The 121,896-nt window shown below is 43.4% G+C and overlaps 8 protein-coding genes across 17 annotated transcripts in view; 6 read left to right on the top strand and 2 right to left on the bottom strand.

Annotated features, from left to right (window-relative positions):
• Nucleotides 1–231: 231 nt before the first annotated feature.
• Nucleotides 232–10,928, top strand: cyp11c1 (cytochrome P450, family 11, subfamily C, polypeptide 1; the record flags this gene model as incomplete). The annotated part of the gene is given in 14 exon segments (XM_079276164.1): nt 232–674; nt 1,160–1,247; nt 2,028–2,239; nt 3,959–4,198; nt 4,317–4,472; nt 5,823–6,037; nt 7,170–7,373; nt 7,489–7,667; nt 7,761–7,927; nt 9,003–9,081; nt 9,187–9,396; nt 10,322–10,420; nt 10,423–10,438; nt 10,897–10,928. Coding segments are annotated over 14 exon segments (2,133 nt in total). The 5' UTR covers nt 232–438.
• Nucleotides 10,929–15,621: 4,693 nt separating this feature from the next.
• On the top strand, nt 15,622–26,107 carry pklr (pyruvate kinase L/R; the record flags this gene model as incomplete). The annotated part of the gene is made up of 11 exons (XM_079275797.1): nt 15,622–15,760; nt 16,238–16,329; nt 16,418–16,549; nt 17,665–17,851; nt 18,707–18,980; nt 19,626–19,776; nt 20,850–21,002; nt 21,109–21,275; nt 25,165–25,231; nt 25,783–25,897; nt 26,001–26,107. 11 exons carry the CDS (start codon nt 15,622–15,624, stop codon nt 26,105–26,107), a joined length of 1,584 nt encoding a protein of 527 aa, XP_079131923.1.
• A 2,720-nt stretch (nt 26,108–28,827) lies between these two features.
• On the top strand, nt 28,828–40,437 carry LOC306782718 (uncharacterized protein; the record flags this gene model as incomplete). The annotated part of the gene is made up of 9 exons (XM_079276163.1): nt 28,828–29,522; nt 33,853–34,059; nt 34,359–34,572; nt 34,842–35,003; nt 35,997–36,215; nt 36,830–36,976; nt 37,090–37,330; nt 37,451–37,615; nt 37,991–40,437. 9 exons carry the CDS (start codon nt 28,828–28,830, stop codon nt 40,435–40,437), a joined length of 4,497 nt encoding a protein of 1,498 aa, XP_079132289.1.
• Nucleotides 40,438–45,912: 5,475 nt separating this feature from the next.
• On the top strand, nt 45,913–70,568 carry zbtb7b (zinc finger and BTB domain containing 7B; the record flags this gene model as incomplete). Of its 6 annotated transcripts, XM_079275871.1 has the most annotated exons (11): nt 47,572–47,670; nt 48,020–48,125; nt 68,089–68,171; nt 68,270–68,440; nt 68,544–68,727; nt 68,810–68,999; nt 69,122–69,334; nt 69,434–69,600; nt 69,700–69,781; nt 70,198–70,343; nt 70,473–70,568. In XM_079275871.1, the coding sequence occupies 11 exons, from the start codon at nt 47,633–47,635 to the stop codon at nt 70,566–70,568; spliced, it is 1,476 nt and encodes a 491-aa protein (XP_079131997.1). The 6 variants fall into 6 exon arrangements, with proteins under 6 accessions (XP_079131995.1, XP_079131994.1, XP_079131997.1 ...); XM_079275872.1 differs by lacking the exons at nt 47,572–47,670; nt 48,020–48,125 and adding an exon at nt 66,889–66,972; XM_079275869.1 differs by lacking the exons at nt 47,572–47,670; nt 68,089–68,171; nt 68,270–68,440; ... (5 more) ...; nt 70,198–70,343; nt 70,473–70,568 and adding exons at nt 45,913–46,216; nt 61,363–62,432; nt 62,551–65,797.
• Nucleotides 70,569–70,924: 356 nt separating this feature from the next.
• Nucleotides 70,925–77,084, bottom strand: khdc4 (KH domain containing 4, pre-mRNA splicing factor). Of its 2 annotated transcripts, none has more exons than XM_079275874.1 (14): nt 76,940–77,084; nt 76,360–76,537; nt 76,027–76,155; nt 75,845–75,924; nt 75,702–75,754; nt 75,412–75,602; nt 75,052–75,263; nt 74,844–74,904; nt 74,010–74,070; nt 73,627–73,883; nt 73,424–73,546; nt 72,781–72,890; nt 72,601–72,686; nt 70,925–71,665 (listed from the first exon to the last, which is right to left on the bottom strand). In XM_079275874.1, the coding sequence occupies exons 1-14, from the start codon at nt 76,966–76,968 to the stop codon at nt 71,436–71,438; spliced, it is 1,800 nt and encodes a 599-aa protein (XP_079132000.1). In that variant the 5' UTR covers nt 76,969–77,084; the 3' UTR covers nt 70,925–71,435. The 2 variants fall into 2 exon arrangements, with proteins under 2 accessions (XP_079132000.1, XP_079132001.1); XM_079275875.1 differs by having other exon boundaries at nt 75,427–75,602.
• A 6,367-nt stretch (nt 77,085–83,451) lies between these two features.
• On the bottom strand, nt 83,452–87,094 carry uts2r3 (urotensin-2 receptor 3). The gene is made up of 2 exons (XM_079275880.1): nt 86,959–87,094; nt 83,452–85,553 (listed from the first exon to the last, which is right to left on the bottom strand). Exon 2 carries the CDS (start codon nt 85,430–85,432, stop codon nt 84,290–84,292), a length of 1,143 nt encoding a protein of 380 aa, XP_079132006.1. The 5' UTR covers nt 85,433–85,553; nt 86,959–87,094; the 3' UTR covers nt 83,452–84,289.
• A 15,030-nt stretch (nt 87,095–102,124) lies between these two features.
• kcnj14 (potassium inwardly rectifying channel subfamily J member 14) lies at nt 102,125–107,725 on the top strand (the record flags this gene model as incomplete). The annotated part of the gene is made up of 3 exons (XM_079275877.1): nt 102,125–103,177; nt 104,141–104,458; nt 104,982–107,725. The coding sequence occupies 3 exons, from the start codon at nt 102,125–102,127 to the stop codon at nt 105,210–105,212; spliced, it is 1,602 nt and encodes a 533-aa protein (XP_079132003.1). The 3' UTR covers nt 105,213–107,725.
• Nucleotides 107,726–114,053: 6,328 nt separating this feature from the next.
• The window catches only part of myh14 (myosin, heavy chain 14, non-muscle), a 24,434-nt gene continuing 16,591 nt past the window's right edge, over nt 114,054–121,896 (top strand). For 2 of the 4 annotated variants that reach the window (XM_079275857.1, XM_079275858.1), the window contains exons 1-5: nt 120,255–120,434; nt 120,529–120,681; nt 120,993–121,166; nt 121,487–121,660; nt 121,751–121,865. In XM_079275857.1, coding sequence (XP_079131983.1) covers nt 120,270–120,434; nt 120,529–120,681; nt 120,993–121,166; nt 121,487–121,660; nt 121,751–121,865 — 781 coding nt within the window. In that variant the 5' untranslated portion in view covers nt 120,255–120,269. Of the gene's footprint in view, nt 114,195–115,350; nt 115,508–116,229; nt 116,258–117,184; nt 117,300–117,552; nt 117,601–119,223; nt 119,317–119,440; nt 119,505–119,739; nt 119,839–119,985; nt 120,130–120,219; nt 120,435–120,528; nt 120,682–120,992; nt 121,167–121,486; nt 121,661–121,750; nt 121,866–121,896 lie in introns of those variants that run through there. The other 2 variants (XM_079275859.1, XM_079275856.1) reach the window with 2 other exon arrangements.

The following is a 121,896-nucleotide window of genomic DNA, read 5'->3' as shown; positions in this document are numbered from 1 at the left end:
GGGGGATTGTCCGCTGGCGGTGGAGGCCATCTGGCTGGAGCTTTATCAGGATTGTATGCTGTGAGCCTTTGGCCTTCTGTGACCACCTGCATGGGCAAGTAAACTGTGGACTGGACAAACATGATGAATGTTAATGTTGTGTGTAGATTAATAGTGATAAGTGGCCCGAATAAGACTTTTTGTGGTTTCCATCTTTCTCTTGTATATTCCCTTTTCCTCTAGATGACAAACACTTCATCTGTGAAAGAGTGAACTAAGTCTGTGTGTGTGAGCCTTGTCTGACTGACGTCCTTGTCCTTGGCAGGTCTCAATCTGAGGTTTAGCCGTCAGAGCGGCGCAACATGAGCGAAGGAGAAAACCTTTATATGTTCTCCCAACAATCTGGTTGAGAAGTAGGGCTGTGGTCATTCCCTCCCGTTCTGAGAGTCCCGGTGCATCATGGAGTCTGTGGTGAGAGTGAAAACGTTGCTGAAGACACCCATCAGGAAGCTGACAAGCTGGGTGTCACGGGTGAAGGAGAGGAAGTTGTGTGCCAAACACAGGAACAACAGGGCCGGAGGTCGGAGAGGAAGAGGACGATGCAACCGGTCGGGGAGAACACCTCCTCTCCGAACATCGCACCCCAAAGACCCGTCAATCGTCTGCTCGTTCCAGGCGGACCTGGAGAAGGAGAGGCAAGTGGACAACTTTAGAAACACATCATGCCTTTACTCAAGTAAAAGTGACAATACCACGCTGTAAAAACACTTTATAACAAGTAAAAGTCCTTCATTGAAAATGGTATTGAAGTAAAAGTATTCCTTGAAAAATGTTGTACAAATTCGTATTATAGTGTAGTATTTTGTTCTGAAATATAGTGGAGTGAGTGGCATGAAATGGAAATAGAGTACTTGAGAAAATGTACTTACTGTAGATACTGAAAACACACCTGTAAATTGAAGAACTTCACAGCAAATAAACCAACACATGCTTTATCTTCACATTGTTTTTAAATATGGCATTTTCATAACGGTACCGTCTGCAGCTGCTTGTATTTGCTTTCATCGAGTTAATTCTGAGTCACAAACCTGAGTCACTGCTGTGGCAGAGATGTTGCTTTCATTGGATTTTGTCTGCAAGATGTCAGGTGTATTTCTGTTTTTGTCTGCTGTGTTTACAGAAAGCTGCGGGAAGCAACGAACGCTCTGAAGAATGCAGAGAGAGCAGCTTTGAGAGATCACGTCAGGAGAAAATATCAGCTGTCTGAGGTCGGTGCTAATGTTTCGAATAGAATGAGAGAAAACATGAATAATTGATGTTTTTATTCGAGTTTGTTTCGTCAGCGGGACGGCTCATTAAGCGATGCATGGTCATTTGAGCATATGGCACAAGGAAGGAGTCTTTGGCTGAGAAATAAATTGCCGTGTGATGTTACATTTACAAAGCACTTATACTTGGTCCAACATGTACTGCATATATTAATATACCCATGTTCATTTCCCCACACACTGATTTTACTCTATTTTCATTTTTTAAGCTTGAAGAGACGGGCGCTAAAACAGAGTATATTGTGAAATATTGTGTGTTTTAAACATTAAAGTGTGTAAACATGTTGTAGTAGAAACCAAAATACAAGTATGAAACTGAAAATGAGCCTGATATGATATGCCTGAGCGGGAGAGACTGTCAGACCTTGCTGCAGTAACATAAGAACCTTGGCAAAGGGACTCTGGTACTCGGAAACATTACCACTTTTGTTCACAAGGACCGCCAAACAACACAATTTAAGCTCCTCGTTGAAGCTTCAACAAAACCAAGTCAGACGAGTCTTTGTGGAGGGATGTGTTTTTTGTGTTTTTTGTGTTTTTTGTGTTGAAGCTCACATACGTCAAACCTTCATAAACAAATAGGCCTGCTCTTAACCGGTGCTTTTCTGTTTGCTATCAATGCTGCCTGTTAATGTAGCATGGGCACCAGCAATGTAGACAAATACAGAGATAATTCAGGACATTAAGTTATTTTCTTCTTGTTTTTTGATTCATGATTAGAGCCCGAAGGACACGAACCACCTGAAATCTGTTGGCGGAAAAGTGTCGCTCCCCCACAAGCTGTCGAAGATGATTCATCCTAAAACCAAAACTAAGGACGACAGCTTTAACATGCTGAGCGCCTTTCAAGGCCTCAGCGTTGGCACAGTGGAGCTCAAAGGAAGGAAACACAGCAAGACGTCCGCTCCTGCACCAGCAACTTGTAAAGTCATGTGATCAACATGTGATCAAAGGGGTGATCGGTACACCACCTTCTCAATGTGTTGGTTTAGTGCATGGGAACAACAGGAGACCCTCATACATGATTACTGCTCACACGCAAACTGCTTCAACATCTGATACAAACTCCTGTTCCACAAACATGTCATTCAGACGCTCCTTTTGTCCTTCATGGAGCAATAACACCAATATGCCAGATTGTTTTATAATCTGAGATGAGATGAGCTAAATATCAATTTGAGTGATCGAACCTGCAAAGATAATAAATTCCCTGATACTAATCTAATGAACACATCTGTCAGGGAAAGTTCATTCACAAGTAGTGTTACGTTTAAAGTTATGATTTAAAAATGTTATTAACGAATAGAATGACTCTTAATGAGGTGTTATATTAGGGGGTCGATACGTTCATTTTCTGTAAAAGGGTTGATCACAATTTCACCCCATTGAGAGCCGAATGTTGTAATTATAATACTTTGTTCATAACATTATGTATTATGCAATCTAGAAGCCACTGTAGCTAGTTTCTTTGTCACTTTTCTCTAAATGACATAGATCCAAGTGATCTATTCACAAGTAAGGAACCTCAGGGAAACACGTTCACATTTCACCACACTGTCACACAAGTAATGATGTTTAATGTGCTCATTTTTTATGATCAACTGAAAATTGTTTTATTGTCTCTTTGTAAATATAGTCTCTGATCTATATCACATGTATATAAATTGTATCTCAGTATATGAGCAAGGTTTTAAAGATGCTCAATTTGAAATTCAGAGCTTATCTATTGTCTCCACGCAGCTCTCATGGCGACAGCCGAGCCGGCGGCTCGCAGCTAACAGCGCTAACAGCGCTAACAGCGCTAACAGCGGAAACAGTGCTGACCGTGTTTCCCTGAACCGTGTCAGCCATCGGTTGGGGCGCCGTAATCAGCTGTAACCGGCGTATGAGGGTAGTGCAGAGGGACAGAGGAAGAGCTCTCTGCTCAGGTAGACAGTACTTCACTATATCTACACAGCAAATAGTTGTTTGATGCTATATTAATGCTCTGAATATTGTTGAGGGAACTTTTAAACAATTCGTTTTTTGATTAGTTTATCCGCTGCCTCATCAAAGATTTTTAGACAACAGGAAGTAGAAACAAAGAACTCACCACAAAACCGTGAAGAGTTTTCCTACAAACTGATAGGCAGCCGTCGTCCTTTTATTTTTACTTTACGAGCTTTGACAAAAAATTTGTAATAAAGACATCATTGACCAGCTGGACTCTCTCTTTTTATGGCCTTTATGTGGTGTGTGTGTGTGTGTGTGTGTGTGTGTGTGTGTGTGTGTGTGTGTGTGTGTGTGTGTGTGTGTGTGTGTGTGTGTGTGTGTGTGTGTGTGTGTGTGTGTGTGTGTGTGTGTGTGTTCTGGATCAGCCTGACGTTTTGGCTCTGTTGTGATTCTCTTGAACTCTGATCTTCACATCTGTAAATCATCGTCCACTATCAGTTCATCAGAGCGATGGAGCAGATTCAAGGATGTGAGGTTGAGGATGAAGGAGGGAAATAATCGGTCATGCAGACACGAGCGGTGTCACAACTCTGGAAGCGGCCGACAGGACACATCTCGTTTTAGACCATGAGGAGCTTGTACATCCGAGCGACTGCGTGTGTCAGAACACAGGGAACCTGCGGGTCCAGAAATCGGTTCTGTGGTGTCGCACCACAAAGAGCTTTTTGTATGACAGCAGCGGGGACGGTGGCACATGGCAAGTTGGAGGGGAGAAAAGGAGCTGAGAGTACAGCAGTTCGAAAGAGAGGTGTGGATGGTCGGGTGCGAAGCTTTGAGGAGATCCCTCACACAGGGAGGAGCGGCTGGATCAACTTGGTGAAGTTCTGGAGAGAAGATCGTTTCCGGCAGCTCCACAAGCACATGGAGAGGACCTTCAACACCCTCGGCCCCATCTACAGGTAGTAGGAAGATAGAGGGATGGTGTCATTGCTTTACGTGGGGCATTGCCGCTTGAATGAGGAGAGAAAGATTCGATCATCAATGTTTTTGCCTTTCTGTGTGTATTTGTGTGTGCAGGGAGCACGTGGGCACCCACAGCAGTGTGAACATCATGTTGCCGCTGGACATAGCTGAGCTGTTTCGCGCAGAGGGCCTGCACCCCCGACGAATGACCCTGCAGCCCTGGGCAACACACCGAGAGACACGGCAGCACAGCAAGGGAGTCTTCCTCAAGTCGGTACCACTCCGGTGTGCATGTGTTGTGTATGTGTGTGTTACTCATTTTGTGGTGGTATAATAGAAATAACTCTATTTATGTAGCACCTTTAAAAACAGAGTTTACAAAGTGCTTTGACAGACAAAGCAAAGCAAAAGCAACATCATATGAAAGCAATTGTTTTTTAAGAAGTGATTCCTGATTCCCCGAGCCTCATCTCCTCTGGCAGGTCGTTCCAACGCCGAGGGGTCCTTTTGGCAAAAGCACCGTCACCTTTAGTTTTGAGCCCCAACTTTAGAGCCAGAAGGGCCCCACCCGAGGATGTAAGGCTGCAAGCTGCCTCATACAGGCGCAACACTTCGGGATCAAACCCTGATGTGTTTTAAAAGTGATCATTAAACTCTTAAAATCAATGCTGAAATCAACATGGAGAGAAGCCAGGATTCGAGTGAGATGATGTCTGTTAAAACCAGTGAGAATAGAATGTAAAACTGTTCAGCCGTCACACTGTGGGGACTCGTAAATTGTAGGTTCGTTAACATTATGGTTGGGTATATGGTCAGGGTCGGGAATGATCATGATCAAGGATAGGACAAGTCTCAAGGGAATGTTTTTTATGAATATAAGTCAATGTAATGTCCCCTGAAATGAGAGAGAGACAGAGAGAGTGTGTGTGTGTGTGTGTGTGTGTGTGTGTGTGTGTGTGTGTGTGTGTGTGTGTGTGTGTGTGTGTGTGTGTGTGTGTGTGTGTGTGTGTGTGTGTGTGTGTGTGTGTGTGTGTGTGTGTGTGTGTGTGTGTGTGTGTGTGTGTGTGTGTATGCAAGTGCATGTAATCACTTGTGTCATCATAATCCGGCTCATTTGTTTGGGTCATCCAATCAGTTGTGGAAAGTATTCAGCTATTCTCTTGTCAGTGTAGCTTTTTAAAGCTCTTAGAATATGAATGTGATTGCAGCATCAGTCAAATGACTCTGATGGTGTGAGTTTGTGTTTGTAGAAAAAATCTGACAATTTCTGTGAAGGAATGAGACCACGAAGAGACACAGAAGGAGCAACCACAGAAAGATGCAAAACAACTGCAGAATGACCATAAAGAGACACAAACACAAACTGATAATGAAACAGACTTTGACAAATCACCTCTACTTTACACTACATATATATTTTTGAGATATATATATATATATATATATATATATATATATATATATATATATATACTGTATAGATATTCAAGTGACAGAACGGCACATCTGCCTGGGAAAGTATTATAAATGTCTTTTCAACCCAGTTCCTTTGCTTCACAGTGGCTGAGCAGAAGTGAAGCGGGTCACTTCAATGCCTCGCTCCACGTCTTGTCTCCACAGGAACGGTGAGGAGTGGCGAGCTGACCGTCTGCTGCTCAACAAGGAGGTGATGATGAGTGCGGCCGTGAAGCGGTTTCTCCCCCTGCTTGATGAGGTTGCGATGGATTTCTGCCGAATGCTGCGGGCGAAGGTCGAGAAGGAGGGGAGAGGCGAGGAGGGGAAGCACAGTCTGACCATGGATCCCAGCCCTGACCTCTTCCGCTTCGCTCTAGAAGGTCAGAGGTCATCATCCCCACTGATTTGTAACTGTGGCTCTTGTTTTTGTCTCGGAAAAGTGAGTTCATTGTCGAGCGGTGTAGAAGGATGAGGGTCTCAACCGTTTCATGGTGATATCTATTACGATTTTACCCGATTCACCCATGGGTTCGCCTCTTGTCTTTGCAACTTTCATTCACCGTAACTATCAGCTCTTTGAGTTGAGTCACAAATGCTGACGTAGGCCGTGAAAGCATCTCACGTCAGAGGAATTACACAATCTGCACGAACAAAATCTTTCCCTCTCGCTCGCTGCTTCTGCTCTATCTGTTGTTAATTCAAAACAATTCTCACCTCTCATGAGAGCCACACCTCATTTAACCTGAGGCATATCTGTCATTAACATATTATAGCCGTAGGTCAAGGAGAACATACACCTGTAAAAAATAGAAACACCAACAAACACGATCAAAGCTCCAGCATTCTTTCACCAGGTCTGCTCCTTTCATCAGCCTAAATCTCAAACGTGCCAAACATCACACGTGTGAATGCTCGTGTGACTCAGTGTGCCGTACACTTGTATGCATCTGTGTGTGTGTGTGAGAGAGAGAGAGAGTGAAAAAGGGAGAGTTGATGACTTTGAGGCATGCTAGCCTGCTCCTAATGGACCACAGCACACGAAGCCAGGTGCTAAGCCGGGATAGGAATAGACCTGCAAGCAACTCTATTCCAGTCAGTGATGTGAGGTTGATATAATACTCGCGTTTCTGACAGGTGATGGATGTCTGGTGGAGGAGAGGCAGTCCTCTGCGGCAACGTATGCACTCAGAAAACAAAAAGGTTATCTGTGCGGAGTTGCATTTGAAGAACATAGAATATTTCCTTGGCGTTCCAGACTCTGGCTTTTTTTTGGCCTTCATTTTAGAATATCCTCAACCCGGGCCATGCAATCCTTCAAAGCCTAAATTTGAACATGGAAATATGAGCCAGGCGGTTTTATAATCCACTTAAATAAACTGTCAACCTGAAGCGAATTTATTCATTGCAGCCTTGGTAAGTTTAAAACAGTGTGTCCAGTCTGTGTTTCAGATTGTTTGCTCACCTTGAAACACATCAGCTGTCTCTCACCCCCCCCCCCCCCCCCCCCCATAGCTAGTTGCCATGTGATCTACGGGGAGCGTATTGGCCTCTTCTCCTCATCTCCCTCCATGGAGTCCCAGAAGTTCATCTGGGCCGTGGAGCGAATGCTGGCAACGACCCCTCCTCTCCTCTACCTGCCCCCTCGCCTGATGCTCCTCCTCGGCGCTCCCCTGTGGACGCAGCACGCCAGCGCATGGGACCACATCTTCAGCCACGGTAGGCAGCCTTCGTTGGCCACCTTGGGCAACTCTCATCAGTCTCTTTCACTATCCCGCTTCACTATTCCCATCTCACCTGACTCTGCTGTCACCCTGTCCTGATCGTCTTCCAGCGGAGGCGAGGATCCAGAAGGGGTACCAGCGCATGTCTTCCTCGCAGGCTCGGGGGTCTGAGGCTGCAGCTGGGGGCCAGTACACCGGGGTTCTGGGCCAACTCATGGAGAAAGGGCAGCTGTCTTTAGACCTCATCAAAGCCAACGTCACTGAGCTGATGGCTGGAGGGGTCGACACGGTGTGTGTTTGTGTGTGTTTCTTCCATGCCGTGTTTTTGTATACCTCAGCGATAACTGATTCCATGTCACCTCTCGTCCCATCCTCTCTGCAGACTGCGGTGCCCCTGCAGTTTGCTCTGTTTGAGTTGGGCCGCAACCCGGAGGTGCAGGAGCGGGTGAGGCAGCAGGTGAGGACGTCATGGGCACAAGCTGGTGGCGATCCTCAGAGAGCCCTGCAGGGGGCGCCACTGCTAAAAGGCACAATCAAGGAGATTCTCAGGTACTTAATACTCAAGACACAGCCATCTGCTCTTGGCCTGATTAACTTATTAGTGGGCCCTTTTTTTAAATCTGTCGACCACATGCACACACTTTGCTCCATCTCTGCAAGTACTCTGTTGCCTCCCAGTTCCTATCAAGTACATGGGGCCAGCACGCTCCGCCTTCATCATACAGTATATGTCCAGAAACCCAACCAGTTATCACATACTGCAATAGTGTGACTTTCCCCCCCAGTAGCGCGTTTAGGACGCTCTCATCTGTATTCGCTTGAATGTAAAGGATGAAATTTCATTCTTGACTTTGGAAATAGTAGTTTGACAAAACATTTCCAACTCAAGGTCCACTTACACGCTTTTCTAGGGCTTTCAATCATATCATTTGGTCTTCATCAGTGGATGGAGTGTGCTCATTTGTCCTAAATATGGATCTGCTGGCTGACATGTAAGCTCAGTTGCTGTCTCTCGTCCCGACAAGAAGTTTTAAAAGTGCTATGAGCTCCCATCTTAACTGATGAGACTCCATCAGCTGATGAAGACTGTGTGAGGCGGTCAGAATCCTTAGAAAATGGGTGTAACTGGAACTTGAGTCAGGAATGTTTTGTCAAACTATATGACCAAGGTTGAGAGTGAACTTTCATACCATAAAGGATAGAGCCAAAAGATAACAAACACTATCATGCGTGAGTCAGCTGAAATTGTGCTTCAATGGCGCACATTCCCAAACAAATATGTAATTAATCAGATAACTAACAACCAGCTGACACAAGCTACACTTCATGAAACATCCCTAAAGAGGAGAAAAAACCTCCTTTCTCCTTCAGATCAATAGAATATCATGAAGGAAAAATAATGCTCTGAGCTGAGGAACAGATGTCTGGAATTCTGTTTTCGTCACAAGTGTTTTCATCAACAATGAGAATTGATTACCAGTGATCCTGTAGTGTTGGGAATGAGTCATAATTCAAAGATAGCATCTCGAAAACAGGACTCTGTGTGTGTGTGTGTGTGTGTGTGTGTGTGTGTGTGTGTGTGTGTGTGTGTGTGTGTGTGTGTGTGTGTTTTGGGTGTTCTCAGGTTATATCCGGTGGGAACCACAGTGCAGCGGTATCCGGTCAAAGATATTGTTCTTCAGAACTACCGCGTTCCTGCTGGGGTGAGTGATCAGATTGTCACACATACTCGTACAAACACATTCAGGTATACATTGACTGCTACGGCTGACTTCAGTTTGTTTGACGCTCATCAACTCTCCCCTCAGACGATGGTCCAGGCCTGTCTGTACCCCCTGGGAAGGAGTGCAGAGGTCTTTAATGATCCACTGCGCTTTGAGCCCGGCCGGTGGGGCAGAGAGGACGGCCAAAGAGGAGAGGGGGCGGGGGGGTTTCGCTCCCTGGCGTTTGGCTTCGGGGCGAGGCAGTGTGTCGGGAGGAGGATCGCTGAGAACGAGATGCAGCTCGTGCTCATGCATGTGAGTGAAGGAGGATGGAGTCAGGGAGAAAGGATGCAATGCAAGAGGAAAGAAAAGAGGTGGAAAGGCAGATGTTTAAGGAAGGAAGGACAGACAGACGGATGATTCGACGAGCTTAATCTGTGTTTGCTGGGCAGGAAGAAGTACTCAGATCATTTACTTCAGTAAAAGGACCAGTACAATGCTAAAATACTCTGTTACAAGGAAAAGTAAGTATTGATACTGATGCCTCAATGCGCACTTCTCTGTTTTACCAAGTGAAGTGGAGTATGTTAGCTACTTTACATACAATTAGCTAATTTAATTCAGTGGTTTCAAACTTAGCGGTCGAGCCCCTTCAAAGAGTCACAAGATGCATCTGGAGGGTCGTGAGAGGATGAATGGGAGAGGACAGAGAGTTCTGCTGCACATATTTGAATTATTTTCTTTCAGACATTTCTTTAATATACTGGACAATTTTACCTCTTTGTGCCTCAAACAGTTATTTAAATGAAACCCTTCGAGAAGTTTAGAGAAATTGTGTCTTTTTGGTGGATCTACTACAACTGCTTCACTGTACGGGGTTACAGGCCAAAAAGGTTCAGCATCCCTGGTTTAACATTTGACATTGGGTTTAATTTATAGGCTTATGGATTTTTTATCTGTAACTAAAGCTGTGAAATATCTGGAGTGGAGTAAAGTACTGTTGAGTCGATACTTACACCACTGCTGCTGCTGAATATAGCATTAATGTGATCCTTCTTAACATCTGCTCTTCTCCTTCCCTTCCACTCTGCCTTCACACCTCCATCACCTCCTCCCTTTCTGCTTCCCTTTATCCTCCCTTCCTCTCTCCTCTCTCTCTCTCTCTCTCTCTCTCTCTCTCTCTCTCTCTCTCTCTCTCTCTCTCTCTCTCCTCTCTCTCCCTCTCTCTCTCTCTCTCTAGATCCTGCTGAGCTTCCATCTCAGCGTGTCGTCCTCAGAGGACCTCGAAACCACATGCACCCTCATCCTCCAGCCCGAGACTCCGCCAAGGATCACTTTCAGAAAACTCTGACACACACACACACACACACACACACACACACACACACACACACACACACACACACACACACACACACACACACACACACACACACACACACACAGAAGATTGTATTGTTGTTGTTTAATCAATACAATACAATAGAATATAATACAATGTAGCCTGTTTTAATAATCCTAATTTAACAACCATGTTCTGATGATACTCACTCAAGCTGATGAATAAACTTATCACGTCCTCCTGTTGTCGTCATTGTGGCAAAGCTTCAATAAAAATCCACATGAGCACTACTGTCCACCAGATGGCGCTAACTCTCACACTGACCCATTCATGCACATTTGATGAGCTTGGTCCTTTCCACCACTCTAGTCTTGACCCGCATCGTGCATCAAACAGGTTGGTCGTTCCTTTTCTCCGGATCTAAACGGTACAACTTGACTTCATGCTGTGTCTGTGTCTGCTCCTGTTCGCAGACTGTATGCAGTGCGGCAACACTTCTTTCTGAACGCTGCTGTTTGTGTAACATGCTTTTTCTGTTCGATCATTTAGTTTTCAGCAGAAAATCTCTCCTGCTGTTTATTACTGTCGCTCCGCCAAATATTGATTGTTCACTTTACTTTTCCCCCTTTTGTCAATTGTTTGCCGACGAACGACTTAAAAAGACAAAATTTTCTCCCAAAACAGCAACTTCATCCTTACCTGTAAGTGACAGATGGAGATGAAGTGCTTGATGTTGGTGAACACTTTAATACTTGTGCTTCCTCTCCCTGTACTTTTTCATTTTATTGTTGTAAGCATGGAAATGAAAGTTGCTTGTCATATTATTGCACTTCTGTCTCTATGCGTAAAACCGACCTTTACTGCAGCTAATTATGCTCAGAGCTATTATATCATAGTTGTGTGCCACATGCAAAGGGCTGCCGGGTTTCTGCAGTCAACTCGGGAACAAAGGTCTGTTTGCCCTTTGGCTAACGATTTACACCTTCTGTCATTCTGGGTTCATGCATGACTGCAGAGATACAACTCTACAGCGTAACCTCATAGAAACTCTGAATAAACTGTTTCACAGAGTGGAAGACACGTCACCTCTTCTGCCAAAGTCTAATACTCGTATAACATCAGCTCTTATCAGTCTATAGTTCAATAAGACAGCTTTGCTTTCCAAGAAAACAGCAACATGCTGCAGTGGGTGAATGCAAATTAGCATACAGACTATTTCAAAGGTTCAAAATCCTCTGAGATCAACAACCTCAAACTAAATCTGCAACAAACTTGCAATGATCCTATAACCATAAATGCACCACTTTAGTTAGTCACCTATTAAAAAGGGGTCATAGGCTAGTTCATCATGGCTTTTAGTTAATGATTAATAAATACTGTACCAATACTTTATAGAGCAGTTATAATTCATTAATGAAAACTTCTTTTGGGTTGCCAGGTTGTAGTTCAATATGTGAATTCCTCCACGGTTTGACCTCGGCTGCAGGCCATCAAGGCCAAAGTTAATTTGTGACTGATTTATTGACATTAATAAGTATAGATTATTTGTGTCACGTGTCGAAGTGTCCCTGAGCAAGGCACTGAACCCCCGGCTCCCCGGGCGCCTGTCATTGGCAGCCCACTGCTCCCTATATACAGGGATGGGTCAAATGCAGAGACTAATTTCCCCTTCCGGGATCAATATAGTATAATAAATTAAATACATATTTTTTTAATTAAATTAAAATATTTACTTACTTTTGGCCTATTAGAAAGTAAGAAACTCTTTTTTCATGATTGATGAATCAGTTAGATTTTTTAAAATTGACATTTAACTGATAGACACGCATCAATTTAGTGCACCCTGATAGTTTAGTGCCATCACATAAAGGTTTTGTTTCTATTTTTAGCATCATCTCTAGGCCCAGTCAGGCTACTCATTCATCTAAAATCATCCGTCCGCTGCAAGCGGTGGCCCCACTCCAAAAGGTATGGGTGGGAGGAGAGATGAGGGGGCAGCAAAAGAGTGTGAAAATGAAGGAAAGAGACTGGACCAGACTCGTTCAGGTGTCACAAGACTAAGTGAATGATAAGGGCACTGACGAGCATCAAGACAGAGGAGGAAACATAGAAAAATGACAGAACAAAAAAACTAAAATAAACCAATAGAGGAGGAGGAACTGATTTGGATGCTTTGTGTTGCGGGTGCAGAGATATAACAAGGTTTGTACATTATCATACAACTTCAGCATGATTAGAAATCCAAAATGACCTTTTAGGGAGGGATTGATCTTCCTGGATTAACTGTTAAAGTGAACTGCAAGGACAAAGGGGCGTTGTCCTTGCTTTTGAACTTTCGAGCAGAGTCCTACGTCTGCCCTCTCAGCTTGATTTCACCGATCGATATCACACTGACCTGCTGCAAACAGGCCACGCCCATCACCTGGATCACCTCTCTCATCCGCCATAAAAGCTGTGCCTTGACCGATATTTTGCATCTGCCGTTGACCTGGTTTATTTATAGTCAGCCTTCCAGTAACAGGTGCCTGCATTTGGGTATGTGTGTGTGTTCCCATGTTCTGGGAGGTGTCAGAGGAGGATTTCTCAGTGGGATACGTAATGATGTGTGCAGCGGTGCGGCAGAACTGGGTCACAGGGAGGTGGAGAGAGCGAAAAAGACACGAAGAGAAAGAGACAGAAAACACTGACAGCTACCGAATCCACGGGATGGAGGAGCTGTGCAGGTTCACATTATCCTGCAAAAGTCCCCATTTTCATCAGGGAGTTTCCTCTGCAGACGTCCTTCTGTGTTTCTGCATGTCCGTTCTCAATAGAAATCTTCCTGGTCAGATTGATCCTCACCCTCCAGTCTCTGCTCTCTCCTCACGTCTTTGCTCCCGTTGTGCTAGTAGCAGCGACCTTGTCGGACTCGGGCTCTCCTCTTCTCGTCCTCGTCCTCCTGGCTGCATGGTCTCTCCTCTCTCCTCCCCTGTGGTGGCAGAAATTGCAGGCTTGACTGATTGTGACATCCTTTAAAATGGATGCCATTGGACTGGCTCAAAGCCCTCAACCAGGTCCCACAATGCTTTGCATGAAAGACACAGGCTCCATTGACTGGTTTGTGCTCTCAGGGTTTATGCAGCAGCAGTGACAGGTTGTGTCCCTGGGTGTTGAAAGGCTTTAAGAGTATTAAGTCCAAGATTTTAAGAGGGGAAAGCTCATAAAATAAATTAAAAAAAATATATATATTTTGAGCTTAAATTAGCTTATTTGTAGAGAATTGTGAGAAATTCTTGTTTTGTGAATGTAGATGACTTACGAGTTCTGATGGACCGCAGCCTCCTGCCAGATGGAAGGGGCACAAACAGATCATGTCCAGGGTGAGAGGGGTCATGATCTGTTTGTGCCCCTTCCATCTGGCAGGAGGCTGCGGTCCATCAGAACCAAGACCTCACGCCACACAGACTAAGACCTCATTAACAGAGCCCGGGTCCCCCACTGACTCTGGCATCCCCAGGACATTTCCTTCTGGTCTCTTCCCTTCTGGTCTCGCCCCCGCACATCCCTGTCTCTCGACTTAAACACACTCGTCACTTTTAACATTTCATACACTTCACTTGGTTTACAGTGCTGTTATCTGTTTTTGTGTGCTATATCCTATATTCCATATCTTATTGTCCATTTTAAATATGTTTCTATTTCCTGCACTGTGCTGATTGTTGTTGATTGTTGTCATGTTGTTGTTTATTGTTGAATGTTATGCACCTTCCGACACGACAAATTCCTTGCAGGTGACAACTTGCTTGGCAATAAACGGTTCTGATTCTGATTCTGAGTTGACAAAACAACTACACTATCAGACACCTGAACATTTTTATTTTAAAGCTGCTCTCATCAATATTTTCTCATCAAATGACTCTGTAATGTGAAAGGGGTCGCTCGTTGTGATGAAGCCACAGATAATTATCACCTGCAGCTCTTCACAGCTTTTATAGCATGTTTCAGCTCGTTGTTTTGGTTTTAAAGCCGGAAACTTTATTGTTTTGTTTCACTCAAATTGGAGCATTTAGCAGCTCAAGAGTCATATTTCCAACTTGTTGAGCTGGAAACAAATTAGTTCAGGATTAACTTACACAAAACTTGGTATCGTACAAGATAATTATTTTATTTTTCATACTCTCATTTAGTAATTTGTCATTTCCTCATGGAGAATGCTTCAGCACTGTGGTTTGGAGAAGAACATAGATCGCACACTGGCACTGGACAACAACAAAAATGCAGCCAAATTAGCCTCCTTTCAGTTTGAAAAGCAAGACATGTCAGTTTGTCTTCATTCCTTCTCTCTGTCCTTCTTCAGACACATATTTAATCCCACGGCCCCCTTCATTGCCATTTTCCATCCATCCACTAGATGCCCTCTGACTGTCTCTGCGTTCCCCACCACCTCGCCAATCTGAACACCTGTTCCCACTTTCCTCATCAGCCCTTTTCCTCTCACTCTCTGGCAGTTTGTTAGAAGTGTTGGTTTGCTTTCTTGCCTTGTGTTGTTGCTTTCAAGCTTCTCTTACTGGCTGTAGACTTCTGATTCTAACCCTTTTTGGATTTGATGCCTGCTCAGACTGCATTGTTTTGACCTTTGCCGGCTCATGATTCTGAAAGCTCTTATACCTTTATTTGATCAACAAAGCCCTGAAATGAATCGGTAGTCTGCATTTGGGTTCATTCCCTGGTACCCTGCTCGTTCCAGCAGTGACATCTCCAGTGGAGGGGGAGGTAATCGCTTTTCTGTATTTTTCATGTATGTCAACCCACAGCCCGTTTAGTTCCTCTATATGGCATTAATATCACCCTTCCTTTGTTTTGCTTGTCAAAGAACTGCAGTGTTTTGTTTTCACTCAACCTGAGAGCTGAATGTCCGCATGTAAATCTTGATGACCTTCCTGCGCTGTAACTGACGTCTCTGTGGTGTGTTTTAGTGCACACAGGCTTTCCTCTGCTGTGACTATACATTCAGAATCTGTAGATATAAGCTGCCATTTTCATGCTGTTAAGTGTTGTTCTTCCTCATCGCTCACACAGAAATATACACTTTACTCAGTTTGAGGTGTTTAGTTCGTGTGTATTTGTTGGAGTTGGCAGTAGAGTTTTCATGACTGACTTCACCCTGCTGTCAACATTTCTCTGTTGCTACAGCTCGCATCAGGCGCTACTCCGAGGCGATGACACTGCCCGACTCTTTCATCCAACGCCAGCAGCTGGATGCCAGCATGGCTGACACTTTCCTGGAGCATCTCTGTCTGCTGAACATTGACCAAGAGCCAATCACAGCACGCAACACCAGCATAATCTGCACCATCGGTGAGTGTGACAACCGGTTGCAGACAGTGAGTCTCAGTTTCAAGTTGGGTTTTCTGGCAACTGTTCTATGTCATCGCTGGCAGCTCCTGGGTGGCCTTCTGTTGGCGGGGTTTGAATCTTGGCTGTGGACCATGATCTGCTTTTCTTCTGCCCAGAAACATGGAGAAAATAACTAGAATGAAAGACAGTGTGCCAATTGCTCTTAATTTCTTGCAGAGCTCTGATTCCAGATATTGCCAGTGATGTTTTCAATGTATCCAATTATTTTCTCGGACTATAAAATAAAGGCCCATCAGAATATTCCTCAACACATTTTGACACATTCAGTAGCTTATTTTGTCTTATCAACAGTCCAGAACCACCAAAAGGTATTGAGTTCGGTGAAAACAAAACTATGAGAAAATTGTCACATTTGAGAAGCTAGAATCAGGCATTTTAATGTTTTAATGTAAAATGTCTTTTTTTTCTTTCGTTCAGGTCCTGCATCCCGATCAATCCCCAAACTCCACGAGATGATCAAGGCAGGAATGAATATTGCTCGTCTGAATTTTTCTCATGGCTCACATGAGGTATGAACAGAATGCAATTATACTTAAACACACATGTTTTGGTCTTTCCTTCAGCCATGTATTGATCTCCCTCCGTGTTTTCTGTCAGTACCACGGTGAAACCATCAAAAACATCCGAGAGGCCGTGGAGACAATAACCTCCGACCCCTTGTATTATCGGCCGGTGGCCATCGCCTTGGATACGAAGGGTCCTGAGATCCGCACCGGATTAGTGAAAGGGGTAAACATGCTTCAGCGATCAAACTGTTTGACTCAACCAGTCACGTTCAGTCAGCTGTAAGAGGGGCTGAAAATATCTTTATCATTTCTTACAGGTTGTTACAGCTGGTTGTGTGTCCTCATTTGCTTTTTCATCATCTTGTTTTGTTGATCTTTGTGCTGTTGTTTCCTGCCGTCTGCTTTATTGAACAAATAACTTGAAACTCTTGGAAATCTCTTCATGTCTTGATTAGCTTACAAAATGCTCTGCATGATGCTGATTCTTGCTTGTGTCTCTTCAGTAGTTTAATAGGAAGATAAAATAGAAATGTTGTCGATTGGTACAGGAAGGATGACGCATACTTTAAACTGAAATCATAAAAATGTTTTTAACCCAAAAGCAAGACGAAAATAGCTGTCAACAATTGATTGGTAGGAAGCACTTAATATATTTGTGCGACTATTCTAACCCTGTACAGTTCTGGAGGTCTGTCAAGGTATCATCGTCATTGGCAGAATCTCATCAGAACCTCTGATGTGAATTACCAGAACTCCTCAGCCGTCATAAAACACACGGGCTTGTTGAAGCTCGGCGTGCCATTAAATCACACGGCCATGTGTCTGCACAGTGTGTGACGATGGATGAAGCGGGTTTCAGCCCGGCTCGGGTTCAGATTGTTGTTTTGCAACGTCAAACGAGAGGAAAATTCTCTGGATTCTCAGGATGAGAGAGCCACATATTTGATCTTTGTTATTTTTCTTCTTTTGTGTGAGCACCGATAGTTCGAGGTACATGAATGTACTATTTAGATGACAGCATCAGAACTTAGGAGGTTGCCGTGCTGTAATTCATTAAAAGACACATTCTTTTTAGAATGATGTGTCTTGAGTTTGTTGGTTCTTGTGTTCATGGTAAACAACAACAGCTTGTAAGACTGTTTGTGTGTAGACACGTTCCTGCAAACACAGAAGCTTAAAATAACGCTTTGTTGCAAACACACGACGCCTTCTATGCATTTGTGAAGAGGTGTGTTGACACAAAAATAACATTTAGTCAGTAGTTTCCTTTAAAATTTGTTGATAATGGAGATGACAATGGTGTTTATTTAAAGGCGGTGTATGTGTGTCTTTGTTTAGAAAGTGGAGGAGGAAGTGCAGCTGGTAAAGGGCAGCCATGTCCGTGTGGTGACAGCAGAGAAGGACAAAGACGGGACAGACGGGAAGATGATCTGGGTGGACTACCCCAGTCTGCCCAAAGTCCTGAAGAAGGGAGGCAAGATCTACATTGATGACGGCCTCATTGGACTCAAAGTACTAACAACTGGTAATGCACATTAGATGGACTTACACAAACCTCCATACAAGCTTTTTATTTTCTTGTTTTTATATATATATATTTTGCAGTATAAATGCATACAGAAGATCTCTAAGGAAATCAAAGAGAAAAATTTGATATGAAAAAATACGAAGACAAACAATCCATATTATATATTCATACGAATTACTTATTTTGTGCTTTGCTCTATTTTGTTAATTAGATTGATGTATAATAGACTACTTCTTTTGGTCACATAATGATCGTCCTTGTCTGTCATTCTGAATGAGATTTTGTCGAACAAGGCAACTTTTTTGGTAAATGGACTGTACTTGAACAGCGCTTTTCTGGTCTTTCAGACCACTCAAAGCGCTTTCATACTAGTCATCATTCATACACTGATGACGGGGGCTACCGTGCCACCTGCCCATCAGGATCTGCCTGACATTCACGCACCGTAGGCACAGCGTCTTGCCCAAGGACACGTCAACATGCAACTAGCGGAGCCGATCCTCTGATTGAAGGACGACCCTCCACTGAGCCACAGCTGCCCGTTCATGAAAAGATGGTTCCTCTGGAGTCTTTCAGCCCCTTAACAATAATCTGCTTGTCGGGATCCTATCTGAGGTTCTGCAGTCTGCTATAATTAGTGGGTCACCTAGTAGGCCTATATACAGGCATAACTTGAGAAATCCCAAATAAATTATATTTAAGGATCTTCCTCCAGTAAGTCTGAACTAAATGACATGCTCAAATCTGCATTATCTCCTGCAAGATTATTCAAATTGAATAAATGTTTTCATCTGATCTCACTTCAGGGTTTTCACAACTCTGAGGATAATTCATTGACCACCTCTTCTTCAGGTCCTGACTGGGTGGATACGGAAGTGGAGTCGGGCGGGATGCTGTGCAGTCGTAAAGGCGTGAACCTCCCCGGCTGCGACCTTATCGACATGCAGGCGGTCAGCCAGCGAGACGAGGCCGACCTGAGGTTTGGGGTGGCCCAGGGCGTAGACATCGTGTTCGCCAGCTTCATCCGCTCTGCTCAGGATGTCAAAGATGTGCGGCGAAGTCTCGGGGCACACGGACAAGACATCAAAGTGATCAGCAAGGTGGAGAGCCGGCAAGGGGTTCAGAAGTGAGTCCAGCAAAACCTTTATGAATTATAACTACAAAGACACAGTTGGGTTGAATAGCTGGAGGGAGTGAGCATTTCATAATGAGGCCGTGACAGGACTTCATCCACCGTCTTGTGAGCGGGCAGCGATTGATGGACACGTTGGCTCTGGATGTTACACTGTGATATGATTTCTGTGTGGCTGTCTGTGTGAGTTATGGCTGCCACTTAATATATCTGATACAATTCATGTCACAGCTCTCATCTCCATTACTCATCTCTGGCTTCCTCTCGCTGGATGCTGACAGTGTTTAACTATGGCTCTAATTTGAACAGGATGTCTTTTAAGATCGGATCATAAAGATTATTGTTGCACGATTATGATGCGATGTATTGACGTGTAAAGTCTCCTTCCTTTCTTGTTTGCATTGCTCACACATGAATTTGGTTTTCGTCCAGATAGGATGTAGATCACAATGCAACAATATCCTCTGTTTTCAAGATCCAAAGGCTGTGAGCAAAATCCTGTTTTTGCAGATCAATGCACAGAAACAACCAGTATTGTCATCGTTTTCCTGCCTCTTCATCCCTGCTCGCTCCTTCTTTTGTGCTCTTTTCTAACTCTCAATCCTGTGCTTCCTCATCCTCCCCTAATCCGTCTGTCAGCTTTGAGGAGATCCTGGCTGAAAGCGACGGCGTGATGGTGGCCAGGGGCGACCTGGGGATCGAGATCCCAGCGGAGAAAGTCTTCATCGCCCAGAAGATGATGATTGGACGCTGCAACTCTACCGGCAAGCCGGTCATCTGTGCCACACAGGTCAGGGAGGAGCACATACACGAACGCATGCAGAAATTGGAAAATATGCAGATTTAGACTTTTCACTACAGTGTTGTCCAATCAAATGTCAAAGTAAACTAAGATTAAAAACTAACAGGCACACATTAACCTTGCACTCTTACATAATGGACTCGCACAAACACACACTCACTTGTCGAATGAATTCATCCTCAAAGATGTTTCCTCCCATTCACACCCCTCTCATGTTACACACACACCTGCAGCCATGTTGAGTCACAGTGCTTTATCTTGCTTATGCTACAGCTTCTGACTCGGAGTGACGGCATTATATATATGAATGAATGAATGAATGCAATTTATTTATAGAGCGCTTTTCACAGACATAACATCACAAAGTGCTTAACAGAGCAGAAAGTTAAAAGCATAAAAAACACAATGTGACCCTATAGGGTCAATGAATTACATACACAGAGAAAAATAATAAAAAATAAAATGAATATTTAAAACATATTTTAAGAGCAGGTCTAGGACATGGGTTTTTACTCAAAGGCCAGCCTAAACAGGTGGGTTTTGAGCTGGCTTTTAAAAGTATTTACAGTATCTGCGAGGCGCAGAGTTGCAGGCAGAGCATTCCAGAGCCTCGGGGGCCACTGCCTCAAATGCTCGGTCACCACGGGCCTTTATTGTGGCCACCATATGACACATGAGCCCACAAACCACCCTCGTATAAGCTTATCAGCTGCAGCTTCTTAACTACTACAAAAAATGCAGTCTCTCACGCAACGCTGCATCTCATTTTCCAACTGTCTGCCTTGCTTATTGACTTATAATACCCGAGTCTCCGGCACGTCAATAATGATCTTGCAAAGTCCTACTCGCCTGCCTCAGTCCAAGTGATCTCTCATTTCTCCTCCACTGCTGTCCAACCATCCACAAAGCCATTACTCTCTCCATTCTCTGCCTGACATTACCTTCCTATCTTGGACATACAAGTGGCTTGTTTTAATGGAGTAATTGATCGAATCCACTTTAAAGAGCCTCGTGGAGACATTGTGGTTGCTGCAAGAAGACTAATGTGTTTGTGTTCGTAGATGCTTGAGAGCATGGTGGCCCGCCCACGGCCAAGCAGAGCGGAGGGCAGTGACGTCGCCAACGCAGTGCTGGATGGAGCAGACTGTGTCATGTTATCTGGGGAGACCGCTAAGGGACTGTTTCCTGTGGAGGCAGTCGCAATGATGCACTCGGTGTGTGTGTGTGTGTGTGTGTGTGTGTGCATGATGTCCATTATGTTACATCTGACTGATAGTTTCCCGTCTGATAACGCTCTTCCACTCTGTCGCTATCGCTCAGATCTGCAGGGAGGCAGAGGCGGCCATTTACCACCGGCAGTTGTTTGAGGAGTTGCGTCGCCTCACCCCTCTCTCCTCTGACCCCACAGAGGTCACAGCCATCGGAGCTGTTGAGTCTTCCTTCAAATGCTGTGCTGGGGCCATCATAGTCCTCACCAACAGCGGCAGGTGTGTATTTGACGTCTGCCGACACCACACAAAAATCAAAGTGTAAAATTGACCTTTGGACAGAAGGTTTCCAGACTTTGTGCCAAGCTCAGTTAACCGGCTGCAGCTTTATATTCATCGCACGTCATGTAAATCTTCTTACCTAATGCTCTGCAAATAAGGCAAGGCAAGTTTATTTGTATAGCACATTTCAACAACAAGGTAATTCAAAGTGCTTCACATAAAACCATTAAAAGCATCAAAACATAAGGCAAAAGAAAAGGAGATCATTCTCTGAAGGTAAGGGACAGATTGTGATTATTGTTCATAAAAAGGTGAATGTGAATTGGAGGACTGCAACAGGACACAAACTCCAGTGTCCTGCATGGAGGTCGGGGTGCTCTACCCGACCTCCACAGTACTCCCTGCGTTACCACTGAATGGTGGCATTGGACACAAAGCTGGAAGGGCTGAGTCATCCAATGTGAATTTAGAACTTTGCTAACATTCATATTCTATGTGCTCAAAAGCATGCACATGCTGTAGACTTTTAAACTCATTCGTGAAAGAGTTAAACCTGAGTAAACATCTCTGGTCCTCCCCTCAGCCTTTAAAGGGACATTCAGGCCCTTCAAAGGCTGGAGCAACACATGTTTTTGTTTTTTTCATCAGAGAGCAAAGCTACAGACTGAATATTGCAGTACTGTTTCCTGCTTTAGCATCCTCAGGGTGGAGTTTTATGTTTGCTGAAATGTTTAATGTTCCCCTTATGTTTGTGTGTTCTGACTACTTGCTGTTTAAACCAACTCCCCTAACTGCAAAATACAGATTTCTCTATTGCGCACAGATAGATATACTGCATTGAGTCATTTACCCATATGTACACAGGCAACACATACAGAAGGTGACGAATGAAAGGAAAACGCAACTAATACAGGTTGTTCCACACAAGCGCACTGCATGATGTTTCGTCTTCTCGTGCTCTGTGACGTGCATAGACTCAAGATTACAATATAACGTCTAAGAGTCTACAGCGACGCCATCGGCTCTGTGAGGCTGTATTTGAGCTGAATACTAATGTAGACATGCAAAGACAATGACAAAGATAACATGCTGATGTGTAACTGGTATGAAGTGTGTTGGCGTGCTCACATTTGCTAATTAGATGCATTACAGGTGTTTGGTCATTAACCAAATAAAAAGGCAGAATTCAAATTTTGACCTGATTGTGTAAGATAAAAACGGACGTTGTTGGGATCTAAAGGAGCGTGTTTGGGTTATCAGCATTTAAGAAACTGAATTCTTGACATCAATAGAATTATTGATATATGTAACAATTATTAATGATTATTAATAAAAACGGGGCACCACCCTGCGAACAGGGACCAATAACCAAACGATAAAACTAAGTCTCATAATTAGTAGTCACTCATAATGTCAATAGTCTGCGTATGACTATACATTCAGTGACAGTGAAGGTTTTTAAGTTCGAGCACAGGCTACTACATACAGTCTTATCAAATACATATACACAAGTAATCACAGACGACTGCTCCTGAAAGTATAACAGAGTTTATTGAATCAAAATAATAAATGATCAAATCAATTAATATTGCAACCAACAAACGTTATCATACAATTTTATATGCCTAAACTAAAGAATGAATAAAATGGATGAGGGTGTATGTCTGTGTGTGTATGTGTGTGTGTGGGTGAACAGGAAGGAGAGTCTTACAGCTATCGCTAAAAACTACAAAGATGGCGGCGTCGAGTGACGCGGGCCAAAAGGGGAGGGGCCTTAAGAACTACAGCTAGAAACTACAAAGATGGCGGAGTCGAGTGACCCGGACAAAATGGCAGAATGGGGCTGCTGTACGTAATTCACGTGTGCCTGGGCAGCACGTGAGGTGAGGCGATCGTTTCAACGGGGTTTCTCAGGTGTAGAGCTAGGAGCTGTGTGTGTTACGTGAGAGGAGGAAAGAGAAAAAAGGAGCGAGAACTCGAAGTGAATCACGCTTCGGCGTGCGATGTGGTAGGGAGCCTGCTTGCTGGTTCTATCATGCATAAATATACCGCTGTCGTCTTTGAACTGCCGGTAACTTATGCCGTGATAAACCACGCACCTCAGCTCACTCACCGAGTCGAGTTAATGAAAAGAGAACTTCCACACGGAGTGGAAGACAATGAATGAAAATAATCCCAAAGAAACAGTCATAGCTGATACACACATATAGCGGAACTTCTCTGTTCCGTAATGATTGCGCAATATCTCGATATCACGCAACAGTAATTTAAACACGCAAAAACACGGGAATATCAACATATAAATGAATGGCCTGAATTAAACTTACGTTAATTTAAGCTAAGCTATGCCCAAATGCCAAGAACCTTACTTGTCGATGCTTCGTTGCAACGTTGAAGTGTTCGTGAGCAAAGTGGTCCGTCTTCCTCGTCGGGAAGGGGGACAGGGGGGAGCTGCTTGCAGCGCGGCTTTGCAGCGGGCGCTGTGTGTCGCACGGCGTTTGCTGGTGCGGCTTCGGTCCGTCGTGGCTCTGGAGCAAACGCAGGTCCGATCTGTACTCGCTGCAGGGAGGACAGTTTAACTTCGGCTGAGACGACGTGGTCCGTAGGTCTCCCGGTAATCATCGGTCAGGAGAGGAGCGAGGCTTCGTCGGGCTCCTCTGTGCCGGTTTGTGCACAAAATAAAAAGAAAAGCGGAGAACGGATCGCTGATGCGGGTTCGTCTCGCGGGCTGGTGGAGCCGTACTCAAAGTGGAACACTGTCGTTTCGTCCAGCAAAACGGCTCGTGACCTGACAGGGTTTGAGGGTTTGAGGGCCGTTGTTTCCTCGTGGCCAGCGTTGCGCTGGCGGGGAAAGTTGGTTCTTCTGTGGCCTGGACGGGGGGTGTCCGAGCGAAGAGAGCGTTTGCGTGCTCCCTAACTCAACCGAGGTCGAAGGGAAAAAGCTTTGAGTTGGGGGAAGCAGATAGTTTTATAGAACAGGGGTCGAACCACAGGGGTCCTGGGGTCTCTTGGCCTTCGGCCAATGAGATTGCCGCGGTTACCATGGTTATTTGGGGGGGGGGGAATTCACACCTGAGTGTGAAATTCCTCCCAGAGGAGGCTTGCTCTCATCAAACTACAAGTCAGGATGAGACCTTTGCTTGAAAAAGTGAAGGCCTGATTCCCTTTGTCCACAGCACATGTTTAAGCGATATGGTCAGAGCCCAACAACATCAACGTCCCGGTCTGAGAAGTAAAGCCAATGCATAAATTCCTTAAACCTGCATTCTTTCTAATAGCCATCAGGGGGCGACTCCTCTGGTTGCAACAAGATGTCGGATGGTATATAAAGTCGATGATAAAACGACCGTACATCTCACTTCTTTTACGACCTCAGTAAACATTAAGGGTTTACATGTTTAAGTATTCTTCATTGGTCGCCTAAAAATGTTTTGTTCAGTTGTACTTAGCTCCACCCTCTTGTATTACTTCTGGTTGCAAAAAACATGGCGAAAGTCAAAAACCAAGATGGCGACGGCTAAAATGCCAAAATTGAGTCTTCAAAACAGTAGTCCACAAACCAATGGGTGATGTCGCGGTGACTATGCCCTATTCTTATATACAGTCTATGGATTAAAAAAACTGCTCAACTGACTAGTGTCTTACTAGATCTAGTGTCTAAATTAACATCTGCATTTAGATGTCTGGGAAAGAGGACATGTAGGACTCCACCACCACATCCATCGTTCAGCCCTTCAGCAGAGTTCAGAGACTCGACAGATCTATGCCAAGGAGCATTCTGGCAGCATGGAACGAAGACACTTGATCTTTAATTTTCCTTTAATTGTTCACATGGAAGTGCTTTGCATACATTGACAACATCCTTATTTTCTCCTCGTCTCTCCAGGGCGGCACATCTCCTGTCCAGGTATCGGCCTCGCTGTCCTATTATTTCCGTCACCAGAAACCCTCAGGTACAGTCTGCCACTAGGAAGCAGCAGTGCATTTGTCTTTCATGACTTTACTGTTGATGACTCACTCCTGTCAAAACTGAAGAGTGTGATACAGTCAATATTTACTCTCACTGTCTACTGCTGTCACTATTTACAATGTGTGATATTTTACTGGACTGTGTTTCCGTTCAAATGGTTTTAAAACCAAATGTGTCCCAAACTGTGGGTGAGGACTCCTGAGAGAGGTCACAAGAAAACCTTTCAAAACCAAATGCATTTGTTAAACAAAAAATATTCATATTTTTGCTTTCTTCCCCATTTTTGCTGTTTAAAAAAATATACTGGATACTAGCACATCTTTATGTCTCTAAAAGCCCGTCAAATGAAACGATCTGAAAAGGAAAATGCCTCTTTGGTTGAACTAATCATAACTCATGTCCACACAACCTGTGATTAGGCCCAACCGCAAGCAGTTTGAAAAATATACCAATTTATTAACACCAAACATTTTGTAGTTATTTGACAGACAATTGTTCAATGTAACAAAACCTTGACTTTGTCCTCTCCCTCAGGTGGCCCGTCAGGCTCAGCTGTTAAGAGGAGTGTTTCCTGTCCTCTTCCACCCTCTGTCTGCTCCCGTCTGGGCCGACGATGTTGACAACAGGGTCAATTTTGGCATGGACATTGGTCAGTGTGTGTGTGTGCGCGTGAGCTGTTTGTATGATTGTATTACTCTGAGTCTGCTCATTTATATGACACACCCTCTGTTTCTTTCATTCTGCCTCCTCAGGGAAAGCAAGAGGATTCTTCAAGTCGGGCGACATGGTGATTGTGGTGACAGGCTGGATCCCAGGGTCCGGTCACACTAACATTATGAGGGCAGTCAGTGCCCCATAACAACCTGACCTTACTTGACTCTCAATCTGACTGACACGCTGATGTTTAAATGTGATCAAAACCTGAGAACCAACGCTTTAAAGTTAAATAATAACTTCACTTGTAGATTAACAAAAGCATTTTGGCAGCATCGTCATTGTTATTTAAATTCAGATTGTGGTTGGAAAACACTCATGGATATTGCATTTGTGTTTAAACATGTCTTGAAAGCGATGACTCCCTCCAAATAAAACTTGAACTACAAAGTTTAACACACTGTTCTTTTATTTGATGTAGAGGCTTTAGCTTTACTAATTGATCTGTCTTTTTTTCATCTTATTTGTGGGAGAGATATTGAATTGAAAATGAATATAGTCTCTTTGCATGGGACCATTGTTAAAGCATATCATTATTGGCCATTGAAGATAAGGCTTTTATTCCTGACCGTATATCGTCCTCAGCTTATCTCTGTGACGGCACAATTCTTTTGGCTATTATGAGTGGTGCCGGGAGATGCAGCAATGACGGGGATTGAACTACTTCCTTTTGTCCACTGAGATGACCCAGATGCCAACATCTGCCTACTTTTCTCTCTTAAACTATATCTCTTCCTGCATGGGGCTTTCTCATGTCCGATCCTTTATGTAACATCTTTGCCTTTCTTCTGCAGGCTTCCTCCTCCTTTATGTTCCAGCTTTATTGTGCTTTTTATCCTCTTGATTCCCTTTCCGTCTAACTTTAATTTGTATAATGAGCAAATGTCTGGGGGGGGGGGGGTGGTATGATTAATTGTTTGATGAAAATGCATCATATTTTAACCTGTTAAATATTAGTTTGCAAAGTAACAAGTTAATACATCTCTCAAATATGTGACGTAATGGGTACAATATTTCTCTCTGAAGATAAATTATACTGAGGTAGTATTACCTTTTAGCTATACTTTCCATGACTGGATTTTGAAGTCTGCAGCTTCCTCTGTCATTTACTCCACAGGTGACACATTGGAGACCTAATTATGTATTTGGTAATCATTTCTAGTCCATTTAATTGAACTGCTATCAGCTCTGATGGGAAGGAAGATAATTGATTACATCAGAAGTAGCCTTTAAAAGCGTTAGTTTGAACTGCAGTTTTTCAATCACTGATCATATTGTATTGTATTCTTCGCACGTGTCTTTCCATTCATTCATTTTCCTGTAATTTGTCACAGTTGTAAAAAAAAAACCTTGTTCTTTTTCCGAGGTATAAATAAAGTTTCATCATTATACTCTCCATCACGCGCTCGCCGTATTGGTGAGAGAGGGAGAGGATGACGCGCGTCCTGTACCTGCGAGGGATGCGTGAGTCTTGCGCCGGCGGGGCATGCGGCCTTGGGGGACGGATGATGCGGATGCGGATGCCATGGCAACAGACCGATTAGATCCAGACCTTTATATGCACATTTATTTATTTAATATGTCATTTGCATGCGATGCGCGCCTCTGTGGACGTGCCAGCTCGACCTCTTGAGCTGAGTCAGAGAGTGAGAAGTGAATTGCAGCTTTAAAAGTCCATCGACTCTCATCAGTCTGCGAAGGAGCAGCCACCTCAAATCAACAAGTTTAATTTTTTTATAATTCAACTGAGCGCATCGTTTTTCCTCGGAGCAGCAGACTATTGAAATATTGTATCTGTCCTCGGTGTCATACGGCGGAAAGGGCAGCGCCGTGTCCCTGGGCACAATGTCATTGAAAGTCGGCAGAAGTGGGAATAGATGGCATCGGCTGACAGAATAGAAGACTGCGAACACCTGATCAGGTTCATTCTGTCATCACTTTTACAAAATAGCGCTGTTGTAGAGCCCGGCTGTCTCTCCGGCTGTCTGAGCGCTTCTGTCACAGGCAGCATTTCGGCGCGCCTTCCATCACGAGGAGTGTTTTTCCGCTCGGATACTGAAAATGAAAACGTGCCGCGGATTCAGTGAGATCATGGGTTCGATTTGGGGTCATTTGACTTATTTCCGCGGTCTTGTCTGTCGGTCTGTTCTTCTTTGTGCGTGTCAGAATGAATCGGTGCGTCTTGGAGCACGAGCGCCTATGCCTGTAATGTGCGTCCCTTATGTCCATTAACAATCCATCCCTCCTGACAGAGGATCAAGTGTCCTTATCATTCATCCGTGGATGAATGTTCCCCACTCTTCCACCTTACCGCTCATCTCTTACATAATGGTAGAAAATTGGCTGAGCAGCCTGGGCATATAGGCTATACGGACCGGGCACCGACGGCCAATGAGCGGCAAGCTCCGTTAACTACAAAAGACCGGGAATCCGGTGCCAAAATGACCGGCGTCGGAGCGTTGAGGGCGGCTGTGGAGAGGAGAGGGAGGGCCTCGGGGGGAGGGAAACGTTTCAAGGACGAGGAAGGAGGAAAGATACAGAAACATCTGTAAGGACAAAGGAGGCACTTTAAGAAAATAGGAGAAAGTGAAGCTACTGCCATCACTCTGACAGGGTGAAGGATTGAATGTCTGGATGGGGCTTCTTCCAAGGAGTTCAGCATGGCCACATCAGCGGAGTGAGGGCGGAGGTGTGAGCTGCCGGCTCCAGGATAATGACTGGAGATACGAGACCACTTTTCTTTAGCTTCTTCAATTTAATTTATTCAGATTGACATTGACATTTTATAGCCTAATCTACGTAGGTCGACTACACACATCAGTAGTCTACTGAGGGTCACGAGTTCACCCTCTTCCCTGACTTGCGATGGATGGGGTGGCGGGAGGTGTGGGTACCCCCAGTGGCACCGGGGGATCTGGGTGTGACAGCCTCCCCAGACGTAATGGAGGGGACTCAAAGCGGCGCAGTAAGAGCAGCCTGCCTTCTCCGGGTTACAGGCTTTCCCAGGCCTCGCTGGAAGGGGAGAGGGGCTCCTTCGGGGCGGACAGCACCTCCTTAGGTGGACACGGCCGCCGCCCTTCCATCATGAGCTCCACCAGGGATGGCCTTCCCTTCCGAACAGCGGGCACCCCAACCACCCCGGTGGCCCTGCCACCGCCGCCGCCCTCCTCCTCTGCCACAGCCCATCCTCCCCCACGCTCAGTGGGCTTTGCCAGGACCCGCGCCACCCTGACCTCCACCTCCTCCACCGGGACCGGAGTGATGGTGGTGGCCACCGGCCCAGAGACCACCACCACCACTACATGTAACACCACTGCTGCAGGGTCCCCTGAGTTAATGGGTCAGTGTGGACTGGGTGGTTTTGGCATGGGGCTGGACGGAGAGGACTACAGCAACTCCAACCAGAGCACCTTCATCCAGAGACAGTTTGGAGCCATGCTTCAGCCGGGGGTCAACAAGTTCAGCCTGCGCATGTTTGGATCCCACAAAGCCGTGGCACTGGAGCAGCAAAGACAGAAATCAGCAGGGACGTGGATCATACATCCATACAGTGACTTCAGGTATGAACACACTCACACACACACACACACACACGCACACACACACACACACACTCACACAAACCCTCCACAGCGAGCTGCAGTTGGTTTGTAAAATAAATGCACATGAAAGACACCTAAAGTTATTTTGGTTGAATTATGGATCAAAGCAAGTTGAAGTCATTCACACTTTATGGAGCACACTTGAAACATAATGACAGACACTTGGAAGGAAGAAAAAAAGAGAAAGATATACATTTAGCACCCTCCTCAGTTAAGTGGGGGAAATGGGGATACATCTGGGAGGAGAGACACACTTGCAGGAGGCTATAGGGTGAGGTAGGAGAAGCAAAAGCTGCAATGGGAGACTCACTGAAGGGTGGTATCGAGGCAAAGCCTGTATGACAGGTTAAAATGGAGAATGAAAAGAGGGGAGTGTATTTAAAGTCCTTTGGGGAATGATTAAGGCAGGGAGAGGTGTTTAGGGAAAGGGTAGTGACAAGGCCTCCAGCGTGGACACCATGCAGCTATGGCAGGTCTCTAGTCGACTAGGAGAATAGATAGAGACTGATTGTTTCCAGAAAAATAGTTTCGTTAGTTTCATTTAAACAGTGGATGAACCCAGCACAGCACCCCCTGCTGGTGGCTCCGTGCAGGAACAATTAGCACGAGAATGAGATGAAAATGACAATTGTTCATTTTTGGTTTTCTTGAGTGAAACTCTCCTAATGAAGATACAGACCTGGTGGTTAATTGCTGTAGTGAATGTTTCTCTGGACTTTTTTTAATGGTTATAAGTATGGGAGGAAGATTTTTTGAATGTCTGCCAGCCTTGAACACACAAGGCCAAATTGCTTTCACCCTCACATACTTTTACAATGTCATACTATTTACTGACTGACATGCTAAAACCCATTGACATGCGGGTCCTTGGCTGTTTGAGACTTTTGCATTAATGCAAAATGTGCAGGTGGAGCGCAGAGGGAGAGACGGCATTCATAATCTCCAGACAGGCAGCAGCAACAATGGATGACTTGATCCCCAAGGCTCCTGGCCCACTTTTGTCTCATCAACCACACGCACACACACACACACACACAAAGAATGAGTCGCTTTATATTGTCTGTCAATTTAATGATCACTCACTAGTTCTGCCTATGAGTCTGTTCACAGGAGATACGATGAATGAGGTCAGTGAGGAACAGAGAAAAGGATGAATGGATGGATGGATGAAGGGCTGTGGATATTGATATTCATGCAAGATATCAAAAAATGTTGATAGTCCTAATTAACCTGTCGGGCACTCACAATTGAATTTAGATGAATTATGTATGACTTCCTAAATTATGCAAGTTGAGTATATGCATTATGCATAATTCAGTCATCTAACTTTTCAGTTAAGTAGTCTGAAGAGACGTCTGAATAGGAACTTTGTGTGGCCGGAGCATGCGAGAGGGAAAGACGGATTACTGCTAAAGCCCCTTTATTGTGTTTCTGTCCCTGTATTGACCTTCACCACAAGAGGCTGTGCAGTAATGTGTGTGTCTGTGTGTGTGTGTGTGTGTGTGTGTGGTCTGTCACTATCGAGTCTGCTGATAAGCTCTCACCTCATTAAGAAAATATGTATTTCTGCTGCACCTATGAAAATACAAAATGAGAGTCAGACGAAGACGATTCATACACTGGAACAGCAAGAGAGGTGAAAACAGAAAGACGGTTTGTCTGTCACCACAGTCGTGTCGTGTTGAGACAGGGTTGGTGGCATTACAAGGAACAGGGATCTATTACGTAATAGCCGGTTGCTGGTGTGCTTGTTTGTCTGTACGTCTGGCAGGACGATGGGTGGGAACTTGTTCAGAACTGACATCTGGCCAACCGCGAGCACAGGGAACCAATCAGAGGTCGCTCATGGGACACTTGGCGTCAATTACAGTAGAATTAGTGTTTCGTTTGACAACAGCTGAGCAGGTAGACGCAGGTCAGTTCTCCTCTAGCACCTGTTCATGTTCAAGATGGAATACTGATGAGGCAGTGGAGAGCCTTTAATTGCATTTGTAATTCCTATCTGTGTGTTCACGAGTACACACAAGTGCACGTACCACCACACACAATGCCTGAGCCGGTGTTGCATCAGTCCTCTGTCTTGTCAGGTATTTAGGCAGCATGACAAACCTTCACATCCTTCTCAGTTTGGATCTGACATCTTCTCCTGTCTGTTTGGTTGTTCTCATTTGTTTGGTCTCACATCTCAATGACAACAGCGAAATCACACAGGCTGATTAATGTGCAGTCACATGTACAATGTAATGTAACCCATTGAGGATAGATCAAAGGAGCAAAACAACGATTTAAAAACAGAGTGGATTAATGTCTGAGCAGAGAATGATGTCGCTCTCCCTCTGCATGTGTGGTTATCCAAACATCTATCAGTGTAAGTGACAAAGTCAGGCAGAAGTAGCCGAGTGATGACTCATGCTGAATCTTCATCAGTCTAGCGGCAGCGTCACACCACATGAGGTAGTGTTACTAAATTAGAGCTCAATAGCAATCGACCACAGAGCTTGAGTGTATTCGCTCACAGGAGGAGAGCGAGTGAGCAAGTCATTGATGGGTTAAGGTGATGGATGAAGGGATCAGGAGGAAAAAGACAGAAAGATGACAGGCATCACCTCCAGATGATTGGATTGCTTTTTCTGTTGTACTTAAATCACTAACAGCATTTTTACGAGAGGGCGATAATACCCTCCAGCATGAAATACCGATTTATAAAGCCTCCCAAGGTTACTGATCATTTGCCTCTCTTTGTCCCCCTCTGTCTGTCTGTCTTATAAGAAAGTCTGATAAAAGGACCTTGTCATCAGGGTTATCTCCACTTGGGCCTGTGTACAAACTGAGATCTGGAGTTTGGAAGATAAGTCGCAATCCAGATGCATTATGGGATTTGAGCCAGTGTCTTTGCAGCTGGAGCCTTACTATACTCTTACTTACTATAGCCTTAAGATATCTCAGTTTCTGCAGCCTCAAATTTGACCTTTCTTTATTGAATCTGTCTCTCATAACGTTACGTAAATACGGAGTACCCCTTTAAATCTCTTTTATGTTCATCACAAGGGAGTAGAATGCATGGTCTCCTTTTGCGGGTAGTAAAAAAAGAAATCTATCTATCTTTTCTAATTTATACCAACAGGAAATTATATCTTAAAAGAAGATAGTATTAATTAGAACCTGTTTATGAGAACTAGACCTCTTAATTTAATTTTAAATTGTCAAACAATAGCAAAAGATTGTCCATAAGAATTTCCCAAAGTCCTTGTTTTGTCCAACTAACAGCCCAGAACTGAAAGATGTTCAATTGATTGACATAAATCAACAGAAAACAGAAAAGCATCTTTGTTTAAACATGACTTGCCAATGTTTTCATATCAAATCCAGCAAAAACTGTGAAATACAAAACTATTCCTGCCTTTATGATCAGAGGAACATCATAAAATAGTGCGTTAGTGCCAAACAGCTTGTCAAATCTACCATCAAAGTAAAGGACCAATCGTATGAAAGTCACACAGAATGAATGTTTTCTGTCTTACACTGTTAGAAATGAAATCTTACATTTACTTCATTTAGTTATGTCAGCCAGTCCCACAAAACTGGGTTGAATAAATGGAAAAAAGACCAGAACATTGATTATTACTACCTGCTATTCAGCAGCTGACTTGATCAATATGAAGAAGTGAGTCAGATAAATACAACGTACGTCATTTAACTTCACCAGAACAGACGGTTTCCTGTCAGAGACGGTGAGGAATGTGCCAATCCCACAATCACGACATGTTTATGCTAAAACCCCCATCAAGGTGTCAAGAAGTAAACAAATGCTCACAACTGAAGCAGGAAACAGCAAATGTTTGCCTTTGTTGGTTGAGCGATGACCAGCAGATAACGGAGATATATATGAGGCCGACCTCAGGAGCATCTGTTGGCTCGGCTCCATCGTTTTGGATCATGTAGATTTCCAGGATAATTTCCTCCATTTTGCACCAGGATATGTGATATGATACACACAGACACAAAAATATTTTCTAAGATCTAATGCATTTAAATTTTTCCATTTTTCTGGAGTTGTTTCACCACCAGCCGCAATGAATTGAAACATTTCCAGCTGTGAACAGCTCCTCCATTTCTTTTGCGCATTGCATTGTGGGAGACTTGTAATTTTGTCACCTTTTCAGTGAGAACACTAGCAACGTGATAAAATAAAACAAAAAGCCAGTAAAAAAACCACATTATATTAGACCTACAGTCCAACCATATAGAAACAGAAAAAAAAATATCAATGCTTTCTTTCTCTGTCTAGATTCTACTGGGACCTGTTGATGCTGATGTTGATGATGGGGAACTTAATCATCCTGCCAGTGGGCATCACTTTCTTTAGAGATGAGAACACTCCCTCCTGGATCATCTTCAACGTGGTCTCTGACACTCTCTTCATGGTCGACTTGGTTCTTAACTTCAGGACCGGCATCATCAAGGAAGACAACACTGAGATACTGCTGGACCCGAGGTCAGCAGAAGCATATCTGGTTGCATTCATTATGTGTATCTGCACGTTGAGGATATTAATACAGCTGCTCTGTCGCCATTCATTTAAATGAGCTATTCTGGCTGTCTGCTGGGTTTGTGTGAAATGGGGAAAGAAAAGGTGACATGCAGCTGGTGGCAGAGCTTTGTTCACGTTCCAGTCGTGTTGCTGTTGAATATTGATGAGAATTGCTTCATGCCAGCCAAATGTTGGAATCACTTCCACAATGCTTGATTGCCAAATTACAAATGACACTGCTCTGCCATGCTGCTCCAACTCAGAGCGATCCGAGACAAGTACCTGAAAAACTGGTTCCTGGTGGACTTTGTGTCATCCATCCCGGTGGACTACATCTTCCTGATGGTGGACAGTTTCGACACCGAGGTCTACCGGACAGCCCGGGCGCTGCGCATCGTCCGCTTCACCAAAATCTTGAGCCTGCTTCGACTGCTCCGCCTGTCCAGACTCATCCGCTACATCCACCAGTGGGAGGAGGTGAGAAACAGAGGCTGGAAACAGAGAACAAAGTCGAAGGGGAAAGAGATAGTTGTGTTGAAGAGGTAGTTCAAAACTCATTGAATGTGTAAGGTATGACAAGCCTGTTGAAATATTATGTCACGAATAGAATCAAACACAATTTTTAAAATATTGTGCTGGTGGAAAATCCTTGTGAAAAGATAACCCTCGCCTGTCCTTTCCACCCTTTTATTCATCCCACTTGCGTTCTTATTTTCCTCCTCATCTTTCCCTCTGCTCCTCCTCAGATCTTCCATATGACCTATGACCTTGCCAGTGCCATGGTGAGGATAGTTAATCTGATCGGTATGATGCTGCTGCTGTGCCACTGGGACGGCTGTCTCCAGTTCCTGGTCCCAATGCTGCAGGACTTCCCTCCTGACTGCTGGGTTTCCAAGAACCTGATGGTGGTGAGTCTCTAACCAGCTGTCTGTGTGTGTGCGTCACGTTATTTTCTAATATGTTTCAGTGATTTTATTGTGCAGAGAACAAAAAAAGAACCTGACATTGAGTTCTGGTTGAATGAAAAGTACAAAGCGCTATCTCAACTTGTTTGAACAGTGTGCACACTTTGTATTTCACATGAATACAAATCACAGATTCAAACAGCAGCTTGGTTTTTGGTTATCTGTGTGTGAGCGCAGAGTGAGGTTGTTTATCAGATGTGACATTGTTTGCTCCTTATCTGTGTTAATTGGCTCATGCAGCAACACGTCCAGTTGGAATAAGATTGACGATCATCGTCATCATGAAAATATAAAAGATTTTCCAATTAAGAGATCAGGTGAAGGTGTGAACGCACGCAAGTCGAAGGCCTCTGGGACCTGCTGGAGATTTTGTCTCCGTGCATGCAGGCGCACGGACGTGGACGCCCATGAATGCACACAGATACACACAGATACACACAGATACACACAGCTGTATGGATAGCTGACTCATGTCTCAGCAGTTGCCAGGGTGACTGTTGCCAAGCAGGCTGATGCTGGGATTTTCCCCAGAGAAAGTCCCCTCATCCTTGAGACTATTAACATCGGAGTATAATTGGACTCAGCTTAAAACAGAAGCAAACACACACTCACACATACACACGCACACAGGCTGGTCTCTACGGTCTTTCATTTAATAATGCAAGTTAACTGCCTTTTTATTGTCTGTGTGGGTTAAAATGTTCTGCAGACGCTCTGTTTTAAAGCAAAGTGGGTTTTGACAGTTAAATTGCTCTGCTGCTGCATGTTATGATCTCAGCTGTAGTTTCTGAAGTGTTGTGGCTGAGCGCGTCTGAGAGGAAAAAAGCCCTCCTGTAACACGACTAAAATAAGAATAGTTCAATACTGCAGCGCCTTGGTAATTAACACTCCTTTTTACTCGTCCTGTCACCCTCTCTGTCTGCCTCCCACTCACAGAATGACACATGGGGCTTGCAGTACTCCTATGCACTGTTCAAAGCCATGAGCCACATGTTGTGTATCGGGTACGGTGCCCAGGCTCCAGAAGGGATGACCGATGTGTGGCTCACCATGCTCAGTATGATCGTCGGTGCCACCTGCTACGCCATGTTCATCGGTCATGCCACCGCTCTCATCCAGTCGCTGGACTCCTCACGGCGACAATACCAGGAAAAGGTGAAAAATGACACTCGTCCATGTGTCCTGCTATACCTTTTATAGTTTAGCCATCAAACCTGATTCAATCCATTTCTGTTGACGATAATATTTATTATCAATGAAGCTTTGGGGTTGTTTTCATTAACCAATCAAATTTCAGTAAAGAATACCCATCACCACTTCACTAATCCCATAGTGACATCTTCAAATTTCTTGTTTTTTCAATTTACAATAATGTAAAACAGCGGATCTTTATATTTGTGAAGCTGGAACCAGTGCATTTTTGCAGATGATTGAACTATCAAAATTGTTATTAAATAGATTTCAAAAGCCTCTAAAACATATTCTTATTGAACAATCTGAAAATCCCTTTCATCAAACTTCTCACAACTTTTAGACTGTGTCCAAAATCACTCCCTGGTCTCCATATAATGCGATCACTGTCTGCAATTTTATTTGAGTGTCCAAATTCTGAGTGTAAAATATGCAATATGGTCATTTCCGAAACTTTACCGTCAAAGAACAAAAGAAAAGTGCAATTGAACGAATCATGGTTCTTCTGCTCTTGTCTTTTAAAGTGAATGTGTTTGTTTGCACGCCCCTGACCTGTGCGTGGTTGTGTGTTATTGCAGTACAAGCAGGTGGAGCAGTACATGTCGTTCCATAAGCTTCCCGCAGACGTTCGGCAAAAGATCCACGAGTATTATGAGCACCGCTTCCAGGGGAAAATGTTTGATGAGGAGAACATCCTGGGAGAACTTAGCGAGCCGCTTAAAGAGGTAATGAATTCACAAACACCCACTCATCTACACGTCGAGACCACAAATGTTCTGGCCTCTGAGCAAATCTCTTCCTTCACTTCTCTGTTTATCTCTTCATCCTCTCCCTCTAGGAGATAGTCAGCTTTAACTGCCGCAGCCTTGTGGCTAACATGCCGCTGTTCGCCAACGCTGATCCCAACTTTGTGACTGCCGTTCTGATCAAGCTCCGATTTGAAGTGTTTCAGCCTTCAGACTTCATCATCCGCGAGGGCACGGTTGGACGGAAGATGTACTTCATCCAGCATGGGCGAGTCAGCGTGATGGCCCGTGGCAACAAGGAAACCAAGCTGAGCGATGGGTCATACTTTGGAGGTGATAATGTCAGAGTTGTCTAAATAGCTCAAGTTGTGTGGGAAGGTATAGAGATGGAGGTGATGAAAGTTTATACTGTAGGATTGATTTATCTCACAGCTTATTCCCTTTTCATTTCAGAGATTTGTTTGTTGACTCGTGGACGGAGGACGGCGAGCGTCCGTGCGGATACATACTGTCGCCTGTACTCTCTCAGTGTGGACAACTTTAACGAGGTGCTGGAGGAACATCCGATGATGAGGCGGGCCTTCGAAACTGTCGCTGTTGACCGATTGGACCGAATCGGTAAAGTGTGGATGTCTGAATAGCTCATGAATTTCTCTCACAACCCTATCTATACAGGGACTTGCGATTTTCCATTCAGCTCTATAATTCTGCAACGACCTTGCCCAATATTTGCAATCATCCATCCAGTACTGCTACATTTCTCAGGCGCCTTGTCCTCAGCTTAAAGGTCGGAACTCCTCTTTGAAAAATAAAAAGCTGAAATACTAAAGGATGAGCAATGTTCTCTGTGAAGAAAAGATGTTTGCTTTGTGTTCAGTAAACAACTTTGCCTTCTAGAAAGTAAAAAAAAATACTCTTTCCCATCTTTGTATTCTGGAACTGAATTCACGCTTAACATCCCAGAAACCTTATAATGAATTTTCTCCTCTACAGGCAGGAAGAACTCCATGCTCCTGCGGAAGTCATCCCAGGGCGGTTCTCTGGGGGGCAGTATGGGTCGCGGTAGAGGCCGTGGTGGAGGGGGTCCAGGAGCCGGAGGAGGCCTGGCAGCCAGCACTTTGGGCTCCTGTGACAGCATGCTGGTGCAGCAGATTGTCAAACATGACAGCATGTCGGCCATGCAAGATGCCATTGCGGCTGCTGCCGCAGGAAGGGGTGGAGTCATCGGAGGGAGCGGCACGGTGTCTCCTCGGCCATGCCCGGTCATCTGGCCGCTGGTCCACGCCCCTCTGCAGACTGCTGCTGCCACCAGTAATGTAGCCATCGTCCTCATGCACCAGCAACAGCAGCAGCAGCTCCAGCAGCTGCAGCAGCAGCATGCACTTGGAGGTGCTTTCTTCCTGCCCTCCCCTCTTGTCTCTCCCTCTCCTTCCTCCTCTTTCCCTCTGTCTCCCCCTCGACCTCCCGTGTTACAGCCCCTCCGCCCCTCTGTGAGCTCTCTCATCGGGATGATGACGATGGGAGGGATGGTAGGGATAGGAGGGATGGGTGGCTTGGGTGGCTTGTCCCCAAGAGGATTTCCTGTCTCGCCCTCATCCATGGGCCCTCCTGGTGGGTTGACATCGCCCCCTATTGTTAAAACGCCATCCACACCCGCCTCCTCTGTCCCGACGTCTGTCCAACAAGAAAGGAATCTTCATTACAGCCTCTGCCTCCAGGCTGATCATCCCTCAATGTTTGCTGGATCACCAGGTGGAGGTCCACAAACTCCACCCCTCCACAAGGTACCTGCCACCAACCCCCCTGCTGCTTGTGGTGCCCCGTCAGATTGCAACACTTTTGTGACAGGCCAGCAGGGAGCAAAAGAAGCTCTGTTACGTCATGGAGGAAACAGCTCTCAGTGTCTGCCTGCACTTGGCAGACTCACCCAGGAGGCCAGGCTGCTGTCGGCCTCGCAGCCCACTCTGCCTCACCGCTCCTGGGCTGGAGTGCAGCCTCACCCGCCTCTCCACAGGAAGGCTTCTGGTGGTAATTTGCTGCCGGCTCCTTTCCTGGCAGGCCAGTTGGCCAGGGGAAGCAGTGCAGGTATGCTGACCTGTAACGCTCCAGTACAGCTGTTGACAAATATACCGTTTAATGCACAAGCACAGGCCGCAGTTCCTATTCAGGCTGCACTGGCACACAATCTGCCTACACAATCTGCTCTTTACACTGCCATTGTGCCCATACCTATAGCTGTATACATGCCTTCTGCAGCTTCTTTGACATCTTCCTCCCCTCCAAAGCAGACCCCGCTCTCCTCTTCCACCCCTTCACCTGTACCCACTCACTCGTCTCCTTCACCTATACTCCCCCAGATACCTCGTCCTAAACCATTCCCAATGACCCCCTCTCGCTCTTCCTCTCCTCCTCCCTGCTCCACCCCACCATTAACAGGAACAAACCCGCTGTCGCTCTCATCAACTCCTCGTCCCAAACCAATCTCTACAACCTCTCCCCGCTCCTCCTCTCCCTCTCCCTCCTCCACACCGCCTCCATCTTCTGTTTCTACCCCTGTTTTAATACCTCAAACTTATGGGCCCAAGACATCTTTTACCTCCTCTTCTCCCCCTTCGTCCTCGATCACCTCCATCCCACCACGACCCCAGAGCCCCCGTGCCAAGGCATCCAACACACCTCCTTCTGCTTCTCCGTTGTCTGGCCCCAGTCCCACCCCAACCCCAATCCCTTCTCCGATACAGACTCCCACTCAGACAACCCGCTCTCGCACTTCTACCCCAGCCCAAACTCCTACACAAACCTTGACACCTGTTACTCCTACCCAGACCCAAATCCTTACACCTTCTCCCTCTCCCATCCCTGTTAAACCTGTTCCCTCCCTAAGTAAATCCCAGAGTCCAACCCCTTGTCTCCAGCCCTCTGTCCCTAGTTCAACCAGAGGCCCCACATTGGGCCAAATCCCAAACCAAACCGCATCTCCTTCCCCTACACCAGCTATCACTCCTCATAAAATAACTTTCACAGTTCATCCTGTAAAGCAAACCCCTCCTGTCCTTACTCCAACCCCCACTGCAGGCTTCGTTTTCTCCACCAAACCAACCCCAGCTACAAGCGCTACAACTTCATGCCCAAACACAAGCTCCACTAGCCCCTCATCTCTTGCTACCACCTCCTCCTCCTCCACCATCTCCTCTAGTTTACAATCTGCTTCTGCTCACCCCCAGAAACAAACGCCAACTACCGTCTCCTCAAAACTCAATACGCCCTCTACCCCTGCCCAGACCTCTCAGGCATCCACCATTTCATCCACCCAGTCAGCACATGCAGCCACCCCTGCCAACACCACCTCCCCTAAAGGTGGGAAAAAAGACCCTCAGCTATCACTCGCCAGAAAAGACTCAGAGGGACTAAGACACAAACTGCCCTCCTCCAACATGTAAGACATTCTCATAGGATGTTGTGGCCGCTGCTGATTAGCAGAGCCCTGGACATACAGAGTTGTGTCAGAGTCGGCATCAGATATCCAATGATGTCGTGTCGACAGGTACATCTTGTTTGCATTCACTCTAGGATGTGATTGTCTTAGAACATCAGGTGTTCGTGTGACTCTTAACCAAGCCGTCGCTCGAGGAGACTTTCTTGGCGTGTTGAGTGGTTTGGTGCAGGGAATGGTAGAGTCTGAAAAACCATCCAAATGTATACACACATATCTTTGTTAGTGATTGTTCGAGCAAGCAGGGGAGCTGAAGTGGAAACAGTATGCACAGTAAAATGGGATGGAAGCAATAGATGAGAAAAAAAGTCTCCATTTTCTATACATGTGAAACATTTGAGACTCATAATGTGACAGGAAATGACATTCACAAAAAATGATAAATGTGAGAAAATAATAACCTTTCTGCTGTTGGATGATGTTAGTTTCAAACGTGGGCAATAGAGCAGACACTTCCTGTTTCCCAGCTCCCTCTTGCCTCCCATTTTACACCAAAGTGTAATATCTTCTCATCAGAATATAAAATCACTGTAAAGTCGATGCTCAGATGAATTTGAATAATTAGGAGCAGTTTACTGGTAGTTTTGTTGTCTGACGTGTGTGGTGTTTAGTTTTTTGAACAAAACTTTTGAACCTACATGTTTTTCTGTGTGTGAAAGACAATACTGCTCTGCTGTGCACCGTGGCTCACCCGGCTCCCTGGACTGTAAATACGTGCCTCTCTGTGGGTCTGCTGTAAGCTTCCTCACTCCTCAGCTTCGCTGTCTTTCATCTCTTCTCTGTCTCGCCGCCTTTCATCTGATTTCACAGCCCCCGTCACTAACTGCTTCTTTGGCGTTCACAGACTCCCTTTCTCTCGGTTTGCCCCACACTTTGCTCTGTGCGGCCATCAGCCTCATGTTCAAATGGCTCTTCCTTCTGTCGGCCTACAACACTGTTTCAGCGCCATTTCCAGTGATGTTTGATGTTTTGTGTGGGTAGCAACAACACATTTTTGTCTTAACCCCTGATACCATGTTGCCTAGACTATCAATTAAAGGACCAAATGTTTTATTTTTTATTTATCACAGCTTGAGCTTTTGAACAGAAAAGAATAGCCAATAATGCTGTCACAATGATGATCTTGAGCGTGGTGTTTAAGACGATGATTATGATTATGATGATGATGATGATGATGATGATAACATTCTTGACAACCACGATGGTAAAGATGAAGGTGTATATCTGGATGTAACAATAAAGCGGATTTAGATATCATCTTGTTGAGTATGTTCAGGTATGAGCTCCCATGTGTGCTTGTGTGTCTGTCCTGTGTACATAACATATTATATTTACATCTATAAAGCCTGTATATAAATGCTGCTACATCAACCACAGGGAGGATGTTTGTAAGTATTGACAAAATAGCAAATATATATATTTTTAATTCAACTCAAACTTTAATGTTGATGACTTGGAACTTTTCGATTTTGAGATTTAAAACTGGCATCAATAACTAACCCCCCCCCCCCCCAAAAAAAACCCCCACTAAAACAGCTGTAAATGTACAATACATTACACGGTTGTCGTCTTTTTTACGGGGAATAATGTTCACAAATTATCTTCCGTGGTATCCACAAAATACACTCTCAACAGCTTTCATCAGAGAACAAAGTAGTTCTGATAAAACAACAATGTGGATTATGTGGATCCAGAGGAATCAGCATATGAAATACTCACCATGTGTAACTTATAAAGTGTAAATTCCCTGTTGCCTGTAAAAACCCTCAGAAAAAACTAAACCTGAGGATATGACCTTAAATTAAATTTAACAAAATTGAATTTAATGACAGTAATCTATAAAAGAGAAACCTTTAAAACCAAAACTATCTGTATGGCTGGAAACCATCATGCAGCCCTGGAAGAAATCCTGAAGAACAAACACAAATTTGTATGCATATACTCTTTTTTTTGTAAAATACTCTTTGGGCCTTGACAACTTTAACAACTAAACACTCCTTTGTGGGAACCTCTATCTTAAAATGATTGTGTTGTTTCTGTAATCTGATCCTTTAATTTGCATATTTCATTTTAGTTTACTGATCATCGCTTGGACACGACCTGGTGACTCAGATGATTTGGACAAGTGCGTGACCTTCGGAGCATTTGGGACTCGAGAGGTTTGTTGACTCGACTTCAACACTGGTGTGTGGTGAAATGACTTCTTGTGTGAGAGACTGCTCCAATGGTTTACAGCTGTTTGCTCAATCCCAGCTCTGCTGCTGCGCCTGCATCCCGGGCACGAATCCTGTACCTCTCGGTAGAGGGCAGACACACTCGCATCCATACAAGGTTAAGCTTGTGAATGTGGCGACACTTAAATCTCTCCTGCTCTTCGCTAGAACTGAGTCAGTATCCGCCTTTGTGAGGGCAGATTACTGGCTGATACACCTGCCTCCCCTTCCCAACTGTACCTTCCTCTCTCTCTCTCTCACAAATTGATTTTACTTCTCCTCTCTCATTCATGTCCAAAGGGTTTTTAACAGCCCTTCAGCCTGTAGACGAGTTAAGAGGCATTACCATGTTGGATTCACACTTGTTATTATTTGCACACTGTTTGAATGGCCCCTTCTGAGTCTCACAAAGCAGCATTCATTTGTCTAAAAGAGGATGATTGCCTTGTAGCTGCAAATATTTTAGGTTTTTTTTGCTTTTACATTTCTATAGGGACATAAGAGAGACTCGAAACATATTTCTATCTTTCCACTATAGCGTTATTGATTGTAGCAGATTCAACCTATAAGGACCCAAACCCATTTTTGGACAGAAGGTCCAAAACCCACATGTCAAAGCACTCTTCATAATATTAAACATATGTTAGCTTAGCATGTTTAGCATTTTGCATCAAAACTCAGTTTCCTGTAGCCTTTCCTTCACAGTTAGATGTGTCGCTGTGTCTTTCTGCTCCTCGGAATGTAGCTGCCAGTTGTGTCATCTCGTTGATACATTGGAGTCAAAAGTTTTTACGGAGGGAGTTTGGGATATTTCTTTTCATCCCTCCACAAATCAGAACATTTCAACAGGCATTAAGCATTATTATTATTATTATTACACAATAACATTTCGCCAGGTTTTAGTACTAACATGTTATATAAATCAGGCTATGAATGCTACATAAACAAACTGTTGTGTAAAAACCTTCAGAAATACAACTGGGAGGTTTGGTGTATGCAACTGCTACTGAAGTGGAGATTTCTGGCTCAGGGTGAGAAAAAAAAATGAATCTTGAGAAAACAGCTTTTAAATATATTGATTGTAAAATTCAATACACTTTGGAAGACACTACAGGTGAATATGGTAAAAAAATAATACTTATAATTATCACCATGAAACGTACTCAGTGGATTATGACAAATGTTTATGTTGGGAAGTTTTCTGAAATGCTGTTTTTATATATGCAAATAATGTAAATTAGGCATTATGTAATGCTAATGGTGAATTTAGGAGAACTCTACAGACACAATCAGACAAAGAGGAGTATGTGTATTTTTGGTGTTTTCTCTCCACTCCTCTAAAAAGGAGACAACTTATGGAAGCAAATAACCCCAAATCTCAAAAATGACCAGTGCATGAAAAATGTTTTCGCTTGGGGTGTTTCCTCTTAAGGATCCAGGAGTGCTGGCTGCATGGTGACCACTAGATGGCGATGACACTTTAATAATCAACACAGCAGGAAGAAGGAGCATCTAGCACAATAGCACCTTTTATATTTCTTAAGTTTGGGTCTTTGCAGTAAAATGCGAGATCAGGAGGGGCATGATGAGGACATGTGAGGAGGAGAAGCCACTGTGGCGCAAGGAGAAGAGGTTATTGATGGCAGACCATGAAAAGAGGTGGGGGGATAAACAAAACTGTAATTGCTGCCCTTCATTCTAACTCTGAAATAGACTCAGATGGAAGTCTTTACTCTGGGGCCGCGATGGAAACAAACTAGAGTGCCAGGGAGTTTATTGGGCTACAAACGGACATGTATGAGTATCGTATTCCTCATCACACTGGTGTTGCATTATATGGTAATAGCCACAGTCTGCTTGTACTTGTTCTGCAAGTTGTATTCACTGGATTCATATGATCCTCAGTTCATTCATCTGGAGGCTGCATATTTTGTTCAACCACAGAGTTTTCAGGTTGTTTTATACGAATCGTTTTTTAGAGGCTAGGAGAAATGAAATATCCCGAATTCCCCAATAAAAGAGTAAAATAAACAGAATTTGTGTCGCAACCGCTCTTTGATTTAATTTTCCAATCGTCTCGTGACCCCCCCCCCCCCCCCCCCCCCCCCACGTTGGGAACCAACAGTTTAATACAAACATGGGGAATCATTTGCATGTATGGAACATGTGGTGCACATGTAGTTTTACGTCTTTTTCTGGTAGCACAACCGCAGAACAAGCACAGATTTAAGGTTAGGGGGGTGGCACTAGGTGGGCTGGCTGAGCTCACCGCAACATTATATATAGACTTCCTGCACCCTCACTTCAAAACCCCACCAACACACACACACACACACACACACACACACACACACACACACACACACACACACACACACACACACACACACACACTTTTGGAGCTACAGTAGACGAGGATGAGATTTTGAAAAGCGAGGTGATTCCCATACCCTAACCACTTCAAACAGGAGGTATATACGTAAGTGTTGAAGTTTGTTTTCTACAGTGAAACGAGGGCTGCTGTTTGGCGTCTGTGTCACTTTTCTTTCGTTGGAAAAAAAAAAAGAGTTCACTCATCTAATGCATTCTGTTCAGCAAACTATGGATGACAGGTCCTACTGGTTTACTTGTGATTCACCACAAGTCATTTAAAAAAGTCCCCGGTGTTGCCCTTTGCTGCTCTTCACACTGGATGTGACACATCCTCCGTAAAAGTTTCATTTATCACAATAGGTTCCGTTTAACTTGAACCTGAACTTCCGTCTCTCCATCCGTGGTCACATCACGAGGGCTGCAGAGGGAATATTGCTGAGCCATGGGGATTTGGGGGGGGGGGGGGTATAGGGGCACTAAGGACAGGTGAGCAATAGGTAGATATCCTTCACTCCGCTTTCACTGCCCGCCCTGCGCGCGGTGATGCCCGAGGGAGAGAGGAGGAGGAGGAGGAGGAGGAGGAGGAGGAGGAGGAGGAGCGGGGTCTCCAAACCTGCCCACCTCTCTCCGCCACCGCCACGGCGACAGACACCGCTTTTGGCCTATCGCATCGGAGCCAGACCCCCTCCGTCCTCTCTCTCCCTCCCTCCCTCCCTCCCCTGTGCCCTGCCCACCCCGGCGGTCTCCTCTCCAGCCCTGCCAGAGCCAATCCGCGGCTGGGTGTAAGTAGGGCAAGCCGCTTCCTGGTTCTCAGAAAGAAGGAGCTGGGAGCCGGAGTGGGCCAGCGAAGGCAACAGACAGGGAGAGAGAGGGGGGGTCACAACAGCCCGGAGAAACCTGCGGTCTGCAGAGACAAGACACGAGAAGCCCCGCAAGAAGAAGAAAAAACGCTGACGCACGAGCTGGCGAAGATTAAAACCTCGCGGGTGTCGAGCTGAGGACGACAGGACCCCCCGGTGCAGAAGAAAAAGACAAGAGCTGCGAGCACGAAAAGAAGAAGAAGAAGAAGTCGGCAGGGTGGGACGGAGTAATCCAGGAAGTGTAGAGGCCGGTCAGGTGGGAGGCGACGAGTCTGAACAGGTGACACACCGGCACTCAGGTAACCGCTTCACCTGCCTGCTGTCGATTTAAATTGTACATTATAACACAAACACCTTTAAGTTTATATGTGATGTAGTTTAGGTGACAAGTCCGTTTGCCATGACAGTGCCGGTTTCCCTCAACCTCCCTCCCTCCCCGATCGGGGTCACGGGAGGACTACTACGTCACGGGTAGCCTACTCGGTAGGCTAACTCTCGTAGACATTCATTCCGAGTTATAATACAGCTGGGCTTTTAAATGCACAACATCAACCGTAAGCTATGTGGAAGTGTTTTTATTGCAGCAGGTGCTGCCGCCGCTGTCTGATATGTTCGCCAGGTGAGAGAGAGAGAGAGAGAGAGAGAGAGAGGGGGAGAGGGAGAGCAGGGTCGGCGGGTACGTTTCTGGAGACTCTGCTGCTAATTATAGCCGAGAACACCGGCTGACATCCAAAACCTAACCTGCTCTCACGCACATTACCTGCCTCTCTGCTGCTCATGGGCACGCAGAGCACGCAGTGGATCTGTTTTTTTTTTTTTTAGCCTCCTGCACCTAAATGATCCCCCTTCAGTGGTCTGTTAATCATCATCATCATCATCCTCCTCATCCTCCTCATGGCGCACCCAGTGTTTTATTTTAATCATGTCACTGTTACAATAGGATGTGTTCAGGCTGTAATGTTAGGTTAGGGCTTTTTGCCTGCCTCATGGGTGGGGAGGGCTGTCATGCAAGTGGGCTTGTGTGTGTGTGTGTGTGATTACAGAGGTAGATATGTTGCTGACTCGCCCCTCTGACAGACCGGCCAAACAAGCTCAACTGGCTTGGGTTTGTTTCCCTGTCTGTGGGCACAGCCCGTTTGGTTAAATCTTTAGCCGTGCATGCAGGTAGTTTAATGCCTTTTGCCCTCTCGTCTCAAGTGTTGTTGGAGCTTTTTAGTTTTTTGGGCTCCGCTCTGGACTTCAGAGGGGCTGACGACTACGGCCTGAGCTTGTGGATGAAGAGGAAGAAAAGTTTCGAAGCTTTTTTGTTTCCGTTTTGTCTTTTTGTTTTGATCCCTGGGTGCATGCCATCATGTGAGTGGCCTGCTCTCTCGCGCTGGGACGACTCCACACATGTGGAGGAGCCATCAGGGTTTTAAAATAAATTCTTAATGCCAGCTCTGTTTGCTCGAGCTTTGTCTGCAACGTAATTAGACATCTGTGCTTCATCCCTCGTCCCCGCTGTCCTGACGCGACCTCCGCCCTGCTCTGCTTTCTACCGGCATGCTTCTGCTAGCTGATATCTGTCGTTTCCCCCCCGTGACGCTTCATCATTGTGCGTTTAGTCTGAGTCTGCACTTCAGACACGTTCTCCACATCAATTCCTACATTTAAGAAAAGATTTCTTAGAGATCTGTGGAAATCATAACGGTACAGTATGTACAGTATGCTGCTCATCACATTCAACTCAAAGAGGTGTGTGTGTGTGTGTGGGGGGGGGGCGGAGGCGGCGCTTTCATAACCTCACTGACTGTTAGAGAATGAATTTTCTGAAGAAGTCAAAGTAGGAAGCGGTCGGTTTCTATCAGCCTCTTTTTATTTCTGCTCTTTTACAAGAACCCCCCACTCCACCCTAAATTACACCTGGTGTGTGTGTGCATGTGTGTGTGCGTGTGTGTATTCACATGAACTCAATCGAACCTATTTTACAAGAGGGAAGAAAACTCAATTAGTTCGTCATGCGTTTGTTCACATACCGGGCGAAGGCCTGACTCAGAGATCAAACCGGGTTAATTTGTAAACACTTCTGTGCCTTTTCTTTCAGGTGTATGAGCTCTGCTGACCTCCGAGCAGAGGACCGAAGAGGAGGGGGACGAGCGAGAGGCAGAAGAAACCCGGTACCCATCTTCTCCTGGGTTTATGGACCGGAGGTAGGAATCCCTCATCGTATATGTTAATATGTTTGTTGAAATGGGACATAGATAATCCTAAGAGTTTGGTATCCGTCAAGTGAAGCAGTTGGTACGTGGTAAGTGTCACATCAAAAGGCAAAGGTGTTAATAATTGCTCCAAATGGCCACACTTGATGGTGGCCATGCTGTCAGGGGAACGACAAAGATGTGATTGATTGTACAGGTGCTTTGTTTGATGTCTTTAAGATACTTTTGGGAAACCATTGAGTGGCTACGAGCAGCCGAACAATTCACTGTCAAAGTATTTGAGTGATTAGTCCCAGCATTTGATTCTGCTTGTCTTTCTTGAATCTCCAAATATACTTATCCTTCATTATATAAATACGTCATCTTAAAAATACGCAACCTCCGGGTCTGAGTGAAAGTCAAGCTAATGTGGAAGTGGCGTAAATGTGCATTCTTTCTAATGGCCAGCAGGGGGCGACTCCTCTGGTTGCACAAAGAAGTCTGATCGTATAGAAGTCTGAGAAAATGACCGTACTTCTCACCTGGTTTGTTACCTCAGTGAATATTCTGGTCTCAATCGCTAGTTTCACGTCTTCTGCAATACGACATGATGCTCATTTAGTAAGTTACGGTTCTATTTAGAGTAAAATAGATGGACTTTGAAGAACGTTTTTGTAGGAGCCAAACGGTTGAATTACATCAGCCGGGTCCGTCACGGGATGCCATGGGGCCCAAAAGGACTTTTTTCCCCGTAGACATACATTTGGGAAAGAGACTTTCTTTTTTTAGGTAAATCCACTTCCCAAAACGAACATTTAAATAGGTCCTAGTTGTAAAATGCACCGCTGGCCGACTCCAGAGTTATTTTCGTGCTGTCGTTCATGTGAATGAGCTCGACACTTGGCAACTTCTACAGGAGTGAATAGGAGCCAACGCTGTTTCCTGTTCTCTTTATTCACACATAATGTAAATGCTGGAAGCTGTAATGTTCTGCAAATTTGTGACATTAGTTCAACTTGTGGTTGCTATGTAGGGTAATGCCATCTCATTACTGCTGTAGGCGCCGTTGATGTTTTCATTCATATTGTACAATGAGCTTTTCTAACCACACTAAATGCCCAGTGCGTTTGAACAGATGAATGTAAGAATAATGAATCAATGAAAACATTTGAGATTTCTGATTTTTAAAAACAAGTTAATAAATCAATTCCTGAATGATAAGAAATGGACTGACTGATGGAGCTCAGTGTAACACAAAGAAGAGATGTACTTAGAAGAGAGCTCGTCTGATTTTCCTCATGCGAATCATGCAGAACAGTGAAATGTGCGTCTGTTTTATTCAGCCTGTCGCACCGCAATTTTCACCACAAACGCATTGTTGTGTGGGTCAAACCTGATTAAATGTAGTTTTTCTTTAAATGATGGAGGAGGCTCTACTTGAAAACTTCATTGTCTTTGCAATAAATATGAGCTGAATAAAGTGGTCAAACTTTTGAATATTTTATAGGCAACCTGGAAGTCAACTCCTCTGCAGCTATAGAACGACAATTGGCTTTTAAAGAAGGTTAGGGAATGGTGCCAAAAATACACTCTTGTGTTTAAAATGGGCTTATGATATTTATAGTTTTTTGGTATGTGATACGATCACAACAATGCAACACTGCTTTTGAGAAGCTTTAAAGGTATTGATGTTGGTGTAACAGGCTAAACGAGGACCAACAACATTAACATCGTCTTGAGCTTCAGGCTAAAGCTATGCTGCATTGTTTAAAAAAGCTTGCAATTAAAATGCACCGAGAGAGAATATGAATTATGACAACGAAACACCTGTGAGTTTTATGGACTGTCTAAAGCTCAGTTTATGAATAGTGTACTTTATTAGAGATCATAAAACGGATACTCAATTTAAAATTCTAGTTACTTCAACCGAGAAAAACTATGATTCAAAACAAATGATTACAACTCCAGGTTTTAAGACCTAAAACTGGACCACGAGGAATCCATATTTCTGATATTCCTTTATCTTGCTGAGGAGACTGTACCTAAAATAATGATATTGCACTAACTGCTCCAATGAATATCTAGATCATTGAATTCTTTCATGCGAATGTGTATATATTATTTACGATACGACATTTGACTACAAAGAGCATCTCCAACTACACTGAATTAATTGATTTTAGCTTTTTAACCCACTGATTTCAGTTGTAAAACATTTTCGAAGCTATATTTCAAAATACTTAAAAAAAAATGTACAGTCCATAAATGATAGAGTATGGTGCTGTGGTGTGCATTCCTCTCTTTCAAAGACCTGTAAGCATAAAAACGGATGATATGTTACATTAAGTCAACGGCGCTTGGATTTCATTTGAGTCGAGTTTGAATTTGTGCGTGTGTGTGTGTGTGTGTGTGGTGGGCAAGTTGGTGTGACATATCATGTGACCCTGGCTTTGCTACACTAGTGACAACCATGTGTCTGTGATCTGATGGGTAGGGGGAAGTGACATTAAGTGGTCTGTCAGATGAGGCACAGCCACGCATATACACTTCCAACACATGCAAACATACACACACATACAACACATGCACACAGTTCCAGGAAATGCTTTAATTGGGGCATGTGAGCCCATATAAATTCCCCCTTTTCATACATGGTTCTTTCAGTTTCGTACAAGCCGACTGAGCGGGTGGGAGGTGGGAAGAGAGAGACCGAACGGGGGAGGCAGAGTAGGAGTTGATGAAAGTAAAGGCTTCTATCTTTGCCCCTAATATTTTGAGGTGTCTCGCCCTTTTTCTGAGGCTTTTTGTCGACGTTGCAACAATCTTTATTGTGAGAAAACCTCTCTATTCCCGACTCTTATGTTCACGTTCGCGCAACAAACAAGGAGACATTTCCCCTCTGCAGTCAGACTGGTGTGTCATCCAGTTCAATAAAGAACAATGTATTTCAGTGGATGGTTTATTTTCACGAAGTTGTGGTGATTATTTCACTGCTATGACTTATTCGTTTTATGATTATGAGTCCCATTTATTTTTTTAAATGTGCAAAATCCATGACTTCTGCAGAAAAGGCCCATTTTCACCATATATAGCGGTTGTTTCCCCACTTTGAGGCAGTCATGGCACAGGGGTGACTACACTGTGTCCGTAATTCAGTCTGCTGCTGATACAGTTGAGTCTTGCCCGCACTCGATCTGTGTCAATAGAGGAAGTTATGTATCTGCCGTTTCCTCTTTTCAGTCATGAGTTTCTGTAGCATTTGACAGCCCTCCCTCGCTCTCGACCACCAGCCTCGCATCCCACGCCACCCAGCGTTAACCAATCGCCAGGTGGCCGTGACTCTTCTTCTTCTTCTTCTTCTTGTAAAGAGTCTGAGAAGAGAGGAAAAAAAAAAGCTCAAGGAGTGATCATGATTCAGCTCTTCTAGTAACAGTGCAATTGTTTCTGTACACATTGAGCGGGCGGTTATCATAAATAGGTACAGTGAGACAACACTTCAGGGAAAGTGAGAACAAACACCCAAACATCAGCAGGCAAAGGGAGTCATTGCTGCTGAAACTGACCCCTTTCATGTGCGATGTTCAAAGGGGAACTCCAGCAGCAGATGGAGGCTTTTATTCCAAAAATGCCGCATACCTTCCCTTTTGGAATAATAAAGTCACTTTTGTTTTTTCGACCAAAATACGCATTTCTTCTGTCGCTTCTTCCTTCTATTGTTTCTCAAGAAATGCTTCTCAAACATCCATCATACAAAGTGTGAAATAGAGGATCATGATTTCTCTGATACGTCCTTCTGGAAGAGAAGTCATCAGTCGGTTTAACCTCATGTCTGTCATTCTGTTTGCACTCACGCAGCTGTCTGGTTCCTGACTTTTCTTTTGACAGCACAGCAGTGGGCGATGCAGTCGTGCACTAGTGGAAGTTATTCTGAAGTTGTGATCTAATTTGTGGACTTTAGTTACAGTAAGATCAAACCGTCTCCTCTCCTCCCTATCGCGCCGCTAAGCTGATTTATCAGGAAGGTGACGCATCTCTGATGTGCTTTTTTACTTCTCTCTGCTTGTACAGATCTTAATGTTTCATTTAGCTTTCTTCTGTCTTGATCTCTGTCTGAGCTGTTTCTCTATCGATCACTTTGTCTTCCATTTATCTCTCCATCTGTTCTGGTGCTCGACCATCTTCACTGAGACACAGGAAGAGGAAACTGATCAGGATCAGTTCGTTTTGCGACATTTCTTGCTCTGTGTGTGTGTGTGTCCAGTGCTTTTGCAATAGCAGTTTTTTGTGTAGGAGAGCAGCAGCAGCAGTTGTTGAGACCCTCCCAGTGATGTGGCAACTTCAGAAAAAAATGATGTCATATCATAATATTATAAAATAATGTATAAGTTAATCTAAATGTGTGTTCTAAACTAAAAAGCTGCTATTATTTGCTTTATTCATTCTTTGCATGTATATATATTCTCAGGCAGTATATATATATATATATATATATATATATATATATATATATATATATATATATATATATATATATATATATATATATATATAAAAATAAATAAATAAAATTACTTCATTCATCCCCAGGAGGAAATGTTTGTAGCAGCAGCAAACGAAGTTACAGAGTAAACATAAAAATATTAAGTGTGAAAGATGCTCAATATATACAATACCATAAAATAACAGAGCAGAATATAATACATTTAAATAATTATTGTTTTTCAAATACACAGTATATACACTAAAAAAGAATGGTATTAAATTAACTAACAAGGTAAAAAAAAAACAGTAGTGCAAGGATCACCAACAGCAAACAACAGTGTAGCGGTGCTGGAGTCAATTGATTGTTGACTTAAATGCACATTGAGAAACAGTGAGCACCACACAATGAACACGCATAATTAACATCAGCCCACCAGCCAAACCGAGGGCTCAATAATAACAATAACAAACGGAACATACTGAGAGTTGTGTCTTCCGAACATCTCCACATTCACCCACACAGGAACAGGAGTACACCTCCAGTAATCGATGCACACACGTGCACACATTCATGGGTTTAAAGTGTGTGTGTGTGGATAAAACAACCTTTGTCTTTGAGCTACTTTATTATTTTAAATGATTAGAGTTGTAGATTCAGTTCCGAAGTAATTTTACCATCTGCAGTTTGTTTGACTGCATTGTATAGTTAGATATTAAAAAAAAAAAAAATATATATATATATATATATATATATAGATATTTAAAAAATATATATATATATATATATATATATATATATATATATATATATATATTATAAGTGTCACAAACGGATTCATAGTACTTAGTACCAGTAATAATAGCGCTATTAAATAATAGCGCTATTAAATTATGTTGAATATATTGTCAGTTGTTCTTTTTATGTTCAGTTTCAACAGAGTCAAATCTGATGCTACTTAAAATGTGTCGTCACAGTTTATGGGCATATGTTCATGTGAAATTCATTCATGTTCTTTTATGAATTGCTTATTTACCTTTTATTTTAATTTCAAAGGGAGCATTCAGCTAAACATTTGTAGAAAATGGCAACAGATCAGAGTATGATAAACCTTAATATCATTTTAGAGTAATTCAACATCGCTCACCTTTTTAACTGATTTTAAAAATATTTATAAATAACAGAAATGATTAACTTTGCAACTACTTGCATAACACACAATTACATCCATAACTTGGCCTTTAATATCACTCTACACACATAGACAGTAAATTAAAGGGACAGTGCCGCTAAATATGTCATTGTTTAGTTTCTGGTGTCTATTGACAGCAGATTGTTACTCCTCTGTGACTCTTTTTATTTTCACAGCTATCACATTTGTAAAACAAGATAATTAGAAGTGTATTCATGTTATTATTGGTTACTAAGAGTCTGATTCTGGCCTTGTTGGAAAGTCTGACTGAAAAGGGAATCTCTAGTTGTGAATGTACAATTTTTACTGTCTATAATATCAATATTTCTCAAGTTAATCTTTAAAAAAAATGATGTAATCAAGAAATGTATTTACAAAACATGAACATTGTCTCCTCTCCCTGTGAATGCTCGACGTAAAATGACTTTGGATGATTTTGAACCCGAGGGTGGAACTCTCTTTTCGCGACGCTAATGACAGAGGTGGCTTCTACCACATCTGCGCACACACACACACACACCTGCGAGGACTCTTGCTACTTCCTGTGACTGCGTGCATGGGTTTTTATCTCCCAGTCGTCATGTCACTGCTTCTCTCCCTTCTCTTTTTCTGTCTCCCCCCTTCCTCTCCCCTTGTAACTTAACTCTGTCGCCTCTCGTTTCATGTCTCCTCGCTAACACAGATTGTTCGAGGCCGGGACTAGATTTTCCTGTCTTAACCTCTTCTCTGCTTTATCGCCGAGTATATCTCTACACCCACTCCCCGTTCACTCACTCTCATATGTTTCTCCTCCCCCATACCTCCTTTTCTTGTGTGATTTCTAAGAACATGTGTGTTTTTAGAAAACGTACCTCCCTCATGTTCCTTTTGTTGTCTCTTTTTCAAATCTTTTCCTCTTTCCAACCTCAGATTTATTTCCTTTCCTGCTCCTGCTCTTTCATATTTTCAGTGGCAAACAGTGCAGAAATGTTACATATTACACTAATTTGAGAACAAATACAAAAAATATACAATGTCTCTTCAGAATCATAAAGTTGTAAAGAAGAAATAGCTTTATTGTATAAAAATGATTTTAAAAGAGTGGGCAAATAATCACTAATGGATGCATCCTGCTTCAAACATGGAGACTAGTGAGCAACATCACTCATGTGTTTAACGTAGTACCATATCTTAGTAAGAAAAACAATAAATTAAAGGTTGACTGTGCAGTATTTTTGCACATAGACCATGGTAATATCTCAATATAATCTACATATCTTATTGTGATATGAGGCACGGGTCCCAAAGGCTTTTTTACAATAAAATATAATTGTTCTCTGCTGTCATTCAACCCTTAAAGTTGTACAACCAAGTCTTCTTGTGAGAAAACATCTTTCATAAAGCCACAATATTCGTCCCCAACAATATACTTGGTTGTTAAATTGAAGGCGTTTATTGAACATTATTAGGATAATTGATACCCTCATAAAGAGTTAATTTCTTATTTATTTAAACTTCAGGTTAGAAGTTGGTGAATGTTACGGGACAGAGCGTATATATGTGCACCCAAATGTCCGTGTGGGGACAAACTGATAATCCTCACTTTGCTGTTCAGGTCTGGCATGCAAACTGGCTGCTGTTGTAGCTCGCAGTGGAGAGTTTGTGGTGTGTGAGGACGAGGGGATAAGGGCCTCCGCTCTGCCAGCCAAATGAATAATGTAATGTGCTCTTGGAACTAAGACCACAATGTGTGCATGCGTCCCCACACACACACACACACACACACACACACACACACACACCATATAATGCCCCAGTTACTGTAACGACAGAGGAGGGCTTTGGTTGCAGGGTCTTGGTGAATAAATGACTGAAGTTCTGCCCACTGGATTCCTTATTCTATCTCTCCATTCCTCTTTATGTCCTGTCATGGCAGGCTGCAATCATTCTGATTATCACGATGGTGTCTCAAGTCCGGTCTTTGACAAATTCAAATGCAGATTCAAATTCTCCCCGGGTGCATCTGTTTCTATATCTCCTGGTGGGATGCAAATGTTCAGTCCAGGGGGAACTATTGGGACGCAGAACGGGTGGAGCTTGTGTTTTATCTCCTGGCAGAGACGAGCCGTTTTATTAGAAGACCTGGATGTGTGAGCTTTGTGTATATCCTAGTGTCGTTTTGTATTTGTTGCTTAAACGTGCACGTTTTGCCCGCAGATAGTCCTGTGAGAGTGCTCTGTCGGGCAGCTTTGGTTTGGCAGATGCGTGTACTCCCATCTCTTCTCATTCCCCCACGTTCCCTCCTCCCCTACTCTTCCTCAGAGAAGGTGTCCCAGCACCACACTCGCTACCCCAAATAAGTGACGTGAGGGTGAAAACCTTCTTTCTTAACCCTTAAAATCAGTGTGTCACACAGAAGAACAGTGGCGAGAGGAAGACGGTTGAGTGGAGGAGCTACGGTATGAGCTTGTATCTTACTTTCCATGGGTTTGGTCGCTTTCTTGTTTTTCTGGCACAGTGGTAGTTCAGCAACATCGTTTGTTATGTTGTGGTTATGAATAACTTCTCAAGGAGTGGGTTCTGTCTGAATGAAACACTTGTTTCATTTGCTGTACAGAATAGACAACTGTTCCTTATTTGTGATTTTGCTGTTATAAATACGTTCTTTAATAGTCTATGGATAACTCTTAGGTTTGAACAAAGTCATGAATTCATTTGAATGTAAAAAGAGTAACATTTTAAAAGCACATGTAACAAAATTGAGCAACAATATTTTGTGTTTGTACGTCCAACATGTTACGTTATAAATACCTGTATGGAGATACTTTTCTAAATATTACAGGAGCTCAAATACATTAAGTACTGAGAAAGCTGCAACACATGCAACCAACTGTACGAGCTCACATTAACCAACTCTCTCTCACACACACAGTCACAAACGGGCACTTTGGAAAACATCTGACATCAGAATTCATAAAGCATTTCTCCTTCTCCCTCTCCGCCACAGTCTTCTGTGAATAGTATAAAGTCATATTTTCCCCCTGTAGCGCTGGAGCCTGATATAATTGAGGTGGACTGGGAACATGTACAACCTTCTAACGGAAAATAAGACCCATAAAAACAACACCAACGGTTCTAGTTCCACTCATCACACACTTGAGTGTGAGCAGAGGGATTTCATGATATAGACGGTGCAAACCTATAACCTGCTTTTATGCTGAAGAATACATCTTTGTGTGCAGGTTTGGTCAATCCTGCTGCTCTTATTTTCCTGGCCTCTAACCATATTTGTGTCTAGTGAGTTACTCTGAGGCGTGGAAGTGGACAGTAATGGTGGATTTAAGTTTCCATTTCCTCGTCAGTAAAAAGCAGTCCCCGATGGATTCTCTTCTAAATGTTTCATTTGAGTTCTCTTCGTTTTTACGGTCGAGTCGTACGACCTACTTCTTTCTTTAGGTTTGTGACACTTGGGCTGACGGTTGGACAAAGACAAAATCATAGAAAATATCCAGATGTTGTTGGCAGTTCTTAAAATGTAGTTATTAACGCATTACATCCTTGTTGTGAAGAGAGAGGAAGAGTGTGCACATAATGAAAGCAAGGGATGAGGAAACCGTAGAGTTGCAGAGGAGGTGAATTCCTCCACCGTCGACAAAAAGAGTAGGAGGTGAAAACAAAGAGAGATGAGAGCCAATAGTTGAAAGGATAATATCTTAACATCTGTAAAAAGTGATCGGATGGCAGATTTAGTTGAGATAAAATACTCTTAAGTGAGCTTTTTTTGTGGTTGTGTGTTTTGGAAAGATGAACGATGACTTGAAATGACACCTAAAGGCGATATCTGTTATTTCACTTTACGGTAGCGTTCCCTCGTTAGCGTGAATAAACATAACTGTACAATGACAGTAATTATGTTTAATGATCATAGTTGAATACGGGCTTGTAAACTAACATTATTTAGTTTGAAAGACAAGATGTGTTCGTGGTATCTGCCCGTTTTAACATGAGTTACTATATGTTGGAAGATTCGGCAACTTATGCAGACATGCATTAGTCCTTGGTTAGCGGCAAAAATACCGAAACAAGGTGACAAGGAAGGAGAAGAGGGGATATGAGCAGTGTGCAGCCTGCGTGTGTGCACGTGTGTGTGTATGTGTGTGTGTGTGTGGTTGTGCATGTCATCTTGTGTCAGTATTAAGTGACTCACTGACGGACAGAAAATTTATGGGAATCATTGCAACTTCTTTGCAATCTTATTATTTTCCGAACACGCCCGTGTTCTAAGGAATATGCCTAAAATAACAAGCTCGAACCACCAACCACCCATGATGCTTTTTTTTTTTTTTTTGCTTTTTTTCTCTCCCCTGCGCCGGAAATTTAACGTGCGCTGTAGCGTGCGCCTCCTGAAACCCCTTTGTGTCTCGTCTGCACTGCTTTGCTTGAGATTTCTGGTTTTTGTGTTTTAGTGACGTTTCGCTCATTGAGGGGATTTCAGAAATTGGGCCAAAGGTGATATATATATATATATATATATATATATATATCGTGTATTTACGCACACAGTAATTATTATCAACCATGCTGTTTTCCTGTGGATGCATTTAAACAATGAGTACCGTTGATGGTGTTCCTTAAATGAGACATTCAGGTCTGTTGTCGTGTCTACTTACACTGAGACAAAGTGTACGCACGCAAGGTCATGGGATGCTTTTACACTCTGTCCTGCTGAGGCTCAGGTGGTGACCTTCTGCTGGGTCTCTCTCTCCCTGTGATGCTTCTTTTCCAGCATGTTATTAGACATCTGTGTATTCTGCAGGGCTGCAACTAACAATTCATCTCCACGTTCTTTTCTCCGTTAAATATTTGTCCATAAGATGTCAGAAAATGGTGAAAAATGCTCCATCACAACTTTGTTTTTAAGCATCTTTTGTCCACTATCCAAAATCTAAAGATATTCAGTTTACAATCTTATAAGACAGAAAAAAAGCAGATCATCCTCATTCGTGAATCTGGAACTAAAATGATTGATCTATTTGCATATTGGCTGGTATAAATGGGATGTGGTGTGAATGCAAAAAGAAAAGAACAGCGTCTGTGTGTGTGCAAGAGACAAAGCAAACGCATGCCCTTAACTTCCTCACTCTTCTGTGTCAGCGCCTGCAGCAGCACATGCCGTCCTTGTTGCCTCAAGCTGTGGAGATAACTCTTATGAAACTGCCTTTGGCTTGAAAAATAACAGTAAATATCTGTTATGGAGAGCGTGGTGTTTTTGTGTTTATCTATAAAGAGCACTTGGTGACGTTCAGCATGCCGGTGTTACAAAGGAAGAGCTTTCTGCACCAGGTTGTCTCTGTCGTACGACGTAATATGGTTTTGCTCTCATATTGCACCTACCTGAATGTTTGTTCCTGGGTGTAATATGACTCATAATGCCAATATGATTTTGGTTCTTACATGATTGTTCGACTTTGACACTCTGCGAGTTGACTGACGAAATATTGGTGTTTCTGAGGTGCTTTGGCTGCTTGTGTCGGTTTCCTTCCTGTCAAACCAGTTCAATTGATGCGTTTGGTCTGCAGCCTGAGGGTTATTCATTCTACATCATCCACAGTGACCTGAGATAGACTGCTCCTGACCTACCTGTCGGCCTCTTTCTGAACAGGGAGAGGTCGACGAGGAGTTGCTGTTTATCGGAAAGTGTTCGGAAAATGGGCCGTTGGGTTTTTGGCGAGAGGGGGGCGCGTAGGCGACCTGGGGGGAGGGGGGGGGGGAGGGGAGGGTTATTTCTGAATCTGTCTTCGTCACTATGAACCCTCTTTTGATACAACAGGAAGGAGATTGAGTGACAGACTGTGCGAAAGAGGTAGACATCCCCAAGGATGAGCGCTTTACCCCGACTTCTGACAGAGAGATCAGTCCTTTAAGTTAAACATCTAAGGGTTGAAGGAAATAGAAAAAAAAAGTGGTTTCCAAAGACAGCAGAGGGAGAAGAGTAGTAAAGCGCAGAAAGATGGATGCCGTGAGACACGCGCTGCCTCGTCTCCAGCTGACTGTGCCCGTGCCCATGAAGACGGAGAAGGTAGGCTGAACATTTGGGTACTTTCGTTTGGCAAATTTGTGAGAGGTAACTATTTAGCTGGCTGTACTTTTGTGTCTTATTCTTTTAATGGGTGGAGTACATTTATACGTACGCAAGTATGTGTTATAAATAGGCGTTAAGTTCATCACAGAACAGGTTAAATGTAACAATAGTGAGAGGGGGAGCCTCAGATTGGCACGCAATGTGTGTACGGGTACTTGTGTGTGCGCTCTTGTCTCTGTGTGTATTTAATAAGGTGTGTTTTGGAGCAGGTTAGTCAGGTGGATGTACCGTCGTTGTGCAGAGCCCTCTGGGCACTGTGTGAACACTGTTATTGGATGGCCAGGGGGCTGCCAGTTTCTATGGGAGGGAGATGAAGGGCAGGGAGGGGGAATCTGGAGGGTGAGTTGTTTGTGGAAAATCTGGTCTGCTCAGGTGTGTGTGAGAGATATTGTTGAGCAGGTATAGCGTGGCCAAGGTGAGGTGCGAGCTTAGGGAGTCAAAGAAGAGAGTTGTTGGGTCTTATTGCCGACAGACCTTGTTGTGTCTCATAAAGAAAGTTATTGTCCTTTGACTTGCAGTACGATATTTCACCTTCGACCCAACACTCGTACCTCTGCGTCGTCAAATTTACTGGTAAAGATCCTTTTTATTAAGATAAAACAAAACCTTAGAGGATTGAAATATATGGAAGAGAGTAACTGTCCGTATGGTATAAGTAGGTTTGTGAATGACGTACTGTTATTCCAGTCGTCGTAAAGAGTGTAATCATTATCTTGCTGTTTCGTCCTTCCTCATTCTTTCACTGGTACTCCCCCCTTTCACCCACAGCAACAGTAACTTCCTCCCTATCCCCCGCTTGATTTTCTTTCTTCTCTATCCTCCATTTGTCCCTCTCTGTCTTCTCCAGGTATTTTAATCAAACAGCTAATGCTATAAGGGTTTCACACGGGAATTAACCTACTGCCATTTGGCCACAGCGCATACCGTACAATCCTGCATCCTTTCCACGTCGTCGTTATCGATCATTTGGTTTTATCTCTCTCTATCTCTGCTCTCATGATTATTTCTCCTTCTTGCTGTTATATTTTGCCTCTCCTGCTGACTCCGTCATCTCCATCGCATTGGCCTTCCGGTGCCTCAACCCCCGTCTCACTGGCCAAAATCACCGCCTCCTGATTTAGTAATCTGGAGAGAAAGTACCCTGGGGGGGGGGGGGGGGGGGGTAGGATAAGGGGTGAGAGTTGTTGCTAAGCCCGGTTTAAATTGTCTCTCACGTGAAAGGAACTCCTTGTGTCAGTCACGCTACAGACAATTTACTTTTCTGTACTTTTCGGTCTATGCTTGGCTCTCTGAAAGAGGAAGAAGAAGGGTATTCTTTCAATGTTGGAAACTGCAAAGATGGAATTCATTGGAAAATATTATGCTGATTGTGACGGGTACAAATCTGTCAATTGCTCCATTTGCTCAGACCTCATTCCCTCCACTTACCTGCTCTTCCTTTTTCTTTCACGCATAGGTGGCAATGTCTCCAGGAGAGGACGGTCTGATTGGGATCCCCTTCCCGGAGCACAGCAACGAGCTCTTGTCCCACCTAAATCACCAGAGGAGGACAGGCCTTCTCTGTGACCTCACTCTGACATCCCGCGGGGCACGCTACCCAACTCACCGCTCTGTCATGGCCGCCGTCAGTCTCTACTTCCGCGGGCTGTTCGGGGCGGAGGAGGCGGGCGGCGAGGGCGGAGGAGGTTTCAGCGTGTGCCAGCTCGACTGCGTGGCACCCGACGCCCTGGACGCCCTGCTGGAGTTTGCCTACACTGCCACTCTGACCATCCCCAGCTCTGGGATGAGAGATGTGCTGCGAGGGGCTCAGCTTCTGGGCATCAAGTGTGTGGCCGACGCGTGCAGAGACATCCTGGGGGAGAAGGTGGAGGGGGAGATAACGGAGGAGCAGAGAGCCCAAAACACAGCTACTGAGAGGATGGCGGGGGGAGAGAGTAGGGTGGAGAGAGGGTCTCGAAGAAAAATGGACAAAAAGAAGATGAAAAAACTTGCGTCGCGTCACATCAACTCCTCCGTTTTTAACCCACCACCTGCTTCTCCCGTCTCGCACCATTCACCTTCGTCCGACAGCTTCCACTCCCTGCCGTCTACCCAGCCTCCCAGCCCCGAACAGGAGGAGCTCCGCGTCAAATCCAGGCAGAACGGAGATCCAAGGGCGATCCGAAAGCCAGGGAAAGGGGCGACACTAAATGGAGGGCTCCTTCACTGGCTGCATGAGCGCCCCCATATAGCCCACCCACCTCTTGTCCCGCCCTCGAATGACAAGCTGTCAGAGGACGAGGACATTGAGGCTTTCGGTGACGACGGTGTGCTCATGGAAAGCACCTCCGTACCTACCTCTGTAGCTGACCGAGGAGCGGCGGCCTCGGCAGCGGGAGGCGGGAGAAAGAGGAAGTCTCAGACGCCCCAGCAGTGCCCAGTTTGTCAGAAGATCATCCACGGAGCAGGAAAGCTGCCCCGACACATGAGGACACACACTGGAGAGAAGCCCTTCCAGTGCTCGGCCTGCGGAGTCCGGTTCACCCGGTACAGTTACTACTCACACATATAATGTGCACAAAGATTTACAATGTATTGCAATCTTTTCTTCTTGTTGCTCACTTTTCCCTTCCTTTCTCTTCATTCTTCCTTTTCCCCTCATTAGCAATGATAAGTTGAAGATCCACATGAGGAAACACACAGGCGAGCGTCCGTACCCCTGCCCTGACTGCCCTGCCCGCTTTCTCCACTCGTACGACCTAAAAAACCACCTGTCCCTCCACAGCGGGGCGAGGCCCTTTGAGTGCCCGCTCTGCCACAAGGCCTTTGCCCGAGAGGACCACCTCCAGCGTCACCGCAAGGGACACAGCTGCCTGGAGGTGCGCACTCGTCGGCCCAGACGCGGGGCAGAGCTTGGGGAGGATGGGAGAGGAGATGAAGGCGGGATGGAGCAGTCCAACCCTCTGGAGGTCTTGTCTTTACAGGCCCACTCCTCCACGTGGATGCTGGATGGTGGGAGTGGATCCGGTGTCGGCCCCCCGCTGATGTTTCCAGGTGACGTCGAGAGGGAGCGATCCCTCGCCCTTCAGGCTTTGGCTCAACTTGGGCCTCACAGGCTGGCCGTCTATCCGGAGCTCTTCCTGCGAGGGCTGGAGCTGCGGGGGGGCCGAGAGGCGGAGGGAGAAGATCCAGGAGGAACCCACTCACCGGCCTCGCAGCGTGACCGATGGGCTGATGAAGAGGAAATTGGAGAAGAGGAAGAGGAATAGTAGAAAAGAGGGTGTGTGTGTGTGTGTGTGTGCGCGAGTATGTGTATATGTGTGCGTGTCTGTGTGGTTGAGCATCCACAGTAAAAAATCTCACTCAGGTGGCTGGACTAATGACCTGCTGCTCCCACATAGAGAGCGCTTACAAAATAAAAACAACTAAATGATATTAAAAGAAAAAAAATGGAAAACGGGTTTTCTTAGATATTTTAAATGTTTGTCTTCTGGCTCTTTGCGTTTTTATTTCATTTGTCTTTTAGATTTTATTTCTCGTTTGCTGTTTAATTTCGTGTACTTCAGTTTTGAGCTGTTTGATTTGTCTAGCTGGACGTGCGTGTGTTGAGTGTGTTGAGTGTGTGGGAACTGGGATGCTTTTCTCTATGCAACCTAAAATCCAGAGCTGCAACATGAAGGGAACTTTGAAGATGTTAGATTGTAGATACAACATTAAATGTATTGATTCAGGTGCAATTCAGAAGTCATATCACCAAGATCACAACAATGAGTTTGTGTGCCCGCTGTCCTCTGGTGGTTATCAGTGGAAACGCAGTGTAATGAATCAAACTCATTCTGTACATTGAGAGCAATAATGTTCGTTCTGTCTGTTCTTGTTGGTGGTAATCTCTGCTTTGAGTTGGTGCTGAAACCAAAGATTTTTAGTTGAACTGTTTTCTTAAATCCTGAGTTAACAGGAGAGGAGAGAGGTGAATTGTAGCCAATGTTGGGTTTGAAGAGAAGACTCTTCCCAACGGTTTTGAAAGCCATGAGAGAGAATCTGCTTCCATGTTTGAGTGTTTCAGGGCCGCGGAGCTCTGTGTTAAATGCCTGACCAAAAGAGACAAAGTCCGGGTCGATGAGTTGATGTTGAAGACGATTCTTCTTTTCCCAAAGGCTGTGGATTTCTTCCAATGCGCTCATTTAGGTTCCTTGTTTGAAAAGAAAAAAAAATAGAAAAGGGGCAAAAAGGTGAGGGGATGAATGAGATGCCCCCCCCCCTTTTTCTGTACTTATTTATTTATTGTTATTTATTATGGTTCTTCTGCTGAAACTCTTTTGTGAGACCAAATCCAAGGAGGGGACACAGATCACAAGTCTTACACAACATTGCATTGCGCTAAAGATTTTGACTCAACATCTCCATGTGACTTTTCTTATGGGCTGCTTGTCTTGTTTTGGGCGATTCTTCCTCGAATGCATCCTTTGCACATTAAACCCTGTCAGGTACTGCAATAATACAGGCACATTCCATCCGGGGTTAAGAGACGGGAACCGAGCGAGGAAAAAGTCGGGGGGTTGAAAACCTTTTTGATGTAACTGGAACACAAAATGACTTTGTTGACAGTTTTCAGCATGCTTTTCTGTTATTTAACATGTATAGTACTGTATCACATGTTAACATGGCAGTTCTGATAGATCGGCCACCGCTGTGTCTAAAGGGGCCGTCATCCTTTGAGTTAATCCGTCTTTGACCAAAACCCTTTTTAGTTTCGTCATGCTTTCCCGGGACCAGCACATTAAGGCCTTTCGCAGTGTGTGTGTGTGTGTGTGTGTGTGTGATGCAATCATTAATGGCTTTAAACAACGGCAGTTGTCTTTTTATTCCCAATTCTCTTGAAACCCATGCAGACAGAACATGCTGTAGCAGTCGCGCTGTACTGGCCTATCCGCTCCTTGTTGTGTAGTAAATATTTTAATTTTATTTTTTTATTTGTAGTTTATTTGCACTATGAGATTTGAGAGCTTCAAGCCTTTTTTGTCTTACCTTCCATATCTAGTCCATTAACTCACTCGATAACGTTTAAGATTGTGATTGAAATACTTCTTTAAAACCTGCATACATTGAATACTCTTCCTCCTGCATAGTAGTACAGAATTAATAGTCAATATGATATATATTGGGATGAAGTTGCCTTAGAATTTTTATTTCTTTTTGTGCTGCAACTACTCTCAGGAATTCTTGAGCAATGCACGAAGTGATTATATAAAATGGGAAGCAATTGTTTGGTGCTGTCAGGCGATTGGCTCTCTTCATGAAGGTATAAGGCCAGTAGTTTCACAATCAGAAATGGTTCATTGCCAAGTGTGTTTGCACATGCAAGGAATTTGACTTAATAAATAAATAGTAAAAGAAAATGGAAAGTTATATATATATAAGGATATGTTAAAATATGTATGTTATTAAAGTGTCTGTAATCCTTGTATGTGCAAACATGAATGAAAATAAGAGGTTTTGTAGATTTCTTATCATTTGACAGTTGAGAACCGAATGAATTAAACCTATTGTGGGATAAAGAAATCGGTAAATAATAGGCATGACGGTAAACTACTGGCTTTACTGGAACTAGTCCTACTGGAATATCAGTATATGACGGTTGGTCTTGTTCATGGAGGGTGTTGGTGCTGCCGGTCGGAGCTTTGTGAATGAACGAGGGTTAACTGATGCCAGCTGTGAAGTGTGTGTTTCTATGTGAGCGGTTTGTTTTCTTGGCTTTGGTGAAGGGACATGGGGTCCGGTCTGTGTAGAGACCCCGCTATCAGGGATACACTTGTCTTTCTGTTTTTAGTGGAACCTTCTCAGAGATATGAATTCATTTTCCCATAATTTGTTTCAGTTAATGTAAAGAAAATAAAGATATCTAAGCTTGATCTTTTCCATGTTTCTGTTATTGATTTCTATTACAAAAACCAGTCTTTCAGGGCTTCAGTAAAAAGTTGATTTGGTAATTAAAGAGCTGCCAACATGTGTGCAGAGGAACATTTTACAGTTGACTTGTGCTCTCTGGTGGACAAACTACAGTTAAGATAATATGACTCTGAAGCAGTAAACTTAGATTTACATACATCTCTATTAATGCTAGCCCCCCCCCCCCCTTGAAAGTAGAATATATTCTTTAAATTGAAACATCTTATAATACCCCATAGTTTTTTGGACTGCCCACTACTGCTTTCTTAATCTTAAACACACTCTGTTCCAAATTGGATATTTTTGTTTTCACTTTTAGTACATACTGCAGCTGCCCTTACAAAGTGCGTGCTGTTGCATGCAGTATGTATTCTACTTCGTCATAACATGGCACCTTAAACTTGACCCTCTTGTTCATATATCTGCTGCACAAAGGACTGTGGGTCAGAGTAGCCAAGCATGCTGGCTTGCATACTGTATTTGAAATGCATCTTCTGGCACACTAAATAGTATCTGTATCTCTACACACACACTAATAATGGAAAGAAGTATGCCTTCTTCACAGCTACCATTCTGACATGTCCCAGAAGCAAAAGAACAGGCCTGTAACACCTGTACTTTTCCTCTATGACAAGTCAAAATGTCTGCTGTGAAAAAGGCATGTTGTCACATGGGTTAATCAATGACTAGTTGTGGACCTTTGATATATTTAGTGGTTAACGATCCATTTATAAGCCTGTAAATCATGCACAAAGTCCCTTATGATGGCGTCTAGTAGTGGTCCTGATACTCAACAATTAATTAAGTGTGTGTGTGTGAACCTGAAAGATTGGGTACCTGTTAGGAGCCGCACGGGCAGCTGGGATAGGATGTGACGTAGTTCGTTCGTTAATCCTCTTAGTTTTTAATTACGCTGCACCAGCAGGCCCACACTGGAGCTCTGTTTCAGAAATCGATTTGATTGCACTAGAAGTCAAACGGAGACTGTGGGCAGAAAAGGCTTTGGGGGTATAAACGTGTTTAAAGAGGGTTGGAGGTGTCCGTCTCCTGCAGGATGCTGCCTCGGCGGATGCTGAGAGGCGCTGTGGCGTGTCATGTCGCTCCGCGTCTGACCTACAGCACTGCAGCCCTGTCGCAGGTAGGCCTGCATGCACACCGCAACACACGCACTGCACTCTACAACTCAGCACACTGACCTACATTTTTACTTTCAAATACAGGCATGCCACATTTTTGACACGCAGCAAGTAATAAGGAGATTAGCCGACAGCGCTAAACATGATATTCTTTATTTAGCTATTTTGTGTCAAGCGGTGTTTGGACTTAAGTATTTTCCCATTGTTGTATATGATATAAAAAGATGCGACAGGTATATAAGTGTATGTATATGACGATTCCAATAGAGTTTAGGTTTCCTTTAAGTGTTTGTGATCACAAAGTATTAAAGGGGTATACTATATTTAATTAAATGTCATTACCACATCCCATGTTCTGGAAAATGTATTCATACTACACAAAGTGATTTCAATATGCTTTGTGAGTCCCACCAGCCACATTACTTCAATGTTATTTTTATTTTGAGGTATTCAGGTCAGTTTGGTGACTGTGATCTCAGACGTTGTCACAAAGTGATTTCATTTCTTTTAACATACAGTGGTGATTTTAAAACATTTTAACCATGAATTTTAAACTACCCAAATTTAGACAATTCGCAGAAATAAGTTTTACTAATTCACATATACTCTAAAGATGCACATTTCCAGAGTCAGAGCACAAAATTCCACATATCGACATGTGAAACAAAATATATGAGGCCTCTGAAATTCGAATCATTTTTCATTTATATTCATTCTAGATTTCACCATCATGTCAGCATTGTAATTACATAAGTGATTTAGAGCTGCAACGATTATTTGATCAACTGAAAATGAAGCGCTAACTGTGATTGAACAATCATTTAAGTAATTTCTCAGCAAAAATACCCAAAAATGGTTGGTTCCAGCTTCTCAGATGTGACAATTTGATGTTTTTACTTTTTCATAAACATGAATAAACTGAACATCTTTGGACTGTTTGGACGTACAACATAGACATTTGGAGAAGTCCCCTTGGAGTTTTAACTCATTTCTGACATTATATATACAAAATTATTAATCATTTCATTGTCGATCAATAATGAAAACAATGGTTTCAGCCCTTAAGTGATGACATCTCTAATTTCCACACTTCTCTTTTATCTTCTCTCTCTCACCAGCTGAAGCCAAAAAAGACCACATTCGGTCCTCTGACTGATGAAGACAGGATATTCACCAACTTATATGGCCGGCATGACTGGAGGTAAAAACATAAAAGAAGAAAAACAACTATTCTCCCAGTCTTCAATGACCTGAAACTCTGTCGGCGTCCTTGTTCATCTCTCGCTCTCTCCTTAACAGACTCAAGGGGTCACTCAGACGAGGAGACTGGTACAAGACAAAGGAGATCATGCTGAAGGGATCGGGCTGGATCTTAAATGAGGTGAAGATCTCAGGGCTTCGTGGCCGAGGAGGTGCAGGCTTCCCCACCGGCATGAAGTGGAGCTTCATGATCAAACCAAGTGACGGCAGGTAGGAGACGGAAAGAAACACTTTAGCATCACTCACACCGGCAATGACACTCTAGTGCAGCCTATCGGTGTATTGAGTGTTTCCTTCTTCCCTGTGTCCTTAGACCTAAGTACCTGGTGGTGAATGCTGATGAGGGGGAGCCTGGGACGTGTAAAGACCGTGAGATAATGCGTCACGAGCCCCATAAGTTAATAGAAGGCTGCCTGATCGCTGGGAGAGCCATGGGCGCTCGTGCTGCGTACATCTACATCAGAGGAGAGTTTTACAATGAGTCCTCAAATCTGCAGGTACACAAAGGCCCAGATGGCTGACTCGTCAATCCAATGATGCCGTGTGATTCATGCTGTTTGTTTCTTACTCTATAAACAGGTGGCTATTAATGAGGCATACAAAGCGGGGCTGATAGGTAAGAACGCCTGTGGCTCTGGGTTTGACTTTGATGTGTTTGTGATGCGGGGGGCCGGAGCCTACATCTGCGGGGAGGAGACGGCCCTCATCGAGTCTCTTGAGGGCAAACAAGGGAAACCCAGACTCAAGCCGCCATTTCCTGCAGACATAGGTGAGGTAAAAGCACCACCGCCTCATACATCTGGTTTCCTACTGGAGTTAATTGTGGTTTAAGGAACGACACAATTGTGTTGTAATTACAGCTCTTCATCCTTCATCCCTCTCCACCTCAAGGTGTGTTTGGATGCCCAACGACAGTCTCCAATGTGGAGACGGTTGCTGTGGCGCCCGCGATCTGTCGTCGAGGCGGCGCTTGGTTCGCCAGCTTTGGGAGGGAGAGGAACTCTGGGACGAAGCTGTTCAACGTCTCCGGTCACGTGAACACACCATGCACGGTGGAGGAAGAGATGTCTATTCCTCTGCGGGAGCTAATAGAAAGACACGCAGGTGTGTGTGTGTGTGTTTACAGTCCACCGCTGTGTTGATGCTGGTTTATATACGAGATGCTGACATGACTTCCTCTCTCCTCTTGTGCGGTTGGTGTAGGAGGAGTGAGGGGCGGCTGGGACAACCTATTAGGAGTGATCCCAGGGGGGTCCTCCACTCCCATCATCCCTCAGCATGTGTGCGATGATGTTTTGATGGATTTCGATGACCTGGTCCGTGCAGAGACTGCGCTGGGAACAGCTGCCGTCATAGTCCTGGATAAATCGGTAAACAGATCCCCGAAAAATGTAGATAAGAAAATACACTGCAGCTTCAGTAAGAATCCGTCTGGAGAGACGCATCTGAGAATTGTATTTTTCCTCCAGACTGACGTGATCAGAGCCATCGCACGGTTGGTTGAGTTCTACAAACACGAGAGCTGTGGCCAGTGCACCCCCTGCAGAGAGGGTAAGGACTGCACGGACGGTGTGAGACTATGGGCCCCACCACCTCTCCTACATCAGAGCATGACACATAGACTTTAGAGATGCTTTACCCTTTTTATAGTGGTTTCTCGTCTCTTAGAAGTTGTTTTGTGTCCCTTTGTAGTCTTCTTGAGGTCGTTTAAGCTTTAACTACAGAACATATTACTTTATTATAGGAAAAATAAATACTCTGGTACAAGTTAACGCCCTTCATTCAATATTTAACTTACCTAAGATTAGTATTAATAAGTATAAAAAAACGAAATGGAAAGTATTGTAAATTCCCTTGATGTGTGTATTTACCACAATCTGTGTTTGGTCAAAACATTGCTCAAAGTGAAGGGTGCTCTTCAGTGTCAATACTTCTCTCTACTGTATTCCCGGTTCCTCCTCCCTCAGGAGTCGACTGGATGGATAAAATAATGTGGAGGTTTGTTCGAGGAGAAGCAGCAGCTTCAGAGATTGATATGATCTGGGAGCTAAGCAAGCAGATAGAGGGACACACCATCTGTGCCTTGGGGGACGGAGCAGCTTGGCCCGTGCAGGTGACAGCTCTGGATTCTTTTTTTATTTTTTTTAAACCAGTCTCCAAAACATGACGCTGTCAATGAAACAAGTTCAAATTTACATTTCAACAAGAACTTTTGTTTCTCTTCACCCTTTTGTAACTGCAGGGACTGATCCGCCACTTCCGGCCGGTCATGGAGAGCCGCATCGCTCAGTATAACAAGAAAAACCCTCCGAGAGAGCCAGCGATCGTGATGATCTGAAACTGTGCAGGTGTTCATGTCGGCATTCAGTCCTTCATAACAGTAGTAATAGCGCATTGTTACACGGCACTGTGTAGCAGTGTTACTGCTTAAAAATAAATGTATTTCAAGTTCAAATTCGCCATCATTGCAAAACCTTTACAGGCCGCATGTTTTTCAAAAATGTCCGTAAGAGAATGAGTGGTCTGTTATTTGTCATATAAATTCTGCAGCAAGGTTGTCACTCGATCCACGATGTGTTTTGGAAGGCAGAACTGTTGACAGCTAATCATTTGGCAGATGTGATGAAATATGCAAAACAGACTGAAAAAGGTCAAATGTAGGAAGAATCACAAGCTCAAACACTGCAATAAATTAAGTTTATTTATTTCATAAAAGCATGAATAAATCCAATAGGTTTACTACGTATTAGTCCAATATGATCTGTACAAAAAGATCAGAATAGGAAAGGATGATGTCAGTGACTTGGAAAGGGGACAAAGTACAAAAAGCTGTACTCGGGATTCAACGGAAAGTGATCATTGCCTTGTGACAATACAATATTCAAACTCTTCACCTGGCATCTGGTTTCAAACCATTCCAAATCAAACTGGAGGCAGAATGTCGCTCGTCTGACCATCTATACATCCACAAAATAGCTTGAGTATCAGTCCTGCAAATGTTCATCTTCAAACTATAATGTGTGCACCAAAAGAAAAGTAACAAAACACAAGTTAGTCCATTTGGACCGAAGCACTAAGATTATGCTGCAACCAACACGTAGCTGTTAAGAGTCATCCATGTGATGAGTGATGGAGAAACACAGGCTCAGTTTGGGTGAACATCTTGTAAGACTCGGCACAAAGCACTGAGGGAGTTTTTCCTGTTTTAGGGTGCCATCCAGAAAGGCATAGACTGCTGCTGCTGTGGCTGTGTTTTAGCTCGAGTGGGTGGTGGAGGAGGGCAGCGGTAGGCCTGTGCCCAGCCTGCGGCGGTGGGGGGAACTGTCCCAGGGTTACCTGGCCCTGAGGCTTTGGAGGCTAAGTGGTCTTCATCTTCATCTGAAGAGTCGCCGGTGTACGCCACCAAACCAGTTTTCAATCGCTTCCCTGAGTGCTCTGAAAGAAGAAACGGGGAAGCATGCAGACAAAAAGAAGAGGTGGCACATTTGGGGAGAAAGGGAGAGAGAGCGAGAGAGAAAAAACACCGAAAAACACCGGCAACATGTTTCAAATAGGACAGGTACAAGTTAATTATTCGTAACACATTTTGGGAGAAACAAATAGTTAATCGATTCAAATCATAGTTTGTCAGAAGAGTAGAGGAGGGGGCAGCCATTTGAAAGCAGCCATTGGTTGGTGGGGAGCGACAGTATCGTGGCCGTCCAATCGAGCGGGAGGACAGCGTCACAGGACGAGTCGTGCCCCACCCCCAATCAGAATCCAGCATCACCCCAGAGACACATGGAAGAGAAGAAGAACACAGAGAAAAAGAGAAAAACACAAAAACAGGAGAGATTCTCGTTAGTGAGGAAAGAAAACAAACAACAGACAACCCCACACTGATGATGTCATCAGAATGGGACGGTAAGGTGGACTCGACTGTTTTTTTTTTTTTTTCTTTACAAACGACTGAACAATGCACACAAGATGTTGAGTCACAGCTCCGCCTCACTATCTGGGGATTTATAGTCACATAAGCAGAATCCTGAAAGAATCACAGGACGCATAAAGACCAGTTTGAAGCTGAGTGAGTGTACTTATATAATCTGCCACAAACACTTCAGTACTTAAACCAAAGAAACACCAACTATGCCTCTTGATACATCCGATTGGCCTTCATGTAACAGACATTCCTCTTCAATCTCAAGTGAAACAACTTAAATCTAGACACAGTCCAGTGGCCCAAGAGAGGATTTATATTTTACTCTTTGCAGCTCTACATTAAGGCTGTGAATAGATCCAGGCTAAGCTTGTAAAGGCCACAGTCCAGTCAGGAACTGCAGATTTGGATTTGGGCAGGGATTTGTGAGTCCACAGGTTAATGGCCTTACCCACGGGGCCTTGCGTTGCCCTTCTCTCCCCCATCTTGGGTCTCACTCCATTCACAGGCAGCAGAGGTGGAGGCATTAGCTGCCGACTGGAGAAAGAGAACCGGGGTGAGTTCACTTTGCCTACTAGTCTTTGTAGGCTATTAATATTTCATTTAACAAATGTAACAAAACTCTGTGTACCTGTCCCTCTCACTCGGCAGGCCAGAGGGACTCTGCGGTGGGGGTCCTGTAGCCTCTGGGCTGCCCACGGGGAAGCCTGCACCTAAATTAGTCATATGAATGGGTCCATGCTATGAGCAGAAAAACACACAGGCGCGATTAGCACACATCCTCTACGAAACCCTGTCCTAACACTAGCTAATATGACTACATATTTAAAACTATATCAGCACTAAAGTGAGAAGAAAAACTGTCCTTGTGAATAGCTTACCACGGGTCTGATTACTGACAACTTCCCCAGCAATTATGAAAGATACTTAAGCTCATCAGTATTAATAATACCTTTTTCTGAAACTCCTCATTACCAGTAGAAAGACAGGTAAACTGTAAGTGAACAACGGGAAACAGCAAGCCATGCCATCTCAACCGATGTACTTAAAACATTTGAAGAAAGGAAGGATGAATTGGTATTAGATAAATCACAGGGAAGGAAATAGAGCAGCTCCAGACACGGATTGGAAATGATTGGCTGATGATACAGTCACTCGTCACCCACTGCCAAAGCTTAGGCATACAAACAAAACAAGGTGGAGAAAAGAAGGGTGGAAAATAAAAACCCAGCCGAATAATGAGGCGTCGTAATGGTGGAAGAGCTGTTCATCACCTGGTATCCGAGCAGGCCGCTGTTCCTCTCGTCTGGCACCTCCTCTGTGAAGCGTCTCTTCTGTGGTGGTAGGACTGGAGCTGGTGCTGCAGCTGATGAAGGAAAAGGTACAGGAGGAAGAGTCTGCAGGGACGGAAGGACATATAGTAAGTATTATTGCTTTCGCATGCCATACACATGTGGTTTTGATGGCTCGGTCCTACCTGTGGCATCGTGCCCGGTGCAGGCGATGGAGCGAGGATGTGAGCGGGAGCAGGGACGGGGAGAAGGGGGAGGGAGTACTGAGGAGGCACACCTGCAGGTACTGTGGGATGTATAGGAGGAGGGACAGAGTAAGGGAGAGAGACATGTTGTGGCTGAGGTGGTGGTACAGGCATCGCGTAGCCTGGCTGGTATCCAGCTGGCGGGTAGTAAGGAGGCTGCGGAGGCATCCCGTTCACCATCGGAGGCTGTGCAAAGCCTGGAGGGGGAGGGGGAGAACGGGAAACGGATCCAGTCAGGCTCTTCCGATGACTTCTACGATCAATTGTATTGACAAATCAAGTGATGACTCTAAAGCACAGCAAGAGAACTGTCGATATCGTACCTTGTTGTGTTGGCATCATTGAGCTCATTTGATTGAGGAAGCGAGAATACTCTGCATGGACCTGGAGAGGGAGAAACGTTGTACATTAGTGGTGCAAGGAACTAAAATATGAAAATGTACTATTGTAGCTAATCAAATGAAGACAGCAAAAACAAAAATGTAACGTTGCCACTATGTTATGGGAGAGAATATTGTCTAAACCTACTGTAAAACAATTAAAACTATTAATCATCAAATGGTAGAAACAAACTCCCTTTGAGCTTCTACCTTGTTCTTGCACTGTCTGCAGGAAGCAGTGTCTGAAGAAATAACTCAAACTTGTGGTGTAGAATATACAGAATACTTCCACTACTATCTACAGCTTTGTAACTGATGTGTGCCAACAGGGTTTCATCTCACCGGCACAGCTGTAAAAAGCTCAGATCATTGATGCCACAAGGAAGAGCAAGACTGACTCTTAGCTTTGTTTGACACGGTCGGTTGGTAACAATGAGTTAGTTTGACACAGTAACACGATTTGGGAATGTCGGTGGTGGCCGCCAGCAATATTATTGACTCATTACTAATTCATGGCTAATAATCTGATTTGTCAAGAATATATTGTACCAAGTTGATGTTCATCCCTGGGACACGTGCTTTGATATGTTTGGGCGTCAAAGCAGTTGTAATGACGCTGTACTGCAGTCAGCGATTTAGCTCTTCCTCCAAACAGTTAACAGTGGCAGTCTACGCCAACAAGGCACGCATCTGGAGTTGTGTGAGCTTGTAATGAATGTCAATTGTTGTTGGAGTAGAAAAAGCACAGACATTTCCCAGTAACAAGAAATCACTCACTGTCTGAAGCAGGTTCTCACACAAGGTTTTTGCCGCTGAAAGTCCTTCTGGTTTAGGATGACTGGAGAGAGAGAGAACAGACTTCATTTCGTTATTCTGAGCCCACAATGCTGCAGAAACCTTTGTGGCTCGTGCATTTGTTAGTTATTACACAAGCAGGAATAATCTCTGAGAAGCAGTGGTTCTTAATTCATAGGACAACCCCCACCTGATGTAGATGTACATGGGTTCAAAGGCCTCTCTTCCAGAGGCGGGCTCTAAACAGCCTGATCCTTTTCCTCTGAGGAAGACTTTGGCCCCGGTCTCAGCCTGGATGTGCTGCAGGTACGAACAGCCGGGGCCCTCGACCCGCTCTTTGACCACAAACCCAAGGATGGCGTGCTCCAGGCCCACAAAGGTTTTATCTTGAACATAATGCATCTATAAAAAGGAAATATAAAAGACATGTCAATAATACAACCACGTGCATGACTGTGGGTCAGTATCAGCTCTATCAGCGACACTGTTAGAATGTAGACAAAGCTTTTCATGGTAGTATGATCTATGTTCACGAGGTATAAAAACCCACAGGAAACCGCCTTACTCCGGACTGGAAGTGCGGTTTGTGGTGGAGCATGGGGGGCAGTGAGGGAGGAGGTGGGTTATGATGCTGGTACACTGTGACTGAAGCCCCACTAGGGGAGAAAGGTGATGAAGACAAGGCGGTCGCAGCCTTCACCACACCGTTGGTGATGATCTCCTTGATTCTATTCACTGCCCCTGGAGAACGAGGGAAGAAAACCACCAGTCGAATCACATGATATACGAAGACACACACTCATTTAAAAAAAAAAAAAAGCGTCTGAAAAGAATACGGACTGTCGACGAGCTCTCTAGTCTGTCCTTGGACATGCAGATACAGAGGCCGGTCCCTGCGATTACAAGAGCAGAAAGGATGTGTTAACATAATAATTAAAGTCGACTGTGATCGGTGTCTGAAAATGAGAGGAGACAGAAGTCACCCTGGAAGCGCTTTGCCCTTCTCCTCTGCTGCCATGTACCGGCCTCTGGTTGAAACCGCAGCACCGCTCACTTTACTGATCTGCAGACAAAACAAGAGTGAGACGGGTCAATAAATACTCCAGAAAAAAGGCTTGCGATGGACTCTATTCTGAGAGACACGATGGTCCGTGTTGCTACTGACCTCGTCCTGCGTTTGCCCACGTGTCAACAGATTCCGACAGGTGATCGGTACGTCGTTGATCTCCACCTCGGCTACGACCAGGTCGTCTTTGGCCTTCGACAGCACCGGAGGCTTCCCAACACCTACAGACTGAGAGAGAGGAAGGGAATCAACAGATGAAGGATTCGGGGAAAAAACTGATTTCAAACATTGTATTAAAAGCATTTGAAATATTCTGCTTGATAAATGTGTACAATCGCACCCGGACCAACACATTGTGATGGTCCTGCATCAGAGCTGGTGTTATGAAAGATTAACAGTGCGTATAATATTAAATAATATGCTCCGTATTACCTTGTCGGGAGGTCCCGGGATGCCTATCTGTGAGGGTTTGAGTTTGCCCTTCGCTACCAACATAGCGTTGATCTTTGCAGCCACCGCAGCAGCAGCGTCCAGAGCCCCGGTGGGAGCAGCTTCAGCCTCCCTCATCGCACCGGAGCCAGGCCCGGGCTGGTCCCACTTGCTGCGGCGTCTGGCAGGGAGAGAAAACGATCATGAATAAAGACAAGAAAACTAACTACACTTTGATTATTTAGGAATAAACGCAACGACCCGAAAAACACCTGCCGTTGACTGTTGTTGTAGTACACGTCTTAGAAATCGACCAAGACTCACTTATTTTCCCCTTTTTATGATTTTTTGCCTTATTGTGATCGTGTGTACTGAAGCACAGGCACGCTGTGAACCCGTATGCATCTAAAATATCTCAGATAACACGTTACTACATGTGACCACAGGATAAATAAGGATGAACCAGTGCGGAGCAGCAACAACACTCCGCCATGATTAACTTACGTTACATAAACTGGCTGACGTCGGTTAGCTAGCCGGCTAACGGAAAGGATCTGAAAAAACAGACTGTTCACACACTCACCCGCCGTTTTGGGTTCCACAAAATGACATCAATGTCTTAGCAAATGGAAATGTTCCTCTCAGTGTTAAAATGACGGTGATAAACCTCCCCTGACGTGTGAACAGAAGGCTGTGCTGGTTGCAAGCCTCTGCTACGAAGCTCACGGTTTCCGTGTCCGGTTAATTGTGTCATTTGGCTGTCGTACCACGAGGGGGCGCCAGATAGCAGCACATATTTCTGCTGGTGCCTCGAGAGGGCTCAGGTGTGGCGCTGCCGCCTCACCTGTCCCACCTGTCATCACTTCCTTGGCGAGTTCCTCCGGAGGAGGCATCAAAGTTTCCAGTGGAGGAAGAAGCCTTTAGCTGGAGGACATGCACCATGATGGTCCAAGGTAGGTTTGAGCCACTCAAAGTTACCTATTTCTCAAAATGTGTTGTAAAATGTGTCGTGTGGCTTTTAAAACACGTGTTAGGATGTATTTATTTTTGGTGTGTGTTGATTTGTGCTGTGGCTCCTTGACGTTTTTGACAGATGGGGTTTTGCTGTTTACGTCACTCTTTAAATGCAAGCTGGCATTTGGCCAATGAAGCCTTTATTTTAGATTTCATGATTAAAGTTTTTACAGTAATCCTTTTGAATTAAATGTGACCCACTGTTTGCTTATTTGCTCAATATAGACAACAACGTTGTCATATCATAAAGATTTTTAAAACAAATCTCTTTAAAATTAGTTTCACTATATTGTCTTTCTCAGCCCTTCTCATAGAGTAATCTCAAATAACTTGTTTGCTGACAGCTGGGAACATAGATGTATTTGTGGCAAGTTTAGCTCATAAGATTAGTTACCACACTAGAAAGTCAAACTTAAACTGTAAACAAAATGTCAAATTCTAAAACGGCCATTATATTTCATGATATCTTCACAGTATATTAATGTAATTTACTGGCTTCATTTGTCTTTTGAACTGATGGAAACATGGTCACCATCTCTCTTGCAAATAGATGACAAACCTCTTCACCTCTCTAATTGAAGTTGTTGAAAGTTGTCCGAGCTGTGGTCTTGCAGCACAGTTTTCTGCGTGATGACAGCCCGGCCCTGAAGGCCATGACGCAACATGCAGCTTCCTGTGCAGAGACCTCAGCATCATGGCTCAGAGTCACTCTGTGCTCCGGTACAGGTGTTGAGTTACTCACCACCCAGGAGCTCAGGGACATGGCCAGGAGGTGCAGGTTACTGTGGAAGGTGAGGACGCTGTGTGGGGGCGACATGGATCAATAGATTGAACAAACAGCAGCCCCAGTTGGATTTCTTTTGTTCCGTGTTGACAACGGTCTGCAAAACTTTTGATTAGGATCGAGGTCTGTCATGTGTACGTGAGAGGGAATGGCTTGTTTAATGCTCGGTATTAGTTTCCAATCACAGCACTGGCTCTGTTCGTGCTCATCTATTAGGACTGGAGTTGTTTCTGGTTTGCTTTCTAATTTAAGAGTGGAAGTAATGAATTGTTTTCAGCACAGAAATTAAGCTGCCATTTCTGAATTTATACATTTTAAGGTTTGCGTATGTATATTTTTACGTAAGTAGTTCACTTAAGAAATGTGATTTGACAACTGTGGAGACATTTGTATTGTTTTAAGTGTCATCAACTTCAACTTCATTTTGTGATTTTTTTTTTCCTTTATTTTTCACCCTTCAAAGTGATGGACAGTTTGCAGGATTCTTTGGTAAAAAAAAAAATTGTTTGTATATTTTTAAATTGTGAGTTTTTTTTATTTGTCACTCTGCATTGAGCTGTGAAACGCTTGGTCATAAACCACCGATAAACCATAAATAGCTCAGTATTCGTGCTGGAATTAAGTCATATTTCCTTTCAGGATGTTTGCTCCTCACTGGGTGGAGCTTGTTCTGCAGTGTTGAGCCCTCAGGATGAGCGATGGGAGGCATCTCTGTTACTGGGATGGGTCAGTTACTGGGCCACCTGAGCTGGAGGGTCAGCCAGTGAGTGCAAAGACGGACAAGAGGAAGAACGTGTTGTGTAGCGAGGAACACGTGCAGCCACTTTATAGCTGTTACTAGCAACTGCTTCTAAACATGTTCAAGTACACCATATTATATTTGTACCTCGACAATAGTGAACCAAAGCACTAACTTTGTACGTACATGATGTCTACACACAGAACTGAGTGAGGCAGAGAAAACTCAGAAAGAGTAACTGTGAAAGACAACGTTCACGTTAATGTCTTTATAAAATAAATTAATTCAGTTGTTTTCGTTGTGATGTTCAGCTTTTGGCACTGCACACCAAAGTAAGGAAAGACTCAGAATACAATCACAAGTCTGGACAATGGTATAGATATCCAACCATTGTATTCAATGTGAAGACGAGTCTATCTACCGTACTCCTTCTGTCTTTGGTTGCCTGGCATTTTTATAACACACTATTCCAACACATTGCAAAACAGATTGAGCAATGTTTGCTTTTCTTAAATGATCCATTTATTCTTCATTGTTAGTGCAGAGTGTGGCAACAAACTGGTGTCAATTATGTCTGAACTGGAATCCACTGAACAGCAGCGAGTAACGATGGTTGGTTTCAAATATGAAGTTTAGTTCTTATATTTCACCTGCAGGTGGCGCTCTAATTCTAAACACCATGTTGTTCACGCTCTCATAAGGACGTGGTATTAATGTTACAGCTGTACAAACCAGTTTATACTTCAGGCCATAACTTGCTTTTTACATTTTACTTCAATACTACTGAATGAAATCGCTCATAGCAAACAGTCTTTTGTTTGAAATGCACATTTGGCACAGCAAGCTGGTATCTTTTGGGGAGTGATGACACGAGTATTAGTATTCATATACATAATAGGCCTTCAACATTATTATCGATTAATCTGCAGATTATGTTCTTGATTTAAAATGTCAGAAAATAGGGAAAAAACGCAGATTAGCATTTTCTAATTTACAGAAATAAAAAAATTGGAAGGCAATTTTGATCACACAAGACTCGAAAAAGCTGCAAAGCGTCACATTTGAAGAGCTGAATTTAGGTAGTGTTTGGTATTTTTGCTCAAAAACATTCTAATGGAAATACCAACTGATACATTTTCTGCCGATCGACTAATCGTTCTCGCTTACTCTGCACAGGCTTCTGTTCTGATATTGAGCAGTGTCATGTAAAATGCATCATGTCCCTCCTCAGCCATGGCCGTCCTGCACGAACAAACATACGTGAAGTGTCAGAAGGTCAGAGGTCAGGGGAGCTTTGACGCCTGAGTTGACAGGGACGACTGTTTACTGGCAGCGAGGAGGAGGAGGAGCACAGAGAAGCGGTGAAACACGGGGAGAACGAGAAGGAGCGAGAGGCGCAGACGTGTCATATTTACTGTCTTTCCTGGTAAGAGCCCAAGTGTGAACCGTAATGTGTATGTCGGTTTATGTAACCTCTGGCCTTCAAGCCACGCAAGCCTGGGTCTCGCCTGATCCTGGCGGCTGACACGGAGGTGTGAAGTCAGGGGAGAGGGGCGCCTCATGGTGGGCTTGCCATGGGTTGAACAAAGAAACACTGTGAGCGCCTAGGTTTCAGTGTTTGCTGTCAAACCAGCAATTACAAACGTGTTATTTTTAATACTGTGTTGACTACATGTGTCATGTATCGTAAAGCTTGAATTTGTTTGATGTAAGCTGATGTTACAGATGTTGAAAGAATAGGAAGTCTGTTAAGTTGACGTGCCGTAGTTTGTTCTGGGACTTTTGAGTACCACTTGAGAGATTTTGTTATTCATAATGCAAAAACTTGTAGTGAAAGTTATAAGGGTTAACGCCACATAAAGTGAGGCCGTGTAAAGGAATGAGGCACTGCAGAAAGTGTGGAGGGGACAAAAAGTGATTGAGAGAGGGAAAACAGATGGGAAGATTGAATTTTAGAAAAGGGCAGGCGAAGGGAATCTTTTTTGTGTATGTCTGGAGAGAATGAGAGCCTCTTGTACACCTCACAGCGTGAATTTGGCCCGGGCGCCGGCCTCGTCTCGTCTACGCAGCGGGGTGCTTTCCTGAGCGGGCTGCCCAGGGGAGGGGCACCTGCAGCAGCCTCAGACACTGGTCAAGAGGAGAGGCCGAGAGGCGGGGCGAGGGCTGCAGGGATGGAAAGATGCTTGGCGGTTCCAGGAAACGGACATGTGCTGGATTTATGAAATCTTCAGGTAGAACAGAGCGACGCTCCAAAAAGAAAATATTTGTCCTTGTGTTTTCCCTTTGGACTGGAGAGGAGGAGGACACTGCCTGCAATCTCAGGATGAAATGAAAAAGCGTCTGTTGCGCAGAAGGACAAAAGTTATGATTGGAGCGAGTCGGTCGGTGCTGGCAACTCGACCAACACAAACGGCACAGAGTTTATGGATTGACCCGCCTGCCAACTGAGACAATATTTTCCATCCAGTTGGTCGGGTTGACCAAACACCACGTATTTGAAGTTTATCAAACACTCAGTCATCCCCGCAGATCCGAGGGAGGACTTAATCATCTGATATGTTGAGTTTTAGAATACGCAGACACCTAAAACCTGTCCATATGCAGACTCAGAAAACCAAACAACAAGCTCTCTGTGCTATCCATTGCTAAGTGTCTTTTTTGGAAAGGCTTCATCTTTACACAAGCTACACCCTCAATCTTCTGTCATTTTGGTATGACCCAGGGGTCCAAAAATCACCAAGTCTCATATGAGGGCTCAAGATTTCAAACTTATACGGAGTTGGCTCTTTGTCTGCAAGAAATTCCATTTAAATGGACAAATGTACTGAGAGGGCCTCAGATGTGAGCGGTGGATGGATATTGCATTAACTTCACAACAGAAGGGCCCCCTGTAGTGTGACCGCACTGGGCTCCGGATAATAACTGCAGTGGGAACGTTGTGCTCGGAGGTAGCCGGGACAGGTAAATGGAAACACATGGTCGTCAGCATATAGTCAGCAGCTTCAGAAATAATGGCATCACCGTGCAGAGAAGCACACGAGCTGCCTTGGCAAATGCTTTAGGTATGCGTCTCTTCAACCTGTTGGTATTACCAATGCAGCTTCCCCTGCTGCTCGCAGGTTTTCCTCTCCTCAGCTATTGTTTCTGTGCACTTAATGTGCAACTAAATAAAGCATCGCTTTAAGTTAGCGCTACTCACATGATTCAAGTCTCATTTTACATTACATTTAACATGGACTCATTCCAATTATCCATTAGCTGGGGATTATGTACTCGCAGAAGTTATTGCATGTCAAGTCAAAACACAGTTAACCACAGCCTAATGGTTCTACTGTGGGATTCGGGTGGACAAAGAAAAACACCATTACCCAATAATGAAATCAAAAATGTTAACGGATCACTGGCACCTCTTTATCTGCTCTGTCTCAAAATGACTTCTGGAGGGTTCGGCTTATTTATTCAGAGTCTGACGTTTTTGCTGTCATGAATACATTGTGCAAATTGTACTAATGACTTCAAGCATTTCATTTGTTTTTACTGTTGTCTCAGGTTTTGTGCTGTTTAAAATGAATACAATTTAAATTCACATAAAAAAAATCAACCTTCACCTCAAACAAGAAATTGTTAAATGGACTAATTTGACCGATTCACGCACTTTTTTATGGTTTGTTTATTCATTGGTTTGTTTATTTATTCATAAGGAAGTGCATACTCGTTTTTAGGAAAAGTTGACATCCATCAACACAGATGCTAAAAGATTTAGAAAGTGAGCCTATGTAAACAGAATTTAATTTGAATTCCAAACCATAACATCTACTGTAAGTTACACTGAGCCATTATTGATACGACTTGCATTTCTGCACGATGTGATTGATTAGTTTATGACACACTGAAGTCTGTCCTGACATTTGATCTTGGGGCTTGTGTCTTCATTTTGGTTAACTTTCTGCAGGTTTCCTAGTTATTCTAAACCTTTTGCTGTTCGTGTTTTAACGCATTTTTTAAAATCTGAATTAGAAGTATGCAGCATAAAGCCAACAAGTAAAAAAGAAAGAAAGAGAAAAAATAAGGAGAGAGAGATGGGAGATGACTTGAACCATGGACCTTCCAACCACATGGTCAGTATTTGAAACCCCTAGACCTCGAGGACCCCCCCCCCCCCGAGGAACACCATGTCTGCTCATCCTTACTGCTTTCTATCAAACAACAATATTTGCTCATCTGCGTCTAAGAGCAGCAGGGTCTGCGATACAGCACAGTGCAGCCTTTGAGCCAGACAGACAGAGACGGGCCCGTTAGGGAGCCAGCGAGTGTATACACTAGAACGGGGAAGACCTTCCAGAGTCACTGACATGCTTGCGTGTTTTTTCTTTGTTTTTTTGTTTTAGCACACCTCACCTTTTACATCTCCTTCTCAGCCTTCTTCTGCCGCACTTCATGATTGTTGTTTCTCAGGTTTTTCTTCTTTTCTATGTCTGTTATTGTTCATCACCAAACATTAAGTTGTTGTCACTTTCTCCTTATTTTCTCCCATTTAAAGATCCAATCACACACTGAATCACAGAAAGAATAGTCTTTATTCAAGGCTATATATTATGCATCATTATAAACATCAGTTACAATCAACACAAGTTGAGGCCATGCAAAGCATTGCATGAATCAAAAAGAATAAGTACATTTCCAAACCCAACATGCAGGTCATGATTATGAAAAATTATATTGTTTTAGATATGTCGGGGTTCAGGGGAGGCAAACAAAAGACTGTTGACCCACTCAAACATAAATCATTAGGTCAACAAACAATGTCTTAGGAAAATGTCCCAAAGACGCTCTGACCGGTTACAGCCAGTTGTTGAAAAACAAACATTTTCTTTGATAGTTCTCTGAAAACAAGCAGAAGTGCATCAGGGTTTTACACTTCAGGTTTACCGTTGACTTAATGAACCATTCCTCTCCGTTATTAGATCTGTTGATGTGTGTCAATGACTTTGCACAAGTAATTACTGTAGTAGGCATTATATTACTTTACCATAGCCGCAATTATAATCTCATTAAAACATTTAAAACCAAATAATCAACATGTAAACTTGGTTACTACAGCAATTAAAGACACAATATTTGATATGAACTGCAAAGTTTTCAGATTAAGCATTCATGAGGTGACGCGTCTTACAGAGATTGTCTTTTTGATTGTCTCCTCACAGGACATTTTTTCACAAAGCATTCATTTATTCAAAGTGCTATCATTGCTTAGTATTTCTTTAGTTTGTAGGCCAAAGACAAATCAATGGTCTTTGGTGCCTATAATGGAACGCATAAAGCATCCATGTACAGTACCTTGTCACACATGTATGCACACGCTCACATTATTGCCTCTACTGGTGGAGACACATGCACTACTGCAGCGGACTGCTCTTACGGCAGAGCTGATTTGCTGATGTCAGCGTCTGACGGTTGCGTCTTCTTTTTCCAGTCAATAGTGTGTAGAAGAATGGATTCACACAAGAGTTTCCATACGTCAGCCCTGTTAGGATCCGATTCACTGTCACCTGTGTCCCTACTGGTACCGTCCGCAGCATGTCGGGCTGGTAGAGAGGCAGCAGCTGCCAGATCCAGAAAGGGAGGAAGCAAGCCCAGAAGGCCAGGACAATAGCCAGGATGAGGAGCAGGACTTTGGGTTTGGGGGCGCGAGGAGGACAAGCAGTGCTGCTCCCACTGGCCCAGGCTGGCCTGGTCTGAGACACCCAGTAAAGCCGGCCTAGGGTAGCATAAAGTGCTCCAATGGCCAGCCCAGGACCAAGAATGCTGGTGCAGAAGAGCACACTCAGATAGGCCTTGGAGCTCTGCTCGTCCCATGCAGGCACACACAGCTGGCCCTCCTGGTTCTCCCCATCCTCCAGGTGCAGCGTGATCATCATGGGCAGACTAAGAGCCACAGCCAGCCCCCAGGCCAGGCCTACACGCAGCAGGCCCGAGGAGTTGGCGGAGGAGGTGTGCAGGGGATGGGCCACAGCCCGGTAGCGGTCCAGACTCATGGCGGTGAGAGTGAAGATGGAGGCGTGCATGGTGAGGAGGTCCAGGCTCAGGAGGAGACGGCAGCCCGGCTCACCAAAGGCCCAGCCGGACGCCAGGCTGTCGTACACGATGAAGGGAGCGGTGAAAAGGTAGAGCAGATCCGCAAAAGCAAGGCTGAGCACCTGGAGGTGAAGTGAGGAGGAGGGGGAGGAAGAGGAGATGGGGGAGGAGGAAGGGGAGGAGGAGTTGGCCAGGCAGGATGGTACAGGTACTCTCATTAGGCAGCAGGTTGGCCCTGCTCCACGTCTTCTCCTACTTCTCCTGCGCCTCAGAAGGAGGCCCATAGTGTACAGGTTTCCTGTGATGCCCAGCAAGGAGAGGAGGGAGAGGAGGGAGCAGAAAAGAGCGGTGGAAGCCAAGCTGGGAGATGGAGAGATGGAGGGAGAGGAGGAGGGCACAGAGAAGTTGGGTATTATAGAAAAGGTGTACGGGGACGGTGGAGCCAAAGAACCTGCGAGATCCATAATGTGAAATTCTAAAATGGTTCCAATGTTACAAATATGGCAGCCAGTAAATATTAGATGGTCAGTTGAGACAAAGTAAAAGATGACGAGGCGGGAGGTGGGTTGGGTCAAAAGGAAGAAACTGGGAGAGAAGAACAAAAAGACATTTTGTTAGTTTTCATAAATACTTTCTTCTTATATCCTCTGGTTTCTTGAGCTCTTATTTGTTTGACTCAAGGGTTAAAGACAACAAAGCTGAAACTGATTTGGATCTCTGCGGGTGCTGCAAAGTGATTGATGAATCATGACACCAGATAAAGAAAATAAAGTCATATAAACATGCAGTAGAAATAAATGTCAGCAAAACCAGGATGGTTTATGTTTCAGCTGAAATCTGTTCTGGTTGGCACAGCGTTTACAGTTTTATAGTTTCCCTGGGAGCCAGGCGGGGCTATCGTGGTTTTAGTAAAATAATTGGATTTTCAGAGTAGGAGGGCTCCGACTGACGGCTGTAAATCTAAGAACCTCCAAAGCCTGTTCCTTCTTAAAGTCAGCAGTTGGACAACAATTAGACTAATTGTGACAAACAAAGTGTAAGAAACATGAAAGAGAGAACCTGTTTTTTCGTGCAAATTAAATTCAAATTGTCAAGTTATAGTTGAGATCTCTGAGTTCATGTGTCGCGTTTTTGCGCATTGGTGGTTTGGATGTGGACCGGTGCGTAAACCGGGTCAGTGGCTGGCGCAATGGGCGGACTGGATTGTTTGACTTTCCTTATTTTTTATTTTAAAAGACAATCTGACATTTTAGAGAGTTTGCAGCCCCAGAAGAAGGTAATGCAATATATTTTAGGATGTTTTTGTGACATTATTTTGTCAGTCGTGAGACAAGCGTAATACTTTTTGAAGACTGATGGTTTTCCTAAGAAATGTAATCTACAGAGACATCAAAGCAGACGCGGGGTGCCTGACAGAAACGGCCTGCATGACACATGGTGACCCTGTTGGCTGCACCGGGGTTAAGAGCTGCCGTTGAACCGTGGAGGGGCAGCCAAACCCCCGCGGTGCCGCGCGCCTCCATACCTTACCAGCTCCCTTTCAATAACAGCTGTGTCAGCCTATTCATGACGGGACCATTCGACTAATTCCACCTAATTTAATATGTTGAATGCAAATCTGTCTATGCATTTTAGTTTAACAATGTATCCGTAAAACGAGGCCTAGCTACTACAACCCCAACGCTAAATGATTCCGTAAGCAGGCAAATTCAACATAACTTTCCCAAGGGCGCACTAGCAGTAAAGAAAAAAGAGTTTCAGACTCCCTAAAATATTGAGAGAGAGCAATAGTTTCCTACTGAGATGTAAATCGCCTGAGTAAAACCTTTCATCCTGTACTGTTGCTGTGTTTGGGCCCAAGTCAGCACTAAAGAAAAACGTGCCGTTGGCCTTTAGGCCAATAATCCACACATCATTTCTATTTCATCGTAAATAGGCTATGAATCAGTGAATAATTCGGCAGATTTATGTTTCAAAAATGCAGGCCTACCTTAAAACAGTTTAATCCCAGGCACTGAAAAAATAATATTCCATGGATTAGTTTGGTGAAAAAACTCTGTTCCCATTTCAAAATATCCGTCTGAATACAGACACAAGATCAGGATTATATCTCCTGGAGGAGTGTGTGTGGCGATAATCTGCCTCCAAACTTCTCTGCTGTCTGTCCTGCTGTAGTCTTTGATGTGTCTGAGTCAACGGGAGAGGAGTGTGTGTGTGTGACTAGAAAAGGGGATGGGATGCTGAGTGAGGGGGCTTATCCTGAATATTAATATGAAGATATGTTGGCCTGAACCCACACTTTTTCATTAATGTGAAACCGAACAGCAACAGAATATATAACAATGTCCTTCCTAATCATACATTTCACTGTCCAACAATTAATAAAGAGGCTCTTTGGCCTTATCGAATGGAGTTTGTGGTTGAAATACTCGTCATGAAAATAATGTACAATCTAAGAGAAGCATTAAAAAACATTCACTTCATGGTAATTACAGTCAGCCCATTTCAGTTACTTTAAATCATGAACACTGCTCAGCCCGCAACTGTGCTGAGTATAAGAATGTTAAATACCGCTAATATTAGTGTGTGTTTTTAAATGATTGTGTCTTATAGCTATACGTCTGGGGGGGGGGGGATTTAAGTTTGATCACGCTTTGATGAGTCTCTAATGGTCTCAATGACTTTGAGCCAAATATAAATCACACATTGAACTTGCCGCAACTACTTTCCAAGAAAGTCAAGAATCTGACCATAAATGGTATCGTAGCACCATATTTTGGCAAATAACTGGGTGCTGTAAGTCACGGATATGGCCAGGTTTTGAAAGCTACCAATTCATTGTGATGGATTCAGAAAACCTGGATGCATTCAGCAATAGCGCTGTCAATGTACTTTGATTCATAATTTATCCAACTAAAGAATGTAGTGAAGAAGACAAATATGAAATACATAATTATATGATTATTTGCTATTTCTATGACCAACCTCTATTTTAGTCTCTCCGCAATGAAGAAAACCTGCTGTTACGATGCCAACGGCACTAAAAACAAAATGCTGCATTGACCGTGACATCACCATGACCCTTGATAGTATAGTGAATACGGAGCCGATACAAAGGTTAAGACCACGATGGTCCCAGTAAAAGAGTGGCAAGTGATCTGTGGTTCCCTTTTGGACTCTGGAGTGTTTTTCTTTAATCTCCTTCTTTAATAAACAGAGAATAAACTATAGGGACAGTATATATTGGATTAGTGGTTAAAAAAAATCACTCCTGCAACCAAAAGGTCAAGGAGTTACTCCCCTCCCAGAAACAGTCAATGAAAAGCCATGTCGAGTTGTCTTTGGCACGACCCCGCTTGCGATTAGATCTCATTTTCTGCTTGATACCTGAAAAATGTAAGTATAAGACCGGTTGATTCTTCCAGTAAGATTGAATTTGACTCTGCAGAGTTGAGACTCTCTGTGGGAAGGGCAGAGAGACAAACGTACCGAGCCAACGTATCATCGCCATTTGCTGTCATTTCATGACGCACTGTAATAACTAATGCACTTCAACTCTGAGCCAATGTCAATACCACATCAGCTCATCACATCATGTTCAACCACAAGGCGCCTCGAACCCCCTCGAGGGATTCATACCATGATTTGGTGTTTAAATTATAGAGGAAATTAATTATCCAGTATACTTGCCTGTATCAACATTTTCCATGCCAGAGAAAAGTTTCACTGGTAGATCTAATAAGTGGCCTGACAACACCACAGAATAAACAGGTCTTTCAGCAGTTATCAAAAGCAACTCACAGTTGCCTGCTATCCACCGGGTTGTTTTTGGCCTGGCCCTCGGAGGACCCGCAGCTGTGGTTTGCCAGCTTCAAGAGGCTGAACAACTTGGAAATGGTTTAGTTGTGACTAGCCAGTAAAATGTGTAGGCTGTATGCCTCGTGTTGGTGGCGGGGAGTCCACGTTTGGCTGCTTCATACATGTGCTGGCGTATAAGATAGACAGAGACAGGCTGTAAAGATGAGAGAGGGATCGGGTTGAAGGGGGGGGGGGGACATAGCTATCCCCACGGGGTGTGAGGAATTTGAACAAATACCTGGCACAGACATGCCAAAATAGAAGGGGTGGGGGGCATGGAGGCATGAGAAGGCCATGCTCCCTTATACAAGGACACGGACAGGTATAACAACTTATTGGATATAAATGGAGAAGATACGAGTCCCAAGGTCGCAAAAAAAGTTTTAATGAAGGGTTATCGGGTGCAGTGGGTCTCAAATTTAAATAGAAGTGGAAAAAATGGAAGAAACATTATGAAATGTGACATTTGGAAACAGATATTGCTTAACTTCAACATGCCAACATGGAAAAAGGAAGGAGGGCTGAAGGAGACTGCAGTACTGTTTATTTGTCTGTGTCCGAACACATCAATCTCAGTCTGTGCAGACACTTTATATAATTTCTAATTACATTTACCTGAGCTATGGGCTTTGTTCTAGTGCTTTGACCTGCAGCGTGTGTGTTGCCCCTATCAATTATCCCGCATCCATCTTTAATATGCAAATATATGTGAAGATGAAGGCGTAGAAAAATTACTCAATTGCTTTCCTGTGCTGATTATGAATGAAGCTTTTAAAATGAGGACTGGTTCGGTGATTATACAAGGGATCGACTGTACAATTCATAATTCCCAACATGTTAAACTGTATTGCAATTTCCTGATTATTATTATCTTAAATTAATTGATTAGATATTTTTTGTTTGCCTTTTAGGTTTTTAAATTATTATTTCCTGGAAATAGTCTGTCTTCAAGTGCAGTGCAATTTATCTATATTTATATTTCTGTTGAGTCCTTTTTCAAATTGGACTAAATAACGACTAACTATAACTTGGTCATACAGGAATAACTATGATAATATTTGCAGGGGCCTAAGTCGTCATTTCAATCATCAATTAATCTTCTGATTTTATTTATTAATCATTTAGTCTATTCAATTCAAGAAAATCTATAAAAATGTCCATTCACATCTTTCTAAAGTCTTTAAATTGCATTTTTTTTTGTTCAACCAACAGTCCAAAACCTCATAATATTCAGTTTACTTTGACGGAACACAAAGAACTGAAGTAAACGGTAATGTAAATGTTTCGTATTACAGCTTGGAAAATTACATGATCCGTTATTAAAGTTTTTGTTTTGTTTTTGTTAATCGGCAAATCATTGAATTGATTCAGCTCGATACAAAGCAGTATCACAGGGGGAACCTGCTACATGACAGTGAATGGATGACACTGGAGTCTATCCTGACATTTCATTACACCAATTGTGTGCTTGTCACATACAAATGTTTTCTGCCACATATTATATTCTGGGTTTCTGCACCTCGGGTTTCAGGATGTCATGAGGTGTCATGATGAAGCGTCCCTGAGGTGTCTTTGCTGCTACTGGGAGTTCACAAGAGGTTGAGCATGTAAAAACATAATGGAGCTTGAGATCACACTCTCACTCCCTTGAAAACACATCCTTTGTTATTCTGTATATCTTCATCTGTTTATGCAGCCCACCCAAATGAAGGGGCTGTAGCACGTCCAATCAACGGGTAGTCGCAGTTTGACAAACGCCCCGACACGTAAACATTAACAGCTCTCGAACCTTTTCCTGGCCGTCCTTGCTTTCGTCATTCATTTCCTTAATTAGCTTACCCATTTTGTCCTCAGTGTTGCTGTCTTGATTAAATGGGCGGACATTTTCTTGTTTGTGACAAATGGTTGTTGGACCAGGCAGATTTGCAACTTGTGATGAGTTATTGATCCCCCACAGCCAAGAGTCTGTACTTTGTCAGGACACCCTGAGATGTAGCGCGGTTGTGCAACCAGATTTACCTCAAGTCATTCCTCATGGCATTTTCTTACATTATCTTGAAACAAGTATATTTAAACATACATTTTCATGCCGCCATCTGCCTTTTGAATACAATCTCAGTAAGATGTGTTTTAAGATGATGGAAAATAGCAGCGCTGAAATGATTGACAGTCGATGGACAGAATAATAATGTGCTATTTTGATCATCTATACATAGTTTTTCTTAAATGTTAAAGCAAAAATAGCATTGATACATTTCCAGCTTCTCAAATGTAAATGTTTTCTGGTTTCATAATTTCAAACGAAGGTAAGCTGAATATCTTTGGATTGCTGGTGGGACCAGCAGGACATTTAAAGATGTCCCCATGAGCTCTGGGAACTTGTGATGGGCATTTAGATCAAATAACGAATCAAGGAAACAGATTAATCGATAATATAGGTAATTGTTACATGTGGCCCTATAATGACAACTGATCTAGATGTAGGTCTAATGGCCCTCAGCTGAACTGATTCAGCAGTATTCTTCACGTGAGTGTGTCTGTTTACCTGCGTACACTTTGAGCTTGATATCTCGTTTTTTCTGCGTTGGCCCCTGAAGTAAGTCTGCAGATGGCAGACACCACACATTGAACCAATATGCGCTTACCCCTAAAAATCACAGAGCATTACATTTGGGCCTTGTGTGACCATGACAAAATCTGGAACCTGTTACAAGACACTGAGCCTGACTTTGCTGCTCCGTCTGCAAAAATCAAGATCAGCCTTTCACAGGCAACACATGGAGCGTCATCATTGCAGCCAGCAGGGAGGTGAACTCTTGCTTTCCAAGCGGAATAGTTTAGTAATGCCCTTCCCATGATTTATTGGGAATAGGTGTAAAAACGAAGTAATGAAATCGAAAAACGTGAAATGACACTTTTACATCATTAATACTAAATTCAACATGTTGCACACTCCAAATTCACACACATCTTTTTACTTTAAAGGCATTTCTATAAAACCAAATGTGTAAGCAGGTATTATTTCTCTCTCTGCATCTCCGTTTAGCATCTTTCAAGTCGTAAAACACCCTAAGGTGTGAAGTCGTGCTCTTTTAGTGTCTGCACAGCTGCTGATTTTAAATCCTGGCTTGTAATTAGGCGCTCAGAGACCAGGTGTGTCGCCCCTGGTCAACCTGACGTCTGACGAGCTAATCACCAGTTTAGAATGAAAACTTTCCAGTGCTTAGCTGAGGATGTGTAAATGCAGGCTCACTGATGGTTGCCAAAAATAGTTTCTATCTGCCCACTGGTGGCTCAGGATCAGTATTGCATCCCCACATACTCATCCATTAATATGGACTAATATGCAATGCTTCAGCGACGACACACACAAGCTTGTTCTTATGTGTCCAAATTAAATATGATCCCCCTCCTCACTCTGCAGATATTCCCTCTTAACTATAAAAAAACAAAGTCAAGTTAACATCATATCAATTACTGTTGAACATCAAATGATTCATTGTAAATCCCAAATGTATTTTTATGCCTTTTTTTCGTAGAATCTAGAGCACAAAGATGAGCAGAGAGATACAGACAGATGATAATAATGTAAACTTAGGCAACAAAGTAATTAATGCCAATACATCTTATTTGAATTTAAGACAGGAACATTCAACAAAGGTCTCTTGCAGGATAATTACAGTTCATGGCCAGTGCTTAAACCCCCAGTCAACCAGGGCAACCCTCAACCAGGGCAACCCGAGTATGCATGCTTTAAATAAAATAATTAAATAAAAACAAACCAGGAAAGCATTTGCAGATACAATTTGTCCCATGTCTGATTTGATCAGATCAAACAGAAGGGACCATAGAGTGATTGATTGAGTATATGTTCTCCTAATCTGTGTCAATAACATTCTGATAGTTCTTTCTAAACCTCACATCTGTCTGATCATTAAAACAACATCTGGCATCATTGTGCCTCCCCACATCACTTTCTCTCTTCCCGATCAGTTTTCCATTGGGTCAATTACAATTTGTGTTTTCACACAAACACTTATGCAATTTAAAACAGAGGGTGCAGACAGAGATCCTCTAATTGGTTTATGGTGACAATATATGTTCTTTTTATACAGTAAATGCACAGGGATGTTTCCATGTTTATGTTGCTGGATTCAGCAGAATGTTGTGGCTGCTGCATTACATCGCCTTTTGTTTTTGTCCTCGGTCATCTTCAATCTGATCTTTATTTTCATAGAATGACAGAGCTCATGACATCATAGGTCACTTCTTGGGCGCCTTGACGGAGATTAAATCAGATTAAGTATCAGTAAACACACATTGTCGCTCTGTCTCTCTCTCCCACACACACACACACACACACACACACACACAACTCGGTGATCATGCTACATGGGCACTGGACACTTATCTGTCTGCCCTTAAAATTTACATTCAAATTAGTTGTATTGGCATTTATTGGCCAAACCTTGAATAATGTCACAATGTCTCTCTCTGACAAAGACCTTGATAAACATATTAACAGTATGTATCAATACAAATGAAAGCATTTGTAATTGTAGCAGTTTATAACAGCCAGATCCCATTTTGTTATGTTACAGTAATCTCACATGACAATTCAGTCAATAAGAACTGTAACACGACATTTAAAAGTGCACAGACAACACATACAGCAGGTTAATAAAGGGGTATTAAAAAATGTTTTATTCAGTATGAATCTAAGACATTTCAGTAAAGTCAACAATAAACTGCAGATATTAAATAATTGTTTCGTTTTGAAGTTTAAAAGAATACTACTTAGTCTGTGTAACAAGTTTGGTTCATGTGAGTTTTACTGGAAATTAAAGTATTTTTTAATGAACAAAATCAGTGGGCTAATCCGGGATAAATAATTCGTGTGTATTACACATTATAACTGGAATTGAACCTTGATGAATCACACAGGAAGTTGTCACAAGGTCACTCTGGCAGTCCAGAGAGGCGCGTGCCTTTGATTGGGGACAGATAGCGTCGCAACGTGTGGGCGCTCATACACCACCTGAGGGCTCGCGGACAGTTGCCAGGACCGATAGGGACAGCTCGAGCACGGTTTATAATCCGTGTTTTTCTGTATAGACCACCAGTAAAGAAGGGACTGGAAGTAAACTGACGTCGTCACCTCGCGCGGAATTAACGGGAGGAAAAAATGTCAACGGCCGGTAAGTGATTGAATTTGTCTGTGCAAGAAGTTGTAAAAGCATCACTTTTGGTTCGAAAATTATTTTTTTATCGACAGCATTTTGTGTTTTCCGTAAGCAACCCGAGAACGTGAAGTGGAATTTTTAAAAGTATGAACTCCTAGCCTTCATTTTATTCTGAAAAGCATCTGACAGGTGATGCAGTTTGAAACATTTTGTTATGCTATTTATGAAACTGTTGAAATCGTGACTGTAACATATGAATTTAGTTTTGTAGAGTGAGTGTGGGCCCAGGTTATGGTTCTTTACATAAACAGGATTAACCAAAAGGATGCTCAAACGTGGTGAAAATGTTAAGAATTGCATTAAAATCTGTCGTGAATTTGACCTTAATTTATTCTATGTAGGACTGGAGGGTGAGGGGGGAAAAATCAAAAGATGTTACTGTTGGGGGGAAAGTGAACAATGAAGCACTGACAGAGAGAGTACTGAGCAGATGAGATTTTGATTTGCCCTGATGATTGAGACTTTAATCCTTTTTTGGTTGTGTGAGTTGTGTGAACTGATAGAAAACAGGTTTATAATGAGAGAAAAACACATGTACACATGTAATATGAGTTTGAAAGGATGCTCATTTGCAGTTGTTTTGCAGAATCTGCTGTAGGAGGCCTACATGAGTTGAAATTGGGTGGCAAGACATTGCTGAGGGTTTTTCAGAGAGCCACATGCATGGGTACGGAGGATGGACAAAAGTGCAGGATTATAAGATGACCGCTGTTTCTCCTCTGATTCTGAGCTTTTAAAAGGTGCTCATGGGTCCATTTTTGTAAGACCTGATTTGTATTATAAATCAAGCCTCAGTCAACCCAACATGCTATCTTTATTAATGTTGATAAAGTTTTGAGGTAACCATAATTCTAAATAACAGGGTGTGTTACAGGGTACTCTAGCAATTTAGTGTTGCACTTTCATAAAGTTAGGGGACATTAGAGTGATAAAAAAGACATGGCCAAAGTATATGACACAGAGGCCAAGATGTTTTGCATTTAGTCCCCCTTTTATGGGTCAAGCTCCAAAAATTCTGGATCCGCCACCTCCCATAATACAACTAAATAGCATATTTTTGTTAAACCTTCCCTGTCACACTATCGGTACACCAATATTCACGACATATCACGACATTTGCTCTGATTTCCACATGTGGCATTTTTCCAAATATGGCAAATTATGACACGCGTAAATGCCAAGGCTTCCCTTAAAGACTGGAACAATGGTGCTACAACATCAAACTCTACTCTCAAGCCCATCTTTCCACTTCCAAAAGGATGTTTAATGCATTTGCAGAATATTTCGGGGAGATGTCTGGGGACTAGTGATCTTTGTAGTAGCAGGGGGCACCATGAATTTGGGATTATTTTCCATAAAGTTTACACTGGATAACTAGAAGAACTGAAACATCTACGTATTGTAATGCAATCTAGCACAACAATTACAGTTAAGTAATAGATGGTACCTTTGAGAAAGGTCAGCGCGATGCATTATATAGAAACTGACTTTCCAAATAGATAAACTGTTTCTATATAATCATTAGGCAGGAGGCCACCATGACAGTGCACCCATTTACTGAGTGAAGATGGTGTAACTGAATGGGAATAATTCTAAAGAAGTAGCAGAAATCTTTAAAAAGTAATGAAGTTTGGTCTAATGTAAATAATCTGATTAGTCTTGATTGTATACTTCTCAATGTTCTGAGTATTTTCTTAATTAGAAAAAGAGTTATGCAGAGTTTTAACCAAACCACACCATTTTAACTCCCCAGATTAACAGTCAGTCGTCATCACACAATGACCTCGATCACTGCACACAGCTGAGGGAGGGCCGGCCGCGGAAAAGTTTCAATCAGATGGAATAAGTCTCAGTGCCAAGATGACACCGCACTTGTGCTTATTATCAGATGTGTGTGCATGTGTGTACTTGTACATCTATTTTTGTGAGCACTAATTTGAGTCTGGTCAGTCTTTACTTTAGGAGCGAACTTCAAAGGGCCGTTTGAGGGTTGGAACTTGGTTTTAGGGTTGAGGTTAGAGATGGGTTTAGGCGAGTGTTTGGGTTAGGCATGTGGTGATGGTTACGGTAAGGGAGTAACAAAATAACCAAACACAATCAGATTGTACTGCATGCTCAAAACTATAATTGTCTTTGTTTCATGACATACATTTGCAATTCAGCTACACTTTTTGTGATAATTATAATTAAGACTAACACACTTCTAAACCACATCAAACTGAAACCAGTGGCTGGCTGGAATGTGGTAAAATGTTTCAACAAGCTAAAACATGCAAACATGAATGGTCCATCAACTTCAAAGTTTTAAAAAAAAATATAGAAACGTGCACATTTTTCAAATATTGACACCATCGTGAAAATGTCACCTCATGTTCAGTTCTGACATAACATCTGTTACTGGCTGGTGAATTGGTGGTGCAGCTCCTGCAATGATGACGAATGATGTCACCAGATTAACGCTTCACTAGAACAGTATTGATCAGATTGGATTTCAGCAAAAGGTCACTGCAGCGTATTTGTTTGATATGCACAGCTGCGACAGCTGTTGACGTAGCACCTTTATACACATTAGACATTATTAAAATCCTTGTAAAGTAAAGTTTCATACAATGATAATGTCTGAAATGAAAGCGATGTAGAGAATAGGCCTGAGACAGAGAGCCATGTGACACTGATAGAGAGATCCAATCTGTGCCCTGGTTTCTAACCTCCGTTGATCAATGACAAGTATCGATGTCTCCACATTTGCATGTGGCATTGCATTGCAGAGCGTCATTATTGAGTTTTTTTCACTATACACTGCATCCACAGTGTTTATTAAACTCCCCATCATGAAACCATCCAGTCAAATGTAATAATGCATTAAATATGCCATGAAGAGCAACATTATTTTGTAAACATTGTTTCACTAAAACTGTTGTTTTTGGAACGATTGAACGGGAAATAGGACAGATGACATGTGACACGGTTGGTGAGGAGAGTGACGAGGAAGAACTGAACTTACTCAGGCCCTTTTTCAATGACACTGCAATCATATTCTGTCCAAATCTAATCTGGCCACATAACACCTTAATATGGTCGGATAATCTGGATAGAAAGAGGAGAGAGAGAGAGAGAGAGAGAGAGAGAGAGAGAGAGAGAGAGAGAGAGAGAGAGAGAGAGAGAGAGAGAGAGAGAGAGAGAGAGAGAGAGAGAGAGAGAGAGAGAGAGAGAGAGAGAGAGAGAGAGAGAGAGAGAGAGAGAGAGAGAGAGAGAGAGAGAGAGAGAGAGAATACATGGTGGGAGACCCACAATGAAAAATATTGGTAGTGGAATTGGATTAATGTGGAGGTTTTCTCTCATTTTTGGGGGGTTAATGTACTATCCCTGCTAATTCAATACATTTAGACTGGCTTCAACAACATTGTGTGTGAAGTCCCTACAGCTGCTTGTGGTCAGTGGCTATTTTAAAATAATTCACAAACCCTGGATGACAAAGCACATTAGCTGTTTTATGTTTTCAACGATTGGCTTAGGCTATCATTTTGCCAATGGATGCTGTCCAGTCAATGTTTTATTTGCATTTGCTATGCAACCATTTATCTGCTGCGGAAGATTACGTACTCTGCATAAGATTTATTTTATGCTGATGATGTTTGTTCAATTTATGTAGATGTGTCTACAAGTCCAAATGAGTTAGTTGATAATGATTATGGCATTTTGGGGGCACTAAATACACAGGAGTGCAGAGTGGCTTTTAATAGATTTAATAGGAGTGTTAACCCCAGCTATGACTGTATTGTTGACTGTATTGTTGACCCCAAAAAGTCGTTTGCTTTCTAAACTACCATCCAGTTTGCAGCTACACAAAGACAAAGCTACACTGTAGAATGGTTTCAGAGCTGCAACTTACTTCTTATTTACATCAAAAGTAATCTGCAGATTGTTTTCTTGATCAATCAATTGATTGTTAGGTCGATACAGCGGCAGAAATTCTCCAACGTCATTGTATTTATCTTGCTGAACTCAAGTAAATGGCGAATATGAATAACCTATAACCTGTTCCTGCACTATAGTACCAGACGCTGGTCTTTGGTTCAGGGACCCCCAAACAGAGGTCCCGTAACATATTTCAGCCTTCATCATATAAGGCAGGACTGCAGATCAGATGCTGCTCTGACAGTGTGAAGCAACAAATTCACATGCACAGTTTTCACAGACACCACTGCATGTTCTCTTGTGGGAAGTTATTTGAGACATTTGCCACCTCACTAGGATAAGGTTTGCTCACACAAGGACAAGTGTACCCTCACAATGCCGATAGACACACACTTCCCTCATCACCTCCTCTGGCTACTGTCGTCGGTTGTCCGGCGACACTTAAACACAATTTTAGAGATAGCAGACGTGAGAGCGTGTTCATTTGGTAGAGTTGGCTACAGTAGAGGCCTCAAGGTCAGGACTGCGTCATCACACATTTTGTTAATTAACTGAACATTGAGATAACACAAGCATGAAAAGTCTGTCTTTGGCATTTTGTGGAAAGTAAGACCTTAAAAGACCACATGGTTCACTTTGAGTTCAGTTCTGATATTGTGTGATATAGTGTTGTCTATGAAGGTGTGATATATTTTTGTTTTTCCAATTTCACTACTTTTAGCAGCATACTACAAGCCGAAGTAGTTAATTTATCATGTTGATGAAGTTAGTTAGTTGAACCCAATAAATCCTGGTACGGCATGCATTCTTTTCACCTTCATGGTATTTTCACAATACTGAGGCTGCAGTGGGAATAGCATAAGAGATGGATCTGAGGAGTTATACATGAATTTCATGTATGTAATCAGTCATTTCTGCTCTCAGGCAGCAGTGTCATAATACTGTATATGCATTATGGTCCACCACATCAGTGGACAATTATGCAGCAGATTGTATTTTAATTTCTCTGGCCAAAAGGAGGCTCGACATTATTTATTTATTGATCCAAGTGGAACCTGTGGTTGTATCGATGATTGTAGTAAAGTATAGCAAAAGCAAGGAGCATGAATCAAAGTATTGATCAGTTTTTACTTACTCAAGGTAAGTCTGCATAATTTGTGAAGGGTGTCATTAGATTCGGTGACTTATACTACTTTTTCCTATATTATCTCAAATCCTCTAAATGCCATTACATTTCTTGTGCGTGTTTATAGATATTCTTGCCACCTTCTATGGCAATAGTGGCTCTTACGTAAATCCTCAAAGGATTAGCAAAACCATCGTTGAGATTACCAAAGTCACGGGTGCAGCTGTAATCCAAAGCATCACCATCTCCACAGCAAGACATACTACCTCTTCACCCTGAACCTACCCAGAGTCCCGGTTTATCTCAGTCCTTCATCTGAGCTACAATCCCAGTCTCAACCTTTGCCCAAGAAAATCCCCTCCCATTCTTCCAGTCTATTGGCTTAAATCCACTATTGCTTATTTATAAAAGATTACTCACCCTGTACCACTTGGTTTCCTGACCCAAAATGAGGGCCCTGCAGTTCAGTCCATATTCAGACACTGTTTTTTGTCGGAAAGGTACCCAAATGATTTTCGGAAGATACTAATAGAAAATGACTTCGTTATTTTTCTCTGTTTCTCTTCACAGGGGTACATTTGGGTGATGTTTTTCCCTGTGTCGTGATAGAGTTTGGTTCTTCAGATTAAGGCCGTCTGAAGGAATAACTCCACAATATTTGACCGATGAAATAACGACTCAAGGACTGCATGAAAGACTCCTAAGAGGTACACTACAAGTTGTTTCTGATCACCATCCATTTAGAATTGTATCATATTCAGCTTACTTAAGATTTGAATTGATACACATGTGAATATATGCTGTTAAGAATCGTTTCTATTCGTCTAGAAGATAACTACTTAAGTATCTGTTTCTGCACAGTTTTGTTATTTCTACCTTACCTTTAATTGTCATTCTCTTTTTTTTTTGTTCTCATTCCTTCTCAAGACTGGCAGTGTGTTAAACAAGAAGGTCCTAAACCAAAGGGATACAAACACAGACAACCAACATCTCTGTAAAGACAATAAAAAAAAAACGCTTTCCTTGACTTTCTCACGAAGCTCAATGCTTTCACTGAACATGTGTCATAAAGAGTGGTCAACACATAAGCGAAGATGAACCCTTATGTCACTTCACACTTCAGGAGGGATCTCTTTCCCCATTTCCATTTGTTGTTGATGTTTTCCTACCCTGCTGTTACTGGCTGAATGAAATGGCTTCTTCTATATTTGTACAGTTAGAGCAGTAGCTCTTGTCTATTTCTTCAGTTCTCTGTACTCACCCCAGTGCAGGGCTACTGTTGAGGGTTTCTTTCTGTCTACTGTTCCAAAGAGGATGTGGATACTCTGTATACTTGACAGGATTCAGTAGAGGTCTCTGGAAATGGTTGGGAAAGGTAAGCTCTAAAGGCATACCTTTTATTTTCCAGATATATTTGCACATTTCTCAGATAGTATTTATGTTGCACTTTAAAGTTATTCTCACGTGTTATTTTCACATTGCAACTGCATTGGATAATCTTCTATTTTATCTGTGGAAACTATCTCTGATGTTCAGGTAGTCTTTTGTGATCTGATTCAAACAGAGATGATGAGTAAGAGACTACAATCCACAAACCAAGTTAAACTCTCAGCCACTTTAGCTCTGAGCACTTCTCAGCTCTTCTCCTTCTGTGGCATACACCTGATCTATCTGCTTTGGAGACAGACCTCCAGAGAAATATAGAAAACTTCCTCAGGTGACCTGTGTACTTGCCTTTTTCCTCCATATGCATCTTCTACTTAAAGCTAAAACACAAGTATAGTTGGAGATAGATCAAATAAACTCTGTCTTTTCTTTTCCTCCCTTATTTTTTGTCAGGCATAGGTGATTTGTCAGCCGTAATGCTGAACTGTAATGAGGTATGACTGGTCTGAGGAACTGTTGCGGGTGATTTCTAACAGCCATGTAGTTCAGGTCAATATTATTCAGTTATTAAAACAAGTCTTCAACTAATTTGACAATGGCCATCAAACAGATGTGCCGACCCTTAAAAAAGAAATGGCAAATTGTTGAAGGACTGGCATGATCCAACAGGAAATGGCAAATAAAACGTTCTTTCAGTTGGGACCCTCTTGTTGGGCAAAGGTGACAACTGCAACTTAACACTTATTCAAAGCTTTATGAAAGAAATATTAGCACTTAATTATTCATGAACAATGATGACAGTAGACGTTTGACATACTGAAAGTACTGTATTCTTTGTTTCTTCATGCCCATGCCAAGGGGTTGTGAAACTGGAGAGAACTTTGATCGTAAGAATTGGCATGTTTATTTTTTTCTTTTTCGACTGCATGTTGGAAATGTTATTATCATATCGTCCCCAACTTAATTTGGAGCATTTGTCTGTCTTGGATGCATCTTGTCACAATATTATAGAAGGTACCCTGTAACGAGCTGTATATCCTTTACATGTCTCCATCCTTCTTCTCCATTGCATTATCAGTTTATAGCTTTTATCAATAGATCCATGCTCAAGGCTTCCCTTTGATTGTTTTGAACTAAACATAACCAATCTTGCATGCTTTTGTGTTGTCTGTTGAGGTCAATCCAGCCCTACTACTCCTTGTCAAAATAATTATTGCAAACTGGGGGTCGCAGAAATAGACTCCTTGGGCTGCTGCTGACATCATTCTTTTCAGCTCAACTCCCTGAGTGAGTATGACTTAAGGACATTGGTTAATGAATGCACCCTGTGGACCTACTTCAAGAAAGCCCACTTTACTGGCTGAGGGATCTATCACTGAAAAGATAGACTCTACTGGGAATCATCATTGAAAGTGTGGAAAATAAGTGACTGATTAGCGGTCTGGGAGGAAATTATCCTCTGGTTACCATTTGCCATATGATGGACTTACAATTATCTCTTCTTTAAGAAGGACAAAAGGACTGCCTGTGTTAACTGTCAAGGTGCTTGATTGCCACATCAACAATCAAATCAAGGCACACTGAGGAATACGGAGTACCGTAAGCAAAAGGTGATATTATAGTACATGATGGGCACGGCACGTGTGAAATGCCGCTTTAGTGCTGTGGTGGATGGGCCAGTAGAGGAGGAGGAGATCATGAGGCTGGCACAGAGTGCTGCAGATACGGCTAGGGCAGGGGTTAGTCCAACAGGGTCAGGGACCCCAACCAGCCCCTCCCCTACCCATGCCCTGAACGGCAAAACTCTACCTCTCCAGAGCAACACCAACAATGCATGGGGGCAGAGTGCCATTGGAGTTGGGGGAGAGGCAGGAGAAGGCGGGGTGAAAGCAGGAGGAATGTGCTCAGGGCTAAGGAGTGGAAGAGGCAATAGTGTGGGAGGAAGAGGAAAAGGCCGTTCATCCTCAGACCAGGATTCACTCTCTTCCCCCTCCACTAACAACCGCCGGCGCACCAGGCACTCAAGCCGCCGGCCCCGACAACGCTTTGTTGGCAAGGACGGACGCTGCAACGTCACCTTCGTCAACATGAGCGAGAGGGGCCAGCGCTACCTTAGCGACCTCTTCACCACCTGTGTGGACATCCGCTGGCGCTGGATGCTGGTCATCTTCACCCTTTCCTTCCTTCTCTCCTGGCTGCTCTTTGGATTTGCCTTCTGGCTGATTGCCTCTGTGCATGGGGACCTCTCCATTCGACTTACCCCCAGCTCAGGTTCCTCTCCGGGATCAGGAGAGGCCGGGTCTGGAGGAGAGTCTGATAGAAAGGCAGTGGTTGAGGAGCCGTGCTTCCTGCAAGTAAACAGCTTCATGGCGGCCTTTTTATTCTCCTTGGAGACTCAGACATCCATCGGTTATGGCTTTAGGAGCGTGACCGAAGAATGTCCCCTGGCGGTGATGGCGGTCGTTTTGCAGTGCATTGTGGGCTGTATTATTGACGCCTTCATCATCGGGGCAATAATGGTAAAGATTGCTAAGCCCAAGAAGCGCAACGAGACACTGGTGTTCTCCAACACAGCTGTGGTGGCGCTGAGGGACGGGAAACTCTGCATGATGTGGAGGGTCGGAAACCTACGCAAGAGCCACCTGGTAGAGGCACATGTTCGAGCACAACTACTGAAGGTAAGTGGGGGAGATGGATAATGACCATGATGAGAAAAAAAGAGGTCAGAACGTGTGGCAATGATAAATAGAAAAAAACCCTTTGTGTTTTTGAGAAAAAGGTCAAAGAGACCGAAAGACAGAATGATTATATCAAAAAATAGGTTGCTATTGTGAGTGTTAGCGGTAGAGGAAAAAATGTTGCAGTAGAGGAGAGAAAGAGCTCTGAGACCATCTGGCCTGTATTCTGTGGGCCGTAGTTAATGAGAGCTTGTTTTATTTTCCCTCAGGGGCTATGGAAGATTTACCATGGATTAACTTGCCGACAATTCTTTAACTGAGAACCATTGTCCTTCGTCATCTCATTTTCCTTCATGTGGGCTGTATGTGGGTTAGGTGATTGTACTGTATGCTTATGTTTACCTTTCTGACTGGCCTTATTTGGGTGGTTTTAAACATGTTTCCTATTTATGTGAATGCTTTGTTGTCAACAGTGCTGTGGGTGTGTTTATACATGTGTCTGCTGAGTTGTCGAAGGGTCAAAATCTTCGGAACATTGGGGCTACAGCAATGTTCTCAATGATCTCCCTTAATTGCATGACCATATCAAAGTTCAGACAGGGCAGATGGGATTAAGTTTACGAGGATCAAAGGAATGCAATTCTAAACGCTGGGACTGGATATTGTTCCATAGTAAGGGTTGGGTGAGTGATAAGCCAAGGGTGGTATGACTAAAAACTTCCATAGTCAAATTCCTCTTAATATAATAACCAAATGCTCAGCTTTTGGGTCAGCGTGATAAATTTGCATTTTATAGCACATTTGCATTTTACTTTACTTGATCATGTTTTGCCTGCCTTTGGCTAGTCTCCTTTTAATAAAATCCCTCATGTGAAAATCAATTTTGCAACATCACAACATCTAATGTGGAATGTTTAATATATTAAATAGTGACTTTATTTTACTTTCCATTGCCAACTTTAGCCAAGGGTGACAGAAGAGGGAGAGTTCCTCCCATTGGACAATATGGACATCAACGTGGGTTTTGACACTGGCATCGACCGCATCTTCTTGGTATCGCCAGTGACGGTTGTCCACGAGATCAACGACGAGTCACCCTTCTTTGAGATTGACCGAAAGTCCCTGGAGAATGACTATGAATTGGAGGTCGTGGTCATACTCGAGGGCATGGTGGAGGCCACAGCCATGACCACACAGTGCCGTAGCTCCTATCTGGCTTCTGAAATACTCTGGGGACACAGATTCGAACCAGTGCTCTTTGAGAGGAAAGACTGCTACCAGGTCAGAAAGGAAGGATGGAGATATGTACAGAAATAATATGGATCCTTTCCTTCCCTTAATGCTGTGTCTGAAGTGGTTTCCATTACTTCACTGTAGTTTGGAGGGGTACATATACTAAGGCTTGATTGGCACAGGTATATACAGACATTCATGGTCACCACACGATGTATCCCAATGACTCTGGTGATCCCCTGACTTGTCATCTAGGTCAAAATTGGAATAAGTCGAGTACTTTGGTTAATGACCAAACACCTGCAAACCTGACATTCCCATCAGCCTCAGTTGTACTTTTTATTTGGTGCTAATTAGCAAATGAAAAAAGAATGCTAACATGCTACAGTAAGACAGTGAACATGGTAAACAACAATCTGCTAAACATCAGCATGTTAGCATTGTTTCTGTGAACATGTATACATGCTGACGTTAGCATTTAGCTGAAAGCATAGCTAAACCCAAATACTAGCATGGCTAAAGGCTCTTATCTTATAATAATGTGTGTAAAATTCTTCTGCACTTTTTCCAGGTGGACTACTCGTTCTTCCATCGGACATATGAAATCCCAAACACACCTTCATGCAGCGCGAAAGAGCTGGCCGAGCAGAAGTACATTCAAAGCTCACGCTCGTCATTCTGCTATGAGAACGAAGTCGCTCTGCAGCTCGTCTCCTCCGATGATGAGCCTGGCCAAGACCCTGAGTGTCCCTCCCCAATGACCCGAAGGCAATCCCTGGCAGAACATCTCCACTACAACTGAACCTGTGGAATAGGAGGCCTAAAGTTAAAAGAGACAGGAAGTTAACCCAGTGGTTTAGAGGAAGAACAGGCAAAAAGAAAGGGATAGGCAGGTATGAATGGGCAGACCAAGTGAGACAGGATTAACAGTAGATAGGGCCAGTGTCAGGATAAAGGATATGAAGCAATATTGTTTACAGTGATTGGACAGGAAAGAAAGTCCAGACTAGAAGCAAGTCACTAGACACGCTTAAAAGATTTAGATGAGTCCTACTATGCAGATAGGATTACAGAGAGAAATATAAAGGAAGTAGACAGATAGAGAGACAGTAGGAGGTTTGGGGTCAGTCTTTTGTAGAGACGGGTTACTCCACTGGCTAATGTTGTCTGATTGGTCCTGGCAATCTTTCAAGATCATTTAAAACTTGTCTGCTAAGTCTCACTTCTGGCCCATCACTACCACAGCAAGCCCATCTGGTTCTAATGCCTGACTGGCAGAATATACAACAGCACCCCATGGTGGCTCTAACACGTAACTGATGAGCGGACACTTTTTACCTCTATTTGAGGTGGCTTCTGTATGATGCCAGGGTAGTGTACCTTCTGAGGTACAACTCAGGGATGTATTCCACTATGATGCTGACTTAAAATGTGAATGTTTTATTTCCGTATGGTAAGTATGGATAGTGAACATTTTGTGAAAGTCTGAGCTTGGTGGGGCCTGTTGATAATGTAGTGGAGTAGTAGGCTAGGCTACTTGTAGAGCCAAAGCAGAGCAACAGGAACATGGAGAAACTGCTGAAAACTGGCAGCGATTTTGAGCAGTTTTTTCCATGTTATTCAATGTATGTTATTTGTGTCATTCAAAAAACATTGTTCACTGATTGTAACATTTGCTTCATTTAATCTAACGTGTGTTGAGTTGAATGGCAGAGTACGCATTGTTTCTAAACTACTGCAGTGATACACAATGACAAATGATGTTCGCTCTGTCTAGATAAGCTAATTGCAATACATTCTTTCTTGCACTGTGATCTACAGTATCTTCTCACGTCCGGCGTTGCTAAATTCAACCACTTTGTATTGTTTTGCTCTGTTGCTTTTGGATTGTAGTACTTCACGACTGAGCTATGACATTGTAATCTTCTGAGTGTCTTGGCACTTTGAAGATGGTTCGGACTGAATCCAAGGTTTGACGGGCTGCTCTCAGTGACTCTGTTAATGCACAGAAGGCCTAAACTCACCTCCAACATCCCTTGAACATAACTGAACTGAGTGGAAGAGATGTTGTGATGATGGCTTGCCGTGTCTGCATCTCTGAGAAATAAAACATCGGTCTAACATCTGCACAGACGGACGTGGATTAAACTGGAAACTGCACCACGGTCATACAAATGATTCTGTATTTTTGTGCTCATGAAGTCGTGTGACACCCTACTCTAATTCTAATGTGTTACAGTTGGTTTCTCTCACAAATTGTGAGAACAGTGTATTGAGTGGTGCCTTCATAACAAACCAGATATTTTGCAACTGGCTCTTCATCTGCAGCAGTTAATTTCACATTTGAAATGTGCTTAAAGATATTTTTATTGTGTGTATTTGCATAATGCTACTTGTGCAAGAGAGGTTGGGGTTTTTTTTCAATCGCTTTAACATTTGCAGGATGTTCTAAGGAGAAAAATGTCTATGCTGTGAATCTGCTCTGTAACTGAGTAGTCTCAATATGAACATGCACTGACAACATAAAGAGGCTTTTAGCCCTATTATATTGTAGATTGTAATAGTTGCACTTTGTAGTTATATTACAAAGCACTTGGAATGTTTATTTTAGATCCTGTAATGATTTGCAGTCAATTATGCCACCTGAGTATTTAAGTGTTTGATTATAGAAGGTACATGTGAGTGTCAGGCCCAATAATCAGCTCATCCAATGCACATCCTGGGCACTTGTTCTTTGTACTTTGCACTTAAGTAATATATGGAGACTAATATCACTAATGAAGCTCTACAACAGCACAGTGGTGTTGCTGGATCAGCACATGCTAACTTTAAAAGCATAATTTGCAGTGTTTCACCTCAGTTATTGAAATATTTTTTTTAGTTAGCTCGGGGGGGTGAGGTACTGTTAACATATTATCTGTTACAATTATGGTTAATGCTGCTTCATGTTTGCATCCTCCCATACACTTCTCCTTTATGGCTTCCATGTTCTATTCATAGGCTGCATGGTGGGCACCCTGCCTCCACTTGTAACTTGAACAAACTGCACCATCACCTCAACTACGATAGCGCTTTTTAAAAACTCCAGAAAGAAATAGACAGATGGACTATTTGGTAATTTCACTGGTTGTTTAGGACTCACTTCCCCGCAGTGCACACATTTTTTAAATCATTATTTATAATATACATAGTGTAAAAAAACCAGTACACTGTAATACTACATATAACTGGAGGTAAAAGCTGTAACTACCTTTATATGTTAAACTTCTAAAGAGAAAGATAAACCCTCTAACACTGAAATGTAATTTCAGAACTGCCTCAGACACAGAGCACTTCAAAATTAAACTGAACTGTGTTGTAGAGCAAATAAAACACGGGGATTGAATTGCAATTATTGGTTGCTTGTTTTATTCTCTGCGTAGCTCGCGGGTCACGTCTACTGACCATTTATAAAATCGCATCCAGGTGGCAAGTGTAATTTACTCATCAACTTTTTTTGTAATTACATTGAAGTGCTCTAATTTTTTCAACAAAATGTATAAGAACACGTGGATGCAGATTATATTAATAATATCCTCACAATTACAATTTCCTGGCTATGTATAGACACAAACCAAATGACCAAGTCTTGTTTTGTCATAGAAGGAATGTCGACTTTCTTTTTCCTGTGTAATGTCCACAACTATTTATTACACTGATGGTCCTGTCTGTCACAAAATACCGCTTAAACCTTAACCAAACAATTCAATTTTTATTTTTTTACTGGAACATGTGGAAGAATGTTAAAAACCCCTCTGATGTAAATAAATCTATTCATGACAGAATTGTACAACTTTGACAGTTTAAGTTTTGATTTATTTTGTGTTGTCAAAATGACCTGTATGCTTCAGTAAAAATCAGAAGAATATACCCCCACCATATGCAAAAAAAATGATAATGACCATATGCTAATCTTTATAATCTATATGTTATGTAAAAAAACATGACATGGGCCTATAGTCTGCCATTAATTGTCAAATGGTCATTTTAAATATGTGTAGCCCAAGAGAACTGCCTGAGAAGTGCAACAACAAAAAAACATTACAATCATGGCTGATATAAAACATTTCAGAAGATTAAGCTCTGATTCGCCTGGAGTCAGATCATACCAAGCAAACCGTCGGTTGTGCTTGATTGGGGATTCTCACAAATCCGATCCCAGATCTGTGTCTGCAGACACTCGCCTCCATTGAGTGGTAAACAAAGGGCGCGCAAATCGCCCTACTCTAGCGCGAGAGTGCCGCACAGGCACCTGCTGCAGCACTCCGGTTGCCTGTTTGACGCGTCAGTCACACTTAGCCCCGCCTCTTGGCGGTTATCATTGGTTAATGGAGGATATTCTTGCACTGCCGTTAACGCCATTCGTCGCCGCTCGCGTGTCATGCCAGTCGTGGGGCGGAAAGTTCCCCCCGTATTCATGAGGCGGGTGTACTGCTCAGTTGTAGTTTTTGATTGGACGTATTTCCCTCTGAGGCGGGACTAAAAGCCGTCTCCTCGCACCTGATTGGTCCCCTAGCAGGAAGTAGTGTCCTGAACTGAAGCCGCCGCCTTGCCCCCACCGCTGTCTGTTTTATTCTCGTCGAGAAGTGTGAGTGCGGCTCCACTGAGAGAGCGGTGCAATGATAAAAGCCGCATATGCGGTAGGCTACACACCAATCAGGCAGGAAAATACCCACGAAACAACCTCAACCCTGCTCTCCTAGCACCGCAGCCTTACCCACGACTCAAACCGGAACCTGAAGGTGAGACATTGAATTCCCTTTTAATCTAATCCAACTCGTAAATAGCCAGTATAATATCCTGAAAGTGTCATATTTCAGTGGAGCTGGCTAGCCTCGCTAGGTTGGTCAAGCTACATGCGGTGGCTTTACGCCTAAAATTTGTTTGGACTAGAGGCGTTCATACTGATCTGATCTTTATGTTTATGGTAACATCGAGAAGACATGAAGTCAAGGAAAACGGTGTCTGTCGAATGGCCACGATAGAAGGGATTTGGACCCATATAATTAATAGGTAGTGGCCTACTGTGATCTTTTTGTCATATATTAATCATACTTAGTCTTTTTTTTCTTCAGTGGAAATGTCTTGGTTATGTGACTCCCACATGAATGCGGTTCACAGAGTCAATTGAAGGCTCGTGATTGTTCCTGTCTCATGTTCAAGGTGTGGTTGCCTTCGTCAGTTTTCTGTGTTAGAGCTTCATCCCCTCAAAACGCCTGTAATTTATAGGGGTCACTCTGCAGCTGTGCTGTCCCGCACCCGCTGTATTTATCACCATAGCCAGTGTGGCTTCATAATGTCACCTCTCTCCTCACTGTCGGCTATAGTGCGCCGATCACACAATATCATCACCGATGCAAAGCTGAAGAAAAAAAAAGGCGTCTACTGCTCCTCCACTCGTTTAACACACGCACAATCACACCCAGGCACCCACACATTAATCACACACACACACACACACACACCCTACAAGACCCCCCCCCCCCCCGCATTGAATGACCTACGGTATTGTCTGTGGGCTGTTGCTTACTGTTGCTATGGAGTAGAGAGCAGTCAGGTTTTGGCAACTCCAGCTGCTGCAGGACGAGTTTGCCGGTCAGTCCAGGCTGTACTGCGACAACCTGTGTGTGTGTGTGTGTGTGTGTGTGAATACTTGCTTTAGGGGAATTAATGTTATCTATGGGAGTCAGCAGCGTCCTGCATTGCAGCGTATGTGTTTGCTTGCAAAGTTTTCTTTATGATTGCTGTTATAGCTGATTATAACTTAGACCAAAATTAACAATGAATTGGTGATGATGATTATGATGATGATAACGATGTAGAAGTATTGCCCGTGTAGCCAAAGCCCGACATTTAGTTATTTAATTTGTAAGTACATCTCCACTGTTGTCTAATAACTAACACACATCAGGGGTTCTTCAATACCAAGAACTAAAATATTACATCTTGTCCTTGTGAGGTAAATAGTCACTGCAGTATGAAATTAGTTTGACTTACATTTGCTGAAAACCATGGTGCAGTACTGTTGCAGTAAATCAAAGACCACGAAACCACATATTTGTAACCAGTTTCTAAATGTCTTAGGAAAAAAATGGCCGTGGGATTCGGTTCCACAAACGTAGAGAAGTCGTAACGTATTGAAAGATGGACTACCACATTGTTGATTTTGGTCTTCTCAAGGGATTTGTTGACAATAACAAATATCTAGAGTAATGCCAGCCGTTAAGAACGGATGCACAGCTGTGTTGTACCACTGAGGGACCACATATTTTCCATACTTGGTAGCTGGGTGGTGGCGAGTCTTTTGTCAACATGTATCCACACCCAGAGTCCTATTAGAGTAACAGGTATGGTTAGGGCAGGGCTCAGACACGGGCCTTGTCATGAACAGATGGAGCGGAAAAAACTGACACTGAGACACACGGCAGGAATCAAGCCAGATGACATACCTGCAGAGGCGTGGAGACGCCTAGTATTTACCAGAACGGCACAATAGCCTACCTGTCTCTTTAAAGTTGACGTTCTCATCCCCTGAATGTACTGAAGAGGACGTTCTGTTGAATCATTCCTCCACAAAGTCATTTTGATCACCGTAATGATTGTTGTTGCACATTATTTTGATACCAACACTTCACCAGCTATCTCATCAAACAGCCAATGTTGGGCTGGGAAATATATATGATTTTGGAATATTTATTTTGTTTCTTTTCCTGGTTTTAAAGGTTGCACCTGTGGTCAACCCTACAATATCGTCGCAATTTCGATAATGTAAATTTCAATATTGACGTATTTAGTCAAACATATTGTGTTGTTTGATTGCCTTCATATTGCCCAACTCTACATGAATGGCAATAGCCTGGTGCGAACATACAGTTAATAACATTTTGATTATTGATTCACTTACTGATTATTTCCTTGATTCATTGTTTGGTGTTTTGAAAGTCAGCAACAAATCCCCAACACAAGCACAAACAATGCTACTCCTGCTAGCCTCAAAGGAAAGTTTTAGAGTCAAAAGTGCTACTCTCACCAAATCACTGCTGAGCATCATTTCTTAGTTGTCAGAGCAGATCTAGAAGCTGTTGTAGCACTACAGTCACTCTGACTGGAGGTTGCCTTTTGTGTTTTCAGAGTAGCAACCACTACTAGCTACTGTCACCTCCTCTTTGACTGGATCCACTGTGTCCACTGGTTCTCACTAGAGTTGTATCTCTACTTAGTGGCCTGCAGTAGAAGCATGCTTCATTTTCATCCAGTTAACAATAGATTCAGTCCATCTCCTATTCTCTCCTCACTGCTCTCCCACCCTTTTTTCCTCCTCTTCCTTGCCATCCCTCCCCCTCTCACTGTCATGTCAGTTTACTCAGTCGATTGATGAATCTCGCTTTTCCTCCACCCTCCACCTCTCCACCCACCGATCTCCCCGTCTTCCTTCCTCCCGTCTTCTCCTTGATTTGCTGTCTTCCAATTAGGCTGTTCCTGACCCACTCTGAGCTGGATATGTATGGCCTGCATTCTACTTAAGTGCTACTACTGCTCTTCCTTTTATGTGTGCGTGTGTGTGTCACATCAATGTCACTGTCTGACAGTCCTTCACTGCATCTTCCGCACTCCAGTTTTAAGCCTCCCACAAGACAGTAGTCGTGTGACTAACGGGCTAACTTTTTATTGTTCATCTTTTTTGGTCTCCCGTGTCTTCTTTCTAGTGCCAGCCGAACGAGCCATGTCCAAGCCAACGGGGGGCGGTGTCAACGATGTCACCCACTTCCTGTCATCTGGGGCAATGCCCGGGTCTCCAGCCTCCAACTCCACGTTCTCCACCGCCAGCCAGGCCGACTGGGCAGCTAAAAGGCTGGTGTGGGTGCCGTCAGAGAAGCATGGCTTTGAGGTAAGGCTGGTACTGAGCTAAATGGCCGACTTTATTTATATATATATTTTATATATATATATATATATATATATATAATGTATATATGTATATAAACAAACAAACAAACATCAAATTTACAATCATATTGGATGTAAATAGATTCAACTCTAAGTTCATGTTGAATTTCAGGGCTAAATGTAAGTAATTTGTTTCCGACTTGTTTTCCTGTTTCGCACCATCTTAGTGTTAATCCTCTGGTAAATAATTAGCTCCAAGTGCATGCCTTCATTTGGAGGTGTGTCAAACAGGTGAGGCAGAGCAGCAGAGGGTGTGTGAGCGTTTTGTTTGTATGCGTCACCATGTTTTACCAGGTTTCTGTTCCCATGACAATACCCTGTTTCCCATGCTTTCCTTCGTCCTTTAGATTCCTTAATATGCCTTGTGATGCGCTCTCACACGTTTAGGCCTAATGACTGGCACAAGGCCTGGGTCGTAATAATCCACTTTTTCTTGGTACTTGTGTAATGCACGTTATGAGTTTTTCATTGTTGCATATTGGAGCATGTGACATATGAATTTGATGTCTTATCTGAAGCTCCCTCTCTCTTCTGCACTGTTTTCACAGTGAGCTCTATGAATAGAACAATACTCTCCTTCAGCCTAATGTTAAGAGGCCGTTGTAGCGACACTGACTTCATTTCACACTCATGATCTGAGACTGGCACTGTAGGACAAACCCACACACACATACCGTATGCACTTTTAATATTCTGAGCATGTAGTTCAATCTGTGACTAATCTACACCCACACACGCGCAAACACAAACAAGCACATAGTTTTTGTGTTGTGCATGTTAAGCAGAGAGAATGAAGTGTAGCCGATCCGAGTCCTGTGACCTGGTCAGAATCAGAGTTTTACTACTTCCTGTCCAACCAGGACAAGAGAGGTCCTCTCTGCTGTCGCCATCTATTCTCGTCTGCCATCGGATACAATGGCCGCTCTTACTCCAAAGCTCTCTGGCAGAGATTCTGTCAAACATTTGCACAAATACATTTAGGTTGGCTTCATTTTATATGTAGGCCAGCTGGGTTACGGTAGAATTAAAGTCGTTTTTTGTAAACACTATGGTTACATTGGATTTCATTTTTGATTGCTAGATAAAGGTTTTTTTTTTAAATTGATGTTCTGCCTTCTAGGTAGCTGTTAGCTTTTATTATGTTCGGCACAGAATGAATGAACTTTTTCAAAATCTTGAGACGAGTAACTTCAGCACAGCTTCACAGTTCGGTCTGTTTTACTTTTAATCGAATTAATGACGAAACTCTTGATGGTGCATCAAAGGAAGATGCTAAATCCCAGATTTAAAACGTCTGAGAGGATCTGAGTCAATGCAAGAATTATATTATTTCAAGATAACAGCTTTCAAACGATTTATTATTTATTAATTATTCTAGGATTGATTTACAGATAGCATATTTCGTAAATGCATTGCTTGTTTGGCCCCCGATTGTAAAATTGGCACGTTGACAACGATTCATGCAGACATTATGTTCACTAAAGCACGTTTAAAGTCTCTGCATTTTGAATCTCACATTGAACAGAAACACTTTCTTCCTTCATCTACTGTACTGTCTTCATTAACTCTCTCTCTCTGCCTCCGTCCCCAGTCGGCCAGTATTCGGGAGGAGCGCGGTGATGAGGTGGAGGTCGAGCTGACAGACAGTCAGAGGAAGGTGACTCTGTCCAGGGAGGAGGTGCAGCGGATGAACCCCCCACGCTTCAGCAAAGTGGAGGACATGGCCGACCTCACCTGCCTCAACGAAGCCTCGGTGCTGCACAACCTGAGAGAGAGATACTACTCTGGCTTGATCTATGTGAGTCGACGATGAAACGATGAAGGACTCGTTTGCAGCATATAACGAATAAAGAAACCTGTGGACACGGTTCTCACACCAAAGCACATGTTCACATACATGCATGTTGTACAGTACATGCGTCGGCTCCTCTGGCATCTCCTGTGTAACCGATATGGGATGTGAGAGAGGTGAGGAGTCTGTTTACAAAGTTGTTGGTGTGTGTGTGGTGGCAGTGGGAGGCATCTCCAGTTTCTCCTGCAGAAAAGGGGGATGAGAGACATGAGTATAGATAGGAGTGGAAGTTATAGTGATGTAAGCCAATGATAATTCACATACACAGGAAGCATAGTAAAGTAGAATAATACATAGGCAATTAAATGTAGTTCAGCTGCCTTTTAATGGGATGAATGATGGAGGATCATGCTGGGAGTACAGAACAAGGCAGGAGCAGGGATAGGTTGTTGGAAGAGCTTCGAGAGGCGTGTTACAATATGATAAGGTTTATGGTTTATGTATCGTCGTGAGGATATTAACAGTGCTGACTAGTGCTGTGTAGAAAATACAATCACTGGTTGCATTTACATGAGCCAAAAATGTTAATTTCTGAACAAACTGACATTTATAAACCTACAAAAATCGGAACATTTACGGATGCAAGAGTCAGTTTTTTGCATTTTTGATCATGTGTAATGAGGATACAGACCATTTACATTGTGATGTGATTGGCGTTATGCGTATGGAGCAGCAGTCTGGAAATGATCAACTGAAATCAGTTTCATTTTAAATTCCCTGACTGCTCCGATAAGGTTTCCCTGTGTCACAATAAGTTAATTAATGTAATGAGGAACAATACCGCTGGCCTGCGTAATATATTGAACCAAGCAGAGTTGCATTGAGCGCTTCATGCTTGGTTTACCGCTGCACTTTCTGCTGAAAGTAGTTTAATAAGAATATGCTACTCCTGCAGTTATCAAGCCACCCACAGTCATTGACAGTCTCCTTGAATCGAGCACAAACCACTTAACTCAAGTGAATGAGCATGTGGACGGAGAGAGAGTTCTGTCAAAAACAGTATGTTATCAAACATACCTCGCGCAAAGTGATGCGGATTTATTCTGACTGCACTGTGACGATTAGGTCACCGTAAACCTCTTTGCTCTGTGTTTTTTTCCAGACGTATTCAGGGCTGTTCTGCGTGGTGGTGAACCCTTACAAGAACCTGCCCATCTACACAGAGGCCATCGTGGAGATGTACCGGGGCAAGAAACGGCACGAGATGCCCCCCCACATCTACGCCATATCAGAGGCCGCCTATCGCAGCATGCTCCAAGGTACCCGACACTATCTGTGGCCTTTGACTCCTGACTAACTCCGTCACCATAGCTAACCTACACACCTGCTATCAGCTCAACTGGCCTGAAACATGAGACTGATCTTTGATCGCTGAGCCTCACCATGAGCGCTATTTGACGGTATGGCGTATTCCTGACTCATGGCTCAAACGCCTTTAAAAGTGAAAACAAATAGGCAAGATGGTATTTTTTTTTGCAACAGAGTTCTAGGTGTGGCACTCCCACAGATACGTTGACATAGCATATTTGTTGAGCTCATGCGAGAGCTAAAAGCAGTTAAGATCTGATTGAGGGCTGTCTCTGCCTCGGGGTGTCCTCCTGAGAAAATGAAACAGGCCAGATGAGTCTGTGTCTATGTACTTTCCTCTACCCGTCCCCCTCAGGCAGGCTGTAGGTGTGTTACTGCAGTGACTGAACCTGTAGGACCAGTACCAATTCTACACTGACAGTGTGGGAATCTTAAATAATACATGGCAATGTTGCAAACAGTGTTCACCCATTGGAGACCAGCGTCGTGTGGTTTAGCAGCCTAGTGTGTTATTCCAAGGCATCGACACGCCTAGACTTTCAAATAGTTGGGATCCTTGTCGCTGTTTTGATGTTGACTTTGCTGTCTTGTCAGCAATGTATTAAAGCGCATGTTTAAGACTCGTCTCATCTGCCTGTCACTCATTTGTCTTCACATTGTTTTCCTCTCACAGACAGAGAAGACCAGGCAATCCTCTGCACGTGAGTAGCCTGCTGTAGGACGCCAGTGTGTCTGTCTGTGAATGCCAATGTCTGCCTCTGTTGGAGTGTTTGTGTCTGTGTGTCTGGTGTGCTGTCTGTGTGCGTTGGTGCCTCCATGTGGATGTAATTGTAACCGATTCCGATTTCAAGTGGATCAAATTAGATTATTTTTATTCAAATGTAACTCGATCAAAAACATATGAAATCAAAATGAAAGGGTGAGCACTGCTCTGCTTCTCTCATTCGCCTCTATGCAGCTAATGATACATCTGTTGTTTTTTAATGCAAATGTGCAAATGCAGGACGGTCCCAATGTTCAAACTGATGTCCGTTATGGGCCACTGTCAAACATGGATTTAAAGAATCGGGCCAGAAAAATGACATCTCAGCAAAAAAAGTCTGGCCTGTAATGTGAACGCATCCCCCCCCCCGTCTGTTTGTAGCCATGGTTTGTCTGCCTACCTGCTTGCCTGAGGGCCAACCATCCGTCTCCCTGTCATCATGTCTTCCTGTCAGACTCTTCCTGTCATTGTCAAGGATCCAACTTTAGGCTCTTCTTAAATCAGTGTATTTGGGGCGAGGCGTCTCCTTCTTTTAGATCTCTTACAGCTGCTATTTTTACTCCATTCTCCTTCGTTCTTCTCCAAAAGCAACAAATCTGACACGGCCTGTATCCTCCCCACCTGCTTTCTGTTTAGACCTGTGGCTTTGAATGCACTGCATGGGCTCTATATTTATTGGTGTAAGGAATGAGTATTTGGCCCTTGTTCCTGTGTGTTCTTTCTTTTTTTAAATGCATATGTATATACAGTGTGTGTGTGTGCGTTTTAAGGTGGACCGTTTTGTAAAGAGACTGTGTGGTGTGTGTGTGTGTGTGTGTGTGTGTGTGTGTGTGTGTGTGTGTGTGTGTGTGTGTGTGTGTTCCAGAGGCGAGTCTGGAGCTGGGAAAACGGAGAACACTAAGAAAGTCATCCAGTATTTGGCTCATGTTGCCTCCTCCCATAAGGGTGGCGCTCTGGGTAGGAACAAGGAAGCTGTACAGGTATGTCACAGTACAGACACCGCAGAAGTAAAAAATAAATAGAGCAGCTGGAAAAACTACATAAAAAAAGAAAAATAGAAGGGCCATCTAGGAACATGAAGAATAAAGGGGTGAGGAACAACAGGAAAGATGGTGTAGGAGCGTTGAGGGGAAAGAAAGAAATATGACGTAGGATAAAGCTGTAGGAATCTAACATTAAATCCCCTCTTTCTCTTCTTTCTGCGTTGCCCCTTTCTCTTTCCTGCATGCTAAGATGGATGGCTCGAAGTCCTTAACAAGAGGCTGTTCTTTGGTGAACAGGGTGAGTTGACTCTGTGCTGTTGTCCTGTCCTGTGCTTTTGTCCCTTCCTATTTCCTGCTTAATGAACTCCACAACGATACAGAGTAGCCTTAAACTTTAACATCAGGGCTGATGTGCTTCCTCATAACAGTCAGGCCTTGTATAGTATATTTGAGTTTGCTTGTTTGTATTCCTTTATTTGTTGTTGTTATTGTTGTCTTATTTGTCTTTTGTTTGTTTGTTTATCCCATTCATATATTCAACCATCCATCCTTTCTCCTCCCTCCTAAAACTTCATCCCCCCCCCTAATTCGTCAGAGTATGCAATATGTGAGTATGAAAGTATTATATAAGACAACTTGGGGTATATTTATTGGAAGTTACCTTTTTGTAGAATATTTACCAGAGCTGAAATGATTCTCTTGCTTCATAACGAGAATCATTTCTTGATGCGGAGTGTTTTCTTTTCTTTCTGGGTCTTTTAGTTTTGGCACGTTTTTATTCTATTCTCCTCAGTGCTGATGTTTGGCTTCCCTTTCCCAGTGACTTGTAAACGCCACAGGTTTTTACATGCATTGCTGCTGGAGAGGCGGTTTTAATCTCATGAACTGTACAGTGTGTGTGTGTGTGTGTGTGTGTATGTAGAATGAGTGCAGGTGTGGCTGTGTTGCCCCAGCTACGTGAGTATGTAGCAAGTGAACAAGTGTACACATTTAAATGTGTGGTTTTGTTCACGTGTGTAGTGTGCTGACCATGTGTGTCTGGAGATGGGGATGGCTTGTCGGCATTCTTGTACAGTTTCTACAGTCTAACGACCTCCTGTAAGCTGCAGTAACTCCCTACACTGGCTGCTGCTGTGCTGATTCTGCATCACTGGCAATGCGACAGCTGCAGTAATGCATTGCAGCTAGCAGTATGGTGTTAGCGTTCAAATCTGTAGCTTCCCTCTGCCGTTGTTTTTCTACCACAGTGGTTCGCAACTGACTCTTGTTTGTTGGTTTCTGGAGATTGCCTTTTAATAATGTGATACAATTTGAATTAATAAAATGTAAAACAAGACTGATACAGCAGCGTATTGCTGCTTAGCGTATGCTAGAAAAACAGATCAGTGACATTAAAATGTGACGAGATATTTCTCACTTTATAACAAGGAATGTTTTCTGTCAACAATATAAAATACTACCACTGATCTTGTTATAACATGAAATGCTTCATGTTGTAATATTTATATTGTAATAACGTGAAAAACATGTTATAACAAAGAAACGTTCGCGTTATAACATGATACTGATCCTTTTTCTAGCTTAGCAGCAATACGCTGCCATATTGATGCACTTATTATTGATTGCTAAACTAATGAGGGCTCGTTACTTTTGTTGATGTTGAGAATCATTTGTTTTGGGGTCTGGTGATGGTGCGTGTTTATTGATGCTATTTTGGGCTCTAAAATGCACCATTTTGTGTCACTGCTCTTCAACGATGAGTCGCACTTTTTTTTGTTTTACATAACCTATCAGTAGGTACTACAAAGAGAGCAGAATTAGATGGTGCATTCTAGCAGATAGGCCCTATGGAAGTGTTTATGTTGGGGCTGTAGTCTTTGCCGTGCTGTTAATCTGATCTGACGTGTCCTGTGTGTCTCAGGGCGAGCTGGAGAGACAGCTCCTGCAGGCCAACCCCATACTGGAGGCCTTCGGCAACGCAAAGACCGTCAAGAATGACAACTCCTCTCGATTTGTAAGAGCAGACAAGATACATTATGCAAACAGATACAGTTTATTACCTTCTGAATCTATCCTAAGTTTGATCATTTTTCATAGAAATCAACTGAAACACAAAACCACTTTTTCTTCTTCTTCAGGGTAAATTCATACGCATTAATTTTGATGTAGCGGGGTACATCGTTGGTGCCAACATCGAGACCTGTATCCTTTTAACAAGACAAAAAATGTATACAAATTAATCCACTCTTGCTCTGTCAGTAAGCTGTTTCATTTACAGCAAAGTTTGGCGACTTTGTACTTTTATTGTTACACTCTATTGTGTTTATGGAGTACTCGCTTTTAGGGTGTTCATTTAAAAAAAAATGTGCAACATAAATTGCATATTTTAAAGGTTTACACACACATAGTGTATTTGTCCATAACCATATGAATCCAGACCTCCTTGAAAAGTCCCGGGCCACCCGTCAGGCCAAAGATGAGAGGACGTTCCACATCTTTTACCAGTTGCTGTGTGGAACTTCAAACGAGACAAAAGGTAAAGTACCAAAGTGTGACCATGAAATATTGCTAGACTACAGAACATACTGTTGGTGAAAATGTTTCTATGTTCTGTAATAATTAATGTCTTTTCTATTTAAATAGATCGCTCCGTTTCACCTTTTGTTTTTATTCCCATCCCCAGCGGACCTGCTCTTAGGAACTGCTGATGAGTACCGCTTCCTCAGCGGAGGGTCCATCCCTGTTCCTGGTCAGAGCGATTCAGATAACTTCACCCAGACCATGGACTCCATGGTTATAATGGGCTTCAACCCGGAGGAGTCGCTCTGTAAGAGAAAAGAGAAAGTAGTTTTTGCTTTCTGTCATTTGATCGTTGCTATAAATCACCGGCCCTCTCCCTGTCTCGTCTCTTCCTCAGCCATGCTTAAGGTGATATCTTCTGTGCTCCAGTTGGGGAACATTTCCTTCATGAAGGAGAAGAATCACGACCAGGCCTCTATGCCTGATAACACAGCTGCTCAGAAGCTGTGCCATCTGCTGGGCATCAATGTGCTGGAGTTCACTCGGGCCATCCTCACTCCTAGAATCAAAGTGGGTCGAGAGTATGTGCAGAAGGCCCAGACGAAAGAACAGGTAGGATGAATGTGCATAGAGGTTTGTTCTCATCACGATAAGCGGACATTTGTCCCTGTGGAGTGTATCTAACTGTATACCCTTCTTCCTCTAGGCTGACTTTGCTGTGGAGGCCCTGGCTAAGGCCACATATGAGCGTCTGTTCAGATGGCTGGTCCACAGGATCAACAGAGCTCTGGACCGCCGACAGAGACAGGGAGCCTCCTTCATAGGCATCCTCGATATCGCTGGATTTGAGATCTTCCAGGTTTGTTCATGTAATGATGGTGTGTTTGTTTGAAGTAGGTTATTTATACAGTTTGAACATGAGGGATGATGGTGGAACTGATGAGGGATGTTTCTTTGTTTCATGCGTGCCTGAGCATTTTCCTTTATTTCTACTTTTTGAAGACCTCTTACAGTTTTAGGTTTGGGAAGCATTATAAGCATTCAGGGGTGTGGGGTTGTCACCATTGAAATGTCTTAACAAATGTCAGGCAAACAAGCGTGTTCATGTTGTTCCATAGTTTAAATCATGTTAATTATTGAGTCTTTCTTTGCTTCCCCAAATCCCTGCAGCTGAACTCCTTTGAGCAGCTGTGCATCAACTACACCAACGAAAAGCTGCAGCAGCTCTTCAACCACACCATGTTCATCTTGGAGCAGGAGGAGTACCAGCGGGAGGGCATTGAGTGGAACTTCATCGACTTTGGCCTTGACTTGCAGCCCTGCATTGACCTCATCGAGAAACCAGTAAATACACGCAGAAACACAAACGTTTGGTGAAAGGATCACACATTATTACCTGTTAAGTGATTCGAATATAGATGCTGATAGTCCAGATTTTCTTACCATATAAATAGTGTGCATTGGTTGGTGATTAAAGTTCAGGTTGCAGATCAAACCTGTGGCCCACAGAACCTCATCACTTCACCACACCCACAGATGAACAAGTGAATAAAAGAACATAAATAGAAAACAAAAACATACACACACTCTGCTTTGATTCCTTCTCATCTTGAATTATAAAGAATCACAACAAATGGTGTTGTTTTTGTCCCCGTCTCCGTTAGGCCCACCCGCCTGGTGTTCTGGCCCTGTTGGACGAAGAGTGTTGGTTCCCGCGGGCGACAGACCGCTCATTTGTGGAGAAAGTGTCTGCTGAACAAGGCACCCATCCAAAATTCTTCAAGCCAAAGCAGCCACGCGGGGAATCTGACTTCTCCATCATTCACTATGCTGGCAAGGTATCCCATCATTTCATGACATCTTTCCGTGTCTGCCATCTTTCCCATGCACAGTCATCAACTAAAATCCTCCCCTGTGATGTATCTCAGGTGAACTACAAGGCACATGATTGGTTAGTGAAGAACATGGACCCTCTGAACGACAACGTGGCGTCTCTTCTCCACCAGTCGTCTGATCATTTTGTCTCAGAGCTTTGGAAGGAGGGTGAGACTGATTTACTGTCGCGTTCTTTCAC

This window comes from Melanostigma gelatinosum (assembly GCF_949748355.1).
Source record: "Melanostigma gelatinosum genome assembly, chromosome: 9".
In the NCBI taxonomy this organism is placed as follows: domain Eukaryota; kingdom Metazoa; phylum Chordata; class Actinopteri; order Perciformes; family Zoarcidae; genus Melanostigma; species Melanostigma gelatinosum.
This window is presented reverse-complemented; position numbering and strand designations above follow the sequence as displayed.

Coding starts and splice junctions, on each gene's coding strand:
- khdc4 (XM_079275874.1), bottom strand. CDS start 76,968: ATGTCATTTTGTGGAACCCAAAACGGCGG. Junction 75,603..75,701: donor GACTAGAGAGCTCGTCGACA/GTCCGTATTCTT, acceptor CTCGTTCTCCAG/GGGCAGTGAATAGAATCAAG. Junction 73,547..73,626: donor CACCGGGCACGATGCCACAG/GTAGGACCGAGC, acceptor CCGTCCCTGCAG/ACTCTTCCTCCTGTACCTTT.
- uts2r3 (XM_079275880.1), bottom strand. CDS start 85,432: ATGGATCTCGCAGGTTCTTTGGCTCCACCGTCCCCGTACACCTTTTCT.